The following is a 144,179-nucleotide window of genomic DNA, read 5'->3' on the forward strand; positions in this document are numbered from 1 at the left end:
TTTTTGGCAGCTGCAGTACACTGCTGGCTCCTATTGAAGTGATTGTCCACTAGGACTCCGAGATCCCTCTCACAGTTACTACTATTGAGCAAGGTACCACCTATACTGTACCTGTGCATTTGGTTTTTCTTGCCTAAATGTAGAACCTTACTTTTTTCACCATTGAATTTCATTTTGTTAGATAGCGTCCAATGTTCAATTCTGTCAAGATTCTTCTGTATGTTAAGTCTATCTTCTGGAGTGTTCGCTATTCCTGCCAGCTTGGTGTTGTCTGTAAATTTGATGAGTTCCCCTTCTATCCCATCTAAATCATTGATGAAGATGTTGAAGAACACTGGGCCCAGAACAGAGCCCTAAATCACCTTGAACTTCTAAAATCACCTTGAACTTCTGCCATTTCTTTTTCCATGTAGGGCCCTAATCTGTTGGATAATCCTAAACATTATGTTGCTATGTGAAATTAAGGAACATGTGTGATAGTTTGAACAATCTGCTAAGTCCCTTTCTCTCTTTCTGAATTTGTATGTAGGCTAAGCTCTTCCAGCCAGTTAGCCACTATTGTTCTCCAGATTTACTGACAGTTTGGTTAGCTTTACTGATTCTTCTTCCATTGCTTTCCGTATTTGTATGGCTATTTCATCAGTTCCTGTAGTTATTTAATTCATAATGATCAGAATGGTAATCTAACATCTTAACACCACATTTCTTGTAAATAGGGAATATCTTCTAAAGTATCTTAGATTTTCTAGAGAGTTAAGATAAGACATCTCTACTGGACAGACTTTTATACTCTTGCCATTTTTCTTTCATCTGCTTTGAATCAGTCACTATCTGTCCATTGATGTTCCTTTAGCATACCAATTTAAGTCTGGAACCTGGTCCTTAGATTGGAAATCTTTTGGAAGTAATAATTGGATTGACCAGGAACTAGTAAGTTGTTCTATTTCATTTCTATTTTCTGGAACTAAACCATACAGTCCAACTACATTTTTCTGATTCCTATTTCCAACTTTAGCATTTCAATCTTTAAATACAAGAAGCACAACTTGACTTGATCTGTCAATTTTACTGTACGTGCAGTTGTCTTTGAAGACAACTTAGAAACTGCAGCTGGCACAAAAGGCAGCTGCCCATTTGCCTGCCAACGTTAGATTTAAACTAGTATCTGTTCTATTGCAGCTTCACTGCTTATCAATAGATTCTGGACGCATTCAAGATCCTGGAGGCTAATGTTACCTTCAGGTTATCTTCTGTAGATAAAATTTGCACACATTACATAGAAACTGCTCTGGGTGCCTGAAAGATTAGACTGTATGACTGGGATCCAGAGAATAACATTCTTAGTAGCAGCCCCCTCTGAAACATAATTTTCTTGAAGTCTGTGTGGTCCCCTCTTTCTGTCCTTCAAAAACATGGCAAAGACAATCCTTTTCCAGAGGGCATTTAATTTAATTTAATTTAATTTATTAGACTTTTATACCGCCCTTCTCCCGAAGGACTCAGGGCGGTGTACAGGGCAATAAATATCAAAATACGAAATACAAAAGTTAAAAACAATTAAATAATTATGCCCGATGTAGTACAATGGTTAAAATCCATGTTAAAACCCTAGACCCCAAACCCATCAGACCAGGCTGGCTTGTTCAAATAAATAAGTTTTTAGATCACGTCGGAAGGAGCGAAGGTCGGGGGCCATCCGGAGCTCAACCGGTAAGTGGTTCCACAGGTCTGGCGCACCCACAGACCCTCCCCCTGGGGGTCACCAGTCGACATTCTCTGATCGGTGGCACCCTGAGGAGGCCCTCTCTGTGGGAGCGCACTGGACGGAGGGAGGTTGACGCCGGCAACAGGTGTTGCTGTAGGTAATCCGGACACATGCCATGTAGGCCTTTATAGGTCATCACCAGCACCTTGAATCTCACCCGGAGGGCAACTGGAAGCCAATGCAGCTCACAGAGCAGAGGTGTAACATGGGAGTATCGGGAGACCCCCAACACAACTCGCGCGGCTGCATTCTGCACCAGCTGAAGCCTCCGAGTGGTCCTCAAGGGCAGCCCCATGTAGAGAGCATTGCAGTAGTCTAAACGAGAGGTCACGAGCGCATGAGTGACAGTACGCAAGGCATCCTGGTCCAGATAGAGCCGCAACTGGCGCACTAGGCGAATCTGGGCGAAGGCCCCCCTAGTCATAGCTCCTATATGATCTTCTAAGGAGAGCTGTGAATCTAGGAGGACCCCCAAGTTGCGAGCCCTATCTACGGGGGGTAAAAACTCACCCCTCATAGTAAGAGGTGGAATAATCTGAATTTCCCGAGACGCCGGCACGCACAGCCACTCAGTCTTGTCAGGGTTGAGCCGAAGCCTGTTCCTCCCCATCCAGACCCGGACCGCCTCCAGGCAACGGGACATCACGTCAAGGGCATCACTGGGGTGGTTTGGGGTTGAAATAAAAAGCTCCAAAACCACAAATGATCTCACCCAGAGGCTTCATATAGATGTTGAACAGGAGAGGCAAGAGGACTGACCCCTGAGGAACTCCACAAACGAGAGGCCTCAAGGTCGACCTCTGCCCCCCTGCCAACACCGACTGCGAACGTCCCAGAAGGTAGGAGGAGAACCACTGAAAAACAGTGCCTCCCACTCCCAACCCCCTGAGACGCCGCAGCAAGATACCATGGTCGATGGTATCAAAAGCCGCTGAGAGGTCTAACAAGACTAGGACAGAGGAACAACCCCTGTCCCGAGCCCGCCAGAGATCATTCACCAGCGTGACCAATGCCGTCTCTGTGCTGTACCCGGGCCTGAAATCTGATTGGTATGGGTCCAGATAATCGGCTTCCTCCAGCAACAAAGGGAGCTGATGCGCCACCACGCTCTCAACAACCTTCGCAAGAAAGCGAAGGTTGGAGACCGGACGAAAGTTGTTTAATACAGCTGGGTCCAGGCCAGGCTTCTTGAGGAGGGGGTCTCACCACCGCCTCCTTCAAGGCGGCAGGAAAACTACCCTCACTCAAGGAAGCAGATATCACTGCCTGGAGCCAGCCTTGTGTCCATCCCGAGCCGCATAAACCAGCCAGGAGGGGCACCGGTCCAACAAACACGTGGTGGAACTCAGCTTCCCCATGATCCTGTCCACGTCTTCAGGAGTCACAGGATCGAACTCCTCCCAGATAACATCAACAAGACTGCCCATGTCCCCATCGTAAGACTTTGCCCAGTCGGAGTCCAAACCGGTCCGGATCCGAGCGATTTTGTCCAACATATGTTGGCTAAACTCCTCGGCACAACCCTGCAAGGGCTCCTCCCTCACCTCCTGATTAAGGAGGGAGCGGGTCACCCTAAACAGGGTGGCCGGGCGATTATCTGCGGATGCAATGAGGGTAGCAAAGTAGTTAGACCTTGCCGTCCTCATGGCAGCAAGATAAGATCTCGTAAAAGACCTTAGTCGCAATCGGTCTGATTCAGACCAGCTGGATCTCCAACAGCTCTCTAGGCCCCGTCTCCGACGCTTCATCTCCCGGAGCTCCATAGAAAACCATGGAGCCCACTGGGATCTGCACTGGGTCAGGGGCCGCATGGGTACCACTCGATCGAGTGCCTCCGTGGCTGCCTTTTCCCAGGCTTCCACTAGGGCATCGGCCGAGCTGTGAGCAAAGGAGGCAGGTGGGGACCCAAGCGCCGCCTGGAACCGCTCAGGGTCCATTAAGCGCCTAGGGCGGAACCATCTCATTGGTTCAACAACCCCACAATGGGGAGTGGCAAAACGGAAGACCAACAGCAGGAGATGATGATCAGTCCATGACAGGGGCATAACAATTGGGGAAACCCCACCCAGATCATCTAACCACCGTCCAGATAGAAAAATCAAATCGAGCGTGTGACACCCCCCCCCATGAGTTGGACCCTGAATAACTTGCATCAGGTCCATGGCCGTCATGGAAGCCATGAACTCCCGAGCTAACTCAGATGATCCCCCCAGGGATGGTAGATTGAATTTACCCAAAATCATAAATTTGGGGAACTCAATCACCAACCCCGAGGATGTCGAGAAGCTCAGGCAGGGCTGCTGCTATGCGACTAGGCAAAAAGTTCACCAGCAGCAAGCCCAACTGAGCCCTAGGGCCACATCTCAGGAGGAGAGACTCACACCCGGCTATTTGGACAACGGTGGCCTCCCGCGGACATAAGGTCTCCCTCACAACTACCGCCACTCTTCCGCCCTTACCTTGAGCCCGAGGCCGGTGCAGCACCCGGAAACCCGATGGGCAAAGATCAACCAGAGGGACACCACCCTCTGGGCCCAACCAGGTCTCCGTAATGCAAGCCGCATGCTCCTCCTCAACCAGGTCACGTATGAGAGGAGCCTTATTAACTACGGACCTGGCATTAAGATACACAAGCCTGAGCTCAGGTGGCTGCTCATCCTTGCTCCCGGAACCACGGGCCGAAACCAGAGGGTCGGAGCACATCACCGCTTGAAGACAGCGGGGACGCACTCCCAGGTGTTGATGCGGCCCTCTGTTCAAACGCCAGCTGCCATTCCCTACCGTCGTGGGAATAGGTAATCCCACACCTTATTATTATTTAGACAATAAGATCTTACTGGAGGTAGTAGTAGTTTAATTAATGGAGTTTAATAGTTTACTATAAATTGCAGAATTATGAATGCACTTTATATATGGCAAAACAACAATACAAACAAAAGGTGGAGAACCACTTAGCGAATAACAATCCGAGGCAAGTATGGCAGGGACTGCAGCACTTAACCAACTATAAGGGCAGCACGAGAAGCATGGCAAATACCAATGCCTCATTGGCTCAGGAGCTGAATATCTTCTTCGCCCGCTACGAGATTAAAAGACCAGACCCCATAGCCTTTGCTGGCCGGCCTTCTGACTCTCAGCCACTCACCCTATGTGAACACCAAGTGAGAGCTGTATTGAAGGCTGTGAATCCCAGCAAAGCCGCAGGCCCAGATGGGGTGCTGGGGATAGTGGTCAGGAATTGTGCCGATCAATTAGCAGGGGTCCTGACAAGGATTTTTAACATCTCCTTGCAAACGGCATGTGTACCATCGTGCTTGAAAGCAGCTACCATTGTCCCAGTCCCCAAGAAAACTGCAGTTGAGTGCCTGAATGATTACAGACCTATTGCATTAACGTCATGAAATGCTTCGAAAGATTGGTTCTCCAACATCTTAGGACATGCCTCCCACTGGACTTTGATAAACATCAATTTGCCTACAGGGGAAATAGGTCGACAGACGATGCCATAGCTACTGCTATACACTCTGTAGCAAGTCATCTCGAGAGACCTGGAAGTTATGTCAGGATGCTTTTGGTTGACTACAGCTCGGCTTTCAACACCATTTTGCCGAGCATTCTCATCGAGAAGCTGACTGACTTGAAATTCTCCCCCGCCATCTGCGATTGGATTCAAGACTTTCTTAGGGATCGGTTACAAACAGTGAGGGCCGGGTCTGCTTTGTCCACCCCCCTGAAGCTTTGCACTGGCACGCCCATCCATTGCGATAATCAAGTTCGAAGATGATACAACTGTGGTGGGTCTTATTACAGGTGGGGATGAGACAGCATATAGGGGGGAGGTACAAAAACTATCCATATGGTGTAGTAACTGCACCTAAACATTGGCAAGACGAAAGAGATGGTGTTAGACTTCCGGAGAAAAAAGGAGGAACCTGCCCCACTTTACATCGGGGAGGACTGTGTAGAGAGAGTTTCCTCCTTTAAATTTCTGGGAGTCTACCTCTGTGAAGATCTGACCTGGAAAGTTAACACAAACCAGGTGGCTAGAAAGGCCCAACAGAGGCTTCACTTTCTTAGGGTCTTGCGGAAGAACAGGGTAGAACAACGGCTAATGACCCTCTTTTACCGGTCTACTATAGAGAGCGTCCTCTCGTATGGTATTGTGGTTTGGTATGCTGGTCTGACAGCCGCGGATAGGAAAGTATTACAGAGGGTAGTGAGCACAGCACAAGACATTGTGGGCTGTTCCCTGACACTACTGGATGTCATCGCCAGGGCTCGTTGCCTTGGAAGAGTGAGGAAGATTCTCAGGGATGACTCACACCCTGGACGGTATCTCTTTACTCTCCTACAATTCGGTAGGAGATATAGGAATATAGCCAGCCGTACCAACAGGCTGAAAAATAGCTTTTATCCGTGGGCTGTTAGGCTTTTAAATGGGACATAATCTCTGTGAACTTATGCAGAATTGACTTGGGAGGCCCGTGTGTGGTGTAGTTGGTTCACATGGTGTGGTAGGATGGAGGGTTTTTTTGTCACTGTGTGTTGGGGGGAGAGCGAGTACGGGGTGGAGGGTCAGCTAATCTCAATGTACACATGTTGTACTTTGACAATAAAGGTTTATTATTATTATATAGTAAGGCATTTACTCATAAGAGTGACTTATAAATTATGAGTAACTAAATCAGAGGTCTCCAACCTTTTGGGCAACAGGGACCAGTTCCACGGAGAGAGATTTTTCCATGGACCGGAAGGTAAGTGGTTTTATGTCCTGCCTGCATCCCTCGGATGGGCCTTTGCTTGTTTGTGCGGCACGGTTGCTGACATGCTGTGGTCCGGTACTGGACCATGAACCAGGGGTTGGGGACCCCTGAACTAAATAATTAAATTTTAAATCTTCCATTTGCAACACAGTTCAACTAGCAGAAGAAAAACTGATTATTAGAAAAAAATATTCTAAGCATGTATCGTAATTTTATTACTGTTGGATGGTAGCGCATTTCTGAATTTTGGTTGCTAGCAAGACATCAGTGGCCTATTTGGATAAATCTGGCAGATAGGAACAAGTTAAGCTTCAGGGGTCTTATTCCAATTTTAAACATTCTGAAGTGGAAAGTTATGAGGTATCGCTTTTTTAAAAGGTCTGTCATGAATAAAAACTCTGAAATTCTAGATTCTAGATGATACCTGTCCATTTACCGTAATATGCAAATCATCACAGAGCACAAATGACAGACTCAAACATCTGTCAAAAGTCAATCTTGTCTTCAAAGAAAATTGTTTCATTTTCCTGTATGGAAGAGGACTATACCGATAGATAGATAGATAGATAGATAGATAGATAGATAGATAGATAGATAGATAGATAGATAGATAGATAGATGATAGATAGATAGATAGATAGATAGATAGATAGATAGATAGATGATAGATAGATAGATGATAGATAGATAGATAGATAGATGTGTTAAATATTTGTCAAGCCTCCCTAAAATTCTTTATTAGCAATTTGAATATGTATATATATAGATAGATATAGATATATAGACATGTGCTCCAGCAATGAACGTCTAAATCCGGTTCGGCTTCCAAATGTAAACCTCACCAGCGTTACGCGCGAGCCTTTCTCTACTTTCTCTTTCAGAACTCCCGGAGTTCATGCTGGTTGAAAGTAATGCGATCAGAACAACTCTGGTTTTTAATGCCTTAGTTGGTTCTCTAGAAGAAACCCTGGAGGAAAGGTGAGGCGAAGCAGGGCGAGAGGATCAGCCTCTGCAGGAAACGGCCGCTGTCGTCGCATCACCAGTTTAAACGCAGAGCCGAGCTGCAGTTTCCTCGCGGAACACGCGAAGGAAACTGCGCGCTTGCTAGTTCCCGCCGCTGCCGCCGCCGCCATGGCCCAGATCTTTTCGCTGGCCGATTGCGAAGTGATCGCCTTCGATCTGGACCACACGCTGTGTCGGTACAACCTGGTGGAGAGCGCTCGGGTGAGTGGAGAAGTTGGAAGGGGGGGGGGGCGTCCGGATTAGCTCCGCCAGTTCGAATGGCCACCAGGGTCCAGCAGCCCAGCGCGATGCCATTGATCCCCCGGGATACGACGATCGCATGGCTGGCGAGCTTCGCAGAGCGAGCCTCGGCCTGGCTGAGTGGCTACTCCGGGTTAGGAGGAGGAGGAGGATCTATTCTAGATTCTAGTCAGCGTGGCCCAACCCAGAGTTTGCACTGCGAATACAGCTGCCCGCTGCAAGTGGCGCTCTGACGTCTTTTTATGCGGCTGCAGTAAAGCCCGCGGTTGAAGACGGGGATCGACTTGTGTTATTTCAGGAAGCGGAAAGGGGCGCAAGAGTTTTTCCTGGCCTGAAGACCAATAATTGGTGGATGGAAGACATCCACCCTGGCTGTATTCTGGCCAAAACGCATATGCCCGGAATTAAGCTGTACCGTATGAAAAAGCAACGCGCTTAACTTCGGAATGCATAAGATTGTGCTATTTATATTACAAGCTTCTATTTCACCAAATAGTAACTCTGCCATACCCGGTGGGATTTTATTGATATTGCGAATACACTTGTAGGCTTTTGATATTAGTCTTTCAAAATGTATGTTCCCTCGGAAGTTGCATTAGTTTATGGCGTTCGCTCCCCAGACAGAATTGTGTGCTTTCTACCAATCTACCAATGTTTCCAAACTCTTTTGAGTATTACTACTGTACCTTGATTTCAAATTGTATATTTTATTTTTTTAACTTTTTCTTAATTTTTTATTAGTTTAGGGCAGACATGTCAAACACAAGGCCCGGGGGCCGGATCCGGCCCGCGAAGTGGTTTCATGTGGCCCGCGAAGCCATCCTGGAAACAGTGAGGGAACGGTCCCCGCTGCCTTGGCCCTGGCCCAGAGACCCTCTTTCTGCCAGAGACCCTCAGATCTGTCCCACTCCTGCCCAGGTCCCCATAGGCACCCTTGATGCGAACAGTGTAGAGCTGGCCATGCCCACCCAGTAGACCATACGCACTCTAGCCACACCCACCCAGTAGGCCACGCCCACCCTGGCCATACCCACCCGGCCCCTTGAGGGCAACCACAATGCTGATGCGGCCCTCAATGAAATTGAGTTTGACACCCCTGGTTTAGGGTAATTGATTTTGATTTTTTTTTAAAAAAATTGCAGGATATTAAATGCAATTAGATAAAAACCCACTGCAAGTGTGGCAATATTTTGTATATAAAATTTTGGGGGAAAATATTTAGTAAAACAGAAAGTGTGTCTCTTTGCCAGTTTCTTCCTCCCTCTTTTTCTTGAATCAGTGCATAAATGTCCAGGCAAGCTGAATTACATATTTCTTAATGCAATGCACAACTGTCTGCTTCAACCCATTTCTAAGATAAGGCTAAAGATGGGTAGCTTTTTCTGCAGATTGCAGGAGTGGCAAGGTTTCAGGAGATCTTCTAATGAAAGTTAGAGGCCCATCACCCATATTCAGCTCAAGCATGCCTATATCAAGAAACTCACCACACCAAAATCTAATAAATAGCTAGAATAAAATCTGCTCTTTAACTAATATACTAATAATATTTTTTCTAGCCGTTCAGTTTTCATGATTTCCTAAGAAAGAAACTCTGGAAGATATCATGATAAGAGTTACCTTTTCAGAGACCTCTTACAGTTTTGTTTTATTATTATTATTATTATTATTATTATTATTATTATTATTATTATTATTATTATTATTATGTGATGGCATAATTCTTAAGTCAGCCTTTGAATTTTATGTATTCTTCTTACACAAAAGTCCTGGGCTGAGTTGGGTTTTACATATAGTACACATTCCTGAGTTTGCCTATTAAAACTAATGTAACAAATGCGTGGAGATTACATTCATGGTTATTTAATAAGCTCTGGTTCATGTATTTTAACTAGTTTGCTATGTATATATAATGTTCCATTTTAAACTGTGAACTGATTTCAGCTGCTATTAGGATCAGAACACCCTGAGGGTAAAATCTTGACATATTTGAACATACTGTCATTCTTAAAGTCTGACTTTTGCTAAAGAATCAGATAATTAAACGCTCATCAACATTGCTAATTTTTACATACAGAACATTAGTTGTTGTTCATAAGATCTTGAATGTGAAACAATATACTTTTACATAGCATTAAACGTTTTTCTTAATTTGTAGCTTATATATGACAGTTTCGCTCAGTACATGGTGAAAGAAAAAGGATATGATAAAGAACTTCTGAATGTGATGCCTGAAAACTGGGATTTCTGGTCAGTGATTTTTTTTAAAAAAATTACCTTCAGTATTCTCTGTTTCTCTCATTAGTTGCTTCTGGAAGAAGAATCTGCCTGTATTTAAAAGTTATTAACTGAGCAGTCTCTCAGAAGCAAATATACCCCATTAAGTTTGATATAATTTATTCCAAGTAAGAACATACAGGATTGCAACTGTAGGGTGGCGATATTGGTGGACTATATCCCGCTTCCCTATTTTCTCCAGACAATATTTATCCTGACTTCCTGGGTATAAGAGTGTTTCTTTGATTGTGCTATCCTAAAAAATCATCGCGTGTAATGGATTTCTAATGAGCATGGATTCTCGTCCCATCCTTTTGAGTAGCTGGCATTTTCTTCCTCTTCATTCTCTGCCTGCCTTATAATAAATAAGTAAGCCTTTCTCTGCAGCCATTAAATCAGGCTGAATGAGAAGACACTTCCTTTCCATTGCCTATTATATGAGTAGAGTAAATGGGAGGGTGCTCCAGGCAACCATCCTTTTCTTGAGGTTGAAGGTTCGTTCTCTGAGCTTGTGGGTTGGTTTCTGAATGTTTTGTTATGAGGCGTTTGTAAACCAACCCACAAGCTCAGAGAACGAACCTTCACCCTCATCCTACACCCGAGCTACACATATTTGCCTCTGTTGCATCCTTTTCTTTTTTCTTTCTCTTTCTGACACTGAAGGATACATCAGTTTTGAGAGGTCTAATTTGATGGCTTGCAAAGGGTTTTTGTCAACATGTCAAAGGCCATAGATTTCCTTTGGCCTGTCCATGTATTTTCCAAAATATTTAGTTTCTTGATTGTATTGATTAGGAACCTAGACTACGGATTAATATCCTTTTCCCATATTGCGCCGGTTATCCTAAGCTCCTAGGTATTCATCTAATACTAAGTGCTGGTTATCTGATGATCTCTGATTATCTCTGATTGTCTCCTGATTATCTCTACTGCCCCTGTAGCATTGAAGACCACAGTCTGTGACATAGTTTACAGGATCTCTGTGTATTTTGAAGCTTGCTCATAATGTACCTCTTTTTCTTCTTCCATTGGTGAACCTGAACTCATATAGCTGCAAGGGCTTGGTGCTGGACTTGGAAGAAGGGAACTTTCTTAAACTTGCAGATGATGGAACTATTTTGAGGTAGCATTTAAATTCTTGTTAAAAGTTTGTGTTATATAATTTATTAACTTTCTCACAATGTTCTGTTTTCAAAGTACAATCATATCATCCCTCTCCTATGTATTGAGGCCACAGGGCTTGAATTTCTATCTCACATCAATCCTGTCATGATTCTAATACTGTTTTTGTAATTCTGAGCAATCTAGAGACCACCAGTTTGGGGAGTCTGCCTTAAGCCCTGTCTCCCACTTAACTGATCATAATAATGATTTACTTCTAATAGAGACAGTCCTTGGGTTACAACAGCAATTGGGACCAGGAGTGCTGTCACTAAGTGACAAAACAATTATCAAAATAATAACAGGTATCATTGAAAGCAACGAGTGATCACTACTGAAGATCATTGATGTTTTGGAAGAGCAGCCATTCCTTGGCAAGGTTGTTTTGCCTAATATAGCTTTCAATATTCTTGAACAAATCCTCTTGCTTTTCTTTCCTTGACTATTCAATTCCATCTTCCCGTCATCTTATCTCCAGCCCATGCTTCTTTTCCTTTCCTTACCCAGTTCAACTATCTCTTATTCATCCACATCCTATTTTCCTCTTCTCTGCTAATACTACTGGAAAGATGGAGGGTGCATGTATTTCTATAACTTTTGTGTGAGGGAGAGACTATAAATTGGTATATGTAAATAAGGGACAAATATTTTTACAAATTAATTCTACTTATTTTATAGGTGGTTAATTTTAATCTGTAAATGATCCTTTTTTTAGCAGTTATAGAATTCTATTATAATGTTGGAAGGGAGAAATCAAAGAACATAAAGTATAATAACATACCTGATTCTTCCCTCAAACAGGGCAAGTCATGGTACAAAACGTATGACCGCTGGAGAGATCTTGGAGAAATATGGAAGGAGGGAGTGGAAACACTTTAAGACAATGAGCGGAATGGTTTCTCGTTCAGGTATTACATGGACATAGCCTATAATGATAGGTTGATGCTATAGTATTGTATTTGTGGGATCCCTGGTGCTCTACTAGCTTGGTTGTTTTCTTGCAGACATTGCATTACCAAACTAGGTAACATCATAGTACTAGTGGAGAGTAAGGTTTGCTCTCATTTTATATTCTAGTCTAGTGGCTTGCCCTGTCAGTGTTAGGAGGAATGGATTTGGTGGTTCTTAATTGGACTGTTGTTTGCTGTTAGCCTGTTTGGCAATTCCTTGATTAGAGTATTATTTTGCTTCTTGATTGTTGGTCTAATGTTAATCTTGATATTACTCTTGGCTCATCTGAATGTTGACTGCAGGTGAGGAGGTGTTTTGGTCTTCTTGTGTCCTTTTTTGGTTTTTTTTATTGTCTCATTTTAGAATGGTGTGTAGAGGTTGTTTATGTCTATGTGCCTATGGATGGCTGATTTGACAGGGCAAACCACTAGTATAAAAAATAAGAGCAAACCCCACTCTTTACTAGTACTGATGAGGTTGCCTAGTTTGGTAATGAAAGGTCTTCAAGAAAACTACCAAACTCAGAGAGCACCAGAGGCCCTATAAATACAATACAGGTTTTCCTATAATTAATGTGTTACAATATTAAAACTGGGAAGTTTTCTTTTTCTTAAGATTTATTGAAAGTTCACCATAAAAGGCTTATGTCCAAAGGTTACATATAAGGCTAAAATTGGATATTTACATATTATATGTGTATACTGCTCAAAAAAATAAAGGGAACACAAGATAAGACATCCTACTATTAGAATTCATCCATTAGTTTTGATTTCTTACAGTGATATTTGGAAGGCAACTCTAATTGTATGATTCTGTAACATCTTGATATCTCTTGAGCAATAACAAATAGGATACTCTATTTCTGATACAGATATCATTATGGTAAATACTGTAATAATTTTCTTAATAAAATGTTGATTTGTCCACTTGGTATCTAATATGGCATTCAATTTCTTGTCTTTGCAGCTAAATACTATTCCTATGACAATTACTTTGATCTGCCTGGGGCACTTCTTTGTGGACGGCTTGTGGATGGTTTAGACAAAGTAAGTACTAATTAAGTTCGGAGCATCAGATTTGGAGCTCAAGGGAGATACATTTCAATTAGTGTTCCTCCTGCTTCTGCTCCTCTTAATCCTCTTCCTTCTCACATGTTACATGAAGCTTGAACGTTCTTTCAAAATTCAAATTCTTTACTCTTGCTTTGCGGCAGTGAGTCACAGGAATGAGCTAGAACTAAATCACATATCTATATAATTCTGAAGAATTTTTTTCCGTTTCTTAGGGAGTTAAAGAATGCCCATGCCTATCTCTGTTTCCATTTGACAGCCATACCTCTAAATAGGACTTATTGGCTTGTCCCTGAATAGGACTTATTGGCTTGTCCCTGAAACTCAGACATCATTTCTGTGAAAATCCTAATAAATCTCTTGTTCTGAAGATTTATGGACTAAGCAGGCAAATTCTTTTTTTAGTGTGTTTACTACTGTATATGTTCTACTAACTTGCCATTATTGCTTCAGATGTATTCCTTTTTGGGGGGAGGGGGTATAAACCTGAAAATATAGATAAAAATGTAGCTTTGATAAGGCAAACCATGTCCTGTGGCAAGCAAGCAAGCGTGAAATGAAGCTTTTATTTTTATTTTTTTATGAAGACTCTAAAGTTTGTTAAATCCATTCCTTTGTTTAGTTTGGCTTCCATATTCTTTTGGGTCAGTGGGCTAATGTTGCTTCATCCAGAGACCCACATGAAAAACAAGGCTTTTATGCTCATGTTAGGCATCATTAAGAAGAGAGTTTCCCAAAATAGTCATCTGTAAACAGATAAGATTTGTTGTAAGGATCAGCGTCCATCATTTATGTATTGTAGTGATACCTGTGAGGAATCAGTTTTACTCCTTTCCTTTGATGAATAGTGTTTTTGCTTTTGGGGTGTTTTTTTAATATTAAAATGACTCTTTTATGTAGGGCAGGGGTGTCAAACTCGCCACGTGACATGTCGCCACGTGTTGTGTCTTATTTCCCCTTGCTGGAGCTGGGGTGGGCGCGGCTTCCACATGACGCATCCAGCCCACGAGCTGGCAGTTTGACTCCCCCTGATGTAGGGAATTGGTAGTTCAAGAGGAAGAGAAGAGTAAAAAAAAAGGAAGTCAATAATGCAATAATGAAAGGGCATAATCACATCTTTGTATCACATGAGTAAATCCAGTCCTACATATTAATTAGCAAAGTCAGGGAGGGATGAAGAACAGAAACAGGGTGATGGAGTAAGGAAAAAGGATTGGCTGGAATCCTGAACGAGGGAACCCTGTGTGGCTGCCTTGTATTTCGGACTACGCTTGCGATTGTTAGCTTATTTTCTCATTGTTCACTAGAAAAACTATTTACAATGGAAAAGGCAATGGGGTCTCTTTATATGCTTGCAGCACAGCCCTAGAAGAAAATATGACTTCTGGAAGGATATGGTTGCTGCCATACAGTATAATTATAAAACGTCAGCTTTTAAAGGTGAGTGATTTTCCTGTCTTTCTATTTCTTTGTTGAAGGTGCTTTTCATGTATCTGTCAAAACATAGCCGGCCTTTCATAATGGTCTTGGCTGCGCATTTTCACAGTTAAAATACATTGATGTGGACTGAATTGGAATTGTAGCAATCAAGCAGCAAACAATACCCCAATCAAGGAACGGCCAAACAAGCTAAGAATAAACGGCCCAAGCAAAGAATCTCTTAAGACCACCCCAGAGCAAGCCACTAGTATATCAACAGAGAGCAAACCCCACTCCCTATTAGCACTGATGAAGTTGCCTAATTTGGATAATGAAATGCCTGCAAGAAAGCAACCAAGCTCAGAGAGCACCAAGGACCCCTCATTTCAACCCTGAGCTACAAATATTCTCTACTGATAGAATGTTTTCTTGCAGTTAATAACATTTGTATTGAAACATTTTTGTAGCTAATAATGGAGCACACTTTTTGGCTTATCCTGTGGCAGGGGTGTCAAACTCAATTTCATTGAGGGCCGCATCAGCATTGCGGTTGCCCTCAGGGGGCCGGGTGGGCGTGGCTAATGTGCATATGGCCTACTAGGTGGGCATGGCCAGCTCTACATCGTTCCCATCAAGGGTGCCTGTGGGGGCCTGGGCAGGAGTGGGACAGATCTGAGGGTCTCTGGCAGGAGGGTCTCTGGGCCAGGGCCAAGGCAGTGGGGGCCGTTCCCTCACTGTTTCCAAGATGGCTTCGCGGGCCGCATGAAACCACTTAGCGGGCCGGATCTGGCCCCCGGGCCTTGTGTTTGACATGTCTGTCCTGTGGGAGTGGACCCTTAGAGGGAAAATCAGACACAAACAGAGAAGTTCTTGATTCTGTGGGGTACCTAGAAAACGTGACTACTCAACCCTCACTATATCTACGAAGATGTAAGGGTGTGTGAGAAATACCTTGGGAGACAGGGGGAGAGAGACTCAGCCTAGACCAGGGGTAGGCAACCTCGGCTCTTTTATGACTCATGGACTTCAACTCCCAGAATTCCCGAGTCAGCTGACTCAGGAATTCTGGGAGTTGAAGTCCATGAGTCATAAAAGAGCCGAGGTTGCCTACCCCTGGCCTAGACAATGGTCTGATGAGTCCAAAGAAGAAAAGCATCTTGGGACCTTCCTTACTCTTGGGGAAAGTTAGCGTGAATGATCCATTGCAAGTTTCTGTTAATGTAACCTAATGCAGCCTTCTGTTAATGTAACCTTACAACAAAAATGAAGCTAGTACTCATAGTTCTTATGTGGACTACCTTGCAAGGCTAACACTGGAAAACCTGGTTTAAATGGTAGGCTGAGAGATGTTTCTGAAGGCATTAGGGGATGGGCCATATGAAAAACATGCAGCATGAAACTGTTACACATTTTCTCACTTTTTCCCCTGCTTTTGTAAATATCCATCCCCTTGTCTTGTAACAATCCAGCACAAGATTGAACACTTAGATATGTAAATGTATATATTCAACCTGTTACAACCTGTATTCAGAAATTCCCAGGGTAAAGTAAACACTACAATACAGTAAAAATAATTGACAGAATTAGGCCTAGAAGACTTTACTTTCTCAAAATAAGCATTTAGGATAATAACGCTGCCTTTTCACTAAACTCATTAAATGATCAGAGAAACTGAAAGAAATGTTTCACTTTTTATTTATATTTTTTTAATCAAAATGGACAGATAGAACTAGACATTTTTAGAACAAACTGTAAAATGCTGGTTTTAAAAGAACACAGTACAGGCCATTTATACTGTCTTCGTACAAACGGTTTGGAATCAAGATGTTGCTGTGGGATGTAATATTAACAAAATGTAGACTGACTGCACAGTGGTACAATTAGTTATTAATTGTACACACTCCATAAGGTTAAAGCAGCTTAAAATGCTTTCTTAGCTTTCATAGTTCTATCATTCTCTGAAAGTTGTATGTAAACAGACATTCTGTGAAGGGTAATCATTTGAAATATTTTCTGAGGATTATAATACTGTCAATTTAGTATTAAATATATCTAGAGTCCACACGGCCACCTATTACTAGTACTTGCACATTTGGACATTATTGCCACTTCAGAAGCTCACCTGGTGTATCATGGAACCAAATGGATTCATTTTGTGATGCAAATATTTCATTGAAAATGTTCAGAGTTATAGAATTAACAGAATATATTGCATTTGTTGCCTTTTCTGATGAGTTTTTTTAAAGCTATGTATTGCACATTTGTTTGTATTGGTAGGATTACAGCCCAACACATCTATGAAAGGAGATTTTGTTAGTGGTGCCTTCTTTTTTAGGAATAATCTTGGTAGAAATCACCTTAATTAGCTTTTCAATATGTGGGCAAGTAAAATGCATGTCTCAGTGTTGCCATATAGTATGGTTGTACCATGTGAATAATTTTTTTTATTTTTTAAATCATATGCATTATGAACTTTAGAAATGTAATGTTGTATTCGGGTTTAATTTCGTTAATTCCATTGTATATGTAGAACTACATACGCGTATACCTGGATGCGTTTTTCTGTTAGGCTGAATATTACAGTTTTGCAAATAAGAAACCTGAGAAAGAGGAATGGACATATTCTGAAGAATAAAGGCCATTTGTGTCATTGTTGGGCAGCTGTAACCAGACTTGATCATTTTCCATGAGATCAACCACAGCACTACCAGAAGCCTGATCAAGGTACCCTTTCTTGTACTCATCAAATGTGTACATGATGGGTGAGCCATTCTTGTACAGGCCAACCCAAACATGTGTGCCTTTGACATGAACATGATAAGCGAAGTAGTAAAGCCCTGGTATCCTGCAGGTGAAGATGCCTGATCTAGGGTCATAGTGTTGTTGCTTGTTGTACAAAATTATATCAAATCGGATAGGAGTAGCGGATGCAGGGTAAGCTTTGGAGAGAATGGCAGTGAAAGCGGACACCGGCTGGCCAGTGAGACCTTGAGTGGCACCAGATTTTATAACTGGCATTCCTGCCAGGGCTTGCCCTGGAAGACCAGGGGGGCCAGGAGGGCCTGGCAATCCAGGCTCTCCAGGGTGGCCTTTGGAACCTGCTGGTCCAGGTGGTCCCATAGGTCCATCTGCACCTTTTGATGAAATTCCAGCTGGACCCGGTAATCCCGGTGCACCTGGATCCCCTTTGCCACCACGGAGTCCTGGAATACCTGGAGGGCCAACTGGTCCCCTTATACCAGGTATTCCAGGTGATCCTCTAGGACCTGGCCCACCACTGATTCCTGCCGCACCTTTAGGTCCTGGTGAGCCCATTGGTCCAGGTAAACCAGTTGGCCCAGCGGGGCCTGGATCTCCTTTGGATCCTTCCACACCTGGAAAGCCTTTGGATCCAGGAAATCCTGGCTTCCCTGATCTCCCTTCCAATCCTGCCGGGCCTCTTTCTCCCTTAATCCCCGGCAGTCCTGATGGACCAGTAGGACCTCTTTCCCCTTTGAGCCCAGGTCTGCCACTTGCACCAGTGCCACCTCTCAGCCCTCGAGGACCTGTTTCCCCAGGTGGCCCGACTGGTCCAGGTCTTCCAGGGATACCAGCTGGGCCTTGTTCTCCCTTGATTCCTGGACTACCAGGGAATCCTTCGGGCCCCCTATTTCCCTTCATCCCTGGCAGTCCAGGTTTTCCGAATCCTGGGAGACCAGAGGGCCCAGTTGAGCCTGGAGGACCTGGAGGTCCTTTTGCCCCAGGGGTTCCTGGGAAGCCAGGTGATCCACTGGAGCCAGGGAGTCCTTTTCCAGGCATCCCGGGTTTCCCGGGAGAGCCCTGGGGACCTGGAAGTCCAACTGGTCCTGGTAAGCCTGGTAAACCCTTGTCCCCTTTAACACCTGGTTGCCCTGGAAACCCCCTTTCCCCAGGCCTTCCTATCCCTGCTTGTCCTGGAGGCCCCTGTGGCCCTGGCAGGCCTTTCTCCCCTGGACGACCTGGAACCCCATACCCGTTTTCTCCCTTTTGCCCTTTGATACCAGGAGCGCCTGGGACACCGTTTTCCCCAGGGACGCCTCTTAGTCCTTGGGGTCCTGGAAGTCCTTGCTTCCCCGCCACAGAAATTCCTGTAGGACCGGGGGCTCCCGGGGGACCTCTTGGCCCTGGGAGACCAGCAGACCCCATGCTTCCTTTTTCACCAGGGAATCCTTTGTCTCCTGGTCTTCCTGGCAAGCCTGGGGTGCCTGGCTTTCCCATCGCTGAAAGTCCTGGGGGTCCTGGAGGTCCTGGAGGCCCTTGGCTTCCATAGCTTGGTTTTCCTGGTTCTCCTGGAGGTCCTGGGAAGCCTCTGGGGCCAGGAGGGCCTGCTGGGCCTTGAGGGCCTTGTTCTCCCCTTGCCTGTGAAACTAAAACAACATTAAGTCAGTTAATATCCTACAGGAATTAAATGGTTCAGAAGGGCAAGTAGACGTAACTCCAGACATTTTACATGTTTCTAACAACGTCTGTTAAAAAAAAAACCTTATGCCACTTAACACATAGTTCAATTACAGCCCCATTTCTTATAAAGTGATAGTTTGTTTACATTTTATTGTGAGTCATTTGGGAAGGAAGGAAGGAAGGAAGGAAGGAAGGAAGGAAGGAAGGAAACTTTTTTTTCTTTTCAAGCCACTTGTTTACATCTGTTGAATAATTTTTGACCTTAGAAAACAAAAGCACAGTTGCATTTTAATAGCTAGCAAAAAAAAAGCTAAATAGTGAAAGTTTGATGAAGATTCCATGAAAACAAACTGAAAGCAACTCATTGGTTTTAATGTGCGTGAAATTTCAAAATCTACATATGGCAAAGCTGAGGGTTGCTTCCTAGTCATGATTTTAATGGACTGTATTTTGGAACCTGCAGTATTTTCTCATAAGAAAGAAAATCACTACAGTAAGGTTCATTTTTGTGATAAAACATAAAACAACACGGATCTGTTAGTAAGGGACAATTTCCAGAATTGTCAGCCACAGAGACTGTGTTCCTTGTAGATGTCTGATGAGCACCTTTCTCTTTGCATTTGAGACCTTTGGAGTCAGATTCACTTAAGCAGAGAAAGTGTAAGAGTCTGAATCTCTGTTTCTTCTAAACCTGTCTGCATTTTTCTGATATAGAGAAAGAAGGCATGTTTCACAAGTGCCTTGATTGTGTGAATTGATTGTGATCCCTTTAGCTGAAGGAGTTAAAACATATAAAGCCTAACAGATAAGTGTAGCAGTGTCTCAGGAGAATGAATTGCCTGACATGATTTATTTATTTAGCATATGGCACTTGATATGAAAAGATTATTTTCATTCCCACATAGATAGTCCTCAAATTATGACTGGTCGCTTAGCAATCGTTTGAAGTTCACAAATCTATCTGTGGGGAGTACTTACAATCCGTATTAAAAAATCTGACTGTACTTCTGTCGCCTGCCAACCAGGCTGCATTTACTGCCATTTGCAGTATCAGGCTACCATATGACCACATTTCAAAATGGTGGTTTTGCCAAAAATCAGCATGTATGTATTAAATTTATTTCCTTCTGGCTTTCAACAAAATTGCACCTATAGCGAACCCTTGTTTTGCTTAATGAACATGGTGATTCACACAATGAGTGCCACAAAAGGTCATAAAATTGATTTATCACAACTTGTGACTGTGATAAGCAGGCTCCTTTTATGGTCGTAACTTGAGGACTACCTGTACCTGGCTCGCCATGATATTTCCATTAGGTAGAAAGGAAGGAGATGTGGTTTAGCCGGGAAAAGGGCAGGGATAGACTGGTTAATGTGTTAGTTGTCCAGGAATCTCTGAGACCATCCTTTCTTCTCCAGCATTTGAAACATCCTGCTGAAGGGCAGAGCCAGTTCCAGGAGAACAATCCTGTTCACATTCCGCTTGCAATGCTCAAGCGAAAGTAAAAGTGTACATATTATTTTTTATTTACTAGATGCATATTCCAGCAGGTTATGGATGTAGTGCTCCCCATTTCCCCTTGTCCTATTTTCCCGACAAGAACCCTCTGAAATGGGTTGGGCTGATAGAGAATGAATGATCCAAAGTCATATGTCACCTTTCCTAAAAGTGGTATTTAGTGAGTTGAACATGATCATGGTGTTTTAATACAGCCTCTGAAAATTAACTTATTCTATTATTTAAAAGAGGAAAAAAAATCAGAATTGACTGCTCTTACCTGGTTTTGGAACAGGAACTTCCATATGTTTATGTTTAAGCTTCTAATATTAATGCAGGTTTTTTGGTATTTTTAAACCAGTAGAGGGAGCCATGCAACCATGTAGAAGCAATAGAAAATAAAGGAATGTATCTCCTTGCAGAGAAATACAGAATCTATAGGGGACCTTCGACATACATGCATGTACATGTATGTATGTATCAAGTTTGTGTATATGTGTGTGTACATCTACATCTACACACACACACACACACACATATCTCTCTGTGTATGTTAGATTTGATCTCAAGATTAGATTTCATTTTTAATAATTTAAACCAGCTTTCCCAACCAGATGCCTTCTATGTTATTGGATTACTGCATCCAAAATCCATAGTCACTAAAATTCTGGGAGTTGTCATCGTAACAGACATGGAAAGTTTCAGGTTGGTTATGAAGCTATGTTTCTCCAATGCCCTATTTCAAATTGTGCATTGACATTAACAGAAAGAACTTTTCTAAAAGAAAAGAACTACTTAATAGTTAATGAAGGCATCTGTTTGGATACCATGGAAAGTTTTGAGCAAACGTTTTGCCAGAGATCACTCCAGAGTACTGGAATCATGTTTGGCAAACCTAACAGAAGGGAGCAGCAATAACAAACCAAGTAAGTAAAATGATTTATGTTATAAAAGTTTGTAGATGTCTTAAGGGGTTTGTGTAATTGCTTCAGTATTTATGCTGGGAATGACTAAGATGTATTCTCTTGATAAATCTTCTTTGAGTTTACTGCAAAATAGCAAAGCTGCATACACATTTTTCACATCTTTGTCAGTTGGGCATTGGGAAGAGCTAATCCACTCTTGCAAGTTTTAAATAAGTGTTTTAAGGAAATAGATTTACTTTTGTGTGCTTTTAGCAAATCTACTTGGTCTTATTTTAGCTTGTATCCAAAATGCCTTGTGAAAATCATTTCCAGGAACTGCACAAAAAATCCCATGAACCTATGAAAGTTATAATATGGCTGTCAGTAGTTCATTAAATAGGTTAATTTTTTTCCTATGCCCAAATTTAACATATCTACAAATACGTAAAAGCGATTAAGCTTAGTAGGAAGCCTAGCATCTAGGGGTGTCCAACCTTGGCAACTTTAAAATCTGTGGACTTCAACTCCCAGAATTCCCTAGCCAGCCATATTGGAGAATTCTGGGAATTGAAATCCACAATCTTAAAGCTGCCAAGATTGGATACCCCTGATTTAGAACTTGAAAAATGATTTTAACATTACTTGGTTTACTTGTTCAGAGTATCTGTGATCTTTAATAAGCTTATTAAAATAAAATAGAGCTGAAAGGGACATTGAAGGTCTTCTAGTCCAGCTCCACGCTCAAGCAGGAAAATCTATACCATCTCAGACAAGTGACTGTCCAGTCTCTTCTTTAAAACCTCCAGTGATGGAGCACCCTTGGTTTCTGAGGGCAAGCTGTTTCACTGGTTAATTGTCCTCACTCTTAGGAACTTTCTCCTTAATTCCAGGTTGTTTCCCTATTTGATCAGTTTCCAAAGCCCTCCGGTGCTTTGGAGAATAATTTGACCCCCTCTTCTTTGTTGCAGCCTTTCAAATACTGGAATACTGCTATCATGTCTCCCCTTTTTCTTCTTTTCTTTAGACTAGCCAAACCCAAGCCCTGCAGCCGTTCTTCATATGTTTTAGTCTCCAGGCCTTGGATCATCTTAGTTGCTCTTCTCTGAACTTTTTCCAAGGTCTCAACATCTTTTTTGTAGTATGGTGACCAAAATTGGTTGTAGTATTCCAGGTGTGGTCTCACTAGGGTTTTATAGAGCGGTACTAATACTTCACATGATCTTGATTCTATGTCTCTATGCAATCCAGGTTGGCATTAGCTTTTTTGGCTGTTGCTGCACATTGCTGACAATCAAGTGATTGTCCACTAGGACTCCAAGGTCCCTCTCAAAGTTACTGTTTTTGAGCCAGGTCTCACCTAATCTGTACTGACATCTTTATTTTTTCCTGCCTAAATGTAAAACTTTGCTTTTCTCCACATTAAAACTCATTTTGTTGGATAGGGACCATTGTTCCAGTTTGTCAACATTTGAATACTGAGCTTGTCTTCTGGGGTGTTGGCTATTCCTGCCAGTTTGATGTCATCTGCAAATTTGATGAGTTCCCCTTCTGTTCCCTCATCTAAGTCATTGATTAAGGTATTGAAGAGTACTGGGCCTAAGACAGAGCCTTGTGGTACCCTACTGCTTACATCCCCATGTGGATGTAATACGATTGAGGACTACCCGTTGAGTACTGTTTGTCAGCCAGTACAAATCCTTCTGATGGTGACGTTATTTATTCCACCTTTTTCTAGCTTACCAAGCAGTAGATTGGGGTCTACTTTGTTGAATGCCTTACTGAAATCTAACTATACTATGTCCACAGCGTTTTGCTGGTCTGTTAATCCCTGAGTTACATTTTATTCTGGAAAAATCATTTTAGAAGTAATTGCCAGGCTTTATGTTAAAATCAATGAGCCTGAATGACCCAAGTATGCAAGTGAAGCTGCATGGAAATCCTTATTTGTATAAAAAGGGTGGAGGGGATGTCATTCTGGGAATATTGTTTCAGGATGCAACCAATTGCTGAATATCAGCCCTATTCGCATAGCTTGTATTAGTATAGTATCAGATGCTCAGGTATTAAAAGCCGTTACCTCCTTTAGAAAGGAACTACCGTAAGTATCTGTGTGAATTAGAAGCATCCCAAATAATATTAAACTGAAATTTGTGCTCCCTTAACTTAAGCTCCCTAGATCAAGTCCTGCTGTCTCTAGCAGACAGGAGCAAATCTTTGCCAGCAGTGGAGAAACACAGCTCTGGGAGGAGTCACTGTTAGCCCCTCCCCATTGGAGAAATCGAGGCTTCCTTGAGATTAGTGCTATGCTCAGAGGACCTGCACTGGGAGATCCTCACCCTCCTTGTTATGGTGTAGTTCATGTTTTTCAAACTTGGCAACGTTAAGATGGGTGGACTTCAACTCCCAGAATTCCCTAGCCAGCATTCTGGTGCAATGCCAGTGTGCAAGGCAATTATTAAATCAAGCAAGGCATGGTTTCCAGCCAAAGGATTGTGCATCACTTTCTCAACCTTCATGCTTTCAAAGTAGACTCCTGCCTAACCATATTAGAAATGCATATGTTTAAACCTTAACATTTTGTTTTAAGCTTTAATTCCCTTAAAATGGCAAGTTATAAGTCAGTATGGAATTGCAGTTTTAAGAATCTGAACAAAAATCCATTTAACTTAGAAAAATATAGCCAATTCTGTTAGATTCCTGTCTTCATTTTAGCTTCCTGTTAATTAACACTTTTGCTATGAATTGTGCAGTATATCTTACCTAAGATAATTTTGAACTTAAAGCAAGGAATGTAAGGAAGAGTGATTGTAAAAGTCTTACTGCAATGTCAATCTTTATAGCATCCTACAAAGAAATCTGGGAATTACCTGCAATTAAAAATCTTTTTAGATACCTCATGTTCTGTAATTCCACTACTGGGTATTTCAGAATAGTTCCTTTCTTGTAAGTTTGCCATATTATCTAGCATCCTCTAGACACTACAGTTCTTAGTACCCTCAGTTAACATGATATAATGGCAAGAAAGGATAAAAATTGTAATGGATGTATCCAGAGAGCTACAAGTTCCCACCTATGGTGGTGGTGTTGATTGTGATGATGGAACTATTTATTTGATTAATGCCACTCCTTCCTGCCCTGATTGCTAAGCAAACCTTAAAAACAAAAATGGAATATATATATATAAAAGAAAAATATAACTTTCATTGGCTAATATTACACTCTTATATTTGAAGCGTATGTTAGCATTTCAGAATCCATCTAACAAAGGAACTTCTGCATGAAAGTTAGAACATATAATAAAATCTGAAGTTGGAACTTTTTCAGAAAAAAATAAAGATTTCATGTCTACAAGTTCCCACCTATGGTGGTGGTGTTGATTGTGATGATGGAACTATTTATTTGATTAATGCTACTCCTTCCTGCCCTGATGGCTAAGCAAACCTTAAAAACAAAAATGGAATATATATATAAAAAAGAAAAATATAACTTTCATCGGCTAATATTACACTCTTATATTTGAAGCGTACGTTAGCATTTCAGAATCCATCTAACAAATGAACTTCTGCATGAAAGTTAGAACATACAATAAAATCTGAAGTTGGAACTTTTTCAGAAAAAAAATAAAGATTTCATGTCTGATATTCCTGTTGCTAGTGTGAAATGTGAAGTTTCAGTATCACCATAACCTCTCATTAAAGGCTTTATATTTCCATTGACGTGAATGAAGTTTTTGGATTTTGCATTCAAAATAAATCCTCTTGTATTCCTTTGTACTATTCCTAAATATTATTACCTAAATGAATGGAAAGCTAAATCCGTACATGAATGGCAGGACAGGACAATAGAGAGGTCTGTATGGTAAACTTGCCAGATATTGTTGATCTTCAGTTTCCATTAAATCCAGAGATGATAGGAGTTGCAATTCACCATCCTTTGGAGCAGGGGTCCCCGGTCCTTGGACCAGTACCGGTCCACATCATGCCAGCAACCAGGCTGCACAAACAAGCAAAGCCCCATCCGCAGGATGCAGGCAGCACACAAAACCATGTACCTTCTGGTCCACGAAAAAACCTCTCCACAGAACCGGTCTGTGGTGCCCAAAAGGTTGGGGACCTCTGCTTTGGAGGGCCACAGGCTGTCTACTAGTTTCCTAGAAGGTTGCCCACCTAGTGGTCACATTAGGTATTCTGTGGCCGTCAATGAGCCTGTCTTACAGAAGGGAATATATATACATATTGAATTTTTACTTCAAATCTTAGTATGCTAAGAAACATATCTTATTTTCCATTTTACTGTTAGCTGGTCTTTTGAAGTGGGATGGATAACAAAATCATTGCGATGAATCTCAGAGCTTAGGTTTTAGTGATGGGTGCTACCAATAGTATTTCCATGCACTTGTTGCTGTTGGTACATCGTTTATAGTGTAATTGCTATGTTTTGAGAAAAGACAGGAAGTGAAAAAAAATGATTTTCAGTTTGCATTTTCCCTGTTTTGCCTTGAGCCTTTTGAATATTAGACCACAAAAGTATAGTCTGGAAAAAGTGTTTTAAAATCACAATTGGAACACCTTATAATGTGTTCTGTGTTGCTTTCTAGTCTTTCATCAGTGCATCAGTTAAACATCTGATCACAAATCCAAAGAGCCAGTTTTGGGTAGTGGTAAAGCTGCTGGCCTAGAAACCAGCATACTGGGAGTTCTAGTTCTTCTTTAGGCATGAAAGTTGGCTAGGTGACTTTGGCCAGTTTCTCTCTTTCGGCTCAATCGACCTCATAGGGTTGTTGTGGGAAAAATGGGGAGGAGGAAGGAATATTAGGCATGTTCACCGCCTTGAGTTACTCATAAAGTAATCAAGATGGGATGAAACTCTAATAAATACAATAGTGAGTTTTGAAAAAGCACACCATCTATCTCCCTGGGATGAACTACTTTAAAATATTTGGTGGCATGTATATTTAAACAGTTCCTTACAATTGAAATCTTTCTCATGGAAAGACAGTGCATCGAAGTGGTTTCTTTAACAATCTAGTTTTCTATGCATGGTCCAGAAAAGTTTATAGACAGAGCATTCGAACATTATAATGTCCCATGTGTTATTTCCTTGCAGTTATTCTTCTGCATTTGGTTTCATAGTAATAATTGAGGTAAGTATCTTAAAAAGAACAAGAGTGGTTTACCTTTTACCAAACCAATACTTTTTGTCTCTCAAAACAACACTTATGGAATAGTGAGTATCTTGGTTGACACAGCCAACATTCTTAGCAAATTCATACTTTAAGAAGCAAAAAATTACTTACCAGGATTTTTTACGCTGAAAGGCAGAAAAGGTGGTCCTTTGATTGGTGCACTTGATTGTCTCTGATGTCGTTCAGGATAAAAGTGTTCATCACCCCAGACTATGTTCATGGAAAGCAGCATCAACAGAAAGGATAGATGTAACTTCATATTCCTAAATCCACTCTTCATCGAAGGAAGTAAAAAGAAAATAGTGTTTGTGTACATATTTGGAGAATTGAGCTTTCCATTCTTTCTATCCCTACAAAGGTGAAGTAAATACATAAGCATTCTGCCTCAATGCAGCTCATTGGAGTATAGGCTTTAAATATTTTTTTTTAAAAAATGTAGGCATGGTAAGCATCAGAGATCTAGTTATATTTTCTTGCATGTTCAACATGAACTGTATAATACCCCAATGGTATGCAAATATATTCAGAAAGAAAAAGAGGAGAAAATTACATAGCTGCCAGTCCTGTCCGTATATAAACCCACAGAAGTTTCCAAAAGCAGAATCTGGCTCCCCCTGTTTCAGAAAGCAAGCCCAGTTAGCAACTCATGCAGATGTAAGCCTTCTGCACTAACTGTAATTAGAATATTCTCAAGTGCCACTAGTGAGCACATGAATAAAAATTCTGTCACACTTAAAGATCTTGGCAGCCAAGGCAGACAGAATTGTAACATACCAGCATATTGTAGAATTAGAAATGTGCAATGGAGCAGTCTTGGCTCATGAGTCCTTCCACTACAGGTGTGCAGAGCAGAAGTTGTTATTTCAAGGAACATCCTGAGTCATTTATACTGTTTGTGCCTTCTGTGTTAAAGTTGCACCGTGTGGTAGCTCCACCCTCAAACCAAGAAAATGCTAATTATGGTGGAAAGTTTTCTTGACCAAACATGTGTCAGGCTGGGTTTCTATTATTATTATTATTATTTGGGATGCCAATCTCCATTCATGAATTTACTTTAATTGTACTAAAACTGAGAAGAGGTTGGTAACTTATCTTCAGCAAGTACCACTGGGGTTTGTTTTGATTTAAATTTCTCCTTCCTCTGCAGCAAACGAAGAAAAGAATGAGTAAACTATGCCAAGACTAGGTTATTATCTTGTGGGGTGGTGGTGGTGGTGTTGGCAGATAATCCAGCAAGTAAAGTATGACAAAGGTTCCGCCAATCTACAGGCAGTCCTTGACTTACGACCACAACTGAGCCCAAAATTTATGTTGTTAAGTGAGACATTTGTTAAGTGAGTTTAACCCCATTTTACGACCTTCCCTTGCCACAGTTGTTAAGCGAATCACTGCAGTTGATAAGTTAGTAATCTGGTTATCAAGTGAATCTTGCGAGAGGTAATCACATGACCTTGGGACATAGCAAAAGTCAGCAGTATGAACCAGTTGCCAAGCATCTGAATTTTAATCACAAGATCATGGCGATGCTTCAAAGGTCGTAACTGTGAAAAAAAAGGTCATAAGCCACTTTTCTCAGTGCCGTTTAACTTTGAACATTCACTAAATGAACTGCTGTACGTCAAGGACTACCTATAGTTTGTATTTTTTTTAATGTAGGTTGTCTGCACCTAATTCATCCATTTTCATGTTTGCTTTCCCCAATTTTTGGGAAAAAGAAATGGTTTCCTCTGTTTCTCCATTCTCCTATTAGTAATTCATTCAAAAAAGAGGATTATTATTATTTTTTGCATTAAAAATGGAACATTGCAGAATCGTGGGAATGTAAGGACTTGTTTATCCTACTGAAATAGGCAGTTTCTTGCTTTTCTGTTAGAGGAGTTTTTACTCCATTCGTGTTTTTAAATAGGAAGTGATACATTCCATCAGAATGAATTCTCCAAGCCCCAAATTCCCAGTGATTGAAACAGAAGAAAAACTTAATCAGAGGGGTGCAGCTATTAGATTGTATAAAGCATTTTATTATTTATTTATCAGATAAAGTATTTGGAAGAGGTAGAGTATTTCAGAAACTCTTGGCACAAGTAAATCACTCCTTTTTGATGCATTTAACTAGCAGTACGCTTTAAAAGGCTTACACAGCCTCTTTCAAACTGTCCCTGGCTATCAATGCAGGTGTGTGCATGTATAGATAATACTGACTCTGAGACTGTTAGCAAAGCAGTGTGCATGCTTATACAAAGGGAGCCAACAAAGGAGAGCCTTCAAAACAGCCATACAGCAGGGAGGCCAGTGAGGAGAGAAGCATCACACTGATGTGTCACAAACTCTGCCCTGACTTGACAAAGCATCCGTGCATTTTGTACATGTGTTGGGATGTCACATTCCCAAATGAAAGAAGCAGCAGACTCTTTAATGCATTGAGAAGGAAGTTGCATGGCTTTGCTAATAAGTTTTTGCAAAGCCCCTTTTTCATATGCTGCCCTAGTAACTATATTCTACAATCGAGTAACTGTGCCCTACTCTAATGCATATCATGATGTTATCCATGCTTGATAAAGCAGCCTTCTTCATTGGAGAAAGCGGGCTCATGCTCCTTTGAATATTTGGATTTCCATAACTCTATAGATATTCTGTAAGTATCTGTAAGGCTGTGTTCCAGATCTGAATGTACAGTAATGGTGGTATAATTTGAAAGCCCGTGTTTTCAGAACATAGAAAGGTTAGGGTTAGAAAGGTATATTCATCTCTGTCCAAGAGGCCTCATGTATATTGATTGTTCAACTATTGAGTCATTTTATAGTAGGCATTTATTTTTCCTCAGTGTGATTGCATTATACATTAACTGTATTTATTTCTTTAGTACGTTTATAAGCTGCCTACCCTATCTATATGACTCTGGACACCGCACAATAAAAAAACAGCAAAAAAACCCCCACTTCCCACAAATATTAAAAACAATAAAAATAGCAGCCAAGGAGACTCATAAGCGCTCAAATAACTCATAACACAGATTCATCCGTGCTATCAGGGCCCCAGGTCCAGTGGCAAAGCCAGTTTTTTAGAGCCCTACAAAAGACCAGCAGGATTAGGGCAAATCTAATTTCTGAGGGGATGATGTGCCAGAAGGTGGCACTATGGCAGAAAAGGTTCTCTCACTCTAACCCAGGGATAGGCAACCTTGGCTCTTTTATGACTCATGGACTTCAACTCCCAGAATTCGTGAGCCAGCCATGCTGAGGGGAAAGAGAGAGGTTTCCAAGCTGAGCCATGCTGGCTCAGGAATTCTGGGAGTTGAAGTCCATGAGTCATAAAAGAGCCAAGGTTGCCTACCCCTGCTCTAACCCAAGAGATGGCACTCTTGCAGACAGACAGAAAATGTTTCTCCTGCCAGATCTAACAGGATGGGTAAACAGCAATGGGGAGAGACAGTCCCATAAGAAACCCAGCTCCAAACTATGAAGGGCTTTAAAGAAAACCACGTGTCTTGAATTGTACCCAGAAGCATACCAGCAGCCATTGCTGTTCATGGAACAGAGGTATCATATATACCAAATGACCAGCACCCTAACCTCCCATACCACCACATTTTGCACCTGCTGTAGCCTCAAAATACTCTTCAATGACAACTCCATGTAAACCACATTGCGGTAAATCCATTTAGGAGGTGACTTAAGGCATGAATTCTGAGCAGGGCCCCTTCAGTCCAGGAACAAGTCACACTATATCGCCTCACAAAGCCAGGCAAAGTATACAGTTAGTTCAGCCTATGTGTAGCACAAGAAGTCTGCTTATTCTACTTGAAACAGCTTCCTGCTCCACCTTATCCAGAAGTCATATTTGTAGTTTTGCTCTGTGCTTTAATCCAACTATAATCTCCGTATTCCATTCGCTGTATATCAGGTGCATGGATCTAACTAGGTAGAAGATCCATTTATAAGCATGAGTTGAGGCCCGTTGAAGGATCAAGGGTCTGTTCAATCAACTTGAGCTTTGATTTATTGTTTATAATACATTGGAATGATCCTACTATAAGTGCAGAAAGCACACTCCACACTTGTCCTGTGTATCCACAGCAGCTGAAAGGACTGGCTGTCAATGCTTCATGTGTTTCTGCTTTTTATTTTAAAAAAATTCTGACAGATTTCTCACAGCAAACAAAACACAAACAAGTCAATAGTTTTTATGTACATGCTGCATTTGGTCAAGACAAAAGTACACAGAACCATGTTGACCCATGTTGACTTCATTTCTTCCCTCCTATCCTGAAAAGAATCTTGTATATGACCCAAATTCTTTTGTAAGGTTTGTACATCAATTAGGGGACTATTTGTATTGCTGCTTGCTATTGGTAATAACTATTTGCTTTAGAAAATACACACTCTCTCCCCCTTTTTTCTTATTTGAATATTTGACCCAAAATGCAGATTTTCTTTTTAAAAAAATCCTAGCCTAACAGCTATGTTTAGCAAGCAGATTAGAAAATTCTATTTTTATATCATCTTTTATTTCTTAATTATGTCAGGCTTAGCCGTTTCCCTACGCATATTAGTTAGGAAACACTTAGTACAACCTAAAGCTTTCTGGAAGTCTTGGATTAAAACTTTTCCAATTCCCAGTAATAGCTGCAGGAAAATTGAGGTAAAGTGGATGTGATTTGGGTGTCCTCATCGTTCATCCCATCATTCTTGGGATCCATCATGATATGCCACATGCTTGAGAGCCAAGGAGCGCACAACCTCAGGAATGGAATTTCACAGGCCAGATTGATGTCCTCAGGGCCTCTGATTAAACACAGGAATTGCCAGTTTGAATGAACTCAGAATCAGACTCATCCAGCACTCTGTTTCATAGTGGCTCGCTAGTTAGGACATGTAAATCAGTGGACCTTTTTTGTTGTATTTCTTGGCAGCTGTATTCAGAGAGGAAAGTGGCCATCTAATGCTTCTTCCTTTATTCACAAGTGACAACTGAGTTTCCATCAGTGCATACGCTAAATCTATTTAAGTAACTTGGAAGTCACGTTTTATGGTTTTATTTAAATAATCAACATTTATAAAGTAAATCATTTATATTAATAACATTATCCATACATATTTCTGTATATGCTCATTTATGATAATTTAAATAATTTGTGGGCTGCTTTTCAGGACAGTTTATTTAATGTAGACATGATGTGGTAGCAAAATACTGTGCGACAGAAGAGCATTTTAAAGATCCATTAGTTGAACATCATAATGAGCCAGGTTCAGTAAATATATATATGTATGTATGTATGTATGTATGTATGTATGTATGTATGTATATGGGATGCGGTGCCTCAGTGGGTTAGGACGCTGAGCTTGTTGATCAGAAGGTCGGCAGTTTGGCGGGTCGAATCCCGAGTGCCGCATAGCAGAGTGAGCGCCTGTTACTCGTCCCAGCTTCTGCCAACCTAGCAGTTCGAAAGCACGTAAAAATGCAAGTAGAAAATAGGGACCACTACGGTGGGAAGGTAACAGCGCTCCGTGCGCCTCTGGCATCTAATCATGCCAGCCACATGACCACGGAGTCGCCCTCGGACAAGCGCTGGCTCTTTGGCTTTGAAACGGAGATGAGCACCGGCCCCTAGAGTTGGAAACAACTAGCATGCATGTGCGGGGGAACCTTTACCTTTTTAGGTGTGTGTGGGCGGGGTAGTATGTGTGTGTGTACACATACAAACTGTTCTGTACCAGCCTGCTACCGGCCTTGCAGAAAAGGCAACCCCTTTACAGACGGCAAGAGGCTGGAATACGTCTGCCAAATTTATTACAAAAACAAACAAGACACGAACCAAGATACCGGAGCTTTGAAACACTATCTGAGCGGTTGCTTTCAGCAAACCAGCCCTCCCCAAACATTCCCTTTATAAAGAGTTCAGGGCGTGGCCTCTCTCTGCCTCCTTCCGAGAAGCCCCACAGCCTTCCTCTGTTTACTCCTACTTGACTGCCTCCTGCGTCGGGCGTCCTTGAACAGGGCCAGCTGTGGGTCATCTTCATCCACACTGTCAGGCTCACACAGCTGGGTCTCCATGGTGACCAAGTGGGAGGGGCCTGCCTGAGGGCTATCATCAGCAAGATCTTCAACCCCCTCAGCAAGGTCTTCAACACCCCCCTCCTCCTCTGATTCGTCTGACCCAACGGCCGAACCCACAGGCTGACCCTGAATCACAACACAAACATACATACATACATACATACATACATACATACATGCATACATACTGTATATAATATATTTTGTTCATTAACCCATCCAGCACTAAAAAGATATTGGATAGTTTAAAAGCTTCCTAACAATGTTAAACTGTTTGTGTGTGTGTGTGTGTTTGTGATTGTGTACTGATTGTTCACAGTTACAACGGTGATGAAAAAAGTAACTTTATAACCAGTTCTCCCACTTTCAACCTGCATAGGTATGTAAAGCAAAGGAGAGCTAAAGTAAGATCATAAGCACAGTTGTGGCTTCACTTAGTGACTGTTTTGTTTAATGATCAAATTGCCAGTCCCAATTGTGGTCACTAAAAAAGGACCACCTATGCAATTTGCTAGCCATAGCATAGCTGTAAGCCCTGGCAGGGGATCCCAGCTGGCAGAGATCTCATCTACAGAGACAATTTCCTACACCCAACAAATATAACAGCTTTGTCCTATGTTGATTAATAACATGCATTTATGGATAAAGTGAAGTTTGTTAAGTATCTCATTTTCATTTTAAGTAGCAGTTATTGTGTTTTTGCTGGATGATTGTGTCAATCCCATCTAGTTTTACTAGTATCCTCTTTAACATATTGATGTCTTTTTTGATTAATCTATTGAATGCCCTGCAAGGCTGCAATCCTGAAAATAAATTCAGGATATAGTAACTTCAGTGGGATTTCTGAGGAAAAAAAACTACATTGCAATACTTATTAAGAGGTATAATTATTTACATCCTATGTACAAAGCTCTTACCAAACATCAACAATGAAAGAGAGGCTTGTTTATTTTTGGCATTAAATACATAACTTGAGTGGTCATTTAGGGCGATTCCTTATCATACACTTTATTTAGTGTAAGGATATTTTTATTACATCCCGCCAACTTCTAATTGCATAGTTGTTTTTCTGGAATCTGTTTACCTGCAACCAGTTATGACGCTGAGGCTTTAGTTTAAATAGCATATGCATTACAGTTCTCTATTTAAAAAGTAACATAGTGTTCTTAGTTTCCTAAATACACACAGAACTGCTTAAATAAAATACATATTTTTATCAGTTTATGTGACTAGAAGAGTTGGTGGGTTTAACCATGGTAGACAGTTTCTTTTGGATGCTGGTTCTTCCTGTGATGCCATCATGAGCCAAAATAGGATGCGCCAAATAGTAATTCTGCTTCTAGAATAGGAAAGATGATTTGCTACTTTCACCTCTATTCATTTGTTGCTCCATTCGCATAGGAATCCACACAGTTTCTCAGGCTGAGAATGATCAGGTAAACAGGAGAGAATATAGTACAAAGATATCACAATAGAAAACTTTAATCCTAGCCTTGACCCCTAAGCCTCCAAGGCCAATAATGTGTCTTCCATCATTTGCCTTATGGCCAGACTAGAATTAATCATAGAAATTGTATTCAATCACTATTAGATTACTTCCTAATATCCTGTCTTGTGATAGATATGATTGATGGTTATCCTGCTACAGGTAATTTTTTTTTCTATGAAGGTATTTTTTAATCAGTACCATACTTGATTTTTCAGATTAAGGTCTGGTTGTCACTTGGTCCTACTGATGCCAGTTTAATTTTAGCTTAACTCTTCACAATACGTATAGATCCTGGAAGGGGGGGGGATTAATGACATACAGTAATTTAAGATCTGTTTGCATATCTCTTCATCTACAATATTTTGATCTCTGTATCTTGACCTTTAAACCCCTGGAAAATGACCAACATTTGTATCATTATGTTTTGCATATAGAGAAGTTAAATTGGGATGAAAAGTCCACATATTAAGTTTATACACACAACCTGTGTTGATACAAAGTGAAAGAGTTTTAATACTCTCCATAATCTCACTCAGTCTTTGAGCAGAATATTAAACATGCAGTTATAGCCAGCACATACAGGAGGGGGACAAGGCCACTTGCTTCTTCTTGCATTTGCTGTCTGGTCAAATCTACAGAGCCATTTTGCTGTACAGTAAGGACACTGCATTAATGGTTCCCTGAACACATCTCATATACTGTGTCTCAGTGTCCTCATTTCCCATTATTCAGAATACTGCTTATACTTAGTGCTTAGAGCTCTGAGCATTGTTAGAGACCCCCACACACCCAATGCACAGTCTGTTTCTGTTGCTCCCCTCAGGGAGGAGGTTTTGAAGTATTTATAGCAGAACTACTAGATTCTTTAACAGCTTTGTTCCTTATGCCATCTGTCTTGTAAATTCGTAGGATCCTTCTTTTTTTCACAATGTATGTGTATACATTCGAACTAGATTGTGATTTTTCTCTGTCATATGTATGTGAGTGTGGGTATATGCATAATGGTATTTTTTGAGAGCTGAATGCAACACAATTTCATTTTAATATATGCTGATTAGTATACATTTTAAGTGATAATAATTCTATTCTATTCTATAGGGCACATTGATGTGCATCAGAGAGAGGTCCTAAAAGCATGCTCTGAGCAGGAGTTTTAAGGCTCCACTAGGCTTTGAAGGTTTTCTGTGGGACTTCACCTTTTTTACCCACCCTTCAGTCTTCTTTGGTCTACAGGAAAGACAACCACTTTTGTGTTTCATGTTTAAATAGGTTGATCAACATGGAGACTGTGAAGCCTTGAAACTGGCCAGCCTTGGTTCAAGTCATGTGATGGAAACAAACTCAGTTCTTGTATTTCTGTAGCCTGCATGGTGGGGAATTCCTTTCTCCTTGACTGCTGTTTCCAGGGAAGTCCTGTGTTCTCACTTTCACTCCTTATATTATGTTCTTGGATAGTATAAAGTTCTGACTTAGATTTCCACAATTAAATTCCATTTTCAAACTCCAGCTCTTCAGGAATACTTGTCTACTGACTATATCTTTGCTGCCTAAATCCAGAGTTCTAGATGGCAGCCAAGAGAGGGTAGACAATTCATTAGTTGATCATCATCATCAGAGATAAATCCGCTGATGGGACCAAAGAAAACAAAGACAAACATTGTGGATTAACTATCTTTCTTCCTTTACTTCCGTTTCTGTCTCTGTCTGCACCACAGTTGAGATCGAGGAGGAGCACAATCTGTCAAAACCCTTTGTTTCTTTCTCTTATGAGAAGCAAAGTATGTTTGGTGGAAGATGGAGATTTGTTAAAACTGCAATGCCTGAAACTTTTCCAGCATAAAAAGAAAGACTCCTTTGAGTCACATAATAATAAATATTGTGAACACTATGTTTTCGAAACGCAAATGGTCAAGTAGATTTTGTTTTTTATGTGAATAAGCTGATAATGAATATTAATTTTCTTCCTACCTTTAAACACCCTACTTTCCCTAGTTTTATTTTTGTCACTGAAATCCATGTACATATATCCAATTGGTAAAATAAGTATTTGGTTATTTTGGTTTATAACTACTCTGATCCACAAACTAAAATAGCCTTCTCCCCCTTACTTCTAAATGAGGGTCTTGCTTTCCTTCGATGTGTATTCTCCAGTGACATCCTGAGTAAAAGCTATAGAAGAGGTCATGGCTATCTCCAGTCACCTTGGAGGTAAAAAGGTTCAAGGTATTTCCTCAAAAACCACATAATTAAGAAAAATCTTCCATCACTGTTGTGGAGCTATTTCTCAAAGTGCCCTTTTTCAGCAGGTAGCAAAGTTCATGAATAGAAACATTCATGTCCTTCAATCTTGTCCCCAGCAAACATCTGATTCATGAAGAACACCCCATGTGTAAACAGGTGCTCAGGTATTTAACAAAATGTTTTTAGCTCTTTTCTTTTCTAGCCTAATAAATCAGTGTTTGTGTTTTTTTAAAAAAACAGGATAGATTTTGAATATCTGTATATTTTTAAAAGCAGGATCGGTGTTTACTGTATGCTCTGTATCTGCCTCCCAACTTTAGATTTAGAAAATCCAATTTCCCCTGTAAAATTGGTATTCCTGTCATATTTTTGTAAGATGGATGTATATTCTGTTTGCATCTGCATGTATGGGAATGAATGTAACTAAAGGGCTTGACTCTGAAGCAATTAATTCATGTCTGCTCTCTGAGGAGCTTCTGCTTTATTTCTTTGCATTAGCACTCTGTTTGAAGCCTGTTAGGATGAATATCTGATCAGGATGCAATATTATTCTCGATGGAACTGTGGTCTTTTTTTTTTGTTTGCTTTTTAGTAACTAGAGATACAGCAGTGATAATCCACAAAATAAATATGGAAGGCCATGTTTACGCTTATACCATTTCAATGTTAACATTTTTTTCCAGATATATCTGTTAAGAACTTTAGTTGAACTATTTTTTAAACATATACTTAAAGTTCTTTGTAAGATGGAGGAGGGAAAAAGCTTTGGTCCTAACAGAGTAAACTTTTAATTTTCACTCTGTAATTTTCATTCTGTAGTTTTGCTGACATGTACAAAATGGTAAAAGCATCTTGGATACTAGCATTTCCACTTTTAACATTTTGGTAACAGGCTTATCTATCCCTAGCTGGTGTCTTTCAGAAGTATTTTGCAAAACTACATACCTGTTTATTTAAATGAATTCCTTTTTATTTTTGGCCAATACAACAAAACTTCTTGATATTGCTCTTCTTGATATTTATTTAACCACTCTGAAACTTGTTTGTTTCTTTATTTGTCATATTTACATTGCATCCACCTATTTGAATAAAAAGAATGCTTTCTTTGGATTTATTCAATTACCTTTTCCCATTTAAATATTATTTTTTAAAATTTTAAGTGAACTGCAAAACATTTTGAATTGGTTCAGTTTTGCACAAGCAAATCCTTGCTTCGAATTCCTTATTTTTATACCTTCCACTAAAATCTCAGTATTTCCCTCTCTCCCTTCCATTTATATGTAGTCTATCAAAAGTGGAAAGAACATGGAAAATGCAAAGTACAAGATTAGCTTTTCTTCTAGTTTGTCTAACCAGGAATTGATTTTCTCACCATAGTCCTCCATTTATGTAGCTGTCAAGAAGTTATGGAAGTGCCAAACTTTATTTATATATCAACACTTGGCACTGACGTACCATGTTTAAAAGCTCATGAAAAGCCCTGCTCACACTATTATTATATCACTGGTATTTCAAAATCAGGTTAGATTTATTCCTGTTGCTGTATTTATTTACTTTGCTAAAAGTTTTTTTAAGTTAAGCTAAGCTAAGCTAAAAATGACATTATTTTTTGAACACTGGTATTTTGCCAAGAAACTGATTTAGGCTTTTTTTCAATGCATCCTAGCAGAACATACTTACCTACAAGAGAAGAAATTTTACATTACATGTCATCATTAGAATGCCATTGCTTATTTTCCATCTGTATCTGCAAGATGGAATGAATATATGTGTGTGTGTGTGTGTGTGTGTATGTGTCTGTGTGTATGTATGTATGGATAGATAGATAGATAGATAGATAGATAGATAGATAGATGCACATATACATATATATGTATTATTGTGATAGGTTTTATCTTGCAAGAATGATTTTGCAAGTTAGTGCAGGTAGCCCTTGACTTACGACATCAATTAAGCCCCAAATTTCCATTGCTAAACAAGGTAGTTGTTAAGTGAGCTTTGTCCCAGTTTATGATCTTTTTTGCTTCAGTTGTTAAGCAAATTACTCCAGTTGTTAAGTGAACCAATCGATTATTCGGCAAATGTGCCTTTCCCCATTAATGTTGCTTGTCAGAAGCCAACTGGGCAGGTTACAAGTCATGATCACATGACCCCAGGACAGTAGAACTGTCATAAAGACATGCCAGTTGCCAAGTGCCCAAATTTTGATCATGTGATCATGAGGATGTTGCAGCAGTCGCAAGTGTGAAAAACGGTCATAACTCACTTTGTTCAGTGCTGTTGCAGGTTCGAACAGTCACTAAATGAATGGTTGTAAGTCAAGTTGATCCCTAAAACAGCTATGTTCAATATTCCTGGGGAGTCAGAAGTATTATAATTAATGAACACAAGAAGATGGAGAAAACCTGTCATTCAAAGGTTGAGCAGCAGTAAACAGATTGATTCAGCTAAATGAAAAGTAAATAATAGTTGCATCCAATAAATTTCTCAAAATAACTTTGCAAGTGAGGTCCAATTCTAGGAGACGTTGATGATAAAATAATGACAAATTCTTTACCCAGGATTCAGATTTGGAAGATTAAACATATTTCACATGCTAGTCATGGGGAAATGATGTTTTCTATCATGAAATAGAAGTGAAGGGCTTTGCTTCTTATAATTGATTGAGTGTTGCAATGAGTTAAGGAATACTAGGCTAAACATCTGTTTTGTTATTTGGAATTCATTGGTAGAACTTCTGCTGCATAATTTAGAACAGAGGTGTCAAACTCAATTTCACTGAGGGCCCACAACAGCATTATGGCTGCCCTTAAAGGGCCAGATGGGCGTGGGTGGGTGGGTGTGGCCGAGTCACCGCAATTAGGTTGGAGTTCCTGGGTGGGTGTGGCCAGATCGCCATGACTAGGTAGGCGTAGTTCGGTGGGCATGGCTGGGTAGGTTCAGCCAGCCCAGACCTGCTTCCCCGAGGGGGCGCCCGGCCACACTTACATCCTCCTCAAGGCTGCTGTTACTGTGTTCACTCTCCTTGGTCAGTTTGTTGATGATGGGTGTGGGAGGGTGGCAGGGATGAGGCTCACGGGCGCCACATCAAGGTGGCTGCTTTTCCCGGCGGGCTGCGATGTTGATTTCCCCTTTGGACTCACAAGCTTCCCAGGCTGGAGGATTATTCTTCATTAAAAACTAATGAAAGTCAAGATAGTAGGGAAATGTGAAAAGGACAGGAGAAAAGAGAAGTGTGGGGTAATGTGAACAGGGAGGTGGAAGTGTTAACTTGCAACTTTTTTCAACGCAGTTGAATGAAAACAGTAGTTACAGCTTCAATATTTTACTTTTACATACTTAGTAATTACTAGCTATTTCTGTAGCAACAAATGAATCTACTCAGCAAATCCTAAAGTCAAATTTTCACTTTTTTCTATCTCGAGCACAAAGTATAGAAGCAGTTTCCAAAACTGGATATGTTCTTTTCTTTGATTAAAACAGCTAATTTGGCCATCTCTGTTAGGTCCCTCACTTTTTCCACCCATTCTTCAATTGTGAGGATTGATACTTCTTTCCATTTTTGTGGATAAACACTTCTCACTGCAGTCAGCATATACCTAACAACGTTCCAGATTTTTTTTTCAAGTTCCTTGTCCATTAGTCCTAAAAGAAGAACCTCTGCTTTCAATTTTATATTCATTTTAAGAATCTTCTGCATTAAAATATGAATCTGGCCGCAATATTTCTTTGCTTTATCACAAGTTCACCAAAGGTGATATAAAGTTCCTTCTTTATAATTAAATTTCCTACATACATTTGAAATAACTTTATACATCTTTGACAATTTATCAGATGCTAGATACAACATTTTGTAGAAATTTTCTTTTAAATTATAGTTCAGTGTAAATTTTCCTGATGCTATACCAGAAAGCATTTTTTTAGAAAAGAAATGATGGTCGAGCCAGATTGGTGAACTGATCTAGTGCTCATATAATATCTTTTAACCAAGATGAACATAATCTCAAGTCAAAAGAGTTGAGCTGTTTTTTATTGGCCTACATACTTCCAACTGAAGGAAAGATTTAATATACCGTATTTTCTGGCGTATAAGACGTCTTTTTAACCCATGAAAATCTTCTCAAAAGTCAGGGGTCATCTTATATGCCGGGTGCTGAAACTTTAGGGACAGTGCTGGCTGGAAAACCTGGAGCGGATCTCCCATTTGGTCTGTGCAGGGAAAGCGGGACCAATTGAAGAAGAAGCTGCAGATTTTTTACAGGCTGGGGTCTGGGCGTCTTTCCTTCTAAAGTTGAAGAGCAGCTGCAGTCTATCCCAACTTGAAAGGCAGGTGGGGAATGCAGCAGGCAGAGCAGCTGCTTAGCTCTAAGGACACATTTGACTCAGGAACTGGGCGGGCTGGCTGAAAAACCTGGAGCGGATCTCCCATTTGGTCTGCGCAGGGAAAGCTTTGGTGAATTAGGAAAAGTTTAATCCACTTGCACTGTTTTATGTTTACATGTTTGATGACAAACAGCCTTATGTTTATAAGTGACAGTTTTCCTACTAAGTACCTGCATGTCATAAGCATTTGAATTAAAATTACCATATTAAAATCAAATCTGAAGTTTTTTAATTTTTATTTGGTGTGCATTGGAAGAGGGGTAGTCTTATATGGCGAGTATAGCCCAAACCCTATAATTTAACAGGAAATGTAGGGGGTTATCTTATACGCCCAGTCGTCTTATACGCTGGAAAATACGGTAGATTAAAAAATGCTTAAGTTTTAAATATGCAAACAGAAAATTTGAAATTGTAGTATGTCTTAATGATGAACATATTATTGCCAGGGTCTATAAAATGTTGTTGAAACTGAATCTGGAAAATGAATACATGAAACATTGTATGATTCAATGGCAAGGAGGTTTGGGTATAATATAATGCCTGAGTAATAGGAAAACATGTGGATGAAAAGTTTTAAAAAACAAAAACATGACATTCTCTTTAGACATTATCAGGATTATCAGTTAGTCAGCTGTCCATAGGTGTGTACATCTCTAGAGATGAAACAAGCTTGAAATCCCCTTTGTTCCTCTTCAGTTAGCTTAGAATCTTCTTTGAAAAGGATAATTGCTACATGCACATCAAGCATATAAAATGCTTTCCAAAATATTTAGGAGAAAGTCGTTCTCTGAGGTTGATGAATACATATTGCAAGAATTTTTAGAAAAATCTGCATTCTACGTTTTTGCAGCAATTTATGGTCTTATACTGCTTTTATTTATTTACTAAATTTATTTTCACACTGTCAGTCTTCTATACTGCATATTTTATGTAAAACTATTAGATAATATTAATTGTATAGATGAAAAAAAATTAAATCGTGTTTGTGCACACCTCTATGTATACCATTAAATTTGACATTAAGTATTATGTAGCTCCCCTTCATGGATTACTGTCTTGTCATGGCGAAGGGGCTTGTGTATACTACTGCGGGCAAGAATCCCTCAGAAGAAATGGAGTAGCCTTCATAGTCAATAAAAGAGTAGGAAAAGCAATACTGGGATACAATCCCCAAAATGACTGAATGATCTCAGTTCTAATCCAAGGCAAACCATTCAATATCACAATAGTCCAAGTCTATGCCCCAACCACCGGTGCTGAAGAGGTTGAAATTGACCAGTTCTATGAAGGCCTACAGCACCTTATAGAACTAACATCAATAAATGTTGTCCTTATCATCATGGGGATTGGAATGCTAAAGTAGGAAGCCAAAATATAACCGGAATAACAGGCAAGTTTGGCCTTGGAGTACAAAATGTAGCTGGGCACAGGCTGAGAGAATTTCGTCAAGAGAATACGTTGGTCATAGCAAACACTCTTTTCCAACAACCCAAGAGACGGCTCTACACATGGACATCACCAGACGGTCAACACAGAAATCAGATTGACTATGTGCTCTGCAGCCAAAGATGGAGAAGCTCTATACAGTCAGTAAAAACAAGACCAGGAGCTGACTGCGGCTCAGACAATGAGCTTCCTGTTGCAAAATTTAGGCTTAAACTGAAGAAAGTAGGGAAAAGCACTAGGCCACTCAGGTATGAACTAAATCATATTCCTGACGAATATACAGTAGAGGTGACAAATAGATTTAAGGAATTAGATCTGATAGACAGAATGCCTGAAGAACTATGGACAGAGGTTTGCAACATTGTACAAGAGATAGCAAATAAAACCATCCCAAAGAAAAAGAAATGCAAGAAAGCAAAATGGCTGTCTGAGGAAGCTTTGCAAATAGCTGAGGAAAGGAGGGAAGCGAAAGGCAAGGGAGTAAAAGAAAGATACACCAAATTAAATGCAGAATTCCAGAGAATAACTAGAAGAGATAAGAATGCCTTCTTAAATGAACAGTGCAAAGAAATAGAAGAAAACAATAGAATAGGGAGGACCAGAGATCTCTTCAAGAAAATTGGAGAGATGAAGGGAACATTTCATGCAAAAATGGGCATGATAAAAGACCAAAATGGCAGGGACCTAACAGAGGCAGAAGAAGAGGTGGCAAAATTACACAGAAGAACTATACAAGAATGAGTTTAATGTCCCTGATAACCACGATGAGGTGGTCACTGACCTCGAGCCAGACATCCTAGAATGTGAAGTGAAATGGGCCTTAGAAAAGCTGAGCAGCAACAAAGCTAGTGGAGGTGACAGTATTCCAGCTAAGCTATTCAAACTCTTAAAAGACGATGCAGTAAAAGTGCTACACTCAATTTGCCAGCAAATTTGGAAAACCCAACAGTGGCCACAGGATTGGAAAAGATCAGATTACATTCCAATTCCAAAGAAAGGCAGTGCCAAAGAATGTTCAAACTATAGCACCATAGCACTCATTTCACATGCTAGTAAAGTTATGCTTAAAATCCTACAAGCTAGACTCCAGCAGTATGTGGATCGAGAACTACCAGAAGTACAGGCAGGATTTCAAAGAGGCAGAGGAACTCGAGATCAAATTGCCAACATATGCAGGATCATGGAGAAAGCTATGGAGTTCCAGAAAAACATCTACTTCTGCTTCATTGAATATGCTAAAGCCTTTGAATGTGTGGATCACAGCAAACTGTGGCAAGTTCTTAAAGAGGTGGGAGTACTAGACCATCTTATTTGTCTCTTGAGAAACTATATGTGGGTCAAGAAGCAACAGTGAGAACTGGACATGGAACCACTGATTGGTTCAAATTTGGGAAAGGAGTCTGGCAAGGCTGTATACTGTTGCCCTGAATATTTAACTTATATGCAGAGCACATCATGAGAAAGGCAGGGCTAGATGAATCAAAAGTTGGAATTAAGATTCCCAGGAGAAATATCAACAACCTAAGATATGCAGATAATACCACTCTAATGGCAGAAAGTGAAGAAGAACTAAAGAGCCTCTTGTTGCGGGTGAAGAAGGAGAGTGCAAAAGTTGGGTTGAAACTTAACATTAAGAAAACCAAGATAATGGCATCCGGCCCCCTCAATTCCTGGCAAATAGATGGGGAAGAAATGGAGGTAGTGACAGATTTTATTTTCCTGGGCTCCAAGATCACCGCAGATGGGGACTGCAGCCAAGAAATTAAAAGACTGCTCCTGGGAAGGAAAGCCATGGCAAATCTAGACAGCACACTAAAAAGCAGAGACATCACCTTGCCACCAAAAGTGCATATAGTCAAGGCTATGGTCTTCCCAGTTGCAATGTATGGCTGTGAAAGTTGGACCATAAGAAAGGCTGAGCACCAAAGAATTGAGGCCTTTGAACTATGGTGCTAAAGAAGACTCCTGCAAGTCCCTTGGACTGCAAAGTGTTCAAACCGGTCAGTTCTAGAGCAGATCAACCCTGACTGCTCTTTAGAAAGCAAGATCCTGAAGTTGAAACTCAAATACTTTGGCCACCTAATGAGAAGGAAGGACTCACTGAAGAGGAGCCTAATGCTGGTAAATATTGAGGGCAAGAGAAGAATGGGACGACAGAATAAGGTGGCTGGATGGAGTTACTGTAGCAGTAGGCGTGAGCTTAAATGAACTCCAGAAGATGGTAGAGGACAGGAAGGCCTGGAGGAATGTTGTCCATGGGGTCACGATGGGTCAAACACGACTTTGCAACTAAAAACAAATTAAGTAGCTACTTATCTCTTGGCGCTAGGGGTTAAAATAAATGATTTTTAATTTGTAAATATTTATCAAAAAGTAAAATAACAGAGTATTTATTTTGTACAGAAGTACAAAAAATAAAAGACCAATAGAGAGGAGAAAAGTTCAAAAGATGTATGTACAAGGAGAAAGCTGTTCAGTGAAATGTTTGAAACCAGTACCTATAAATAGTATTATTGTTTGGTCACAGTGTATGTTCTATGGCATGAATGAGCTTATTTATCCATATTCACATGCTATAAAGTTACTGCCAAGGATTGAAAAAGTAATTTGAACACTACATAAAATAGGAAATATATTTGTGAACTGCTTAAGCTTTAATTCTTTACCCATAAACTTTAAACTCCCTTGAACTCAGTTGGATTGACTTTTAAATACGTATACATAGAGGAAATGAAAAAGTATAGGTACTTTTATAAATTCCTTTTGGTCTGTAAAGCAGTCCCCTAGGGCAGAGGTGTCAAACTGCTGGCCCACAGGCCAGACGCATCATCCGGAAGCCACGCCCACCCCATTGCCGGCAATGGCAAAATAGTCCCGATAAGTCTCGCGACATCACATGACGTCACGAGTTTGACATGTCTGCCCTAGGGGAACAGTGCCATTCACTTTTCCTGAAATGGTGCTTTCATATTTTTTTAAAGACTTAAGAATTTTACATGTGGTAGAATTTTGTATTACCTTAATTACATACTTAATATGATATTTTGAAACAGAGAAACACTTCTAGAAAATTGTACATTATTTTAAAGAAAGAAATAGCACAAATGCGTTATGAAGAATTGTGTATTGTGTTATTCCTATTTTATTTATGTATGTGTGTGTGTATGTGTGTGTATATGGGAGGGAGAGAGATTTTATTCCTTTTCACTTAAAGGAGTCTTGAAGAAAAAAATAAATAAAGGGTCTTAGGCCTGTCTTTCTGCTTATCAATGTGATAAGTCACCAGAGTAGAAGAGAATGGGACCAAGTTTGATGTGGGTGGGGGAGCAGAACCATCAAAAGAAAGTTCAGGTATAAAAATGGATCAGATCTATCCAACGGCTATAGAGGGGAAAAAATCATAAAAATTCTACCAGTAGAAGAGAAAGTTGGACAGTGTGTTAAAACGCCACATTCTGGTAAAGAGAAGTTCCCTGAGGATGGGCTCCAACACAAGTCCAAAAACTCAGAAGACTAAATCTTTGATCTTGGTGACCGACCCAGATTGAATCCTGCAACATTATCCTGAGACACGTATATTTGCTTTCATTTGTTAGAATGCAACTGTCTGCTCCATGCTTAAGCCCTCTGGTCTCTTGGTCATATGATCCTAGGTAGAGTTGTAAGGAATTCAATGGACTGCATGTTTTCCGTAACATGTGCCCAAGGAACTTTGATTATTAAGCAGACAGAGAGTAGACAGACAGATAAACTTGCTTAATTGGAAGAAGGTCCTCAATAAGTGTTGAGATGTTCAACACACCGTAGAACTGTCCTGTTTCGACAAGTGGAAGGAAGTATTGTGCTTTCCAATCCTGATGTCTAGACTGAATTCATTTTTTGGAATCATCAAAGCAACTATTCCTTGGCTGTGCCTCTGTTGACTTAAAGCCACCCATAATCAAACACTTCTCATAGGCATAAATAAGCAAACCCTTCAACTATTGCTTTCAGAATAGACAACACCTCCAAAAGGTCATTGGTGTAGAGGTGCTTGGAGAAACAGTAAGCCTGAAAACTAACCTATATTCAAGGTCAGACACTGCTTCTATTCATGGTGCTGGCAACCTCCGGACTATTTCCCCCCCCCCCTAAAACCAGCAACAACAAAATAGCATTTCAAAATTAGAAAACAAAATACCTGTTATGAGACTGCTAGCCAGGTACAGAAAGAAACTCAGGGTGGAAGATTTATTTGTAAGTGCAAATATATCCTCCCACTCTGACCTCCTTCATAACCTAAATCAGTTTTTCATGCCAGAACAGCAAATGCAAAAAAAATTTATCAAGGAAACTGAAAGGCAGAAGAGGTTCAATGTCAGGACCCACCCCAAACCACGTCTTAGGAAGACAAAATTCTTGGGGTCAAATCTATTCCAAAAAGAATCTTTACTATGACATGCTTGGTTGTAGGAAACGAGACAGGACTTAATATTATTCCACGAATAATATTAAGAGATCCCGGTTTAACCCACCTTAACCCCATTTGGTCAGTCCCCCATCCTTTATCTCGTATCATCCCTCTCTTGGGAAAAAGGAACTTAGGACCCTTCATGTTTATTGCTCTCTTCCGTGACAAAAGCCAGATGTTACCCCCCCTTTTGTTTCCCCAGTTCAAAAGGCTTCTCCTTTCCTTTGAAATGCCTAATACCGGTTCAATACACATCTATTCTCTTCTCTTCGGGAGATGGCAGAATCCATGGAATAATGTTTGAAACATTCCATTTATGAATATGATATAAATGGATTCTGACATTCAGCTAGTCCCATAATCAGATCTTGAAATAACTTTAAAGCTAGTAAAAGCTTATGTTTCACATTTTTTCCTTCAACTCAAAATCAGTATACAGGTAATTCTTGACATACAACCATAATCGAGCTCTGAATTATAATCATAGGTTGCTGGCAGTCATAAGTTGAGACAGCATATGACCAGACCTGATTTTTTTTTTGCCCTTTTTTTGCGGCAGTGGTTAATCAGACACCACAGTCATTAAGTGAACACCATGGTTGCCATAACTTTGAAAATCAGTACCAGTTTGAGGGGGGTGGATGTCTGTCGTAACTTCAGAGTTAAAGTTCCAAAGGTGCTTTTTCAAGAGGCAACTGGACTTTGTTTTTGCTTGAAGACATTTCACTTCTCATCCAAGAAGTTTCTTCAGTTCTAAATGAAGGAAGTCCAGTTGCCGCTTGAAAAACCAGCTGGATGATTGAGAATCTCCATAGACTTTCATAGTTAAAGCTAAATTCAGGTAATTTTATAAAAGTATTTTGCTAGCGGTTTTTAGGTGGATTTTAAACAAATCCAAATACACGACAAGTTCAGAATATGTAGTCGTATCTGGTTTTCTGACAGAAGATTCTTTGATCCAGCCAAAGTTTCTATGCTAGAAAACAAGGAGCTGGTATGATGGTGATTTCTGCATGTTTGCCTTTCTTTTGGCAGCTCCAAGTACTCCTTTTTCCAAACCTCCTCCAGAGGATTGGGAACCTATGTGGAGACTTGAAAAAAAGAAAAAAAAACTTTTGAAAATTTTCACCTTTCTGAACATTTATGTTCATGGAAACCTCTATTAAACAGAGACAAACTATTAGACTCAACTCTCACCAATTTTTATATAGGTTTAATAAGGATAACATTAATTTTATATCATAGGCCACCATCCCTCAATATCGGTGTCCTGCTGGTATATTAGACTTCCCAGACTTCCCAACTAACATATTCATAATGACTGGGAATTCTAGGAGTTTGTTTCAACAAGCCTAGAGTACATCAGACTGGGAAAACTAATTTAGGTATGTTAATTAGATATGTATTTATTAACCATCTAACCACACATACATGCCATCAGAGAGGAGAGCCACTAGCTCTGGAGGGCATAGAGGTTAATAACACAATTATCAAGAACATACAGTTACAGTTATAAAATAATATAAAACCCAACACAAACCTAAAGTCAGCATCAGCCCTATCTCTGTAAGGCAGCTAGGTCTATAAAAATTCCACCTTGATAACCTTACAAAATAACGCCAGGATAGCTGCAGCTTGGACCTCCAAGTGGAGGAAGCACCATAGAAAAGGTTTGCTTCCAAGTCCTCCCTTCACTTTTCATATAGTTTCATACACAAAACATCCAGGTCAAAGGCACCGGATGGGCCAATTTGATATAGACGAGATAGTCTTGGAGATACCTAGGAGCCAAGGCACGTTGGCCTTTATAATTAAAACCAGAACCTTAAACTGTACCCAGAAACCTGAATTGTACCTAGACCTCTAATATTGATGGCTGAAGTAGCTGTCAGTGACCAACATGTGAGCTGCTGCTGCATTTTGTGGCAATTGCAGCCCCTTGTAAAGCTTATTGGAATAGCAGTGAGAGCGTGAGACTGGGCCACAGCTGGTGCATCAGCCAAAGCTGGATCTAGGCCAGGGGTCTCCAAACTTGGCCCTTTTATGACTTGTGGACTTCAGCTCCCAGAATTCCTCAGCCAGGCACGCTTTCTGAGAAATGCTGGGAGTTGAAGTCCACTAGTCACAAAAGGGCCAAGTTTGAAGACCCCTGATCTAGGCCCTTCTGTCTGTGGTGTCCATCCAGAAGGCCTAGCTGGGGACTTAAGCAGACAGAGAACAAGGTAGTTTCAGGACAAACAAGAACTCCTTCTTTGGATTCAGTTTCAGTCTGCTTTGTTCCATCCAGATCTCCTCAGCCTAGCAAGGACTTACGCAGTGTTTGCTGGCTGCCTAGTATTACCTTTAAATTGTTCAGAACGGGATAATTAAACAGGGTGTAAGTATAAATCATGTCCTGAATGTGTATAAGAGGAGGCAATATTTAGGAGAAAAAAATGTTTAACTAAAGTGGTTATAAAGACAAGGCTATTATTTACATTGTTTATGCTTCCTTCATTTTAATAATTTAAACTCTTACGCTCAGTTTCTAAAAGTGGTTCTAAGCTTAAAAATAGCACTATTATGCAACTTTTGAATAATGCAGTATTATGCATATGTTCCCGTTATTTATAGCAGAGTTCCCCAATATTTCCAACTTTGCAGCTGGGGGGGGAGGGGGAAGAGAGGGGATAGTTCCACGCAAGTAGCTGGCAAGCAAATAGCCTCTCAGCTCTATTTGTGTGAGCAGCATGCATATGCACTTGCCGCTCACACAAGTGGCACATGTGTACACATGTTCGCCTACTGCTCACGCAAATGAGGACGTGCATGCGTCCGTGCACATGCTCGCCAGCTGTTTCCATGACCCGATTGCAATCCCCCTCATGGCCACTAATGGGCAACGGCCCACAGGTTGCGGACCCCGATTTATAGAGCTGCTTTTTTATTTTTATTTATTTACTTTTATCCTGCCTTTATTTGTATAAATAATCTGAAGGTGGTAAACATACCTAATATTCCTTCCTTCTATTTTCCCCCAACAATAATCCTGTGAGGTGGGTTGGGCTGAGAGAGTGACTGGCCCAAAGTCACCCAGCTGGCTTTTGTATCTAAGGCAGAACTAGAACTCATGGTCTCTCAGCTTCTAGCTTGACACCTTAATCAGTAGACAAAATATTTATATGTTGTAAACTTGTAAATTCCTCTGTCCAAATCAAAGTGTAGCAGATTTATTTAGCTTCACCTGCTTTATAAAGACGTAGTATTTTGTAGAGTAAAGTACTTAATACATTAAGTGCTGCCTTTCTTTTCCTTGGTCAATATTAAAAAAAATAAACAAATTTAAAATATTCAAGTAAAAACTTGGGTTTGTTGGATAATTTTTCTTAGATCTTTATATAGACAATAGATTTAGATCCAATTCAGAAATGTAGTACTGCTAGCCTTTGATTTTAATTTTTTATTTTTATTTTTATTTTAATTCCATTTATATCCCGCCCTTCTCCGAAGACTCAGGGCGGCTTACAAGCTTAGCAGTAGCCTTCATTCTATGTATATGCCTGCTTGTTAGGGCTTTCACACACACACACACAAGCGGCATTATTACAAAGTCAGCTTATTGCCCCCAACAATCTGGGTCCTCATTTTACCTACCTCGGAAAGATGGAAGGCTGAGTCAACCTTGAGCCTGGTGGGATGCGAACCTGCACTAATTGCAGGCAGCTGGTGTTACTCAAGGAGGCATTAGCCCACTGCTCCACCAAGGCTCTTAATGACTGTTCAAAGTTACAACAGTACGAAAATAGTGACTTACAACTCTTCCTCATACTTGTTACCATTGACATGGTTGCAATTTGGGCTCTTGGCTACTGGCAGGTATTTATGACAGTTGCAGTGTCCTAGAATCACGTACTTACAATTTACAACCTTCCCAGGCAGCTTTGGACAATCCCAAGTCAATGGGGAAGCTGGATTCGTTTAACAACCATGTGATTAACTTAACAGCTGTGGAAAAAAGGATTGTAACATTGGACACCATCATGTGATGACTCATTTAATGAAACACTTCACTTAGCGATGGAAGTTCCAGTCCCATTTGTGGTCATTAAGTCGAGGAGTACCTGTAAGCCCATTTTTGTCATATCGTCTCAGATACAGTCTGAAAAGTAAATATCCAGCCAGAATTTCATTGACATGCATTCTTTCACTTCATTTTTGCCTCTGAGAATGTAGCCGATATAACCCTTGTCCTTGTAACCAGCATCTATGCAGATTAGCATTGGTTAATTTGGTGTTTGTTACTAATTAAATACATAATGAAGTGGGTATTTTTTGACACTGGCGTTGCCTTGTCCCAATTCATATGCATGTGAAGTTCAAAATGTCCTGAATATCAGTAATTCCCTTTAAGCAGGGGGGACCGAGTGCACATAGAGAAGTGTGTAGGATAGTAATATTTTATTGCTGATTTACAAATGGATCAAGACCACTAGAAATGTCTAGGATTTCTGCTTATTTGAAAGATCATTCACAGGAAAGATATATTTCAGTTTGGAGGAGATGGATAGATTATATTCAGAACAAATATGGGACTAAAAAGTTCCATTTAGCTTATGAGTAGATTTTAGTGGGATATTGTTATTGGTACTTTGTTTGTAGTTATGTTAAAGGGGAGTTAAAGCACATTATGAATTTGGTTAATTGTATATTTGCATAATTTTTATTTAGAATATGATTATTATAACTATAATCCTGTATTTAGCTCTGGGAAGTGGGGGGGGGAAGTGGGTGGGTTTGGGGTGGGGGGATTTGGGGATATATTGTAAAACTTTGTTTTTGTAAAACTTTTTAATAAAAAAAAAGACCGCATACGCATTATAGGAAGACCACCTTGCAGAACTGATTTCTGTGGCACTTACAACAGAAAGAGGAAATTGTGGGGGGGGGGGGGAGTTACTGAACAGATGCCAGGAAAATAGAGCCAGGAAACAATATAAAGGAGGTTTCAGAGTTGCATCTGCTGATCAGCATGTCTTTGTGCCACTTGCTGCTCATTTGTTATTGTTCGAAACACCACTAGTTATGCCCAAGGCCATGGATGGAACCAAAGTAGATCTTTAGATCTCACCACTGCATTTATTAAGACTGAGATACATCTGTTCTTTATTTGTGCATAGCCTGTCTAATCTTTTTTTTTTTTGGAAAATTTTATGTTTTCACCTCTTCTAATGTGAAACAGGCTGCTCATTTTAATACTCTCTCCTCCAAATTTATGTTATTGGATATGTCTTGCTCTCTCACATTCTAATCCAAGATTGCTGAATGATACTTGCCACTCATGTTACGTTCATTTTATGGGTGGCTCTAGATTCTAGATTAACAAAAAGTGCAATCCGATTGACGAGCATCCCGATTTCAGTTTAAGCCACTTTGCTGATTATGTTTTTAATGTGTTCTTAAAAGCTTACTAAAAATGGTGATGAGAGAAGATTGAGTGTTCATCACTGACATAAATTCCCATAAGTGAACCTGTGGCAGATTGAAAAAAATATTTAAATAGTAAGTGATATATAATGGTGAGAGGGAATCAAAAGATTAGAAAACCAACAAGCTTTCGCCCAGGTTCGCCTGGTGCGCCAGTTGCGGCCCTATCTAAGCCGGGATGATCTATGCACGGTCACTCACGCGCTCGTGACCTCACGACTAGACTACTGCAACGCTCTCTACATGGGGCTGCCCTTGAGGACCACCCGGAAGCTCCAGCTGGCACAGAATGCAGCCGCGAGAGTTGTGTTGGGAGTTTCCCGATACTCCCATGTCACACCTCTGCTCCGTGAGCTGCATTGGCTGCCAGTTGTCTTCCGGGTGAGATTCAAGGTACTAGTTATGGTATTTAAAGCCCTACATGGCAGGGGGCCGGAGTACCTTAGGGAACACCTGCTGCCGGCGTCAACTTCCCTTCGCCCTGTGCGTTCCCACAGAGAGGGACTCCTCAGGGTGCCACCGGTCAGAGAATGTAGACTGGTGGCCCCCAGGGGGAGATCTTTCTCTGTGGGCGCTCCGGAGCTATGGAACCAGTTACCGGTTGAGCTCCGGACGGCGCCGGATCTTCGCTCCTTTCGCCGCGATCTGAAAACATTCCTGTTCGAACAAGCCGGCCTGGCCTGAGGGTGGGATTGCTGGGGGTTTTATTATCATTTTATTGGGGGTTTTATTAATGTATTTATTGTTTTTTATGGGCATGTATTTAATAACTTTTTAATTTTTGTAACTTTATGTTTTACTCTTGCCCTGTACACCGCCCTGAGTCCTTCGGGAGAAGGGCGGTATAGAAATATTAATAAACTAAACTAAACTAAACTATTTGTCCCATGCTAACATTGTCTTTAGCTGAAGAGTTGAAAAGAGTATTCTGAGTAAACAAGGGAAGTGCTTGTCTCAAAAGTGCTTTTCTCTTCTCATCCAAGAAGCTTCATGGTGGATAGATACCTATCCTTCCATTTCCCACCACTACCACCAGCACCATCATAACTCATGAAGCTTCTTGGATGAGAAGCAAAATGTTTTCTTTTTCTTCAAGGAAGAAGAAACAAACAAACACCTTTGAGGCAACTATGACCCAGATGACTGAGAATCTCCACAGATGTTAAGGGAACTTATGTATATCCTGAGAACTCTTTTTGCTTATGAAATGATGCTTGTTATAGCTATGAGACGTGATCAGATGTTGGGGGGGGGAATGAAATATTGGTGTGAATTTAGCAACTTTGTGCTGTTAGCCAGGACATTCTTTTCTGACATGTGAATTATCAAGCCTTGGCTAGCCCACAACAGAAGCGCTGGATGCACTGGCATGAGAGATGGTCCCAGCTAGTGCAGTAGTGGTGCATGGTGGGGGGCATGGCAGGTGTCAAGGCAGCTGGTGGCCGCGGGTAGTTAGGGAGCCAAAAGACTCTCATAAAGGCAGATGGGCCTGAATTTTGTTAACATGAAAACAGAGTCTCTTCCACCGCCAGAATTTTAAAAACAGGTACCTTAAATTGTTTCATTCAGGACTCTTGTAAATTTGAACAGTTGCTGAATGAGTGGGCATTAAGCTAGGACTACCTATAATATATAGCTTGGAATGCTGTTGCTGCCCTCTCACGGTGCCTGGAGGCAGTGTGGCCCTGGATGCAATGACATCTTTAGTTCTGTATGGGGTGGCACTACCCCAGATGATTCCAAGTCTGCAACTTGGGAGTTCTTATGGACTCTGGATCAGGAGTCCCTGCGCTTACTCATTCAAATCCTAGTCATCTCACAGTTGAATTATTGCAACGCGCACTACGTGGGGCTACCCTTGAAGAGCATTTGGAAGCTACAACTGGTGCAGAGTGCAGCAGCGTGGGCAGTTCTTGGGGCCCCATGTAATACCACTGCTCTATGAGCTGCACTGGCTGCCGGTTTGCTTCTGAGTGCAATTACAGCTTAAAACCCTTCAGGGCATGGGTCCAGATTACTTGAAGAACCATTTCATCTCACTGGGATTGGCCCATCCCACCTGTGCCAGCAGAGGAGGCCTACTGCAAGCCCCACCAGCCAGGGTATTCCAGCTGGTGGGTACAGGAGAAGAGCTGGTGGGTACAGGAGAAGAGTCTTCTCTGCCATTGTGTCTGCTCTATGGAACATCTCCCCCCCCCCAAGTGAGGTCAGCTCCAACCCTCTTGTCCTTCCCCAAGAACTTAAAAATCTGGCTCTGCCTGTCGGCTTGGGGCACCAATGGAGGAGTTTCGTGTTTGGGGGTAGTTGATAGATTAATAATAGGTCCCACCCCATCCTCTTCTCATCCTACTCCCTCCCTCCCCACCTTGATCTAATGTTAACATCTAATGTTAAAGAAAAGAAAACTATATCTGGTCATTACAAAGCAAAATCCTGTCCTTGCTAGAAAATCTGGAGCAGAAGAATAGAAAAAGAAATCCCAAACATTTAAAAGTCTGTCTCAGAAGTGTGCTGCCCTTTGAAAAACTAGTTCTCTTTTTGTTTTGTTTTGAGAAAAATAGTGATAGAGCTTTTAAAACAAACAAAAAGTATGCAAATTTGTAGTAGAAATGTCACTAGGATAACTAAATTTAAAACCAAACCACTAGTCCTTTTTAACATGAAATAATTTTATATCCATGTATCTATATCTATATTGTACCCACCTTGGTTTGAACACTAGTTATAAAGATATACAAAGAAAAATGTGTCTACAAGGAAATTCTGATCTTTCTTTCTAATAAGCCTTAGATTAGCAAAGAATTTATCATTGCTTAAAAATTCAGTTTTACCACGGCATATGGTAACTTAATCTGTTTTGACAATGTAAAACAAGCCATCTTGGTGGGATGTTTTCTAATTTCTGCCTTCTTAAAGGCTGAGTCAGTCCTGCATAAGGAGACAATCCTAACCCTATACTGACTTAATTAAATGTTATATTCAGTATAAGCAATATTGAACAAAAATTAACAAGCTTGACTTTCTAGTTAGGTATAGGAGACGTCAATTCTGTGAAAATTATCTAACAGTTACTAAAGGGCAGGGTGCGTTTGGTTTTTGTATTTAAAAAATATTCGCTTGAGGTGAGGATGTGGCAATGCTTGGACAATGAAATACCATAATTTTAAATCCTATTTTTATCTTATTCCCTTTTCTAGAACAACTGGGAAAATATATTTGCCTTATACTTCAGTCTAAGATGATTTGCAATTAGCATTAGATCTGTACCTAAACTTTGGTTAATTTGGGGGATATTCTTTGTTGAGACAGCTTTATAACCCATCATTTGATGGTCGCTAGTTTATTAAGATTAACCATTGGACATAATGATATAATGTGTTCTTGCTAATTAAAGCAGAAACAAATACTTTCAAATTCATCACAGAGAGAGAGAGAGAGCATAGTCTCCAACTTATTGAGCTTCACCTACTTCCTAGTGAATTTGAACAATGTATTCTAAGTTACAGATAAATTTCCACTTAATTTTGCTTAATGTTTCTGGAATCATGAGCATAATTGGGATTAATTGAGCTATTGAGAAAGTGGCCTTGAGATCATTCTTTTCTTTTGATTTTTAAAAGTCAGTATATTTTTAAACATCAAATGAAAAATAAAAATCTAGTATAAAAGAATATGAGATTTAAATGTTATTGAGACTCCAGTCCAAGTGAGGATTAATAATAATAAACCTTTATTGTCAAAGTACAACATGTGTACAGATTAAGCCCCCACCAGTCAATTAATTTTAGAGGAATAAGATATTTTTTTTGTAGTTCATGACAAAGAAGAGTGGTAACTAAAAGTTGTTTTGGACTATATTTTAAAATAAAACAGATTAATTAAAAATATTTTTTTAAACCAAACAAGATTAAACAGCTCCTTTCACTTTAGGTTAATTATTGGTAGTTCCCAGTTTAGATCCATTTATTCAGCAACCCTTCAAAATTACAGAGGTGTTGAAAAAAATGGACTTACAAGGTAGACTGCCCCCCCCACCCTGGACACTGGAAACCAGGAAGTATGGTCCCATTGTAGGCCTCTGGAGATTGGGTTGCTGGTCATCCTAATGGCTACCAGATGGCAGTCAGCCATGGTCAAGCCAGCAGGAAGTCAGAAGTCACTCCTAATTCTATTGATTTCTTGCCCTTGATCATTCTGTTTCTCTCTTTTGGGAAGGAAATATCTCTGAAACAATGACCCAGTGGATCAATCAATCAATCAGAATAGAGCTGGATAGGAGCTTGGAGATCTTCTAGTCAAACCCCTGCTCAAGCAGGAGACCCTGAAGGCAAGCTGTTCCACTGGTTAATTGTCCTCACTGTTAAGAAATTTCTACTTAATTCTAGGTTGCTTCTCACCTTGATTAGTTTCCATCCATTATTTCTTGTCTTGCCTTCTGGGCTTTGGGAGATAAATTGACCCCTCCTCTTCTTTGTGGCAGCCCCTCAGATACTGGACTACTGCTATCATGTCATTCCTAGTCAGGTTGTCTAGTTTAGATTTAGATACTTGCTTTGTTGTTGTTACAGAAAGATGAAAAAATGTTTTAAACTATTTTTCCTGTTGATTCAGCAGGGCTAAAGTGCCTTGCATCAGGTTCATTATCCTATTAATGCAAAATTGAGAGGGAGGCTTTATTTGCAGTAGACATCTGGATTTTTAATGAAAGCTGGCTTGAAATTTCCAGTCTTTCCACCTTCTATAAAATTCTCAATTAAAACTTAAGTGTTTCTTTCATTCTAGTTGCTTCAAAATAAAGATTAGGTCATCTTGGAGCCAAATTAGAGAGAGGGTGAATTAAACTTTTATTATCAAAGTACATGTATACAGTGAGATTAGCTGAGCCTCCCTTCGTTCCCCACCACCACCACAACTCACAGTAATTCTCTCTTTGGGAGAATGAGTGGAAGGCTGTACATAATGGCTATTGGTGTGATAATTTGTTTTTTCCACAAAACAGGTAGAGACATCAGAAGGAGAAATTATAATGGTTTTATGAAGCATTACTTCCCCTCCCAAACATCTACACCTAAAAGAAAATATTTTAGCCAACTAAATTCAGAATATGCAACTTGTCTTATCCTCTTTTTATCTTCCTCCTTCTTTTCTAGATTTTGCCTATGTCAAATATAAATGTGTATATATATGTGTGTGTGTTAAGTATTTGTCAAGTCTTTTTGACTTTATATATGTATATGTATATATATATATACACACACACACAGTGTGTGTGTGTGTGTGTGTGTGTGTGTGTGATTTTTTTTTTTTGGCTTGCTAACAGAGTAAAGGGAGACCGATATGATCATTTCAAACTTATTTGTTCTCATCAGTCATATATATATATATATGAATGATGTGTATGAAAAAGATATGTATGAAAAAAAATTATGCTTCAGATATGTATGAAAAATGTATATAAATGATACATTTTAGGCTTGTCAGGCAGAGATTTATCTCCTTGGGGTTTTTTAAGTACCATTCCCACTAAGAATGACATACACAGCACTGCAATTCACAATAACTAATAATTGCTTTCTTTATTTCTATTGAGTTTACCATATCTGAGCCTTGGTGGAGCAGTGGGCTAATGCCTCCTTAAGTAACACCAGCTGCCTGCAATTAGTGCAGGTTCGAGTCCCACCAGGCTCAAGGTTGACTCAGCCTTCCATCCTTCCGAGGTAGGTAAAATGAGGACCCAGATTGTTGGGGGCAATAAACTGACTTTGTAATAATGCCGCTTGGGGGGGGAAAGCCCTAATAAGCAGGTATATACATAGAATGAAGGCTATTGCTAAGCACATTGGTTTGTGCTTAAATTGTAAGCCGCCCTGAGTCTTCGGAGAAGGGCGGGATATAAATGGGATTAAAATAAAATAAAAAATAAAAATAAAAAAATATCTTCTGGGCATGCAGTTATATTTTTGATCCTGTGTTTATTGATGGGCAGCCCTGTTTGTGATTGTATAAATATACCTACTGCAAAAAATCCATCAAAATGGAGTGGCCTATGTCATAATCCACAGCTTATTTTATCACATTTACATAATGTTTCTCCCCCCACTCAACTTTCTGTGTCATTTCTGCCTATTGTAGCCAATCAGCAAACCTCATCTCACTTTTTGCATTGTCCAGAAAAGCTAAGGTAACATTCCTATTCAAATGGCTGTACCTTATCTATTGAGATCACATATTTTAAAATCTTGATTTTTATTTACAGCATGTACCTCTTTACTGATTATAGTACGCATACACAAGCTTATTTTAAGTTCTCAAGTTGAATCCTTAAGACAGATGATGTGTCAGAAGACACTTTAAACAATTAGAAAAAGTTCTGTGCACATAGATCCCTTTGGTTATTAAGAGCTCAGCTACTCACAGCTCAACTTGGTGAATATTCAGAAATGATAAGTGTTGCAGTGCAATGTCTGAAAAGTTCAAATTTCTCCATTGTTCATATACCATTCTTAAAACCAACAATGTTACATGTAAAATGCTATTTTAATTCAAAATGTTGCATATGTTGCAGTGTTGAGTCAGAAAGAATGTCCAGAAATTATGTGTGTGTCTGGGGGGTGGAGAGAAAGAGAGAGATAATAGACTTATATGTTTAATTGCAAGTCTTTAGCAAATGTTAAGATGTTCAACACACCATAGAAGTGTATTTGATTGATGCATACACACTTTCCTATATATGGCTTGCTCCCTCTGGTGGTATACAAAATTCATAACTGAAAAAAGTTAGGCTGATTTCCAAGTAACTTGGAAGGGACATAAATCTGAGTGTTATTTATTCAATCTAAAAACGAAGCTTGACACATACTAAACAGTGCTTTTATTTCTTAAAATGGTAAGATTACATAGATTACACAGTTTCTTCCTACAAGCCATTAGAATTCTCAATACGAAGAAACTGGAACTATAAATACTTGTATTTGTCTTTTTTTAAGTTTTTAGTTTAGAGTTATGTGCAGTTTGTGTTCTGTTTTGTTTTTTCTTTGATTCGTGTTGTCTGATGTAGCACCTTGGTCCTGGGAAACGTTGTTTCATTTCACTGTGTACTGTACTGTATATTGTTGAAATGACAATAAAGTCGTCTACTACTACTACTACTACTACTACTACTACTACTACTACAAATAGCTTCAGAAGCCTTTCTTAAAAGTTCAACAGTTGTACTTTGTATATCCCCAATACATATTGCAATAAGGTCTGCTGCCTTGAGTAGGGGGTTGGACTAGAAGACCTCCAAGGTCCCATCCAGCCCTATATTTCTATGATTCTATACAAACCTTTTTAAAAAAAAATATAGAAGTTACTAAAGGCTTCCATCATTTGTCTACAACTTCAGATTGCACTTTTTTATATTTTACAAGGCTCATAAATAAACTCCAATTTAGAGCATGCAATAACAGCATCTCTAAATGGAGTCAATGGAATATTTTACTTAAATAGTATATATAGTCATTATTATCACTAACATAATTTAACAGTTTATAGTGGTATTGTTGACACACTGCATCAATGTTTACTATTTTTATTTATTGTTGAAGGCTAGGTGGGGTGGTTCTAATAATTAGAGTCTAATTAAAGCAGAACACAGGATTTATTCATTTAAATCCATGAAGTTTATAGTATTGAATTCCAACTTCTGTCGTCAACTTCCAACTTTCAGCACAAATAAGATAATGGTAATGAATAAGTGGAAGGGTCTTCAAAAGAGCCAATTTCGTCTAGTTATTAAGGGAATGGCTTAGAAACCAGAAGACTGAGTTCTGGTCCTACCATAGGTATGGGGTGACTGGGGTCATCACTCTCTGAAGGCTACCAAGCTTTACAGTGGCTCTGCAGATCTCCATCTTGAAAGCCAAGATAACTTGAAAAGGGCATCCCTTTTCATAAGAAATTAATGTAGTCTAGGGTAGGGTAACTCTTTTATTCTGTTTGATCTTACAGAGAATTTCAGAGGGAGTGTTTTAACTTTTCAGTAGTTTAAGAAAACTGCAACAGTAGTCTCTTCTGCTAAAGTGTGAAAAGGGATTTTAAAATTATTGTAGTTTTTATACTGTTGCTTTTATTTAACTGACTAAATGTAGCTTCTCACATAGATAATAATAATAGGAATTGTAAGCTAAGAAATATTTCTTTGTCTTTCCAGGAGAACTTTTTGACAATGGAATAACAGTCCTGCTCACTTTTACAATGATTTCTGTTTGTCAGTGGTTACTTGATAACATTGCTTTTAAACGTTTACATCCCAGTATCAGTTGAATTCGAATGTATGTTTTGTTTTGCTGCCAAAGAGACAGTCAGTGCAATGTAACAAACAATGCTTTTCTTAACTATATGGCATAATCCTGCTTAAATGACTGAGCACTTAATACTAAAACAAATTACTTTTCTGTTTGAGAATTTTCCAGTTTCTTTTCTTCCAAATGGCTGCTTAGGTTAGATGCTGTTCCAAATGGCTGCTTAGGTTAGATGCTTTCCTTTCTCATCCACAAGGGTCATGTTACCCTCTCAGGTTTGATATAGTTAAACAACCTTCAATGTATGGAAAGTCAGTTGCAATTTCTGATCTGTTAAAATCAGTCCAGACTCATTATGTAGTACTCAAAACATTTAGTAATTTCAGAACACTGTCACAAGATGGCAGCAAAATACATATTTTAGTGAAAGAATAAACTTGTAAAGGAATGCATTTATTTTTCTTAATGATTTTCAAGCGTCCTTTTCTCATTTAATGCAGAAAGCCTTCTGTCATAAACAGGCTCAACAGCCTGAGAGATTTAGCTCCCTTATCCATCTGTGTTATTGTTATTAAAAGGCTGTTCAAACAGAAATAGAGGGGGGGTGGGATTCCACTTGAAAAACGGGACCAAATGGATTATACAGGAAGTACAGTGAACAGCAACAGTTTGAAATGCAAATGAGTGTTGCAAAAAAGCAGCCTTTTTGTTCCGCTTTTGATAATAAGCATTTCATCTTGTTTTCATTTGAAACAGTTTCTAATTTACAGTATCTTAAGCTTGCAGTATTTTACAACTCCCTGGGAACTGACTGAGTTGCAGTTTTTGAGTATTTTATATCCATTTGCTATCCTTACATTTCACCAAGGCTCAATTGCTCAACTTCTTATGTGCTTTACCAGGTTGCATAAGGCAAAGACTATGTTGCCACAAATCCTTTCCTGAAAGAAGAGGAAAAAAATAAATCTCAATCTCTGTTTTCCTTGTGTTTTTATAAGATGTGCATAATCAGTAACGATTTGTAAGCTTCTTCAGCACTTAAAATCCTGTTTTTCAGCAGAGCCCTACAGTATACAGGTAATCCTCAATTTAAGTGGTAATTAGGATATGATTTTTCATCACTAAACAATTCCAGTTGCCTTTGTTAACTGAATCTCATGATAGTTAAGCAAGTGTCATGGTTCTGATATGAAACCATTTAAAAGAACTTCAAGGCAAGGATTTCTTCCTTAAAGAACATTTTATTTAGGAAACAAGATATCGGCATGTACAAAGGTGAAACCAAGACTAAAAACTCCCCTCCCCCTGGTTAGGTAAAGGTAAAGGTTCCCCTGCACATGCATGCTAGTCGTTTCCGACTCTAGGGGCCGGTGCTCATCTCCGTTTCAAAGCCGAAGAGCCAGCGCTTGTCCGAGGACATCTCCATGGTCATGTGGCTGGCATGACTAGACGCCAAAGGCGCACCGAACGCTGTTACCTTCCCACCGTAGTGGTCCCTATTTTTCTACTTGCATTTTTACGTGCTTTCGAACTGCTAGGTTGACAGAAGCTGGGACAAGTAACAGGCACTCACTCTGTTACGTGGCACTCGGGATTCGACTCGCCAAACTGCCAACCTTCTGATCGACAAGCTCAGCATCCTAACCCACTGAGCCACCGGGTCCCTGGTTACAAAGTTACAATTGCATTTCCCACCCCAATGTGCTGTCATTAATCACATTCACTAATTGTTACAAAACTCAGGCTCTCCTCCCAGCTCTTCAGCCTGCCAAAAAACGTTATCAGCACTGACCTTGGTTCTCACACAGATGAATTGTTTTGGATAACTGAGAACTGCACATTCCCCCCTCCCCCTCCTTCATCTAAAATCTCTAAACTAAAATGTGGCAACAGAGACCAAATGAAAATGACTTTGGTTCGGTTTGTCACAGCGTTGACAGCAAGGCAACCTCCTGCTGGCTTCCCACAGTGGGGAAGCTGCTGGGAAGTTGCAAGTACAAGGCGAGTCACAAGCAGGCCAGCAGATAGATCAGTAGCTGCTGCCGAATGTGTGGTGCTCAAGGATGGGAGGGAGGTGTGGCAATCCTTGGGGAGGGGGGTACACAAAGGTGCAAGGGAGGTAGAGCAAGCCTTGGAGAGGGTGTGAGAGGGAGGCACAGCAAGGTTTGGGCAGGCTGTGGCAAGGCTTGAGGAGGGTGCATATTGGCCAGATTTACCCCAGTGATTTGTGACCTTTTCTGCCAGCAGGGAAAATGATGAATATATGATTATGGGGACTCCCACCAGTCATAAGTGCTCCCAGACTGCAATCACATGACTGCATGGCTGCTGGGATAGCAGTTGTAACCACCATTCATTCAGTACTGTCGTATCTTCAAACAATGATTGACCAAACAATCATAAATCAAGGACTACCTGTACAGATTTTAATGCTCGCTTTATGGTTGTTAAGAAACTATTGGAAACGGGTTTTACTGGTATAGAATTGATCTTGGAGGCACGAGGATGTTTGAGATGCTATTAGAAAATAATTAATCCTTTACAGAACTGCATTTTAACTCCAACCTTAAGATTCAGTAGCATTACCAGAGTCATTCCATAGCAGCATGACATGGTCCCAAAAGAGGACAGCCCATGAATGCACTACCAGTTTGCCAGATGCAACTGGTTGGCATAGGCATCTGTAGTAAGCTACAAGAGTGTTCAAACATTTGACATATGCATCCTGGTACCATTGTGCAAATGATGTGCTCATATAATTTTAGACATTAACTTGCATTCTAACATCTGATCCAACTATTTAAGTTAACATTATTTGTATTATGATCCATACATGTTAGCATTTGCCCTGCATTAGCAGCACCACCACACTCAATGGTCACACATGCTGGCTAGGAGTTTACATTGCTGTGCTTCACTTGTCTCCAGGAATCACCCAAATAATTATTTATGGAGTCTACAGGGAAGTGGTTAAAAACACGGAGGAAGAAAAGTAAATTTGTCGAGGATAGTTGGGACAGCTAGAATTCAGGATGAAGTGGGATAGCCTCCCACTTGAGATTGAAGAGATCCCTATTCTTTTGTTCTTCCCAAAGTCCACCAAGAACTGGCTCTTACCCCATGCATTGTCTAGGATGGGGGCTGAACTGGGAGTGTTTAGTCAGGCATCTTTGGTGGTTTAGTTCTTATGTTTTATCAATTGTGAGCTGCCTAGGCTCATTATATGAGATAGGCAGCCATATACTGTTAAGATTGGGCATGTTGCAGAGCCCATCAGGGAAAGATATCGACTGACAAAATTGGATGATGGGTCTTCTCTGCTGTAGCCCCTGCTTTGTGGAATGTTCCCTTTTATATAAACACCAACTTAAATACCGGCTTTTTGTTGCTGTTGCTTGTTTTGTTGCATCTCCTAGAAGTTATAAATAGTAGAGATAGAATGAAAAAGTGAGGTAGAGGGATGCATTCATTGGCATTTGGTTTGCAGGCCTAGAATGAAAACGGTAGAAACGTCCACCCACTAGACAAATATCTGAGCAGAGGAAAGTTTGCAACATCTCAGAGGCGGTCAGTCTTTAGTGCTTACTCATTTTTGCTGCAATTGTGCGAGTGCCCAATTTGAAGCTTCTGCCAGATGGTCCCTATTTCCTATGGCAGAGCTATTGGCAGCTGCCATGGCTCTTGCAGCCAGCACTGCTGAGAACTTTGGCTTTGCCTTTTGCATTTGTGCTTCTTCTTCCTCCTGTTGTGACAGTCAGACTCTTGGCCTGGCTGGTGCCTTCAGACATGAGGTAACTTTTTCCAAAGGGAACTGAATGATATGGAAAAGTTGTGCTGAATGGTAAATAGGAATCATCTGTGGGCTTCATTGGAATCAGATTTATAATGTTTCTTTCCAAGGCACTTAAACTATTTTATAAATAGATAGCTTTATCTAAACATAATGTGATGTGTACATTCCTTTGCACACAAATCTTTTCTACACAAAATAATTTTTTTCGATCAAAATTCATGTGCAAGATGGCTGAGGAATTCTAGGACTTAAGTCCACACATTTTAAAGTTGCCAAGTTTGAGAATAAATAAATAACTATTGCCTTTGAGTTTGTTTTTTTGGCTCCTGGCAACTGTCTAGATAAAGTCCCTACTCTTTTCTTATCAAGATTTCAGGAGTTGTTTGTCATCGCTTTCTTCTTAGGGCTAAGAGAGAATGACTAGCCCAAGGTTTTCAAATAGAATAGAGCTGGCAGGGACCTTGGAGGTCTTCTAGTCCAACCCCCTCCTCAAGCAGGAGGCCTCATACCATTTTAGACAGGTGACTGTCCAGTCTCTTCTTAAAAGCCTCCAGTGTTGAAGTACCCACAACTTCTGAGGAGACCTATTCCGCTGGTTACTTGTTCTCACTGTTAGGAAATTTCTTCTTAATCCCAGGTTGCTTCTCACCTTGATTAGTTTCCATACATTGTTTCTTGTCTTGCCTTCTGGTGCTTTGGAAAATAAGTTGACCCCCTCTTCTTTGTGGCAGCCCTTAAAATACTGGAATACTGTAGGTCACCCAGCTGGCTTTGTACCTAAGTCAGGACTAGAACTTACAGTCTCCCAATTTGTAGTCTGGTACCTTGACTATAAGGGACGTGGTGGCTCAGTGGGTTAGGACGCTGAGCTTGTTGATCAGATGGTGGGCAGTTTGGCGGGTCGAATCCCGAGTGCCGCGTCTGTTACTCGTCCCAGCTTCTGCCAACCTAGCAGTTCGAAAACACGTAAAAATGCAAGTAGAAAACTAGGGACCACTACGGTGGGAAGGTAACAGTGTTCCGTGCGCCTTTGGCATCTAGTCATGCCGGCCACATGACCACGGAGACGTCCTCGGACAAGCGCTGGCTCTTCGGCTTTGAAACGGAGATGAGTCGGAAACGACTAGCACGCATGTGCGGTGGAAACTTTACTTTTTACCTTAACTATTAGACCAAACTGGCTATCAAGTTTGAAAAACACTGGGCTAATGGATCAATCTGGAAAAAAATGTTATAAAAATGCAGGGAGTAGTTTAAGATTGAGACAGTTAATCTGGGAATAATGCTGTTCACAGTACAGATAGTTTTATTTATTTATTTTAAAAAAAGGTCATATGGACAATTGCAGTTCAGGGGGAAAACTTCCCAGTTTTATGACTCAGACAGATTTATGTGGAATAAAGTGATTCCAAGCTCTTAGGAATGTAAAGGCTAACCAGTGCTGTGATTTCCACCCGAAAGGAAATTGACTAACAACTGATGCAAGAACAGTGTCATATGCTCTATTTTCTTTCAATGTTAGTCAAAATATTAGCATAATTTGGGCTAGTTGCAATCACTAAAAAACCGCTATGTAGAATATATGATTATAAACTAAACCAGAAGTTGGCATGTCTCTTATTTGTTTGTTTATAGCAGGGGTAGGCAACCTTGGCTCTTTTATGACCCGTGGACTTCAACTCCCAGAATTCCTGAGCTCAGGAATTCTGGGAGTTGAAGTCCACGAGTCATAAAAGAGCCAAGGTTGCCTACCCCTGGTTTATAGTAATGTTTAGCTTTTTATTAAATGTCACGTTTTATGTCCATCTTTTTCTACGATGTAAAGAACTTCTAATAGGGCCTCCCAATATTTAATTCATTCAAGTATTTTTCTGGGCCAGGCTAACCAGGTTTTTGAAGTAGTTTTTAGTAGTGTTAGGCCTCCAAAATGAGATACCTTTGATACCTTTGATTATTTTCACCAAGTTATAGGTTTCCAAAATAAATAGCAGGCAGATTATACTGGACAGTAATTTCATTTCCAGATAAAACGATAACGTCCTTTCTGGTGGAGAAACGGTGGGGTTTCATTGTTATTAGAACTCATAGGACTGTATTTGGATTCTACCATTTTGCACTGTATTTGGATTAGAATTTACTCAGTTAAAAAGATTCCATCATAAAGGAAACTGGCAGATTAACAAGAAAGATGGACGAAAAGAAGGAGGGGAGTAGGGTGCATAGTCATAAACATTTCATTGTGAAGCCTAGCTTGCAATTTTAAGGTTGCCAGCCCACCACCAATCTATCATTTCATCTATGAGTTATGAACAAGACAGAACAATCTTAAGTTTCGTAAAGTAAAACAACCAGCCTAATTTGCCACTTCTTCCAAATCTTTCCCACTTGTGAAGTAATGACCCCTTTCTGGATTTTTTGACTGAGGATTTTCCCATGGTGACCAATTCTTTATATGTAGGAATGCTGAACTTTTACCAGGGAGATGACTGGATTTAGAGTTTGAATAGTGTTGCAAATTCTATTCCCCAACTAATAGCTGGGGCTAATACAAGCATTTCAACATTTCATTTAAACGTAACAGTATAAACAAAATCAAGTATAATTAATATGAAAACTCTTGGGGGGAAAAATCAGTTTCTCCACAATTTGGGTCAAAGAGCCAAGGGCTTAAGGGCACAATGCAACCTACTGATAGGGCTGATAGTTTAGTTCATTTTAGGAACTAAAAACTTCTTTACATCTGGAGAATCAAACTTAATTCTCCTGGCCTCTGTTCTGCTTACAGAATGTCCCTTTGATTTGCCTTAGCAAAGAGGGAGTTAACACTTCAGTGGTACTCCCAAGAATCAGTGGTAACTTCTTTGCCAGATTAAATTTAACAGACTGGGTTTTATTATGAGTTCCTTACAAAATTCAGTAATTTCTTAATGAATTAATATACAAATCCAAGGGAAGGGACTAGTCAAGGAAATTCTGGATCTATTAAAGTTCACAACGTATCATTTAATACTTTTCGATGCAAGCAGTTTTGTCCTGTTGAAGTTAGTGGTTTAAATCCAGGTGCTTCTTTTGAAACATCTTCCAAGACCATATTGTTCCTGAAAAATATTACACTTTCAAGTATCCTTTGATCCTTTTTATATACAGTAATAATTGAAGATTACAAAGCTTAAATCTTTATTTTGCTTTTGATCAGAAAAGAATTGGGCACATTCCACATGGAAAAGTAATGTCTAAGGTTTCTTAATTGGTTCAGGGAAGCTGACCACAGATATTTAGTGGGAAAGATGAATATGTGTAGAAATATTAACTGATCTGGTTTGCAAGTTGCAGTCAAAAGTGTAGCCATTGGAAATTCTGCCCAAGTTTAATTCAAGTAACTATCAGTCAATAGGAATTGCTGTATTTATCATTCCATTTCATGCGAACTTTTACTTGCTGGATACTGAAATGTTGCATGAAATGTTTCCTTCTTTTATGATGTTGTTTAATAAGTTTGTTTATTAAATTCCGGTCAATACATTTATTTTTAGTACTCAGTTTTGAGGAAGAGTTGTAAAATTATCTCATGTTCATACTTTCTGTTCTGTACTGGGCAGAGTCTGCCTTATAGAGTACTTAGATATGATGAAGGATGTGAATTACCCTGCGAGAGTCAGAGTAAAAGAATTTGGAAAGATGGAAGTAACACCTCCATTTCAATTAAGAGATTCCTAGAACCCAAATTCAGAGGTCAACTCACATGGATTTCCACACAGAAACAGGAAACAATATATCCTAGGGGACCGGCAACAGGCCAGTGAATAGACATTGTTCTAGCAATTAATTTTCTGAAATGTCTCAATCTCCTGTGTCCCTCCTAAAGCATGTAAAATTCTGCTAATGATCTGTTGACTTCCAGCTATAAGACATATAAACATTCCATTACCTAGCCAGCAATGGAACTGATAGCACGTACTGTTTATACTTCTCTGAGATGCACATTTCTTTTAGAATTAAAAATTGAGAATCTGCAGGCACAAAAACATACTTCTGACAGATTAGATGTCCACTGCTCACCGCAGGGCTTCCAGAAATACAATAGCTGGTTTCTCTTAGTTAAGAAATAGCTAAGGAAATGCCAGTTCTTGTTCTAATTAGAAGGCTTCTGGAGGAACAGAACAATATCCAGGTAATGTTGAGGCTGTGTCTTATTAAATTCAGTTTGTTAAGGAAAATATATTAATAATTTATACTTGTGACCAGCAATATATTTTTCCTAGTATAAACTGGATTGAAATTCCATTCCCTTGCTTCTTTTCTTTTCTTTTTTTAGAATTCTTTAATAGGTCACAAACCAGGAATGCTCAGTTATGCAAATTCCATCTGCCCACCAGAATATTTATGGCAGTTCCTTTTCAATACCTTTCCCAAAGGAATTCTCTCAGCTGCTTTTTAAAAACTTAAGCATTTTTTTTTAAAAAAATTGAGCGGTGTTTGAATGGAATGAATGCTGAAACAAATGCTAAAAACAGATTCTTGGACATTGATAGGTCATACATGTGGCATATTCAATCATAACCTTATTTTTCTACCTTTCAGAAAACTCTGGAATGTACTTTCCTGAGGTGAAAAGCAACCCAGGAAAATATATACAGTCTTGTCCTGATTCTGTCAAAAAATGGTTAAGAAGATTGAAGGAGAGTGGAAAGATTCTGCTGTTAATTACCAGCTCTCATTCTGACTATTGCAGACTATTATGCGAGTACACTTTAGGGTAAGTGAATGCTGTGTTAGTATAGCAGTTAATATAGTATATGCTGTGTTAGTAGTATAGCAGTTAAAAACAGTTCATGATAATGAAATCTTTCTTCCCGCATGATCTGTTAGCTATTTGGAGCATTCCTCCAGATCTCTCAACCCGGGTAAGGATGGCTGGAAGCCACAAACAATATTACTTGAGGTTGCTACTTCTTCTTCTTGAGGGAGAGGGTTAGAAACCTATCCAATAAGTCCTTTTATTCTACATGTATGAAAGAGTTTTAGAATGAGATGATTATTATAAGTAGCTATCAAATTCTATTATATCTGAATACTAAGTATGAAGTTTGAAACCAAACTGTTTGTTTCTTTCTGTGTAAGTAGAACAAACTCCTCAGAAGGCTGCACAGGTCACTAGTTTGACTCCTGTCATATTAGTAATCTAAGTGATATTCAATACTAGGGCCTAGTTTGGTTGCTTTCATAGCAATTTCATTGGAGATCATGAGCAGATTCAGCAGAAATATATCAGAATAGAAAGGCCTCATAGAAGTCATTTTGCTTCCTTTTTCCACACTTCCGAATTTCTGTACAAAGAATTCTGGATATCCCCAAAATCTCTTCCAGATGTTTCCTTCCCCCCCCCCTTTTTTTGTATGTGTGCAATGATTCTGTAAACACCATATTCTGTAAACACAACATTGTCAGCCATACTCAGGACCAATCTAGAAAGTATGAATAACGTAGGGGCTCAGATCCGGTGTGCAATTATTTGGCTGGAATACCTATTGGCTTACTTCAGTGGGGTTTATATCTGTTTTGGCAGTTTGCTGTGGCACCTTGATGGATGCATTAAGGCAAGGGTCTGCAACCCCTAGGCCATATCAGTCCCTGGCCTGTTAGGAACCAGACCACACAGCTGAAGTTGAGCAGCAGACGAGTGAACAAAAATGAAACCATTCCCTCCCCCCAATCTGTGGAAAAATTGTCTTCCACGAAACCGGTCCCTGCTGCCAAAAAGCTTGGAGACCGCTGTATTAAGGTTGTTCTTAATTGTACTTTTGCTTTTGCATTTATGTTTTATTTATTAAATTATTCATTCATCATTCATTCAATTTGTATGGCTGGCCATCTCACCTAAGCCACTCTTTTAAGATTCTTTATAATGTATTTTTTGTGGCTTGTCATTAGCCTCCCAGGATTATGTATTTTAAGATGGGCAACCATGTACAATTTCTAAATAAATAAAATGTATAAGATCACATTATGAAGTACATCAAAATAAGAAAATATCTCCACCTTTGGCAAATCTTTTTTCACGCATACCAACATATTGATAACTACGACATTTGTTTTAACTTGGGCCCTACTCATCTGCAATGGACTGTGGGCAGTTTACAACATAATACCATAAAAACCAATAGAAAGCAAAAAAGAAGGCCAACATAAAGACAAAATGGAAATAATGCATATACCCAACAAGGATCCATTTTAGCCCTAAGCCTGGGAGAAAAAACAATTCTTCAAGCTTTATGGAATACAAACAAGTGACAGGGATGGGGGCTTCATTTCAGGGGATCTCATTCCAAAAATAGGCATTGTGACAGAAAAGGCACACTTCCTAGATCCTGGTAGATGATATTATTTAATCAAGGGGACCTCAAACGCCAACTTTGCCAGCACAAAAAGCTGGACAGAAACCATGGGCATGTAGTCCCTCAGTCTGGCCATATGCCCTGTAAAGCTTTATATGTAATAACCAGCATCTTGAAACACACCCAGAAGCAGTCTGGTAACCAGTACACTCATGGAGCAGATAAGTCATATTAGCAAACTATCACTGCCTGCGTCATTGCATTGTGGACCAGCTGAAGCTTCCAAATGGTTTTGAGGGGCAACCCCCCCCCCATGTAGAGCACATTACACTAGTGATGAGTGTATGTTTGTCCAGTTATTGAATGCATATATAATTTGTATAATCTTGTACAGCATTCATTTCCAGATATAACAGACAGATATTGTTGGCCTTGTTATTTGGTTGCTAGTAGCTAATTAATCTAGATTTCTTAGTATGTCATTAACAGCAATAATTCATTAGAAATGGATATTTGTTTCATGTTTTTTTAAATTTTTACTACTTCCCTGAGGTGTTCCTTCAAAAAGGAGGTGCAGTGGCCCAGTGGCTTTATATTGCTAGAGACGATCTCTGCTCCAACTGTTCAAGTCCTAGTACTGTTGTGGCAGGGTGATCTCCTGTCACTCGCCTCAGCTTCTGCCCACCTAGCAATTCAAAAGCACGTTCCGTGCAAGTAGATAAATAGGTACCACTTTGGTGGAGAGACAAGCTAGTGCTTTGTGTGGCGGTTAGAATCTTGCCAGCACTGAACCTTCCTGGTTGCGACACCCATTTGCGAGGTGGCTTCAGTGGAAGGGAGAAGGGCCTTGGATGACGCTGCAGGAAAAGCCATTCTTTCTTTCTGATGTGAAGCTAGCTCATCCCTCCTGTGGCACACCATAGGAAGCGCACAAGCATGTACCTAACAGAACTGGTAATCAAGCAGCCAAACTACTACTCTGCACTAGCATTGTAATCTCCTGGCTAATGCAATAATAACGCCATACGCTAAATTAAAAAAAAATCCTTCAAAAGACTGGGCTATTTATTAACTGCATGCACATAACCCATATACCTGCATATATCTAGTCCCTACCTGAATATACTGTTTATATTGTAACAATTTTCTCCAAGAGAGAACAATAATTGAAATGTCATTTGTGCTTACTCAGACAGATGAAAATATCAATTTAATTTTTTGTTGTTGCTGTTGTTGTTGTAGGAATGATTTTGAAGACCTTTTTGACATTATAATCACAAATGCCCTGAAACCTGGTTTCTTTTCTCAGACACCAAATCAAAGACCTTTCCGGACTTTGGGTAAGCTAGAATTAAACATGTGAGCCATTTTAAGCTATCAGCAGCTCAGGTTTATAGCCATAGGCATGAACATAGCTTTTTGGGGTTTTTTAAAATGGTTCTCCATGGTTAAAAAAAAATTCAGAGAGAAAAATGGTGAAGATAAGAAATATAAAAAAACAAGATGTTAAGGCATGAATAATTGGTGTTCAAAATAAAAAGGAAGCAGAAACCATCCTTGAAACATCCTTCCAGTTTCATGATGATAGTCTATGAAGTTAATTTTTAAAATGCCGTAAGATTTGTTTTTCTAATTAACTGCTATTTAAGTAAACTACCTGTCCTTAATTGGGAGACTCTTCCATACTTGAATGCCATAACTATCTCTCTTCATAAGTATTAAATGAAGTGAAGGGCTCTGTCCATTATTAGGGGAAATGGGTTCAAGTATGCTAGTTCTCTCTGTGCGTTGCCCACCAGATGTAAAAGCTCTATAATAAAAGTCTATCTGGAGAATTTTCATGGGGATTAGAAGTGCTGATTTTCCAAAATTCTGATACATAGAAGTCTCCATGAGTAGACTTCAGTTTCAGGCACTTGGCCTATAACACATGGTGACTTGTTCAAGTGCTGGCCCTACCTGAAGAAGACCATGAAAAATACCCCATCTCAGGATAGATTATGGTGGTTCGTTATATGTAATAAAAATGTTGCACAAACTACAGATTAGGTTCTTCCAGCTGAAAGGCTAATAAACTAGGTAATATTTGTCAACATGGTTCAGACTCAATAAATAAATTTTTAAAAAATGACTGCAGCATAATATTGAGTTAAATGTAACAGCAGAACACATTAAATGAGTTGTACATATTATATAGCTTTTCCTAAGATCATGCATGATCAAGCGTACCTTTGATGCCAAAAATTATTGATGTGCAATGGTTTGATCATTTATGACAGTATTTTATTAATTAGAGTTAGTCCCATAGCTTCTGATAAACTAATATTTCTCTGAAAATCAATATAATTGGAGTTATATAAACAGAAGTTTAAAAGTCCCAACCATATTATATGGATGATTTGAATATCTTTTTGTTCTCGCCTTGGATCAGATAATTATGGCTAGGAAGTTTAGTCAAGTTTTAAATGCTTTATTGAATTGGATAATATCCCACCTAAATCTGACTCCTTGTGTATAGAAAGCCTAACAAGTTTATATGTTGGAGGTTAACTTTGAGAACATGTGGTAACTTTGAAATCCTCAGGAACAACAATTCATTTTCTTTTCAGTTGCACATGGATGTTGCTCCTGATTAGATTATTTTTTTTGATACCTTTAAAATTTTGTTTCTCTTATTTAGGTTTAGGTTTAGGTTTTATTCAATTTCTATACCGCCCTTCTCCCGAGGGACTCAGGGCGGTTAACAGGGCATATATAAATAAATAACAGTACAAAAATTAAAAAGAGATTAAACCAATGCCCAATTAAAATACAATGACAATAAAATAATAAAAAACCCGTTAAAAAGACCCTACCCATCAGGCCAGACCAGCTAGTTCAAAGAAGTGGGTCTTCAGCCCGCGGCGGAAGGAGCGGAGGTCCGGTGCCATCCGGAGCTCAACCGGCAGTTGGTTCCATAGTGCCGGAGCACCCACAGAGAAGACCCTCCCCCTGGGGGCCACCAGTCGGCATTCCCTGACCGGAGGCACCCTGAGGAGGCCCTCTCTGTGGGCACGCACAGGGCGGAGGGGAGTTGACGCTGGCAGCAGGTGGTCCTCGAGGTATCCCGGACCCATGCCATGTAAGGACTTGAAGATCATAACCAAAACCTTGAACCTCACCCGGAAGACAACTGGTAACCAATGCAGCTCGCGGAGCAAAGGTGTAACATGGGAGTACCGGGAAACTCCCAAGACAACTCTCGCGGCTGCATTCTGTACCAGTTGGAGCCTCCAAGTGGTCTTCAAGGGAAGCCCCATGTAGAGAGCATTGCAGTAGTCCAGGCGAGAGGTCACGAGCGCATGAGTGACCGTACACAGGGCATCCTGGTCCAGATAGGGCCGCAACTGGCGCACCAGGCGAGCCTGGGCGAAAGCCCCCCTAGTCACGGCCACTATATGATCTTCCAGAGTGAGTCGTGAATCTAGGAGGACTCCCAAGTTGCGAGCCCTATCCACGGGGGGTAAAGACTCACCCCCCATAAGAAGAGATGGAATATTTTGAATGTCCCGGGATGCCGGAATGCACAGCCACTCAGTCTTGTCGGGGTTGAGTTGAAGTCTGTTCCTCCCCATCCAGGCCCGCACCGCCTCCAGGCAACGGGACATCACATCGAGGGCATCACTGGGGTGGTTTGGGGTCGAAATAAAAAGTTGGGTATCATCGGCATATTGATGATACCCAACTCCAAAACCACGAATGATCTCACCCAGCGGTTTCATGTAGATGTTGAACAGGAGAGGCGAGAGGACCGACCCCTGAGGAACTCCACAAGTGAGGGTCCTAGGGGTCGACCTCTGCCCCCCTGCCAACACCGACTGCGAGCGTCCCAGGAGATAGGAGGAGAACCACTGAAGAACTGTGCCTCCCACTCCCAATCCCCTGAGACGCCGCAGCAGGATACCATGGTCGATGGTATCGAAAGCCGCCGAGAGGTCTAATAGGACAAGGACAGAGGAATATCCTCTGTCCCGAGCCCTCCAGAGATCATTCACCAGAGCGACCAATGCCGTCTCCGTGCTGTACCCGGGCCTGAAACCCGATTGGAACGGGTCTAGATAATCCGCTTCATCCAGGACCAGGGGAAGCTGATGCGCCACCACACTCTCAACAACCTTCGCAAGAAAGCGAAGGTTGGAGACCGGACGAAAGTTGTTCAAAACAGCTGGGTCCAGGGCAGGCTTCTTGAGGAGGGGTCTCACCACCGCCTCCTTCAAGACGGCGGGGAAATTACCCTCACTCAAGGAAGCAGATATAACTGCCTGGAACCAGCCTCGTGTCCTCTCCCGGGCTGCATAAACCAGCCAAGAAGGGCACGGGTCCAATAAACATGTGGTGGAGCTCAGCCTCCCCATAATCCTGTCCACTTCCTCAGGGGTTACAGAATCAAACTCCTCCCAAATAACATCGACAAGACCGCCCGTGTCCTGCTCGTCAGACTCTGCCCAGTTGGAGTCCAGACCGGTCCGAATCCGAGCGATTTTATCCAGCAGATGTTGTCCAAACTCCTCGGCACGACCCTGCAAGGGATCCTCCCTCACCTCCTGATTAAGGAGGGAGCGGGTCACCCTGAACAGGGCGGCCGGGCAATTTTCTGCGGACGCGATGAGGGCAGAGAAGTAATTACACCTCGCCGTCCTCATCGCTGCGAGATAAGACCTAATAAAGGTTCTTTATTTATGTATCCAATGTATCCAATTTCCCTTAAAATAGGCTCTGAATAGGAGTTTCAATCTCTCCTACTGGAAATTCAAATAAAACATAAGATAGAACATGGGTCCCCAGGCCACAGTCCAATAGTGGGCTCTGGCCCATTTGCAACGGACCATGTGAGCAGCAGGCCCACACACACGCGCAGCTCAATTTGCATGAGCAGCAGGCCGGCACACGTGCACACACGCACACAGCTCAACTTGCACAAGTCAAGCTGCGTGCTCATGCAGTTGCGCACTAGCCCACTGCTTTTGCAAGTTGAACTGTGCGTGTGTGTCTGCCAGCCCACCACTCACGCGGCCTGGTTGCGAATAAGTCACGGCCCAGTAGTTTAAATAGCAACATAGTAGGTTGAAAGCTCTTGTTTTAATTCTAAGCAATTGTCAGGAAAACAAAAACTCTTGAAGTCAGTTCTAGTCCAAAAGGAATTTTTACTAGGACATGCTTGGTTGTGGAAATACAAGACAGGACTTGGTATTGTTTTACAGATTGAAACTTTATAAAGAGTTCCTGGTTCAACCCCCCCTTCCCTGAACCCCATTTGGTCAGTCCCCCATCATTTTACTTTGTGTCATCCCTTTCGTGGGAAAAAGGGAACTTCAAATCTTTATGGTTATTGCCTTCTTCCTTTACAGATTGAAATGGAGACACAGGCCAGATGCCTTCTTCCCTAACCCTCCCCTTTGTTCCCCCAGTTCAAAAGGTTTCCCTTGGTCTTTGAAATAACCTAAGGCAGGCTGAATCCACATGCGCTCCTCCTTCCTCGGGAGATGGCAGAATCCATGGGGGGGATAATGTTTTAAACATACATTTATGAATGTGATATAAATGGATTCTGACAGCAATTGAAGGACAGGTTTTATATTGACCACAGATAAAGGGAACCTGGGAAGTCCCAAATGTAGTGCCTCTAGCAGGAATAGAATGCCACATGTTGACCAAACAGTATTGTACATTTTTAAGGCTGAGTAATGTATTTTAAGATCTTTACATTAAGGAAGTCAGGTGGAAAATGCTATTTGCTAGGACGTGCTTGATTACTACATTAGAAAATTGTCAAAAATAAATTACTTTTTTTTCAAGTTTATTTGTGTGTGTGTGTGTGTGTGTGTGTGTGTGTGTGTGTATGAAATGTTTGTTAAGTATTTAGAATGCACTTGCTTAGGTCCCAAACACGGGACAAATCTTATTTCCTGTTTCAGCCTAGCCCAAGGCCATCTACAGGCAGTAGCCACAGCAGTGGCAGCTCATATTTGTGTAAATTTTCATGTTAGCAAGCCCAAAAAAAATACATATGTGTGTGTGTGTGTGTGTGTGTGTGTGTGTGTGTGTGTACACACACACATACATACACACACACATAGAGAGATATAGATATGGATATGGATTAGAGAACAAAAGAAAGCATATGTTATATTAAGAGAGAAAAGATTTGAAATGGAAATGGGCTGGTCACATAGCAAGAAAAACATGGCAGGTGGACCTAGGCAGTCATAGAATGGATCCCAGTTGATATTCCCTGAAAGAGACCTAAAACAAGATGGATCATTGACATCAGCAAGTATTGCAGGCCCAGTTGGCAAAAGAAAGCTCAGGGCCATATTGTTTGGAAAGATGTGGCAGAGGTCTTCATCCTGCAGTGGACAGACAATTGCTAAAATGATGATGATGATTACATTTATATGTGCAGCACAAGGGAGAGTATTTCATATACATGCACTTACGCTGGCAAGCTCAACGGGATAGAAGGAAGTAATTCTAGCTGCATCACTGATCTTTCTAGAACTGAAATTCAAGTAAACAAGGCTTAATACATGTTTTTTCTTTGTATTCATAAAAAGCCAGTGTGATATAGTGGTTAAAGTGTTGGGCTAGAACCAGAGAGGTTCAGGTGCAAATCCCACCCTCAACCATGGGAACTCACTGGATGACTTTGGCCTAGTTTCTTTATCTCAACTCAGTATACCCAGTCAGTTGTTGTTAGAGAGAGAAAAAATTGAAGGAAGGAGTTGCCTTGAGGTCCTGGAAAAACAGCTCCATATAAATAACAAAAAAATAAGAGCTTCCTCTTATTTGTAAGAAGGACTGAAATCCAACAGAGACTCCCACTGGAGAAAGGGTGAATAAGTAGAAGTTACAGTATTTCCTCTGCAGCTTTGCATGCATTTTACACAGTTGTCAGATGAATAGTTTCTAAGGTAGTGTAAGGACAGGAATCAGTAAACCCCTCCTCCCTCTCTTAACAGGCCCATCCAAGGACAGTATTCTTATTAATTGAGCCATAGATTCCAACATACCATAATTAATATTGTACATTTTTCTATCATATTCTGCCAGTGATTCCTCCATGAAATCTAATTACCAAACCCCCCACGCACGCAAGTGCACACACACACATACGATATAAACAGCTGTGTTTCATATTAAATGTTACATTTGGCATTAGAGCAATAAGAAAGTTACACAAAATTCATTAAATTGTTACTTCTTACAAAGGCGCAATATTCTTTCTTGAGGACTGAGTACATTTCTAGCTTATTCAATCAAGTGTTCATAAAATAAATGTTCCATTAAGGACACAAAGGACCTCAGTTCAGAAAATTACAGTATCAAAAATTCCTTATAATCAAGTTATAATCCACACTAGCGAAGTTCTTGGTGCTCTCTAAGTTTAGTTGCTTGCTTGTAGATGGTTCATCATCCAACCAGATAGCATAATGCAGACATGTCAAACTCGCGAGGTCACATGACGTCATGCGACATATCGGAGTTTTTTCCCCATTGCCAGCCATGGGATGGGCGCGGTTTCCTTGTGACGCGTCCAGCCCGCGGGCTGGCAGTTTGACACTCCTGGCATAATGGCTCTGTAACATTAATTTCTAAGTTTGCTTTCATTTACATCGATACAGATATAAATCCCCACTTTATCCTTTTACTAAACTAGCCCAGTTCTTTATGGATTAGGACGCTGAGCTTGTCGATCAGATGGTCAGCAGTTTGGCGGGTCGAATCCCAAGTGCCGCGTAACAGAGTGAGCGCCTATTACTCGTCCCAGCTTCTGCCAACCTAGCAGTTTGAAAGCACGTAAAAATGCAAGTAGAAAAATAGGGACCACTCCGGTGGGAAGGTAACAGCGTTCCGTGCGCCTTTGGCATCTAGTCATGCTGGCCACATGACCACGGAAACGTCCTCGGACAAGCGCTGGCTCTTCGGCTTTGAAACGACTAGCACGTGTGCGGGGGAACCTTTACCTTTAACTTATAGTTTTAAAACTTCTTCCTTTAAATCTTTCTCAAGGCAGTTGTAAATGTTATTAGTGACTCCACCAGAAGAATGAGAAACAGTGAAGCGAACTATAATTTGTGGGAAATGTTTTGTAGGTATCATTTGGTATATTCTTAAGAATTACATTTGTTTAATGGGTCTTTCAGAGGAGGGCTTTTTTATTTCTTGCATTTTCACTAAAACAGATAAATTTTGTTCATTACTTCAGAGAATGATGAGGAACAAGATGCTCTCCCAACCCTGGACAAACCTGGCTGGTACTCTCAAGGTAACTCGACCCATTTGTGTGAGTTGCTGAAGAAGATGACTGGCAAAGTAGAACCAAAGGTATTTTAAAAAGCAGAAGCAAAGACATCGTAGCAGAGCCTCCTCATAAGAAGGCTTTCTCCACATCAACACAAATTCATCTCACTAAGGACCAGTTTTTAGAGATCCAGTAGTAAGCCACAGCAATGACAATTACATAAGTATCATCAGCTAACAGGAAATACGAGCCAGCATCATACTCATTTTTAATATTGAATATAAGATGCGTGTAGCCTAATTTAATGCACGATTACCTTTCCAAGAAATACCAATTGTGCTAAAGTACTTTATTCTCAAGGCATTGTCCATTACATCACAAGCTTAATTAGTAATTATTAACATATTTTAAATCAGAGATAACAGAAATTAGTTTGGGGTTCACTGGTTGCTCCTAAGTGATTTGCAGATGTTCAGCAAGGACTCATATGCATTGAATGTTCAAATACAGCTATTTATTTAATAGATGCAATTGTTGCATTTCCTTATTTCCAGGTCGTTTACTTTGGTGATAGCATGCACTCAGATATTTTCCCAGCTCATCACTATTGTAACTGGGAGACTGTCCTTATTTTGGAAGAGCTTGGAGGGGATGATGCTGTGGGACTTACAGAGTTGCGGTCTGAACCCGTAGAGAAGAAAGGAAAGTATGAGGTAAGGATAATCTGGTACAACCCATTTCCTCCTCCATTATGGGATGGGTTGACATAGCATTTTGAAAACCATTACAGTTAGCCCTCAACGTACAACAGAATCCGTTTAGTGACTGTTCAGAGTTACGGTGTCGCTGAAAAAAAGTGACTTACGGCTTTTTTTTTTCACACTTAGGACTGGTGCAGCGTTCCCGTGATCAAAATTCAGACTCTGGACAACTGACTCATATCTATGATGGTTACAGTGCCTAACCTTTTTATTGTAGTAAAGGTAGTGCTTATCAGTTATTAGAAGGCTGGGAAACTTCTTCTCTTAGTTCTTGGCAGCTTTCAACAGTATCAGGATGCTGGCAGTTTTATTTCAGGAAACCTTTAAAAGGCCACAGATTTATGGTATCCTTCCCTGAATGGTTTCCTACACAGATCTAACCATTATTTTTGTGTATTAAAAACACAGTTTCAGTGATTAAAATGTTTCCATTGGGCTATGTTTCAGAGATATTTCCTTACCTAAAAAGAGAAACAAAATGATTGGGGTGGGCAAAACAACAGTGAGAGCAGGAGTGACTTCTGACTTCCTGCCACTTTCCCCATTGAGTTTCCTTGTGGGACACTGTCAAGGAGGTTTAGAAACCTTCCTTCCTTCCTTCTTTCCTTCCTTCTTTCCTTCCTTCCTTCCTGTAACTGGTTATAGGTCATGTGATCACCTTTTAAGACCTAACAAGCAAAGTCAATGGAGAAGCCAGATTCACCTAACAACCATGTTACAGTTAATCACTAACTGTAGTGATTCATTTAACAACTGTGGCAAGGAAAGATGTAAAATGGGGCAAAACTCATTTAACTGCCTTGCTTAACAACAGAAATTTGGGGCTCAGTTGTGGTCGTAAGTTGAGGACTACCTATACACCAAATGAGTTCTCATAAAACACATATACCAAAATATTTTTTTGCGGACCCTCTCTCAAATCTTAACCATTGTTTTCTTCACAAGAATGTAGAGGTGATTTGCCATTGCTGCCAAAATCTAAATGAAGCCATCTGCTGTGATACATACTTAAAGAAAGAGAGGCATATGGGTGTATCCAGGACATAAATGTCTTTAGAATACTAAAATTGGAAGGAAATGCTTGTTGTTTTTTTAATGTAAAATTACTAGCATGGTACAAGATTTCAGATGTGGGTAGTCTCACTTAACAATTGCAGTTGGGATCTGTAACTTTGTTGCTAAATGATATAGAAACATCAAGTATCCATGCCTGACTTATAGTGGTTGTTAAATGAATCACCCAGGATCATTAAGTGTGATGTCATGTGACTGCAGCTTCCCATTGACTTTGCTTATTGGAAACCAGCTGTGAAGGTCACAAATGGTAATCAAGGGTCTGCGGGACTCTGTGACCATCATAACTGCATGCCAGTTATGATGGCAGCCGAATTCTGATCACCTAACTGCAGGGAGGCTGTAAGATTGAGGACCAGTCATAAAATCTTCTTTTTCAGGGCTATTGTAAGTTCGAATGGTCACTGAATGAGGCAGTTATTCATTTACTGAGGACTATCTGTACTGAAAATGATATAACATGAACATGGGCCTCTTGGACTTTAGGATTCTAGTGGTGGTTTATAGGTAATCCTTGAGTTATAACCACATTTGCAACCAGGATCTTGGTGGCAAAGCAAGTCGATTAAGTGAGTCACGCCTGGTTTTATTGTATTTTTTTACCAGTGTTGTTAAGCAAATCGCTGCAGTTGTTAAGTGAAACGTGGTTGTTAAGTGAATTAAGCTCCCTCCATTGACTTGTTTGTTAGAAGCCAGCTGGGAAGGTTTACATGACTCCAGGATGCTGCAGTGATTGTAAATGTATGCCGGTTGCCAAGCACCCGAATTTTGTTCACGTGACTGTGGGGACGCAGCGAGTTTCGTTAAGTGTGAGGACCGGTAGTAAGTCACTTTTTCCAGTGCCATTGTAACTTTGAACGGCCACTAAAGAAATGGTTGTAAATCAAGGACTAGCTGTATCAACCCTAGACACCAATTAATTTACGGAATGGCTGAGAATGAATGCCGAAACCTTGCTCTCTCCTCACCAAATAAAGGATAATTGTCTGCTTCACAAAGTCGTAGAATAAACAAAAAACAAAGAGCTGGTATACATATGTGCCCTAAAAAATAATTAGAATTTTGCTTAACAGTTCTGTTGTATTATTTGTATTTCATGTCATTGTCAATGTATTTTTTTTTCCTTTTGTTTTATTTCCGAAGAAGTACATCAAAGTACATCAAAGTAGGAAGATGAATGAACTGTGTTCAGCTATGGCTTCCTTCCTGTGTTTTGCAAAACTAGGAAAGAAAAGAAACATACTCTTATTCTTATTCAAAATAAACACTTGCAGCACAGGATAATAAGTATGCTTTATGCCTTTCATGAAGAATGCCTTGGATAGTTCAAAGGCATTTTCTATTGACTGCTATACAAAGTTTACTTGAAGAGTATCTCAATATCCCCTGGTTTAACTCTACAGGAACAAGAGAAGGACACTTTTCTATTTTTACTATAAAAAGCAATTTGTTTCACAGAACCAGTTCTTGTCACGTTATTTACATTTCACTCTGTAATACTGGTAGTAGTATATGATGCAGATTAATTGTAGGTCTCTCCTCAATCAAAGAGAGATGATTTTCACCCAGTCACTCTCTGACCCCAATTTATCCCGCAAAATTGTTGTTGCGGGGATAAAATGAAGGGTGACTCTGAAACTATGATCACCAATAAGCTCAATCACCTTGAGTTATGGACCTTAATCTGTTGTGTGTGGTTCTATAGTTTATAACTGCATCATTACATTCATTTTAACATTTACTTAAAATAGATTCTGTTCCAGTGTTTTGGTTCTAAACTAGCTAAATTGAAAAATAATGTGCAATAAATCATTATGTTAACTATTATATGGAAGCTCCAGTGCACACAAGTGGAGAGCTCTCATCATTTTGTTGAGTGTCCTCATGTCCAAAAATGTTTCATTTCTCTTCAATGAATAAGCCCAGAGGGCAGGCGCTGCAACAGAAAAGACAGGTTAAACAGAAGAAACGAGTACTTTGGCAGGTCAAGAGGTTTGGGCTCCATTTCTCTCCTCTTATTAACATTGACACAGTCTTGTCAGCTGGAACTGGAGGAAAGAGAAGAACCACCAGAACACCATTCCCATGTTGTAATCCAGGGGTCCACAACTCCCGGTCCGTGGACCAGTACCGGGCTGCGGCATACCAGCAACTGGTCTGCATAAACAAGCAAAGCCCCATCCGCGGGATGCAGGCAGCACAAAAAATCATGTACCCTCTGGTGTGCGGAAAAACCTCTCTCCACAGAACTGGTCCCTGGTGCCGAAAAGGTTGGGGACCTCTGTTGTAATCAGTCCGAAAGGATAGCCTGATTGATGGTATCAAAAACCACTGAGAGATCAAGGAGATTTGTTTGTTTGTTTGTTTATTAAATTTAGACAGAGGGACTCTAGGTAGTGTACAAATAAAATATTAAAAACATTAAAACTCAATATAAACATTTAAAATAGAGGCAAGATTCAGAATGATTGCACAATCCCCATCCTAGCTCTACTAGAGGTCTTGAACAAGTACAGTCAGTGCTCTCTGAAATCTAGCTGAAAAGGATTCAGATAACTTATTTTCTACAAATCCCTCTGAATTTGCAACTCAGACACCTTCTCAACAGCTTTCTCCAGAAAATGGGAAAGATAGACTAAAAGAAAGTGGCCAAAATTGTTGGGTCCAACAATGGTGTTTTAGGGAGGGGGGTACACACCAGACTTGCTTCCAGATAGGTAGAACCATTCCATTTCTCAGAGAAGTAATCACTGTGTGGATCCAACCATGTAACTTTCCAGGAGCCCCTGGGTGGCTAATCTTGTCCAATACTTTAGGAGTTACCAGATCAGATTCCTCCCAGGCAACTAAACAAGACCATACCTCAGTTCTACAACCCAGATCTGCGTCGAATCCAACTCTGAACAGATCTGATTTGATTTGACAGATGCCTAGAATATTTTTTTGCAACAACCCTCTAGATCAGGGGTCCTCAACCTTGGCAACTTTAAGACTTGTGGACTTCAAATCCTAGAATTCCTCAGCCAGCTTTGCAAGTCTTAAAGTTGCCAAGGTTGAGGACCCCTGCTCTAGATGAAATCCCTAATATATACAGGTCATATAAGAAAAAAATGTCACCAGCAGAATTTCTTTAATGCACGGGAAGTGATTGAATTTGGAAATGTGATATTTTCTTGTGCCTGGGAGTGGATCAAAGTTTCTTGACTGACTCTGTTATTGGGACTTTCCTGAGCGTTCACCAAGTTTCTTTTTGTGTGCCTAGTGCCTTGAATATTAGAGAGATCCCATTTACAAAGAGGCCATATAAAACTATAAGAGCACATATGGATTTTATGTTTATCTTAGTGTTTGTTTATATTCCAGGGACATCAACCCAAAGCTCTCCATTCTGTTTCTAAACAGTGGGGTTCTTTCTTTATGGATACTATTTCAGGAAAAGAAAATGAAGAGGAAATCTTAGTAAATACATGGTCTTGCAAATCTGTTCATGCTTATAGCACAATTACAATCCCAAGCATTGAAGCCATAGCAGGTAAGAATAATAATGATCCTAAGCCAATCCCTGAAATTTTCAAACCATTCATTTTAAAGTCAAATTCATATTAGTGTCAAATTAATATTGATGATCAGAATTCTAATGCTCTGCCCAGAATAAATCTTTTATTGATTGGCCGCTCCGAGCTTACATTTGAGTAAATATTCATACGTTTTCATTGTAAATCCCAGAGTAAATTCTACTAATGCATGGTTTGAGCTTGAGAAAGGGAAAAGAAAACAGTGAAAAGTAATCATTTGTATCTTTATTAAAGCATATTGACTTGTTCTCCACAAAAAATGATTCCAACAGCAGACCCATAAACAAAATAATTTTATTTGTTTTCCAGCAGTAATGCTTTGTTATGTAAAACATCAGGTGATCTAGTATGGACAATCTCCATCTCCAATAATTAAGTTTTATTCTATAATCATAAATCATGCATTGACAAGAAGAAGGAATGGGTATGGGCTAAAATCCTTTGCACATATTTTCTCTACATGCATTGTTTCTTTTCATTTTAGCAGTTAATAATAGTAATGATGATGAAGATGATAATGATGATGATAATAATAATAACTGAATGTTAGCATAACAAGAGCACACAAAAAAGAGGGCCAACCCACCCCCAGTACTGAATGAGAATAGTAACAGCAGCCACCATTGTAAGTCCAATGGCTGTAAAAGTTGTGAAAATACCGTTGTTGCTTGAGGACTGTTGGAAGTTAAGACAGATTTCAAAAAAGCTACTTATATTCCATTCTCAAAGTTATGACTGCTGCACACATGTGATCACATTCTGAGTTTTGGCAACAAGCTCCTATTTTAAGACTTGTAACAGCCTGCTATCATGTGACTGCAATTTGCAATGGTTTTTGCCCTTTTCCGGCAGAAAAACAGTAAAAAAAATATCAATTGGATATGCTGGATTCGTTTAACAGCCTCATGGTCCACTTAACAACCATGTGATTCGCTTAACAAATCACGGTGACTCGCTTTACAACATTATAAAAGTGGTTGCAACATTGAATCCGGTTACATAGCTCCTCGTAGACTTATGAGTTCCACTGGGGTCATAAGTCAAGGACTACCTGGTAAAATTCTGGCAGTGGCCGTGCTGAACTAATCCTAGTGGGGAGGAGGGATTGGAGGTCCTGTCCAATAAGATCAGGTAGACTTTGTAAGTCCTCGTCTCATAGAATGTTATCTGCACAAATCTTAAAGGCAGGGTTTTTTTTCCACTCACTGTTTCCTTTTCTCCTGAACCGGTAAGTACGATTAGTATAATCCCAAAGTTGCTGGGTTTTAGAAAGCTATTAAAACCTGGCTTTTCCAACAGGCCTTTGGACAGAGTGATATGTTTTGAAGCTAATATGTTATGAATGTTGTTTTCTTTTGCAGCCTTTAAGATTTTGCTTTAGTGTGCTTGTATGGTTCTTGAAGAATAGGTTGTCTTTCTTTGTATGTATGTTTATGCACAGTACTATATATAAAACCTCATTTATGGAATGGGTTGTATAAGCTGTTCAGTGTATCAAATTCTCAGGTTTTTCCTGATGATCTAGTAGGCAGTTTGGCCAAGATTTTAGTGCCTGCCTAGAATGGGAGCTCACACCAGGGATTACATCATGGCAATAAGAGTAAGCAAAATATAAGTATTTCTTTTGTTTTCTTCAGCCACTTAAGACCCCTCTTTAAGGTGACTTGCCCCTGCTGGGAAGATTTGATACAAACCATCTGCAGGGCCATTGTCAAGAATATTCTAGATAACTGACAGATGTTAGAAGTCACTCAGATTCTCTTGGAGTTGCATTTTGACTGGGTTGGTCCTGTCAAGTTGACGGAAGCATGGTCTGGCATAGCAAACTGGGAAGGAAAAGGAAAGAGGAAAGGGAAGGGAAGGAAGGAAGGAGTATGCTGCCCTCTTCAGGAAGTTAATAGACCCAACATTTGGCATAATATTTATCCAACATTCAATCTTCTGTTTGGGGAAAATTGTTGAAGAAAAGTAGTCAATATGCAGCTTCAAAGAGTCTTGGGTATTGCCTTACCTGGCATCCTTGCATAAAACTCTCTGTGTGTATGTTGTGTATGTGTGTGAATGGGTGTATGGGTATATGTGTACGAGAGAGGCTCCCAATATATTATATGCTTACCAGCAAATAGAAAGAAAAATGACCAAAGAAATTAAATAATTTCTATTAGTCCATTTTCTGTGTCTTGTATCATTGAGGTGAATGATTAGAGAGAAATCATTTAATAGTGAGGTTTCTTGGTTGACAAACGGTGTCCCATTTTCTCAGTCTGGGTTCCCAACTTGTCCCTTTATTTTATAAAGACAAACCATTTTTCTTTCTAGCAGAAAAGGAACAGATTTGAGTAATCTCACTTTGTACATGACCCAAGGCAAATAATTTTTCCTTCTGCAGATGGATGTAGGTTGGAGAAATCTGCCTGCAAGAATGTATACTATAAATGTCTGTGCTTGTCTCAAAAGGAAGGCTGGCAAAACAATCTTGTAAAAACAGGTTCACAATACGTATGTTGTACTTAATGTTTAATTCATAAACTGCTCTGAGAGCATGACTCACAAAGGTTTTCAATAAAATACGTTTAGCAAATACAGGAAGGAACAATCTGAAAACAGTGGGGAATGCCCTCAATGCACTACAGTTCTCATAATCCCCCAAAATTAGCTTTTTTGATAGCCTTGGCTGTCTGGGGAGGTATGTAATCTAGAACATCTGTTGCATGCCAGCTGCACAATACAAAAGTACACATGCAATATTATCAGTTTAGCTTTATTGATAAGAAATTAGATTGATAAGGACAGGAACTAGCAGTTCCCACACAGTGAAGTATTAAGTCAGGTGATCCCCAAGGCCATCCAAAGCAGCAATCTCCATCCTTTCTGGCTCGGCGGACTGGTGGGGGGGGAGAGGGGATAGTTTTGCGTACACATGCATGTGCCATTTTCAGAAATACAGCTTCGTGCATGCATGCATTCTCACTCGCCCACTGCTTCCACGGCCCAGTTCTGAACAGGCTGCGGTCCGACAGTAGGCCGCAGACTGGGGGTGGGGATCCCTGATCTAAAGAATGGCCAGTTATCCATTGATTTGGTAGAGAGAAAAAAAAGCCTTACATTTAAGCCCACAAGCACAGGGCTATATGAGAGATTTTCTTTCTGTACAGTGCTATGGACAAGTTCTCTGCAATAAAAACGCTAAACTTGCTGAGTAGTACTGGTGAGAATTCCATAGCATAAGCCAGTTCTTAAAGTAGTTAAATCTCTCTAAAAAAAAAAAAAACCTCAGTTAACAGCCAAGACTATGTGAAGCCTGCCTGTATTTCAGTATTCTGCATGATCTTGAATGGTGGTGTTCAAATTGTTAAATCACCCGGTCAGTTCAGGCATGCATTATGATTAGGGGAAAAAAGATCAAAAAGGATTTGGAATTGGAAAACAGTGGGGAGCCTCCAGTTTGGGTCTTCTGAATGTGGGATCAGATGTCTTTCACATCATAACAAAATTCTGAAAATAAAGAAGTACTTAAAAATAGAGCATTCCTTGTTCAGTCTTATGAGGAAGTGATGAAGTTGGGCAGAATTTCCTGATCATAAAAAAGGGGGGATAAAACAAGCTGCAAGAAAGAAAAAGCTCCAAAAAGAATTGCATGTGGCGTACGATACATATTTCAAATTATCTAGAATCACTTTTGCTGTATTTTAAACAATTCACAGAAGGAAAACCAAAACATTCCTTTTATATGCTCAGGCATATAAACTCTAGACACAAAACATGTAAGCTTGTGGTGTGCTTAAATTGTTGCAATATTAAGCAAACAGATTAAAAAGCTTAAGAAACAAATGTATTTTTCTTTGGAGTTTCTTGGATCATTTAGATGTGATACAGGTATAATTCCTAATCATATGTGTTTCTTTCTTTCAGATTTACCACTGGATTATCAATTTGGTACATTTTCTTCAAATAGCTCAATAACTACTGGTTACTACCCCAAACCTCCAAAGTCGTTATCATGTGGGAAGCGAATGGCAACCAAATAAAGCATCTTTAAAGAAAAGTAAATCTGAATCTTCATCATGCTTAAGCAAAAATGTTGGAAGCTATCGAGAATCATGCAAATCAAATACTATATAAATTCAAAAGACATTTTGGAAAGGACTTAACCAGGCTGAAGAAAAAGAAACTTTCTATTTTCCTATTGATTGTGATACATCCATCTACTGTCTAAATAACATTTTCTGTTTTCTGAAGATTTGCTGCAGACTTATTATCATATCCTGGGTACCTATGTCAGTTCATGTGTTACATGGACACCTTATATCCATAATAACACAAGGGAAGCATGTGCTGTTAACTGTGAGCAATATTCTATGATAAGATAGCTTTGTACATACTTAATCCTGATGTGAGGTCCAATTCCATCAATAATAATAATAATAAGAAGAAGAAGAAGTTGGAAGGGACCTTGAAGGTCATCTAGTCCAACCCCCTGCTCAGGCAGGAAACCCTATACCATTTCAGGCAAATGGCTGTCCAGTCTCTTCTTCATACTGAAAAAAGTGATATGTGTGAATAAGTTTGATAGACTTAGGATTTTGAGGATTATGCAAGAAGGGCTGAATGTAGCAATTCCTGCAGAATGAGGAAGGATAATAATTAGCCTTTCATTTCAAAGTCTGATTAAATTTTGTAGCGTGAAATACACTTTTAATAATTTGAATTAGCATTCAAACCTGTCAAATTAAGTGAATCGACTTTTAGAAAATCTGTTCTAAGAAATATGTTATTAGCCTGTTTCCTGCTCAGGGCAAACATAAAATTTTATATTTAAGCCGATTAAGATGCTGAACACTGTTTTGCTGCTAGGCATTTACCTAATCTGCAAAGTGCCCTTGCCACTGGCATTTTTAAAAAAAGCAGCACCTCAACTTTGTGAGCTTTCTTCCCAGATGGTATCTCCCTTTCTTACATCATCATTCTTTTTTGTAAAAGGAAATCTGTAATTGTTTAGAAAAATAGCCTGGAATTCAAATTTGTAAAAAAAAAAGTATATTGGGATTATGAAATTACAGTATTCTGAATCTTCTAAGATTCAAAAATTAGTTTTTACATTATTCTGATACTAGAATGTGCTTGTCTATTCAGAAGAGAACGCTATTCACATCAGTTGAGTTTACTGTTTCCTAAGTAGCCATAGGATTGCAATTAAGTCTGCAGTTTTATGAGCATATAGAAATAAATGTTATGGTTCAGGTCTAATTAAATAAGTCTAGGACTATACCATAAGCAAGCCAATGTTTATGTCCATTAGTGTTTTCTCAGCAAGATAAACCTTGGTATGTTGGATTACATTCAACTTTTCTTGCATGTGGGCTACTCCCTCAGAAAGGGTGATCTGGTAGTATAAATCACAGTTCAAGGATCTGGTAGTATAAACTTGAAATGTCATGATTTCTGAAGCCTTCCATCTGCTTTGGCAGTTCTCATCTGTATGAAGTTGAAAATAAAGGTTATTTATTCTTGAGCAGCTCTGGATTCTGTTACTTGAAGCCATAGAAGAAAAAGATTATGCTGTGTGGAATGCAATAAATATTATAATTAATGACAATGATGCATTGTTAAGCATTGATGGGTGCTTAGGAGGTAATTACAAATTCAAAATCATGACTCATTTTCTTCCACTTCCTGTTACGGCCAAAAAGGGAGGGAACTGCTCAAAAGTTACTGCCCTCACACAATGGAACCAATCCATATCTCCCTCTTCTTAATTCATTTGGGGAAAAGACCCAAAAAAGGAAACTGAAAAATAAGGTCACTTTTCTGTTGAATCTGTCATTTTATCCTCCACTCAAATGTCTATGGAGATTCTCAGTCATCCAGATAAGGTTGTCCCAAAGGTGTTTGCCTCCTGAAAAAAAGCACCTTTGGGGTCTCCCCTCAAATCGTCTCACATTAAGCATTCTGGCAAGCTATATAATTTACTGAAGACTGCCAAATTAAATAACTATTTAGGATGATGTAATCAAATTAGGTTCCCCTTAGTACATATATTTTTCCTCCAAGACAGTAAACACAGGCTACATGGTAGCCTTCATGGTATATTTTCCTGGAACAATGAAACATTAGGCCCAAATAAAACTGGAACTTGTAAGGGAAAATGAACAAGCAGTTCCTAGAATATTTTTCTGGTAAGGAAGCAGCGCCTTAATACACATCCAAATACAAGGCAGGTTGAAACCGCATGGGAAGTAGGCAAGATGGCACATATATCTATTCTGTTCTCTTTCAAAGTAATGTTATGAAAAGGAGAGAAAAGTGAATTGAACAAAAGAAAGATTAAAAGGATATCAAACTTTGCCTTGCTTTCACCTTAACTTTATTCATTACAATATCTCTCTCCATACTTTCTATCCTTGCAAACCATCCTTTCATTCTACTACATGTATACACTGAATTGTGTATTGCCTTTTCTTTTTTGTAGGCTGTACTGGGAATTAAAAAAAAAACCTGGAAGAAGGCAAAGGCAGATCACTACCATAATGTTGCCAAATAAATTTCATGGATGTGTTGAGCATCACTTGAAAAAGAAGATGTTGATGATTAAAAGTATTCCCTTATTTGAAATTAGGCTACACCAAAAATTCTTTTCTCTGGCAGAACTTGATATTGCCAGGGGAAGGGGGGGGGGGTGGGGGTTGTCCTGCATCAAACAACACTTTTTTTCCAAGACAGAAAATCAGAACTATCAAATCATTTACACAATGCACTTCTCTATTGTAAAATTATTCCCATTTTCTAGTTTAGCTGGTACAAAAATAGTGTTTGTTGGGGGTGGTTTCTTCTGTCACAACTATTGTATCACTACTATTGGTCTGGCATGTTGTGCCTTATGTGTATTCTTCAAGCCAGAGTGAAAAACTAAAATCAAACTAGCTTTCAACATGGTTTGCACTGAAAAAGAAACCATTCTATTATTGGAATGCAATGGAAAATTATTTTATCAGAAGCCAGGAATGGCAAATCAGGTGAACTGAGTTTGCTGAGATCAGGAACTGGATATAGTAAGATCAAACCTGCCCACAACAGTCGTAAACCTGGGCAGAGTATGATTTGTGAAGGCCTGTAAAGTTGGTCATTATGGAATTCAAATTTAATAGCAACACTTTACAATGCATTAATAGTTTTGACTGACAAAGTATGTGCATACATTGTACATCTAAATCTATACAGTACTTCTAGTCTATACTGAACTGGAACAAAATTAGGAGTGCTTTAAAGCAGAGGTCCCCAACCTTTTTGGCACCAGGGACTGGTTCCATGGAGAGAGGTTTTTCCCACGGACTGGAGGGTGCTGCCTTCATTCTGCAAATGGGGCTTTGCTTGTTTGTGTGGACCGGTTGTTGCCATGCCGCGGCCCAGTACTGGTCCATGGACCGAGGGTTGGGGACCCCTGCTTTAAAGTGTCCTATTGGTATTTTTCAACCTTTACTCTTATCCTTTGAGACTGTCAGTTGATGTCTCATTGAATCATTTTTTCATTAAAAATTAAGCTAAGACCCCCTCTGAGTGAGAAACAGGGGAGTGAAGGATTCTTTATAAAGGGTTCTTTACAAAGCATCAAGTTGTTGAGGCTTATTTGCCTCAAAATCTAAATCTAGGTTTAGATTTTGAGGCAAATAAGCCTCAAAAACTTGATGCTTTATAAAGAATCCTTTATTAAGAACCCTTCACTCCCCTGTTCCTCTCTCAGAGGGGGTCTTAGCTAACAAATGTTAGATTTAGCAATGGAAAGTAAAAACCATATGAAATTCTAAATGTTCTGTATGCTTATACACGATATTAAAAGGTGTTTTGCAAATAACATACCTTTGAGTGTTTAAGCAGTCCTAACGATTCTGGTTCCAGCATGCCTAGAATACATGGTGAAGCTATGTGGACATCTACTTAGAATGATATGGATATTTCATAGGGTTAGTTTGGTTTTTGACATGTACTTTAGTACAAAACCACAAACAGAATTTTTTGAAAAACTGGTCAACAGATGTTATTCATAGAGACAAACTTCTAAAGTTTTTTCAGTGCTGTAACAAAAGCATTTTCAATGAAATCAGGATAAATCCCTTCCTTTCCCTAGTTTGAGTTCAAACATGGGTCTCCAACCCAACAAGTGAATTTCACATATTTGTCAGCGGAAAGATGAAAACCAGACTAACCACTTCTAAACATTTTTTTTGTTTAAGTTGCTTGGCCAAATTAAAGGCTAGAACACCCAAAATGACCATTACGGAAAAGGGATATAAAAACTAGTGCCATTCATGATTCCAATCTGTGTTAAAACCAGACAGCCCTTGAGTTTGGATAGTCAATCCAAAGCACTTCATTCATTCAAACATTATGATTTGGGGAAAATAAGTCAAGATTGAATTCATCTATTTAAACAAGGAAGTCATCTGTTTCAAAGTCTTGCATTTGTATGCCCATGTGTTTAAATAATTAATCCAGCTGTGCAAAGATAGACAAATAGAGGAACTTTATTTATAAAACAGATTTTACAACTAATTTTAAGCAGGAAATTAAGTGATGTTACACTTGGGTTGAAACACAATAATTTGATAGTTTTGTTCCCTCACTTAAGGTGAATGAATGTACACTAGGACATCTCTATTAGAATGAAAACCAGAGTTTGACATTACTAAAAGATTTTGTGAAGCCAAAATTGATTTGGAGAATTATTTTACAAAGTTCACTCTAATAAGAGAATAACAGTTAACTTTGAGTAACAAGCATATTAGAACCATGTGATTATGATTAGTAATGCATAGCTTGAATGCCATTGATATGCATAAATTCTGGTATATAAACATGGTGACAATGTAATGGCAGTGTAATGATTAAGATGCTGAACCAGGTTAAAGTCCACTCTTAGATATGACTATGGGCCAAACACTCTCTCTCTGCCCTACCTTACTCACCAGGTTACAGTTTTGGAGATAAAATAAAAGGCAGTCCCCATGCCTTGAGTTCTTGGAGAGAGACAGGATAGAAGTCAAATAAATACATGGCATATAAGCGAATTATATTTGTCAGAAATTTACAAAGCCAAAAATCATCTTTGCATGGTGGAGGCAGGTGTGTTCACTTTCTCCTGTTATATATCTAAGATGGTATGAGAGATGTATGTCTAACATATTATTTACCCTTCACAAAAGACAAAAAAAGTTACACAAATGCAGCAATATATGCAGCAAGGAATGTTGCGGGTCCCGTCTCCTAAGAAGATACACCTGGCAGGACCCAGAGATTAGACTGGCTCCTATTTTAAAGACCTGGTTGTGCCAGGGGCCTGGGGAATCCACAGTGGGATGGAGCCCATTAAATGGCTAGTATGAATGTGTGTTGTCGCTGTGATAGGAGGGTGGGGGGGTATTATTTTATTATTTATATTATTGTTGTTTTTATTATTTTATATGGTGTTTTATATCCATGTAAGCCTCCTTGAGTCGCTATGTGTGAATAGGTAGCAATATATTTTTTCTAAATGAATAAATAAAAATAAACAGGCCTAACATTGGCAGTGGTTCTTCTTTTGTGGAAATATTGACAAGCATACAGTAAGTTAAAAAGAGGTGGCTCCCTTTCCAGACGTATAGATCTGGACTGAAGCCATGGTTGAGATGAATAATTTTAATTAGTCTCCAAACAACAGGAAGCCCTGCAGTGCCAAATCTGAAAATATACTATTCCCTGCCTCAACTCAAGTCTTATTTTAAGTTGAACGGATCCTTCCTCAGACTATCACAAACGCACAAGAGCAATAGACATTTAGCAACTAGCTTTAGAGTCTAGACACTATGATATGGGCAGAGACAGCTTTATGCAGAAGAAGAAAAGGGGGAAGTGTGATACACTTACTCTACAACATGCCCCTGTGTATTCAGCAGACAGATCTGTAAAGAGTTTCTCAGAGCATTCTCATGGATATGCTGGCAGTGGAAAAGCTAAGATTTTAGCATAAAAGGTACTATTTCACTATAAATTCAGACTAACAAAACACATGCTATAACATGTGTTTTGTTAATACAACAAATGTATTATATTAAATTGCATTATATTATAATATAATATAGAGGCTGGGCTTGTCAGCTGGAAAGCCAATATAGGCCAGGTTTGAGACCCAAGCACCGCACAATGGCGCGAGCTCCTGTTACTTGTCCCAGCTCCTGCCCACCTAGCACTTTGAAAGCATGCAACTGAGAGTAGATAAATAGATACTACTTCAACAAGAAGGTTACCGTGTTTCATATTTTCATGCTGGCCACATGATGATGGAAGCATCTCTCAGACAATGCAGTGTCCCTCAGCTGAGATTTAGAGAAGAGTACCACTCTCTTGAGTCAGTCATGACCAGCTAGGGCAGGGATGTCAAACTCACAATATCACATGATGTGTCACGACATATCATGACTTTTTCCCCATTGCCGGCAATGGGGTGGGTGCGGTTTCGGCGTGATGCATCCAGCCCACAGGCCGGCAGTTTGACACCCCTGAGATAGGGGAAACCTTTAAACCTTTAATAACATTTTATGTCCAGACCAATAAACCATACTGTGATTTAACATGATGGTAAGGGAATAGAGCAGGGATGCAGTGGCTCAGTGGGTTAGGACGCTGAGCTTGTCGATCGGAAGGTCGACAGTTTGGTGGGTCGAATCCCGAGTGCCGCGTAACAGAGTGAGCGCCTGTTACTTGTCCCAGCTTCTGCCCAACCTAGCAGTTTGAAAGCACGTAAAAATGAAAGTAGAAAAATAGGGACCATTACAGTGGGAAGGTAACAGCGTTCCGTGCGCCTTTGGCGTCTAGTCATGCCAGCCACATGACCACGGAGACGTCCTCGGACAAGCACTGGCTCTTCGGCTTTGAAACAGAGATGAGCACCGGCCCCTAGAGTCGGAAACGACTAGCACGCATGTGCGGGGGAACCTTTACCTTTACCTTTTTAAGGGAATAAATGGGTTCCTACAACATATCAAATAACAGCCATCCATATGAGATAGCCATCTGTGCACAACAAGAAAATATTGCATGCATAAAAATTAATCTGCCTACTTCAAAAACTTCTACCAATCATAGCAAAAGCACAATCTTCTCTGCATGTCTCCATAAAAAATGGAAGAGATTGTTTCAAGTGTCAGTAATATGTAAAAAAAGTGTGAAATCCCAGCACATTCCAGAATATTCTTTTATCAAAGGCAATACAAAACAACATATAAATAATTTATCAGTTTCAAAAATGTTCATGAGTAAGCTAAAGACCCGTGTTTAATTTACTATATTCTGTGGTATTGGTAACAGAAAAAGACTGATTTTAAAAGTTATTTTAACTATATTATCTCTTTAATTCTAATATCAAATGCTTTAAAACACTAAGTAAAAAATGTATTAGAGCTATGAAAAAATAAAGGCCTACACTTTCAGTAAAGGCAACATCACTGGTTGAATGGTGGACAACAGCTCTACCACCAACCCTGAAAGTTGAATAGATAAATCAGAATTACATTCAGAAAATATTGTTGACAAAGGATGATATTGTTTAAAAAATTCAAACCAAATATTTGCTTAGAGTCATGACTCATTCTTATGTCATAAAGAGTTTACTTTTAGCAAGAACAGAATTCACTTCTATACACTCAATAAATGTACACTGCAATTTCCATAAGCATTCATACATTGAAATTAAATAATTATACAGGGAATCTTTCAGCATTTTTCAGGTTTTTGGATCACCTAAAATTAAGACCCTAAAGTGGGTTATTTCAGAAGATTAAGATTCTTTATAAATGACTACCTCATGTTGATTACTGAACTTTATCCAAAAGTGATACTATGCAGTTTTGATGGTAATTTCCTGCAAACTGTATTCTAGGCAGTTGTAGCAATAAATGTAGTTTTCTTATCAGTAGCTAAGTACTGTTAGGGATAGTTGGCGATTCTCCCCAAAGCCTTACTCTTGCTTATTTATCAGCAAACCAAAAAGTAATTTTAAAAGCTGCTTTAAAACTTCTGAACTTTGCCAAAGCTATAATTCTCAGAGCCAAAAATGACAAAAATGCAGGAATCCAATGTGATGTTATTTCCCAAGCTTTTTAACCTATTAATATCATTCCCTCTTTCTTTGTTTAATGTATTCTTCCTCTAGAACAGGGGTAGGCAACCTTGGCTCTTTTATGACTCGTGGACTTCAACTCCCAGTATTCCTGAGCCAGCTGGCTCAGGAATTCTGGGAGTTGAAGTCCACGAGTCATAAAAGAGCCAAGGTTGCCTACCCCTGCTCTAGAACAACTAGTTTCAGCACTTTTTCCTTTTCCAAAGATCTGGGGGGATAACATTCTGTTGGATCCCATTTATTTGCATAATTTGCCCCTGATAATTCCAAAGTAGAAGCAGTAATACCAGCCTTCCAGAGGCTAGTTCTAATTAAAATAAATGATTTTAAGTAACACAATAACTGCATCACCTGACACATTTACAAACTGTGGCCTGAATCACTTCAGATTGCAGGTGGAGATTACTAGATAAATGAGATTTATTGCACTTCCATTTTAAAAGGGTTTGACATCATTGTATTTACATTAAAGAAAAACAAAGATTTTTCTCAGTAATAACTTTAGGATTGGAGATTACAGGAAAACATTATTATTCACTGGTAACACATCAAGGGTTGGATTGAATGGTATTCCAATATGTGTTTTATGATAACTAACCTCATAACAACTATTGAAATGTGAAATCTTTAAGACCAGGTTGGAAACTGTTTTCCAGAGATAATTTTATCTTCCTCCAATTGTATTGAGCTTGCTGATGTGGCACTGTGTTCTTGCCTACAAAAATGAGCTGAAATATTTCCCTTCATCTGACTGATTATTGGCTTCAACCTTAAAGTTTGCTAAGGAGGGGGGGAAGGGGGGGAAAGAGGAGAAGAGAGGGAATAGGGAAATGAACTCAGTTAAATTTCACAAGATGAGGCATTTTCTTTTGCACTTTCAATTATTTCAGTTTTATATCATGGAAAAAGTGAAGCCAGAGGCAATGATAAAAGTATGAAGGATATCTGTGAAGATGTATGCAGGATTTTGGAATGCATTCATGGCACAGCTACATGAACTTATAAGCACACAAACTGAGAAGCGTGAAAAACTGATTTAATTCCATTTATAGTTCCATAAACTGAAATGGTGATTTTATGGACAAATAAATCAAAATAGTGGGATATCCACGCTATGATAGTTTCCAGGTGAAATTACAATGAGAAGCTATAAAGATGGCTGCCTTTGTAAGATATAAGAGTTCAGAACATGGCATTGATATACATAATTTGTGACAACCATCACGTATATCACGAACAACTTATATAAGTAATGAAAAATACTACATTGGTCAACTCTTTGGCAATGGGTTGAATTCCAGATCCCAATCTGAGGTCACATTCACACAGATGCTTTACCTTGTTCCTTTAAAAAATCAGCTGGAAATCATACCTTTAGCCCTTGTTACTTTCACAGCACACTTTTTGCAAACCAAAAAGGTTTCATGCTGTGTTGCTATCTGTACTGTTTTAATGTATGACATTTCAAGGGCTGTGATCGGTAGTCAATATTCAAATCTCAGCTAGTGTTGTTGCCCACTGTTAAAAACTATTGCCCACTGGACAATACTCTGGTTACTTGTGAAATGCATTTTTCAATTCCCCACTTTACTATCAAGGCATCCTCTTTTATTCTTTGTAATTATAGATCAGGGGTGTCAAACTGTCATATTGGAGTCGTGGCTAGGGGGGCATTTGCCCAGGTTCACCTGGTATGCCAGTTGCGCCCCTTTCTGGACTGAGATGCCCTACGTACAGTCACCCACGCACTCATTACCTCACGTATAGATTACTGAAATGCTCTCTACATGGGGCTACCCTTAAAAACCACCCGGAGACTTCAGCTGGTGCAGAGTGATGGGAGCAACCCGATACTCCCATATTACACCCCTCCTGCGTGAGCTGCATTGGTTACCGGTTGTCCTCCGGGTGAGATTTAAGGTGCTGGTACTTACCTTTAAAGTCTTACATGGCTTAGGCCTGGGATACTTGCAGGACCATCTGCTGCAGGGAACGACTTCCCATCGCCCAGTACGTTCACACAGAGAAGGCCTCCTCAGGGTACCGTCGGCTAGACAATGTCGGCTAGCAACCCCCAGGGGGAGAGTCTTCTCTGTGGGAGCGCCAGCCCTATGGAACCAGCTCCCCCCTGAGCTTCGGATGGCCCCGGTCCTTTCGCCGCAGCCTCAAAACACTCCTTTTCCACCTGGCTGACCTAGACTGGCAGGGATTTTAATTATGTTTTTAATTTTTAACTCTAATTTTTAATTTATTTTAATTTTAATTTTTATTTATTCTACAGGGGCCTTTAATTTTAATTTTAATTTTAACTTCTGTACTTATTGTACATTATTGTTGTTAGCCGCCCTGAGTCCTTCGGGAGATAGGGCGGCATATAAGTCCCAATATTAAATAAATAAATAAAAGCAGTGAGCAACTACAGGAGGGGGAAGGATTTTAAAGAAGACAAAAGAACTCTTAAAAATTGAACTCAGATTGACTCAAATAAAGACTGTTTAACATACAGGATGTGAAAAAAAATTAGATATAATTCCTAGGGTAAATAACCTATAAAGAACTTTAAAAGAAAAACTTTGTAATAATCTTTTAAAACCAGATATTGACAAAACAGTGTATGAGGACATCTAGTGGTTAAGTAGATACTACAGTAATACCAAATAATTAAAGAATCTGAAAGTGTTTGACCTTGAAACAACACCTTGTGTAAACAAAGTGCCTTTGTGTGAATTTATAAGTGAAAAGACTTTCTACAATTATATCTGTTGACTCTGGATATAACCAAAACAGGAATTACTTGGAGACAGCAGGTGTTTTACATCTGTGACTTGACTGGAGGACTTGGATTTGGCCTAAAGTAGTTGGCTCATTTTTTTTGGTTGGATTTTAGCCTAAGATAGGGTTTTTTTCTTTTTTCTTTTTTTTTATCTTGTGTTCTGTCCTTGAGATATTGGATTTAGCCTAAAGTAGCTGGCTCCTTTTACGGTTTGAATTTTAGCCTAAGATAGTTGGCTTGAAAAATGAGTACATCAAATCTCACCAGTCTTATGAAAATGACTTCCTTCCTCTGTTGGAACATCCAGCCCAACAAGCCAGGGATCTATTGAAACAATGTTGCAGTGTGAGAAAATAAGCACTGCTCAAAATGAGATGCAAACTACATTAAAATTAATTCAAGAATCAATACAAAAAAATCATGAAGAGACATACAGTAATTTTGATAAATTAAATGAACAAATGTCGGACATAAAGACACAATTTGAAACCCACCAACAAATGATTGTTAAAATTGAACAAATAATTCAGAAAATGGAAAATAAATCAGATGATATTGACAAAAAATGGAACTACTAATACAAGAAAATGAAAAATTAGAACAAGTAAATCAAAATCTAGAAGGAGTAGTAGCGATCTAAGAAATGGAGAAAGCAGAACACTATTTCAAAATATTCCTGAAGACAGAGAAGAAAATATAGCAGTTGTGATTATTGATCTCCTGGCAGAGGCTTCGAAAGCAGACCGAGCAGAGATGCAAATAGAGATAGATGAAATATTTCAAATGAATTCAAGCTATGCAAGGAAATATAAACTACCCAGAGAAGTTCATGTAAGATTTATAAAGAAAACAACAAGAGATGAAATACTGAGAAAAGTTAGAGATGAGACATTACAATACAAGAATAAAGAAATTGTGGTGTTAAAGCAGATATCCAAGAGAATAAGAGATACTTAAAGACAATATCATTTACTAACTACAAAGCTGATTGCAAAAGGCATAAATTTCAGATGGTTAATGCCAGAAGGGATTTTAACCAATTGGAATAATACAAGATATTGATTATATTCAGTTTGGATAGCAGAAGATTTTGATGAAAGTAATCAAGCATTGTTAGATGAAGGAGTGCAACACTGACAAGAGGAGAGAAAAGATCAAAAACAAACAGAAGAAGCAACTGAAGGAATAATTATACAAACAGGAGAACAGAAAGAGAAATTTGATCAAGAGAGTGAAGGAACTGCCAAAGAACAGAGGACCACGAGATCAACTAGACCTAAATATAAATAATTGAAATGGAGAAAGAAACCGGATTTTTTTAGTGAATATAAATGGACTAAACTCCCCATCAAAAAGAAACAAAATTTCTAGAAAACTACAGAAATTAAATACAGATATAATTTGTTTGCAAGAGACACATATAAAAAGACAATATTGCAAGCTGTTGAATACCCAAAAATTGGAAAACTCTACCATGCATCAGCACAAAAGAAAAAAAGAGGTGTTGCCACATACATTAAAGAGACAATAGATTCTAAAATGATTTATTCAGATGAAGAAGGAAGAATTGTGATGGTAGAAATATACTTATATCAAAAACAAACATTGTTGGTAGTAATCTATGCACCAAATAATAATCAGGAAGAATTCTATCAAAATCTCTATAGAAAAATAATAGAAAATCAAAATATTTGTTTAGTAGGAGACTTTAATCCAATAGTGGATGGGACATTAGACTATAAAAGCAGTAAAACAGGAAAATCTGGAAGAAAAGTTTACCTAAGACTTGTTTTAACATGATAGAAGAAATTGGAGTACAAGATGTTCAGAGGGAAATCAATCCAGGAAAATTGCAATACACATTTTACTCAAACTGTCATAAATCCTAGTCCAGAATCAACATTATCTGGATGACATCTGAACTCAGGAGAAGTATGCAGAAAACTAAAATAAACTAAAATAAAATAGAGCCAGGTACAGGCAGACCATAAGTGACATGGAGAGGAATCTAAAAAAAATCAAGATGGACTTTGAACCAATCATATTAAAAGAAAGAGAATTTATAGAACTAGAAAAAAAAGAAATGGAGTTTTTCTTCAAAGAAAACAAAAAAGAAGATACAACATTACAAAATGTATGGGATACAGCCAAAGCATACTTTAGAGGTATAGCTATAACATACATAGCAAAAAAAAACAACAGAAAAAATAGCAATATATACTATTAAAAGAAAAATTTGAAAAACTAGAATCAGAACTGCAAATGAACCCACAAAAGAAGATTCTGAAAAGAGAAATGGAAACAATAAAGCACAAATTAAATCTGTTCAATTCAGAAATTGGCACAGGAAATAAAAAGAGCAAAACAAAACTTTTTTGAAAATGCAAATAAACCAGGAAGAAGGTTAGCGTATAAACTTAAAAACCAGAAGGAGAAGAAAATGATAAATAATTTAGTAGATGAAAAAGGTTGCCTACAATTTAAAAATGAAAAAATAAAAATAATAATTGAAGAATAATACAAGAAACTGTTTGATATAGAAGAAATTCCAAGAGAGAGAATAATTCAATATCTGGAAGAAAATAATGTTCCAAAAATTTCAGAAACCTGTAAGATTATGTTAGAGGAAAAAATAACAATGATGGAAATAACAGAGGCCATAAGAAGACAAAAAAATGAGAAAAACCTGGGCCAGATGGACTATCGGTGGAGTTATATAAAGCTTTACAAGATATACTAAGTGAACCACTGAAAGATGTTTGCAATGAACTTTTGTTGGAGGCTAAACTCCCAAATACATGGATAGAAGCAAATATTACCTTAATAGCAAAAGAAGATTCAGATATGACACAGATAAAAAATTATAGACGAATATCGTTACTAAATGTGGATTATAACATTTTTACTTCAGTAATGACAGAGAGACTGAAAAGATTCCTAACTGAATTCATACAATGATTTTTTACCAGAGACAAATTAAAAATAATTTAAGAGTGATAATGGAAGTATTGGAATATTATGAATTACCTCCAGGGAAACAACTGCACTAATATTTCTAGATGGCCAAAAGGCATTTGATAACATTTCCTGGCAATTTATGATTCAGCAATTAAAAATAATGGACTTTGGACAGAACTTTATAAACATGATAAAAACAATATACAATAAACAGCGAAAGTGATTGTGAATGGAGATTACACTGAGAACCTTGAGATAAGAAAAGGCACAAGGCAAGGATGTCCATCATCTCCATTGTTATTTATTTTCACCTTGGAAGTTCTAAATAGAAATATTAGACAAGATATAGAAATTAAAGTACTAAAAATAAAAGGTGAAACATATAAATTACAAGCATTTGCTAATGATTTGGTATTTGTTTTAGAAGAGCCTTTGGAGATAATTCCTAAACTATTGGGAAAGATAGAACAATACGGAGAAACGGCAGGACTGAAAATAAACAGAGAAAAAACCAAAGTAATAGTTTAAAACCTTACATATAAGCAAAAAAAGAAAGCTTGAAAAAATAGAACTGCAAATAGTTAAAAAGGTCAAATATCTGAGAATATATTTAACAGCAAGATGTTCAACGATAAAAGAAGATAATTATACAAAACTATTGAATCAAATAAGACTGGATTTGGAAAAATGGAAAAACTTGCAATTGTCAATATTAGGAAGAATTACAGTGTAAATGAACATAGTAACAAAAATCTTATTCTTATTCCAAACAATACCTATAAAACTTGAGAAAAAATTCTTTGAAGACTTACATTCATTTATCTTGAAATTTATTTGGCAAGGAAAGAAAGATAGAATTAAGATGAAAATGTTACAAGATGCCAAGAAAAATTGAGGTCTTTGTTTACCAGAGTGGGTTTTATATTATCAAGCATCTGCATTAACATGGGTAAAAGAATGGATAACTCTTAGAAATAAAAGGCTGTTATATCTGGAGGGGCATGATTTACAATTGGGTTGGCACACTTTTTAATGATATGGGAAGAATAAAATTCATAAATATTTCCAAAATCACTATATAAGAAATGCATTATTAACATCATGGGGAAAAATAAAATATATTTGAAAATATCAGGGTGATTGTCAACAATGGAAGCATTTGTACACCAAATTTAGTGGACATATAGAGATATTCTAAACTCTGAATGGAATTTAAAATCTAAACAAGAAATAGAAAATCAGGGTATCAATTTATCATGGTGGGCACATTTACAAATGCAAGCTAGATATGATAAAGATGTTAAACTGTATGGATTTTATAAGCAGCAAACTGTTTGATAAGACATTGTTAAAATCTAATGAGAAACTAATTAAGAAAATGTATAATTTTCTATTAACTTTGAAAATGGAAAGCAAACAAGTTAAAGAAATAATGATAAGATGGGTGAAAAATTTTGGATACAATATACAATTAGAAAAATGGCAAATTTTATGGGAAAGAAATTACAAACTGACAACATCAACTTCCTACAAAGAAAATGTATATAAAATGTTTTATAGATGGCACTTGCCACCAGCAAGACTGGCAAAAGTGTTTTAAAATATGTCAGATAGATGTTGGAAATGTAAACATAAGTCAGGCACCATGTTTGGTGGACATGTGACAAAGTAAAGAGTTATTGGGAAAAGATACATGCTTGGCTAGAAAAGATGTTGGGAGAACATGTAGATTTTAAACCTGAACTTTTTTTATTAGGTATAATGCCAGAAAAGACTGATAAGCAAAGCATATATTTGATTTTGCATGTTACAACAGCGACAAGAATTATATTTGCGCAATATTGGAAAAATGAAGGAATACCATCAGATGAAGAAATAATTAAAAAAACACTAGAATGCGCAGAGATGGATGGACTGACTATGAGACTGAAAGAAAATGAAGAAATGGAATATTACCAAACTTGGGACTTATTTTATTGATGGCTAGAGGAAAGAATAAAGGATTAGGAATTAAATATGCATTAACAAATGTAAATTCAGAAAGCACGTTTGTGAATGTATAGGGAAAAAAACCAATAAAAACTTTTTTAAAAAGGAAGAGTAATCTTTCCTGACAGCTATAGCCATCACCATGCAAGGTATAGATTGAGTTCTTCCAAGTACACTTTCTATTACATGTCTTAAACTCCAGATGGGCTAGTCAGTTTCAAGGCTTTGCATTCTCTAGGTTGACAGGTGAATTTTCATGCACCTAATTACTACAAATTTATATTTCTATGTCTCTTCACTACATGCTCAACCACCTATTAGGCTGACAGGCTGGCTACATGAAGAAAAACTGGTGGAAAAAATCCAAAGAATCATGCTTTTTTTACACTTTTATAGTGTTTGAAACTGGGCTCTCCATAATTAAGAACATGTGCTCTCCATGTTGACCAGTTAACTTTTCAATCAAGCACTTTACCAGGAAAAAATGGGTGTCGGGAATCTAGTGTCCATCACAACCAAAAAAGAAGGAGGATAAGGGCATGACACCTTGCTAGCTCCAGTTTGGGGAAGTCGTGCAACAAAACTATGTTGATTTGTCTTTAGTCTTTCCAATCCCTAAAATAAGAGAGAACTAGAATACTTAAATGATCTCTACATATAAATAAGTGTGCCGGTTAATAATTTGAATATCTTTACATGCTTTCTAAGGGACGCGGTGGCTCAGTGGGTTAGGACGCTGAGCTTGTCGATCAGAAGGTCGGCAGTTTGGCGGGTCGAATCCCGAGTGCCGCGTAGCAGAGTGAGCGCCTGTTACTCGTCCCAGCTTCTGCCAACCTAGCAGTTCGAAAGCACGTAAAAATGCAAGTAGAAAATGAGGGACCACTCCGGTGGGAAGGTAACAGCGTTCCGTGCGCCTTTGGCGTCTAGTCATGCCGGCCACATGACCACGGAGACGTCCTCGGACAAGCGCTGGCTCTTCGGCTTTGAAACGGAGATGAGCACCGGCCCCTAGAGTCGGAAACGACTAGCACGCATGTGCGGGGGAACCTTTACCTTTACCTTTACATGCTTTCTAAAAGGAATCAGGTTGCTATTTCATGATCATTTCCCAATTTGTATCTTCCTAAGAAATTTATCCAGTAACTGCCTATATTGGTGGTTTTCTTGCAGACTTTTCATCACCAAACTAAGTAACATCATCATCAGTGCTATAAGGGAATGGGGTTCACTCTTATTTTTATATGCTAGTGGCGGGAGAGTTTTTGGTGGTTCCTTGATTAGACTATTGTTTACTGTTAGCTTATTTGTCTGCACTGGTAGTTTCTTCTTGATTGTTGTTACTTCTTGACTGTTGGTCTAGTATTTATTTTGGTGTTAATCTCTGCTCATATGGGTGTTGATGCTGGTGAGGAGATGTTTAGGCCAAGGAACCACCAAGAACACTCCCTCCAACAATGACAGGGCAAGCCACTAATATATAAAAATAAGAGCAAACTCCACTCCTTTCTAGCACTGATGTTTGATAATGAAACATCTGCAAGAAAACCACCAAACTCAGGGAGCACCAGGGACTTCACAATTCAGTCCTGAGCTACAAATATTTCTTCCATCAGGTTTGTATATACTTATGCATTTTAAAGAATAGTTCTTGGGTTTTTAATGTCTGTGTTGAAGTGTTAAATGTTTCCTTCCTTCCTGATGCTTTACTGCCTACAATCATTTTTATTCACATTTTATTATATTTTTCTTCTGTTTCATGAATTACTGTACTTTGAAACTTCTCAGAGTGAGGCAGGATATAGACCATTAATATAAAAAATGCATGCATATATGTTAGTTATAAGGCACCCCGTCAGAAGTACACTCTAAATGAAATTCCAAAGTGTATTATTCATTTATTTAACTGTACTCAACCCCCCCCTTTCCTCCATTAAAAACAGCACGATTATTCCAAAATCGTGCAGAGAGTTGTCTGTCTGACCACATTACAATACTGATCCCTGCACTCCAGTTCAGTCTTTAGACTATTAGATTACACTGGCGTTAGAATACCTTGTGCAGGCAAAGATCATTGTGGATAAAAGCTGGTCTTAGAATGGAGAAAATACAGATAGGCATGCTGTGGAAAATATGGCTTCAATAGCTCTCCTTAAAAGCATTCCAAGGTTTTTATAAATAATTAACATTTGGTTTATACAGTAATGCAAAACAAAAAGATGAGGCAGGAAATAGCAGCAGTTTGCCAGGTTGCAGTGGAGGTTGGTTCTTGCAACTTGGCAAAAGGCTGTTTCCTGCCCCATCTTTTGTTTTGCATTATAAACCCAATGTTATTTATTAAAGAATGTTGGTTGTATATGCTTAATTACTAGAAGATTTGGCAAACAGAGCAAAGCAAGTACTGAGAAGTGAAAATACGGAAGAGCAATCATATGAGTTCCCAACTTAAAACAGCAAATAGAAAAAAGAAATAATACATATATCTTCAAATGCAAATCATTCTACATTCTCAAAAAGTAGAAGCATGTTATTCATTCCAGTACAAATACATTTGCTTGTCTTCATTTTAAACATACTTTTCATATACTTGTAGCATCTATTTGATGATCTATTCGAAATCATCAAAAAAGCATTGTTTATAAAATCAAGTTACAGTTAATATTCTTTAATTATAAGAACTCATATAGTAAATGAGAGTTACAGAATTCCCATGCTTTTTAACATTTCCCAAAATTTCAGCAATATAATGATGGTGATGATGATGATGATTCCCCCAACATACAAACTTATGAAATATTCATGACATTCAGCAATATTTGAATTGAACCTTTATTGAACTGAACCTTTATTGTCAAAGTACAACCATGTATACATTGAGATTGGCTGAGCCTCCCTTCGTGCCCCCCCATCACAACTCACAGTGACAACAAACCCACCATCTTGTTACACCATGTGAGCTAATTGCACAACACACTGGCCTCGCAAGTCAATCATACATAAAGTTATTTCCCATTCAAGAGCCTGACAGCCCATGGATAGAAGCTGTTCTTCAGCCTGTTGGTACGGCTGGCTATACTCCTGTATCTCCTACCCGATGGTAGGAGATATTTCTCCTTGAAAGCAGATTTTCTCAGATGTGTTCTAGCTATGTCAGTCAAGGCTGTTATGCAGTTATTCTTTTTCTCCTCAATTAATTTTCTCTGTAATAAAAAATAACAAGTAATGCTGGGGAAAAATGACAATCATGATGATGATATGCAATCAAATTAGTGCGGAACTCTTAGTAACCATATAGATATATTTTCTCCAGACCATCTGTTCCCAAACCTGGCCTTGCAGATCTTTCAACAAGTTATCCATACTCTTGGCATAAATTCCTAGTGTTTACCCTTCACTCCCACAGCAACCCCTCATCCACCCTGATGAGGCAGCCTAACAGGGCTTGAGGGGAATGGGGAAAGATAGAAGGTTTATTTATTTATTTGATTTATATCTCATGAAGGTGATTCTGGAAGACATACAAGGTTAAAACAACACTTAACCCTTTAACCATTATAAATTAAAGTGAAGTCTTAATTGGATGATAAAATGGATAATAAAAATGATTTAACATGGATTAGAAGTGATTAAAAAAGAGTTATAAATGGCAAATAAAGTTCAACAGATCGATCACGTTGCAGTTCTTTGTGCTAATTGAATCTGCTGATGTTCTTGGAGAGTTAAGCAGGAGTTGAAACATGCTACCACTTGTATTGGATGTGCTACAGTATTTTGATCACTTCTAAAAGAAGATGATGGGATTATTGTGGAGACCTACTTAGGATAAATATTCATTTATTTATTTGTATCCCACCTTTATTATTTTTTATAACAAACACTCCTTCCTCCCCCTAGTTTCCCCACAACAGCAACTTTGGGAGGTGGCTTGGGATGAGAGAGAAAGTAAATGGCCCAAAGTCACTTGGCTGGCTTTCATGGCTAAGGCGGAACTTGAACTCATAGTGTCATGCTTTCTTGCCTGGTGCCTTAACCCCTAGACCACACTGGCTCTCATATACTAAAAATCTGGTTAGTTTAGATCAGGCATGTTGAACCCGCAATGTCATGTGACGTCGGAACTTTTTCCCCATTGCCGGCAAAAGGGTGGGTGTGGTTTTCTCATGACGCATCCAGCCCATGGGCTGGCAATTTGACACCCCTGATTTAGATAAAGTGTAGGAAAAATATTACAAATATATTATTAAAAAAGAAGCAGAGAATTTGCAAACAGCTGAGGTAAACCTCTTCCTCCTTTTGACAGATGTCATCGGGGACCAAAACATGGAGGAACCTGCTGACGGCACCTCACCGCAGACTACAGTATGTGAATCAGATATTTTTATTTGCTATTGCTACTATTTGAGCTCAATGGCCCTGAAGCAGTCATTTCTTCAGAAATATGGGATCATTTGCTGGAGGATGGGTGTCTGGACAGGACATATTATCTCAGCTTCCTTGAATAGCCCATGGTGTATCCTAGCTGGCCAATATTAAAAGGAATTACCAAATACTAAGACTTTTCTAGTTTTGCTGTGTTGGTCTTTTACTGTGTTTGCTCTTGGCTCATATATTGAATGACTTGTTTCCCTGTTCTCTTTCTAATCCCTTCTAAATGTATGTCATATTATATTTAGACAGTAAACTAGAGACTTTTTTCTGCATTATCATTATATGGGAGCCTTTCAGGCTGAGAGAAAACTCTACACTTTAAATAAAAAAGAACATCATTTTGATTGGCTACAGAGCTTATAATATGTCAATATAACCAGATTTATTTTCTAAGGGATTTGGCTCAGAATCTCTACAGTCTGTACAGTCTGGAGAACTCAGCGGTGCAAATGAGAAAATGAAGTGGCCATCCCCTCTGTCTCATACAGCCAGAGATTGAGCATCAACAACCAAAGTCCATCTCAGTGTAGTATAGGTAGTCCTTGACTTACAACTACAATTGAGCCCAAAATTTCTGTTGCTAAGTGAGTTTTGCCCTACTTTACAACTTTTGTCAGTGTTTAAGTGAATCACTGCAGTTAAGTTAGTAACATGGTTATTAAGTGAATCTGGCTTTCCCATCGACTTTGCTTGTCAAAAGGTGACCACATGATCCTGGGACACTACAACTGTTATAAATATGAACCAGTTGCCAAGTGTCTGAATTTTGATCAGGTGACCATAGGGGTTGCTGCAATGGTCATCAGTGTAAAAAATGATCGTTAAGTCACTTTTTTCAGTACTGTTATAACTTTGAATGGCCACTAAGTGAACTGTTGTTAAGTCAAAGACTACCTGTATTACTGACTTAACCCACTCTTGTAATACTGAGAGGACAGTGAAGCACACAGCGTACTGGGCAAGGGAGGGGGGAAGCATGATCCCATTTTGCACAACAGCTCGTTGTCCTGAAAACTCTGCTTTTCTCCTTCATTTCAAAGCCAGGAGCTGTGATTGCTCACCTGATTCCCTCCTGGAGTGAAGGAAAATAAAAAAGGTAAAGTGCAATGTCGCGTGGTTGAACGGAGAGACGGACACTTGAGCTGGGTAGTATTTCTTTATTGAGTCAGAAATAAAGCTGGAGCAAAGGGGTTACCTGGCGTCTCTTTATACCTGCCCAAGTGAATGGTGACCAATAGATTTAAACCTGGGCTTCCCGCCAGTGCAGGTGGCCAATGGATTTAAACCCTGGCTTCCCGCCAGAGCTGACCATGCCCTGGGGCTGTCAACAACTCGCTCTATTCAGGCTTTCCCACCAAAGCGGTTATAGCCTGAAGCTGTCCAGCTGTCCAGCCCCCTGCTGTGCTGACATTTCCGTGTATGCTTTACAGGCATACACTACATAAAGGTTCCCCCGCACATGTGTGCTAGTCATTTCCGACTCTAGGGGCTCATCTCCGTTTCAAAGCCGAAGAGCCAGCGCTTGTCCGAGGACGTCTCCGTGGTCATGTGGCCGGCATGACTAGACACCAAGGCACACAGAACGCTGTTACCTTCCCACCGTAGTGATCCCTATTTTTCTACTTGCATTTTTACGTGCGTTTGAACTGCTAGGTTGGCAGAAGCTGGGACGAGTAACAGGCGCTCACTCTGTTAGGCGGCACTCGACATTCGACCCGCCAAACTGCCATGCTCGTTCCTTGAACCAGCCAACACATACTTTCACTTTTGGGTGGGCCACTGAGGGGATAGTTGGCTGTCACTAATTTCGTTGCTATCGGAAGGGCTCCGGGGAGTGAAAAGATGAGCAGCTGCGCCCTGAAGACACAGGAAAGAAACTACTGGAGTGTCTTTTAACGCTTTAGGCGACTTCGCCTCTTTCGTCTCTCCCACCCCACCCCCCACCCCGCTCCAACTCCTTTGGTACCCAAAAGGGCGAGCATAGAAAGAAAAGTTAGGCGCAGCCACGGCTGTTTCATGCGAGAACTTCACTGCCTGCCGACAAAGATCCAAAGAGACCGAGCGAAAGAAAAGAGATCCGGGAAGGAGGAGACTCGGGTGAGGCCGGGAGAGAGTAGGGCCAGGAGAAAGGGGTTGCTTTCCACAGATGCGTCGCTTCTTCTTAGCCACGCGACTGCTCCAAGGGGCCTGGGAGGGGTGACCAGCCTCGTTAGAAGAAAGCGAAATTATTGTGAAAGTCAGCCTTTTTTTTCCCCCCTCGGGAAGAAGCGTCGCGGGCAGGGGCTCGCCTCGCGCTTGGCCCCTTTGGCGGGAAAATAACTTGCCAAGCGTCTGAGACTTCCACCAGCCTTTAAAACCGAAATCCGCGAGGGGGGATCGGGAGAGAGAGAGAGGTGGGACTAAGGGGGCTCCTCGCCCTCTTCTCTCCCCCGGCTGCCTTCTCCGGTGACGTTGCGGTCTCCTCCCTCTGGCGGAGTTCAGGCGCCTGCGAACGCCGTCCTGGGATCGGCGCGGCCCGATCTTCTCCCATCCCGTCCCGCCACCTAGCCGGTCGAGCATCCGTCGCGGAGCGGCCGCGACTTCGTCCGCCGAGCAGAAGTTGGCCGCAACAAGGGTAGCGGCGGCTTCCTTCACTCCGGTGGCTCAGCCGCCTGCCGCCGTGGAGCGAGAAAGGCTGCGCAACAACAGGCTGAGAGAGGGGTAAGAGGACGCGGCCGTTCCTTCCTTCCACCGTCCACCGACGGGCGGCCCGTTTGTTAACCGGGAGTCTTTTTTTTTCGGCCCACACTTGGAGGTCAGCGATGGAGCGGGTGGGGTGGGGTGGGGGGCTGTTCTGAGTTGGTTAAAAAAAGATGATTTAGGGAAAGGGTGTCTTGGAATTGCCCAGGGAATATTTCACCCACTAGTGAGTAGATTGCGAATCTCTTCGAAGTTAAAAATGGGTTTTGTCAAGAGCTCCAGAAACTGGAGTTGCAATCCTGTCCGGCCGGTCATTCCCCAGGCTGATTCCTTACCAGGTGAATTGGACTGCATTTCCCATAATATCCAAATCAGTCTGTCCAAAAGCCAATCTTAGTAAACATTCTTGAGACTTTCCGAGTAGCTTTCCTATGTTACTGGCATGCATCTTTCTTTCCAAGGTAATCGAATTTAATCAACTTTTGACCCTTCTGAATTTAGAAAGAATGTGTGGCATTGGGCCAGCTGTGTGTGTATATGTGTGTACACACACACACACACACAATGCCTCTGATGGCTTTCTTGATTATTCACTCAGATGCCCAGCAAAGTACAAAGCCAAAAGCAAGGCTAGTAATTTATGGTAAAGTTTGGAAAAGTTAAAGTGGAAAGGTTAATGTTTTTGGAAGTGAAATTGTCCCAAAGGACATCACTGCTGTGTAAGTTTTGCAGACTTTCTGCCTGCTCCGGACATTTAGGAACATTATTCTTTGAACACTGACTCAAGAAATAAATGTCACTGAGCAACTATGAGTCAGGCCTAGTAAATATGATTTAGATGGAAGCTAAATATATGTATAACTTTGCCTTATTTTTATTATGTGTAAAGGTTATTAAAATGGGATTGACCACAAAAATAGGCTTAAATTGTATAGAACCAGGACAGTGAAAAAAAATCCACTGAACTCAGTTTTGATTAAATACAGGTAAATGTGTCTTCTGAATTGTTTTCTAAATTGTTCTGAATGTTTTCTGAATGTACTACAGTTGTGTTTTACACTGAATTCACACAGCCAATTCCTACACACGTGTCCGTGCAAATGACTATTGATAGGACAGTGTTATTGAGTTGCACTGTAGCTGAATAGAGAACAGATTTTTTTAACCTGATATCAATGTGATTATTGTACTAAGCTGGTATGGAAACAGCCAACATATACAATCTATTTAGGGCTTGTCCCCTTATCCTGAATAGTATGCTACCCTGATTTTGGAATCATCACATGCAAAATTACAAATACTATAGCCTAAATAAAAATGTAGCAATCCATTCCTATCATCTTTTATGAAATCTGATCTATCCACCAAAAGCAGATGAATCTGCCTAAATTAAACTGAAGAGAAAGTTAAGCCTACAAGCTATATAAATTTATTGGGGAATAAAGAGTTGTGCTGTTTCATTTTTTAAAAAATGGGGGTAGGCGGGCAATATTTTGATGCCTAAACCCTGCTATCAATATTTTGTTCGTTACAGTACCTAATTACCACAGTGATGTGTAAAGCATCATAGAATATAAAGTTTGGAAATGACGTTAGAAATCATTTAATCCAACCCCTGCCCAGTATACAATATACTACAGCAAGATTGTCAAACTCGATCACGTCATGATGTATTGCAATGTTTTTTGCCTTTGTAGAGCCAGGGTGGGTGTGTCTTGCTTGTGACACCCTTGCTTGCAGGCCGCCAGTTTGACACCCCTGTACTACAGCATCACAAGAGGTGGCCTTCCAGCCGTATTTAAACACTGAATAGAGTCTACCATCTATGAGGAAGTCTCTTCCACTTTTGAATAGCTTTTAATGTTAGGGATGTTTTCATAATGCCCAAACAAAATCAGTTTCCTTGTAATTTAATCCCATTGTTTCTTATCCTGTCTTCTGGATCAATTCTGCCCTGCCTTTTATACAACACATTAGATTATTGAAGACAGCTATCATTTCCTTCCACAGGCTTTTCTTCTGTAGGCCTTAATCTATACTGCCATTCCTAGTGCTTCTAACTACTGTTTCATCTTGGTAGCAGGAGGACAGAATTTTGGGGGTGAATGTTTTAGAACAGACATGTCAAACTGACGACATCACATGACATCACACAACATATCAGGGCAGGTTTGCCATTGCTGGCAGTGGGGTGGGCGTGGCTTCCGTGTGACACATCTGGCCATGGGCTGGCAGTTTGACACCCCTGTTGTAGAAGGGTTTTTTTAAAATAAAAATAAATCTTTTATATTGTACTTTATTAAATGTATTAATATTTCCTATCTTAAAACAGAGCAAGAAAAAACTAAGGTGCACAAAGAAGCTTCCAACTGCAGAATAATCGAGCTAGAGAGACAAAGATAGTCAGACTTTACATCCAAAGTCCCCCCTCCCACTTTTTTCAAGTTAACAAACTGCAGTTTGTAATTTTACACAAGGAAAGCATTACATTTCTTTATTAATACACAGTTTGTTTTTGTTCTGCTCCAGCCTACGACTGGCCCTGTTTGTGTGACAGGGACAACCCCTTTTTCCTTTTGACAAATTAATAGGATGGAAAAAACCCAACCCAAATTTATTTACAGTACAAAAATGATAAAGTCTTTCAAACAAAAAAACAGCAGAATATTTTCAATAAATGATTAAAAACATCAAACAAGAGTCAACAAACAAGAGTCAAACAGAGTAACAAGAACAGACCAGGATTCTCTTTGAATGTCTCCGAACGGTTGCCTTCAGCAACCAGCACCTCCCACACCTTCCCCTTTTATTATCTGTCCCAAGGCGTGGCTTCTCAGTGCCTTCTCCTCCTTTCACTGAGTTGCCTCATAGATTTTCTCTGCTCTGCTGGATTGCCTTCTGCTTCTAGCGTCTCTGAACAGATTCAGCTGTGACTCCTCTGAGTCCAGCATCTTTTCCTCACACAGCTGAGCCTCATGAGGAGCACGATTGGAGGGGCCAGGCTGAGAGTCCTGCAGTGCATCAGAGCCTCCCTCTGACACTGAAGGCTCTCCAAACCTCTCCTCCTCCCCAGATTCCTCAGATTCAGCTGCTGGGAGCACAGGCTGACACTGAATCACAACAGTTTTAATCTATCTTTGTCAATGCCTCTTTCATTGTTGCTAATGAACCTTTTTATGTTTTAAAACTTAGAAACATGAGGTAGTACACATTTGATCCTCACAGTGAATTTTGTCATAATAATTCAAGTTTGAAAAGCTTGTGATAAGATGAAGAGAGAAAGAAGTAGGAGAGGGGCAAAGGAAAAAAAGCTGTAGTAGCAGGAGTTATAATATTTGTCTGATTTTGTTTTCCTATACTGACATCTAATTTTAACTTTCTTCAAATTACATGGGATTTGTAGTATTATATTACATATGTACATGGAACAGCATGTGTCATTGTACTCATACCCTGTAGCATTGTCCTATTTGGTTCTCTAGATGGTGCGGTTTTGCAGTTTCCAGAATTTTCTGTTATGCTGGCTAAGAATTTGGGGAGTATTGGTCTCAGCTGTGAAGGGCACCAAGTTGGGGAAGACTAGAATATAAGATAGCATCCTGAAATTTTTCTTAAACTGTATGGACTGCTGTACTTGGGACAAAGAATCCAGGTTATAAAATAAAGCAGTAAGGCAGAAACTTTAAAGAGTGGATGTTTTGCATCAGTTCTGTTCTTTAGAAAAGAGAAGTTTACAATATAATGTTCTCCTTTTAGTGGCAACTATACAAAAGCAGATGAGGAAAGATTCCTAGTTTAAGTAAACAGTTGCCTGACAGCAAACTGTTTTCCACAGTGATTTATATCCAAAAATATGGGTATTGGGTAGTACTGGGTGAAACTGTGTTTTGGAAAGTGGGCATTCTTATGTGGTGTTAGAAAATAAAAGGGCAAAAACCTCTTCAGCCATCATTAGCATGTATCCAACCAACCAATTTAGATCCCAGTGTCTGGAACTGCTTGATCCATGATGATACTGTATACTATACAATTGTAGGGCACAAAGAAGGAATCCAGTGACAAAGACTTGCACAAACAAAGCTGCTATTCCTTATTTGAAATCTATTCCCAACAATCTTGAGCCCATGAGCTTGTCTTTGATGGGCCTCTGCAGTTTGATTGCCAAACCGCTTCACTTCACAGGAAGGTAAGTAGATTTCATTTGAGATCCAAGTACCACATGACAGGATGAGTTCCCATTCTTGCCCCAGCTCCTTTCCATCCAGTGGTTTGAAAGCATGCAAATGCAAGTAGATAAATAGCCACCGCTTCAGCAGGAAGGTAACAGCATTCTGTGCACCTTGGCATATAGTCACACCAGCCACATAATCATGGAAATGTCTTCAGACAATGCTGACTCACTCTGCTAAGAAACAGAGATGAGCACCACCCCCTAGAATCTGATGTGACGAGATAAGAGAAGTCTTTACTTCTTTATACAGACTTATAATTCCAAGCATATTATCTAAAACAAAGATCTAATGGATTTATTGGGTGTTATCCCTTCGTACATTGCATAGACATCTAATTACATTTAGATGAAACATAAATTTTCTCTGAAAGAGGAAGGGTATTATGTGTGTTTTGGTGGCCAACATGTAAATAATGCTCCATCCACTGACCTCAAAATTAATATATGTGTGGGGGATTCATATGTATAGATAGAAGACCAGTGCATTACAGGTAGTCCTCTACTTACGACCTTAATTGAGCCAACAGTTCTGCTGCTAAGCAAAACATTGTTAAGTGAATTTGCCCCATTTTATGACTTTCCTTGCCATAGTTGTTAAGTGAATCACCACAATTAATAACACAGTTGTTAAGTGAATCTGGTTTCTCCATTGACTTTGCTTGTCAGAAGGTCACAAAAGGTGATCATGTGACCTGGCACACTGCAACTGTCACAAATATGAGTCAGTTGCCAAGCGTCTGAATTTTGATCATGTGACCATGGGGATGGTGCAGTAGTCGTAAGTATGGAAAACTCATAAATCACTTTTTTCAGTGTTGTAATTTTGAATGGTCACTAAATGCGCTGTTCTAAGTTGAGGACCACCTGTAGTGCCTTTTCAATTGGAGAGTCAGCAAAAATAATGAAAATACATGAAAAAAGAACAATGTTCTTTTTTTTTTAACTGAGCCACTGCATAGAATGGAAAAATATGAAAATTAAATAAACAGGTTCATTGTAGTTGATGTATTTATTTATCATATCACATCTTAACTGAACTAGATCTGCCTTGCCTCAGTGGGAATTTCTCATGGATACATGCCTAAAATTGAACTATAAAGGCAATAGAATTAAAGTCAGCTTTAACCAAGGATTACTTTTGCTATATTATATTTAATTCAGGAGAAACATGTCTTAAAGATCTGCTTTGCCAGAAAAGGAGTATTTACATCCCAAACCTTATCACCAAATAGTATTATTAACTAAAACAAATTCCTCAGATTCTAAATACTTTTTTTAACTTTTCCGAAGCTTATCTACTACGAAAAAAAGAACCCAATAATATTGTTGCTTGTTGTTGTTAGCTGCGAAGTCGTGTCCGACCCATTGCGACCCCATGGACAACGTTCCTCCAGGCCTTCTTGTCCTCTACCATCTTCTGGAGTCCATTTAAGCTCACGCCTACTGCTTCAGTGACTCCATCCAGCCACCTCATTCTCTGTCGTCCCCTTCTTCTATTGCCCTCAATCTTTCCCAGCATTAGGCTCTTCTCCAGTGAGCATTAGGCTCTTCTCCATATTGTTGCTACTTTCCCATTTTTTTCCTGCCCTTTCTCCCTTCCATGGCAATGATGCAATTAATCCTGCTTAGAGTTCAAGACATACTTGCCAGTTTACTTCATCTTAAACTTTTGTTCTCACTTGTAATTTACAATATGATACCAAAGAATTCCATGATATTTAAATCCTGCATATAAACTTGGCACCCTTTTATCTATTCCACTTTTTCCTCTGCCCACCAATCGGTGGGTATTTAAATCCATTTTGGTCTCATGTGCATTTTTCTCCTTTTTACTATCACTGAAATCTGGAGTGGGCAGTGAAAGTAATCCAGTGCTTGAATGCTGAAATCTTGCACAGGAAATGCAATGGGCAGTGAAACTAACCAAATGCTTCATTAGTGAAGTCTTGCACAGGAAATGCAATGGGCTGTGAAACTAACCAAATATTTGGTTGCTGAAATCTTGCATAGGAAATCATTGACTGGTATAAATGTCAGATCCACCCTGTTCTCCTCTCTGCATTGGTGAAGGAAGCCTATGGTTGTTGCAGCGTTATAGTAATCATTTTTGTAGCAAGAGCTATTCTGCTATAAGGCAAATTTGACAGTCATTATCTGGATGTAAAAGCAATGACACTCAACTTTCCAGTAGGTGTCCTCACTTTTAGTCACTAATGTTGCTAAAATGTGTGGAATGAAGACATGGTAATCCGCCAAATATTGGGTAAAAATTATCAGGTGAGATGCAACCACTTTAAAAGATTATCAGAAAAAAAATAGTTTGCTTGTCTGTTTGAATGCCACCTCAATAGCCAAATGGACTCAGTTCTTTTAAATTGAAGGAATCATTTTAATAAATAAAATTTATCAGCATAACCTTTTAAGACAGTACTAATTTATGAACATCATAAATTAAAAGCCATAGCCATATGTCATGAAACTGGCAAATCTTTTCCTGATTTTCATGTAGAAACACCAAAGGTTGTGTAAATGTTTGCTTTATTTAAGAAGCAGCCCAAAATTTTTATTTAAATTTATCGGTAACTGGACTGTGGCGATGACACATTAGAATTCTTTCCACAACTATGCATGTATGTTTCGTTTTGTATTCCTAAATGAATGTAAAATAATGGTTCTCTATTATTAGATTCTTATCCCACCTTTTTATATTTATTTATTTAAAAAATACATTAATATGGCTGCACAAATTACAGGTAGCTCTAGGAGACTTGCAATATTAAAAATCTGCAACATAAAAACCCATAAAGCCCCCTCCACGCTATCCATACCTAATACCCGTCTCTTATTTTCTAGTGTTAACTCTATTGCTGATGCTGCAAATTGTATCATGCAGCATTTCTCATAATTTTAAAAAAATAAATTTTGCACTCAAATATTTATAAAAGAATATAAAATATCAGCAGTAATAAAATATGCAGCAAATTGTAAATGTCAGTACAGCTTTCGGTGCTGCTATGTGGATGGTCAGGATGTGAAGATTAAAGTCTCTGTAACAATTGTAATCATACTCTTGACCAGCCCTGTAAATGTTGTAGAAAAGAAAAAGTACGGTAATACAGGTAGTCCTCAACTTGCAGCCATTCATTTAGCAACCATTCAAAGTTAGCAACTGTGTGATTTACTTAATGATTGCAATTATTCACTTAGCAACTATGGCAAAAAATATCATTAAATGAGGTGCAACTCACTTAACCTTGCTTAGCATGGAAATTCTGATCCCAATTATAGTCATAAGTTGACTTCCTGCATAGCAATTGTAATGTATTGGGCCTTTTACTTGAACTGTTTTCACGTGTCTTTGAATGCTGCTTGAGATTAGTTAATCAGGGTGTCTGTGTAACGGTCGCTGACTACCCAGACATGCAGTCTCCAGGACGATCATTGGTTGGCTCTGTGGCGGGAATAGGTTCCTTTAAAATAAACCTATTGGCCTCCACCTAGTGGCCAATTGTATAAGTACCTGCATAGAAGCCTCTGTTCTCAGTTCTGTTCCTGATACTACAATAAAGCAATGTTCTGTTTGAACTCTCTCATCTCGCCTTCTGCTTCCCAAGAATCCACTACACAACAGCAGAGTTGGAGGATATTCCTAGCACAAGGATCATACCATTTTCCCCAGTCGTTGCTAGTAGTATGTTATACCAATAATGCTTTATCAGTAAAGTGCAGTGGCAAATATCACTCAGACTGTCACATTAATTCTCTTTGCACAAGTTGCCTTCCCAGTGCCTTGAGTGTAAGGCTTTATTTGAAAGCCAGAGTGGTCTGGAAAATGGATTACAATCCTGTTCTGCAGATTAATTCCTCCATGAAAAAAAGGTCCATAAATCTGCAGACCGAAAGACTAAAGCTAAACAGCAATATTAAACTATCTAGTAGGTCAGTGAACAGGGAAACTCGAGAGGAAACAGGAAATGTCTGTTTGAAGCCATCTGGGGGGAGAAAAGATGTATGGCTTCCAGAAGGCAAAGCACAATTTGGGGTATGTTGTTAGCAGTCAAGTTAAAACAAAACAAAATATCAGATTGCTAATATAATTAACCACACTGACACAAGTAGGAGATGGTATTCCACAAATGTTCCAGGTATCGGGCCCATTACATGTCCTCTTTATCTCGTACCTTGCTTGTTGCCATCCTATCTGGATTATCGGCAAGAAGGACGAGGGAGACGCGTCTTCGTCCAACAGGTTTATTTAGTCAGCCCGGACAAACACAAACAGGGAAAACATGCCTTATATAGGTAGCTGTCAAACGGGACAGCAAATCAGCTGTGGGAATTCTTCCCGCCAAGGAACAGGGCCAATGGGTCAGCTGGTAGGTCAGAATCTCCCCAGTGATAGCGCAAGCGTGTTAGCTGGGGAGGGAATCCCATCAGCTGGTTTTGGCGGGCGGTCGGTGCTTTGACAGCTAGCCGCCGGGACTGCGCATGCGTCGGTTTTGACAGCTCGCGGCTGCCGCTGTGGGCTAGCCGCGGTTTTGACAGCTCGCGTCTTAATGCGCATGCGCGGCGTTTGACAGCTGTCAAACGGCCGCGTGTACTTGCAGGCCGCTGGAGCGACTGCGCATGTGCATTGCTTTTGACAGCTGTCAGTGCGGCCGCGTAAAGCGGCCTATGACAGCTGTCATTATAGTTTTAAATATGTTGCACCCCTTTCCCCCCCCCCTTGAACTGAACAAAGTAACTTGAATTAACTTCTAACTGGTGTTGGAACTTGTTGGCGAACTTCCGGCCCATTCAAAATCCGTCAGGTATGCTGGCGGCCTCTTCTGTCGAGTGGATCTGCGAGGTGAAGGTTTTTCTATTGTTGCGGGGGGTTCCTCGGGGGTGATAGGTGGGAGATCGGCAGGAGCAGGGATATCTTCTGGGTGAATGGTGCTGGGGGGTTCGGGATTTTCCGCCGCTGTTTCTGGCGTGGTGGTGTTGGGGGGTGACCTGGGTCGGAGTTGATCTGCATGTCTCCGTAGTGTGAGTCCCCCGCCAACGTTAATGGTGTAAGATAAAGGGCCGGTTTGATCGATAACTACCCCCTGGGTCCATTTATCCCTTCCCCCATAAGTTCGGGCCCATACGTTTTGTCCCTGCGTGAATGTTTTGCGTGGCAGGCTGTTTGTGTTTTCTGCCGCTGGTCTGTCTGGGTGCAGTCTGTCAAGGCGAGTTACCAGCCGGCGACCCCATCTTAGTTCTGCTGGAGATTTCCCGGTGGTGGAGATGGGGGTGGTGTGGTGTGCGAGGAGGAAGCGGGCGAGACGACGGTGCCAGTTTCCGACGACCAATCTGCGCAGAGAGTCTTTGGTGGTCTTCACCATGACCTCTGCGAGGCCATTACTGGACGGGTGGAACGGGGCCGATGTTGCGTGCCTAATACAGTTCCTCCTCGTGAAGATCTGGAAGTCACGGGAGGTAAATTGAGGTCCATTGTCAGTAATTATTACGTCTGGAAGACCATGGGTTGCAAAGACTCCCCTTAAAGCTTGAATGGTGGCGCTTGAGGTGGTGCTTGAAACCGGGAGAACCTCCAGCCATTTAGAGTAGCTATCTACAATAATCAAAAAGGTTTGACCCTGGAATGGTCCGGCAAAATCGAGGTGTATGCGGGACCAGGGGTTAGATGTGATCTCCCACTTGTGAACTGGGGCGTGGGGTGGGGCGGGTCTGGTTTGCTGGCAGAGGTAGCAGCCGGCTACGTGCTGCTCAATGTCCTTGTCTAAGGATGGCCACCAAACATAACTGCGTGCCAGAGCCTTCATTTTGGAGATGCCTGGGTGGCCCTCATGGAGTGTTTGGAGAACCTTGGTTCTGTGGCATGGTGGGACTATCACTCTGCATCCCCAGAGGATGCAGCCTAAGTGGGTGGAAAGCTCGTGGCGTTTAGCAAAATATGGTTGGATGGGGGGGCAGGGGCAGGATGATTGCCATCCTGATGTGACCCATGAGAGTACCCTGCTGAGGGTGGGGTCCCTGCTTGTGGCGTGTGCGATGTCTTTTGCTGTTACTGGGCATTCTGAGAGTTCTTCTATGGCCAGGACTTGGCCAGCTGGGGCTGGGTCTGGGTCTATATGAGGTAGTGGGAGCCTGCTGAGGCCGTCAGCGTGGGACATTTCCTTTCCCGGCTTGTAGACTAATTGAAAGGAGTAAGCGGATAGAAATGTAGTCCAGCGAAGCATTCGCGGGGACAAAATTTGCGGGGTTTGGCGGTCCCATGTGAATATGCCTAGGAGAGGTTTGTGGTCTGTATAGATTGTAAAAGGTCTGCCATAGAGGTAATCGTGGAATTTTTTAATTCCAGCTACTATGGGCAGGGCTTCTTTATCTATTTGCGCATAGTTGCGCTCGGGTTTTGAGAGGGTCCTAGAGTAATATGCAATTGGGGCTTGCGAGCCATCGTTGAGGGAGTGGCTGAGGACTGCCCCAATGCCATAAGGTGAGGCATCGCAGGCGATGCATAAGGGTTTAGATTCGTTGTAATGCGATATGGTTGTATCGCTAGAGAGTAATTGTTTCAGCTGTTTAAAACTGTCATTTTGAACTGAGGTCCACTGCCAGGGGGCTCCTTTATCTAAAAGCCTATGGAGTGGCTCCGCTATGGTGGCTTTTCCGGGCAAAAAGGAGTGGTAAAAGTTTAGAAGCCCTAGGAACGCCTGGAGCTCCGTTTTATTTTTCGGGGGGGGGGGGTGCGGCTTGGATTGCTTGAATTTTGGCATTGGTGGGGTGAATGCCTTTGCTGTCTATTCTGTACCCCAGAAAATCTGTTGAGGGAACTCCTATTGAGCATTTTTCCCGTTTTAGTTTTAAACCAGCTGCCCTGAACCTAGTAAGGACTTCGTGGAGTCTGGTTGCTAGTGAGTGGGTGGAGTCGCCCGCGATGAGAACGTCATCAAAGTACGGGCAGACTCCGGGGATGCCTTTGAGGGTTCGTTCCATGACTTCCTGGAATATTCCAGGTGCCACGGAGATGCCAAATTGGAGGCGGTTCACTTTGAACGCCCCCCTGTGTGTCACTATGGTTTGTGCATCTGCTGTTTCCCTGGTTACAGGGAGTTGCAGGAAGGCATGTGCCAAGTCCAATTTGGCAAAAATAGAGCCGGAGCCTATTTCTGAGAGGACATCCCTTACTGATGGGACTGGGTATGCATGGGGGTTGAGTGCGCGGTTCAGGGTCGCCTTATAGTCCGCACATATTCTCACCTCCCCATTTGGTTTGACAGGTGTCACGATGGGGGTTTCCCAAGTTCCGCTGTCAGTGGGTTCTAGGACCCCTAATTTGAGTAAGCGGTCTAGCTCTCTGTCTATTTTTTGTTTTAGGGCGAAAGGGACTTTTCTAGCTTTTATCCTAATTGGTCCTACCTCCGGTTTGAACTTGAGGTCGATGGGGGCTCCGTTGTATTTACCCAACGAGCCATCAAAAACATCTGCAAATTTTTCGCAGATATTTTCTAGGGAATTGGTGTGAATACGGTTGGTCCCTTCGAGGCGAATGCCTAGTGCCTCGAACCAGTCTAATCCGATGAGGTTTGTTCTGGGTTGTTTTGTTATTTGGGCTGTTAATTGCCCTGAAAATTTTTTAAAATCGACCTTTAGGGTGGCCTGTCCCTTTAAGTCTATTTGCGCCCCTTGAAAATCTGCCAGCATAACCTTGGAGGGTTGGATAGGGATGCGGTGATTGGTTTTGTTAGCTATTCTCTGGAGGGTGTCCCCTGACAGGATGGAAACGGAGGATCCTGAGTCGACCTCCATTTCACAGGGGATTCCCTGGATTTTGACCCATGCCCTCACTTTGGCTCGGGGGATGTTGTTCGCGGGTGATTTGGTTAGGGAAAATACAGACCCTACAGCCCCCGTGGGAGGGCGGGGAGGGGCAGTCCTACCTGCGGGGATCTCATCAAGGTCGTGGAGGGTCTCCCGGTTTAGGCTGCGACAAGCTGATCGGATGTGGCCGGTCTTGCCACAGCCGTGGCACTTCGCGTTCCTAAACCTGCAGGTAGCTCTAGCATGGCTTCCGCCACAGCTTGCACACTTCGCCCTGGTGTTGGTCTGCATCTTCTTCGTGTTGGGGGCTGTCTGTCGGTCTTGGTTGCGGTTCCTTTCCCGGCCGGCGACCATCCGATTGAAGCGGGAGAGGATTGCATCGACCCCGGATTCGGGCTCTGGCAGCCCTTGGTCGAGCTCCCTGGCTTGATGGACGGAGGTGCCTGAGTTTTCGCCGAACGTCTCGGTTTCGTCGCGATGGCTGTCCTCGTACGCCATTATCTCCAGAGTGAGCTCTGCGAGGTCCATTGTGGGCCTGGCCACAAGCTTCCTCTGCAGGCGCACGTTTTGGAGACCGGTGATAACTTGATCGCGAATTCGGTCCTCCAGGTCGGGGAAATGGCACTTGCGGGCGGCGTGCCTGACGGCTGCGATGAAGGCGGTGGAGGTTTCACCTGGCTGCTGCTTCCGTCGAGCGAAATAGAGTCGCCAATACAGCTCTGACCGCCTTGGCATGAAGTGTTTGCTGAGGCGGTCTGTGAGCTCGGCATACGGTATGGTGGCGACCGGGTCTGGGCTGCAGAGGCCAACAGCGATGTCATATACCGCTGGCCCGCTAAGGCATAGGAGCGCGGCGGCCTTGTGGCGGTCCTCCGTGATTTTATTCACGAGGAGGTACCCCTCGACCTGGCCTCAATGCGACTCCCATCCTTCGGGGTGCCGGACGTCGAACTCCCTCACGTGTCCTAGGTTTGCCATACTGGGTCCGCGGTACTTAGGGCACCAGGATGGTTGGCTTGTCCGGTCGGTGACTTAGCTAGTGACTTCAGCGATTGACCGGACAGCAACGCTCCAGGGCCGTGACTTCAGCTAGTACCGGGATCCCACCCTCGTCGCCAGGTAGATTATCGGCAAGAAGGACGAGGGAGACGCGTCTTCGTCCAACAGGTTTATTTAGTCAGCCCGGACAAACACAAACAGGGAAAACATGCCTTATATAGGTAGCTGTCAAACGGGACAGCAAATCAGCTGTGGGAATTCTTCCCGCCAAGGAACAGGGCCAATGGGTCAGCTGGTAGGTCAGAATCTCCCCAGTGATAGCGCAAGCGTGTTAGCTGGGGAGGGAATCCCGTCAGCTGGTTTTGGCGGGCGGTCGGTGCTTTGACAGCTAGCCGCCGGGACTGCGCATGCGTCGGTTTTGACAGCTCGCGGCTGCCGCTGTGGGCTAGCCGCGGTTTTGACAGCTCGCGTCTTAATGCGCATGCGCGGCGTTTGACAGCTGTCAAACGGCCGCGTGTACTTGCAGGCCGCTGGAGCGACTGCGCATGTGCGTTGCTTTTGACAGCTGTCAGTGCGGCCGCGTAAAGCGGCCTATGACAGCTGTCATTATAGTTTTAAATATGTTGCACTATCAGCTCTAATCAGTGCAGCAACATATGTACTGAATAGAGGACTAGTTGATTGGTGAGATCTATAATCTGCCCTTTTTCCAAGAATTCAAGGTGGTATTGATAATTAGATATCATAAAGTCATTTTTGACTCCTAGTGAACACACAGATAGAATTTCTCATCACAATCTATCCTTAATCTGTCTCCCAATGGGATGCACTCACTGCCACTGTAACTTGAGTTCCTCCACCTTATTGCTAGTTATTCTCTTTCCTTCTACCCTTTCCAATCATTAAAGCTTTTTCCAAAGAGAGAGAAAGAGGGAGGGAGGGAGGGAGAGAGAGAGAGAGAGAGAGAGAGAGAGGGAGAGAGAGAGAGAGAGAGACTCTAAAGGCTGGAAAGCTCAGCAAAGGGGCATAATTCCTGGGTTTTATTTCTGGTTACAAAACTAAAAAGAAACAGCTGACAAGATACATTGCCAAATTGGAAAACTACAATTTCCTGATCTTTTTCATTGAAAAAAGCACATGATTTTTTTGTCCAGTTTATAGATCTAAATAAGTTGAATAAATCTGTCCCCTCCCAACACACATCAGAGTGCACCTATTTGTGTGATGTCATAACACCATTATCCTACCCTATATCTATTCATTGCTTAAAAATGTGCTGTTTCCAGTAAGGATAGCTGCATAAAAAGACGGTATGGAGACAATTCAGTTATTCTACTTTTCTCTTCCTTAAGTATATTTTGTGATATAAAAGGGAAGAAAAAACTGGTAGAAGAACATAAGGAGGCAACAGATAGAAGATAAAGACATCTAGACTTCATAATAGAATTGCAGAGTGTTTAAAGCCTTAATTCCCTCCATTAAACATTGCTACCTTGTGAGACCTAGGAAATGTGCTTTTTCTGTCACAGCCCCCACCTTCTGGAACAGCAGCCCTCGCCATGAATAAGGGTAGCATCCTCTTTCCTAAGCTTCCAGAAAGCTTTGAAAACCTGGCTTTGGTCCCAGGCCTAGGGCTGATGTTCATGATTTGTTCAATGGCCTCTGTAATGTTGATTTTGTTGTTTATTAGATCATATTTATTTAGATTGCCTATTTGATTTAATGTTTCAGCTGTGTATACGGTTTTCTTTCTGTAGTTTTTATGCCACCCAGAATCCACTGGAGTTGGGCAGACAATAAATTTAAATAAAATAAGTCATAGCTGAACTAAACTACAGCGACAAGAAGAGCAGTGTTCAAAATGACCTGGATCATTTTTAGGGAAGTTGAGTGGGATAAAATGGGAGGCAGGAGACAGAATTCACTATGGAGAGGCAAATGAACTTGTGCTCCACCTTATTTGCCTATGCTCCCCATTATTCCCAATAGTTTCCCTACATGTGGGTATTATCTGTTGCCAGTATGATTCTATAGCATCTAAAGAGAAGAAGTACATTGCAGTTTTAATTAGTGGTGCCTACAGGTTCAATTCCAAATAGATGGAGCTTCTTGTACAAAGAAAAAAAAGATAATTCTCTTTTTCTTTACAGGTATGTGATGGCGAATTACCTGAATATGGGAGAGGATATTGTGCAGCACTATTACCCAGAGTCCCTCTCTGAGGGAAAGGGGTGGTTCCAAAAATATGAAATATAAATAAATTGCCACCACCTCTTGCAAAATGTTTTCTAATTTTATTTCTGGAATAGAGATAATGCAATGTGGGGTGGTCAGATAATTATAGAATACAGAATAACGGACTTGGAAGGGACCTTTCAGGTCTTCTAATCCAACCCCTTGCTCAAGCAGGAGACCCTATACCAGGGGTAGGCAACCTCGGCTCTTTTATGACTCATGGACTTCAACTCCCAGAATTCCTGAGTCAGCTGACTCAGGAATTCTGGGAGTTGAAGTCCATGAGTCATAAAAGAGCCGAGGTTGCCTACCCCTGCCCTATACCTTTCCGGACAAACGGCTGTCCAATCTCTGTTAAAAAATCTCCAATGATGGAGTTCCCACAATTTTTGGAGGGAAGCCATTCACTGATTAATTGTTCTCACTGTCAGAAAACTTATTCTTAGTTCTAGGTTGGATTTCTGCTTGATAGGTTTCCATCTGTTATTTCTAGTCCTGCCTTCAGGTGCTTTGGAAAAACAGGTTGACCACTTCTTCTCTGTGACAGCCCCTCTCATATTGTAAGACTGCTATCGTGTCACCTCTAGTCCTTCTCTTCATTAGACTAGAAACACCCAGTTCCTGCAACTATTCAGCATATGTTTTAGCCTCCCTAAACATCTTTGGTGCTCTCCTCTGTGCCCTTTCTAGAGTCTCAACATCTTTTTTGTATTATTGTGAGCAAAAATGGACACAGTATTCCATGAGTGGTCTTACCAAAGCAATAGTAACACTTCACATGATCTTGATAGTACCCATCTATTGTTGCAGCCAAGGCTTGCATTGTTGTTGTTATTTTGGCAGCTGCAGCACATTGCTGGCTCATATTTAAGTAGTTGTCCACTTAATGATAGCAATAGCACTAAGATTTATATACCGCCCCACTCTCTGAGCAGTTAGGATATTAATCCCCAATAATCTGGGTTCTCATTTTACCGACTTTGGAAGGATGGAACATTGAGTTCCTGTCAACTCCAGGCTGTGGGCAGAGTTTGCCTGCAATACTGCACTCTAACCACTGTGCCATTATTGTATATCTCTGACATGCTTTTTTTGCATTTGCATCCTTATTTCTATGGGAACTGGAGATGAGGAAGAACAAGTAACACATTGTAAGGGCATTTACCTCTAAATGAGCATTATATTCTTTCAATTTCAGCTCCAGCAGTAAAATTGAAGCTTCCAGAAAATATTAATGCCTGAAGGACTGATGCAGAGTAACTCTGAGTTGTTAGGGGAAATATAATAAGCTATTCATTTATTGAGTTTGATGTGTGTTAGTGCAAAGTGGCAGTCTCTCCACTCCATCTGTTGCCATTGATGTAGCTGGAGGTATATGGTGGTGGTGCAGAATCATACAGCATGTTTTGAGATGCAGTAGTGAGCTGTGATAGCCAGTGGAATTGATAATGATAACCTTTACTGGGAATTGGTGAAGACAAAGAGAGGGAGACAATCATTATCTGGCTTCTTTCATTGATTGAAGTATTTTACAGATTGGAGTACAATTAGCCCATAAACCAGTATAGTGTCCTAGCTAATTTAGGTTTCTTTCTGCTACACCCCCAGTTCTGTGCTATTCCAACAACGTATTGATTAAGACAATGATAGATTTTGGCAATATAAAAAAATCCTGGACTTCCGGTGGCGGCGCGGCGCCGGAGACAGCCTTTTCGGGCTGCCCGCGGCTCAGCTGTGTAGTTTTCACCCGAAACAGCGCCGATCAGCTGTTCGGGTGAATTTGAAGCCCCCTCCTCGGGAGAAGAGGAGGGGGTGAGGCCCCAGGTAGGGGTCGAGTTCTCCGGGGCCGCCTGAGTTTAAAGCCTGGGCGGCTGAAGGATCGAACTCCCCCGTAGCCTGGGTTGCTCCCAGCTGGTCAGCGTCTCTGCTCCGGATTTCTTGGAGCAGAGCCAGGCGTTTGCGACCACCCCTTCCAGAAGGAAAGACTCTGGAATAAAAGGAGCAGGCAGAGCGGTACAAGAGGAAAAGGTGAAGAGGATCTTTATTTTTACTCTCGAGCTTAATGGACTTTTTAAACTTAAAGTGAAAGTGCGTCACAAGTGAAAGTAAAAGATGGCGGCTAAACCTCCCTCAAAAACTCTTCGGAGTGCTGGAACTTCTCCGGTGCAACAGACATCGTTGCAAGCCTTGCTTCCTCCTGCTGCATTGACATCGAAGGATTTACAAGATGCCCTTGAAAAGCATGCCCAGGTAATTTTAGAAACATTGGGTGACAAATTGGCAAAAATGGAGGAGAGAATAGAAGAGAGGATGGAAGAGAAATTTAGTGCTATGAGGGTAGACATTTTGTCTACAGTGGAAAGTGTGGCTGAATGTGTGCAAGGTTTGGAAGAAAAAGTGGAAGATTTGACTCAAAAAAATGCTGTACTAGAAGTAAAGGTATTGGAGAATGAAGATTTAAGAGACAAAATGGACAGAGAGTTAAGCCTTGTTCAGTTTCACCAGATGCAGTATGCTGTTAGAATCAGAGGTTTAAAAGAAAATATTAAAGAAGACTTAAAGCAGCTGATTTCTGAAGCTCTGGAAGCAGTATTGGGTCAGCCAGCATCTGAAATAAAGGGATGCATGGATAAAGTTTTTCGTGTAAATTCATGGATTGCTAGACAGAGGAAGTTACCTAGAGATGTGGTGGTTTATTTTACAAAGAGAGAAATCAGAGATGAAGTTATTCAAGCTGCCTATGATACTAAAGTAGTGGTTGCTGACCAAGAAGTTTTGGTTCTAAAGGAAATTCCTCCAAAGATTTTAAGGAGAAGAAAGGACTTTGCATTTCTTGTGCAGGAACTTAAGCAACGTGATATAAGGTTCAGATGGGAGATTCCAGTTGGGCTGGTGGCGATGTATGAAGGTAAAAGATACCGTCTGGTTACTGTGGCACAGGCGCGTGATTTCTACAATGATGTTTTAAAAGCAACCCCACTATCACTTCTGGAAGCGGCAAAGGGATTTGGTGAAGAAAAACCTCATGAGGCTGAAGATGGCCAGACAGAGGAGGATGGTGCTGGAGGGGATCAAACTACAACTTTGTTGGCTGATGTTGGAGAGCTGAGGGTGACACGTGCTGCTTTAAAAAGAGCAAAACAAATAAAAGAACAAGACCAGCAGAAGTTTATGGAACTTTCAAAGCGCACTTACAGCGAGGCAGTGGGAGGAGCGCGGCCCAAAGGAGACAGGGCCATTGAAGAGGTGCTCCAAAAGCTTCGGGGCGACAAGTATGGCGACTAAATTTTTAACCTGGAATGTTAATGGATTAAATTCGCCTCAGAAGAGAAAGAAAGTTTTTCAATATTTAAAACAATTTAAAACTGATGTTATTTGCTTGCAAGAAACGCATATTAGGACTATGGACCAAAAGTTTTTACTGAACTCAAGATTGGGTACGCAATTTGTTGCCTCTGCAATGAATAAGAAAAACGGAGTGGTTGTTTATGTTAAAAGTGCTATAACAGCGGACTTAATTGAAGCAGATAAGCATGGAAGATACGTAATGATAGATTTGTTGCTAGAAGGCAAAAAAACGCTTTTAGTTGGACTGTATGCTCCTAATCAACAACAACAACAGGCTGATTTTTTTAGCTTACTTCATACAAAGCTTACCCAGTTGGATTACAAATCGTTTATTTTTATGGGGGATTGGAATGGCGTTTTGGACGTACAGATGGATAAGGCTGGTTTTTTTAAGCGTATTCCGTGTCATGCCAGACTGCCTAAGTCTTTTTTTGAAATGAAGGATGATTTGGAATTGCGAGACATTTGGCGTGACACACTCCCGCATGAAAAGGATTATACTTTTTTTTCTGATAGACATCAATCTTTTTCTAGGATTGACTTTATTTTGCTGACTAACGATTTTTTTTCTAGGATTAAGAAGGTAAAGATTTGTGCAAGAGCTATTTCTGACCATAGCCCAGTATGGTTAGAGATTAATAAGGACAACAGAGATAGGCGCTCGTGGCGCGTAAATGAGAATTTGTTTAGAAACCAGAAAAATGTGGAAGAGTGTAAACAGCGAATGAAGGATTTTTTTGAAATTAATATGAATAAGGATACTTCTATGGATATGGTTTGGGATGCTAGCAAGGCCTATATGAGAGGAGTGTTGATATATATGAATAACAAACATAGACGTACTTTGGAAGCTAGAAGGAAAGAATTGGAGAATGAAATTAAGGAAAAAGAGAATGCTTTGATTTTGAATCCATTGGATGTGAAGACTAAGGAGGCTATCAAGCTATTAAGAGGACAATTTGATAAATTAATGGCTGATCAAGTAGCAACCAACTTGAGGTTTGCCAGGCATAATACTTTCTGCAATGCTAATAAGCCAGGTAGATGGCTAGCTTATAGACTAAGGAAAAAGCAGAGGGCTTCTAACATAGACAAAATTGAACATAAGGGGAAGATAGTGTTTCAACAGGATCTTATTAAGGAAGCCTTTGTGGATTTTTATTCTAAATTATATGCTAAGGAGAAGATTAATGAAAAAGACATTGATGAATATTTGGAGAATGCTAGCATCCCGGTTCTTACGCAAGTACAAAAAGAGGAGATTAATCACTTGATTACAGAAGAAGAAATATTTACAGCAATTAAGGAGTTGAAGGTCGACAAAGCACCAGGTACAGATGGTTTGACTGCGGCCTACTACAAAAATTTACAATTAGAGATGGTTAAACCGTTAAAGGAATTGTTCCAGACAATCCAGAGAGGGGGAAAGGTGCCTCCATCTTGGAGAACTGCCTTTATCTCTCTGATTCCGAAGGAAGACCAAGATGCTACTCAAGTAAAGAACTATAGACCGATATCACTATTAAATACAGACTACAAGATATTTGCTAAGGTGTTGGCTAATAGATTGATGAGGGTTCTGCAACGGGTGATTCATGGGGATCGAACTGGGTTTATTAGTGGTAGGCAAATGAAAAATAACGTGAGGCATATAGTTGATGTGTTGGAATTTTTGGAAAGGAACAACCAGATCCCTGCGGCGCTAATTTTTTTAGATGCTGAAAAAGCTTTTGATCAATTGAATTGGCAATTTTTGATGAAAGTTTTAGATAAAATGAATTTTGGGGATAAATTTTTGCAACCAATTAGGGCATTATATCAAAAACAAACAGCTCGAATAATAGTTAACAATAGCTTGTCAGAAGTATGTAATATTGAGAAGGGTACAAGGCAAGGGTGCCCGCTATCGCCTTTGTTATTTGTGTTAACATTAGAGATATTATTGGTAAAAATACGAAATTCGGAAAGAATTAAGGGTATACAGATTAGAGATCAGGATTATAGATTGAGAGCGTTCGCAGACGATCTGGTTGTTACAGTGACCCAGCCGGAGAGCTCTGTTGTGGACCTGATGGAGATAATAATGCAATATGGGAAGGTTTCTGGATTTAAAGTTAATGTACAAAAAACTAAAATTTTGGCCAAAAACATGACAGCATCGCAAAAGGCCCTTTTAGAAGGGTTAACTGGATTTGAGATTGTCAAAAGGGTCAAATATTTGGGGGTGCTTTTGTCGCCCTCTAATACAAAATTATATAAAAATAATTATGAAAAATTATGGGGAAAAATCCAAAAAGAAATGGAGAGTTGGGAAAAATTGCAACTGTCTTTGTTGGGGCGAATCGCAGCAGTAAAAATGAATGTCCTGCCTAAATTCTTATTTTTATTTCAAATGATACCGGTTCTTAAGAAAGATTCTAATTTGGAGGAATGGCAGAGAGGTATCAATAAATTTGTTTGGGCAGGGAAAAGGCCACGAGTTAAACTTAAGATTATGCAGGATACTCGTGAAAGAGGTGGTCTTAAAATGCCTAATCTTAAATTATATTATGAAGCTGCTGCGTTAGTAGGTATAAGTGATTGGATTAATTTGACACAAGAGAGATTATTAAATCTTGAGGGCCACGACTTGTTGTTTGGCTGGCATGCATATTTGTTGTATGATAAGAAGGTAGATAATGTGTTTAGAGTGCATATTTTAAGACAGGCATTGTTGAGAGTTTGGAAGAAGTACAGACATAAGTTAGACTGTAAGATACCATTGTGGGCAATTCCAAAACACGCAATAGAAAATATACATGCTGGCTTTAAACATGATGTGACTACGTATAAGGAGATTCTAAGCTTGGAAAGAAATGTCTGGTGTTTGAAACCATATAGTCTCTTGCGAGATGAGAAGATTGTTCAGAATTGGTTTCAATATACTCAGCTACGGGCCAGGTGGAAAGAAGATCAAAACAATGGTTTTACAATGACTGATGAAAATCTGATAAAGCAAATCAGAAATCAGGGTCCAGCACATATTAAACGGATATATCTTGCATTGATAGAGATTGACTCAGAAACAGAACTTGTTAAGGATTGTATGATAAAATGGGCCCAAAATATTCAAGAAGTTATTACAATGGACACGTGGGAAAAGATTTGGGTGAGGAACGTAAAATTCACACAAGCTCAAAATCTAAGAGAGAACTTTAATAAAATGTTTTATAGATGGCATCTAGATCCTAAAAAGCTTGCAAGTATGTATCCGAATTATCAACCAAAATGTTGGAGGTGTGGTGATGAAGATGCAACATATTTTCATGTATGGTGGACTTGTAAAAAGGTTAAGGCCTTCTGGATAAAAATTTGGTGGAATATGCAGAAGATTTTCAAGCAAAGGATAAAGTTTTGTTCGCAACTCTTCTTGTTGGGAATAATCACAGATGTTACGGTTGTGGACACTAAGTTGATGTTGAATTTAATTACGGCAGAAAGACTCTTAATAGGCCAATATTGGAAGAAGGAGGAACTGCCGACTGTAGAAGAATGGACTTTAAAGGTTTCTGACCTGGCAGAGATGGCAAAGATCTCGGCTTATTTGAAAGATCACTCGCAAGAACGTTATGTTATGGAATGGAGAAAATGGATAGAGTATATCCAGAACAAATATGGGGTTAAGAAGTTTCATGTAGCATTTGAATAAGTCTTCCTTCTCTTTTTCTTTCTTTATTTCTTTCTTTTTCTTTTTTTTTCTCTATATATATTTAATATAGTATAGAAATATTAATAAATTAAAAAATTAAAATTAAATATCATTAAGGTTTGTATTATCCTATATAAGCTAGAGAGTGATGGTTTTTAGAGTTTATGGTTGTTAGTATATGGTTGTTTATGATTGTTTTTTTTTCTATACCTTGTATTTAGCTCTGGGAAGTCGGGGGGGGGAGGGGGGGAGGGGTAGGGAGGGAGGGAGAGGGGTGGGGGAGGGGGGACTGTTAAAGATAAACTGTATGTTAAAACTTTTCAATAAAAAAAAATCCTGCTTGGTCCCTTTATGGCTGTCAAAATTCCATTTGAGCAAGATAATTGGCGCTGGTGATTTTTGTTCAAAACTGGACTCGTTGACCTATTCTTTGAAAAAGCAGTATGGTTTGTCTTTCTCAGCTTGTGAACTAATAATATTTAGAGAATTTACACCTGCTAATATCATTATTATACATAGACCATATGCAATTATGTGCCTAAAAGGGTCTGTTCAGTTGTTGAAAATAGTAAGTAAATATCAAAGATGAATACTGAGAGAATATTCTTTATTGTTTTCATATACCGATGTGGTCAAAAGCATTGGTACTCTTTCCCAAAGAATCCCAATTTGTTGGGCAATAAGTTGAAACTGAGACAATTAAATGGCATCCCCAGTTTTTTATTCCACAATCCATAGAGCACATGATTTTGATGCATGATTTAACATATTCTCGTGTCAACTGCAACTTATTTCATGGCAAATTGAGATTCTTTTTGGAAAAAAGTGGTGCAGTACCACACCAATACGTTGGGCCTCCCTCTCTGTAAAGTCTGCTGAATGACCTTTTATGGGAGGAAATTACTTTTTCCCAAGCTGACATCAGCATTACAAAAAGCTACTGATGTTTTTTTTTAAAAAAAACATATTTCACATGTGAACACTATGCAGGTTGACATATAGTCTAACTGGGCAGGCTACCTGGCTACAATTTGTCTCTCAGAACTAAATAACTTAGTACTGTAACTGGGGATTCAGATACTTTTCCTACCAAAGTGCTGAGTACAGAAAATGATTCTGTTTTTCTTTACAGAGATTCCTTAGTTCATTTATTCAGTCTAATACATGTAAGTTGTTCTTGGAAAAGTAGAAATGCCTAGAAACTATGTGTTTGTTTGAGAATATATGTATGCAAAGGGGGAGGGCTATGATTGCCTCTTACCTGGTTTTGATTGCCTGAATTTCCTTGTAAAATACCATTATGAAGAAAATATTTTCACCTGATTCTAAAAACAGTATTTATTTTTAATGCTCTTTTCAAGTCTACGGGAAACAGTTTTGGCAGAATCTTTTGTTCTGTCCTGTGAATGTATTATTCAGCAGGCTAATTATTAAACTTCTTTTTTTAGACTGTTTCTCATTTCATTGTAGTTCACTGGTCAGTAATGTAATTGGTTCATGCTGTATAAGAGGAGAGTCAGTAACTGCAGGAGTGCTTTAAGGTTAGAAAGACTCATAAACAGTTTTTCTATTTGTTAAGTACTGTATATCTAAATTGATGGACAATGATTAGTGTTATGTATTGATTGAGCTTTTGGGAAGATCTTATCACGTGTATGCTGGAAAGCTAACGGTTCTCCAGCAACACAGATGGGACTTTCCAGTCCAGGCTGCAGTCAACTTGGTGGGAATGATGGGTTCAATCTGATTAGTTGTTCAGACTATGGGAGACTGGTACAGAATGCAGCCGTGAGAGTTGTGTTGGGAGTTTCCCGAAACTCCCATGTTACACCTCTGCTCCGTGAGCTGCATTGGCTTCCAGTTGTCTTCCGGGTGAGATTCAAGGTGTTGGTAATGACCTACAAAGCCCTACATGGCATGGGTCCGGAATACCTTGGGGAGCACCTGTGGCCGGCGTCAACTTCCCTCCGCCCAGTACGCTCCCACAGAGAGGGCCTCCTCAGGGTGCCACCGGTCAAAGAATGTCGACTGGTGGCCCCCAGGGGGAGGGCGTTCTCTGTGGGCGCGCCGGATTTATGGAACCATCTTCTGGTCGAGCTCCGGATGGCGCCTGATCTCCGCTCCTTCCGGCGCGATCTCAAAACCTACCTTTTCGAACAAGCTGGCCTGGCCTGATGGGATGGGGTTGGGTTTTATTAATCTGTTTTAACCTATTTTTTTAATGTGTTTTAACTTATTCATGGGCATTTTGTTTAATCGTTTTTAATTTTTGTATCTTGTTTTTTAATATGTATTGCCCTGTTCACCGCCCTGAGTCCTTTGGGAGAAGGGTGGTATACAAATAAAATTAATAAATAATAATAAATAATAAATAAATAAATATAAAGACTGCATGGATACCCCTAACCCTCAGTACAGTTATAGTTATGAATAAAGCAACTATCCTTCTGTACTCATCTGCCTGGCGTCTTTCCTGCTCGTCTGAACCCAAAACATAACAATTAGCATCACACAGCAGAAAGAATGTGTGGCAGAGAAACTCTAAAACTAAAAGTTTAAAAGATAAGCTTTATTCAGGAAATAACATAGTGATTCGGAAGCCCAGGTTACTACTATCTACAGTAGTAATGATCCTAAGATAGGGGAAGGAGAGGGAAGAAGGAAGTTCCTAAACTACACAGGTCAGACTCAAAAAGAAAACTGAATTGAGGAAGAAAAGAAATGATGAAAGACTCAAGAGAATAAGAGACATGCTACTTAAGAGACATGCAAAAGTTAACTAAGGAAAGGAGATAAACATCCCTCTGTCTTCATTCAATAATAATGATGATGATGATGATGATGATGATGATGATGATGATGATGATGATGTTGGAAGGGACCTTGAAGGTCATATAGCCCAACCCCCTGCTCAGGTAGGAAACCCTATACCATTTCGGACAAATGGCTGTCTAGTCTTTTCTTAAAAACTTCCAGTGTTGGAGCATTCACCACTTCTGGAGGCAGGTTGTTCCACTGGTTAATTCTTCTAACTGTCAGGAAGTTTCTCCTTAGTTCTAGGTTGCTTCTCTCCTTGACTAGTTTCCATCCGTTGCTTCTTGTCCTGCCTTCGGGCGCTTTGGAGAATAGCTTGACTCCCTCTTCTTTGCGGCAGCCCCTGAGATATTGGAACACTGCTATCATGTCACCCCTCATCCTACTTTTCATTCAACTAGACATACCCAATTCCAGCAGCCGTTCCTTATATGTTTTAGCCTCCAGTCCCCTAATCATCTTTGTTGCTCTTCTCTGTGCTCTTTCTAGAGTCTCAACATCTTCTTTACATCGTGGTGACCAAAACTGGATGCAGTTTTCCAAGTGTGGCCTTACCAAGGCATTGTAAAGTGGTATTAATAGTTGACGTGATCTTGATTCTATCCCTCTGTTAATGCAGCCTAGCACTGTGTTGGCTTTTTTGGCAGCTGCAGCACACTGCTGGCTTATATTTAAGTGATTGTCCACTAGGACTCTGAGATCCCTCTCACAGTTACTACTATTGAGCAAGGTACCCCCTATACTATACCTGTACATTTGGTTTTTCTTGCCTAAATGTAGAACCTTACTTTTTTACCATTGAATTTCATTTTGTTAGATAGCACCCAGTGTTCAAGTCTGTCCAGATCTCCCTGTATCTTAAGCCTATCTTCCTGAGTGTTGGCTATTCCTGCCAGTTTGGTGTTGTCTGCAAATTTGATGAGTTCCTCATCTATCCCCTTGTCCAAATCGTTGATGAAGATGTTGAAGAGCACTGGGCCCAGAACAGAGCCCTGGGGCACCCCACTACACACTTCCCTCCATGTAGATGCATTTCCATTGAGGTCCACACGCTGGGTACAGCCGGTCAGCCAGCTACGAATCCATCTGGTGGTGATGCTGTCTAACACACCTTTTTCTATCTTATCAAGTAGTAGTTTGTGATCTATTTTATCAGATGCCTTACTGAAGTCCAAGTAAATTATATCCACAGCATTCCTCTGATTCACTAATTTTGTCACTTGGTCAAAGAATGCAAAAAGACTTGTCTGGCATGATCTCTTTTTGACAAACCCATGTTGGCTTTTAGTAATGACTTATTTTCCTCTAGGTGCTCGCTGATTCGTTGTTTGATTATCTTTTCCAGAATCTTCCCAGGTATTGAGGTCAGGCTGATGGGTCTGTAATTTCCTGGATCCATTTTTGCCGGTTACTTCTGTGTTCCTGACAACAAAGCTACATAGGCATTCCCTTATAGCCACCAGGAATCAAGTTAAAAGTCCAGATAGTCACCAGGAATCAAGTTTTTTCATTTGATCATGTGATATTAGCTTGTTGACTATTCCCCCAAATGGTGTGGGATGGGGGAAAACATGCATTAAACATATAATTAAAATTACATTGTTGTTAATGTGATTGTTTCCTATGTATTAAATACTCTTCTCCCATTGTCACATAAGCTTTAGTACAGGGGTCTTCAAACTTGGCCCTTTTATGACTTGTGGACTTCCTGGCTGAGGAATTCTGGGAGTTGAAGTCCACAAATCCACTGGCCTTCTGGGAAGAGTTGTGGTAGCCACACGAAGGGCTTTGGTGGAATTTACACACTATAAGAACCTCAAAGTATACCACCCACCACTGCCTGAAAAGCTTTAGGAGTCAGACGTTAAGGTGCCAGCCAGGCTGTGGGAGGGGTTGGCATATGTCACCTCAAGTGACAAAATAACAAATTAAGGGAATTCCCTTTGAAAAGTCATTTTAAAAAATGAAGAAAATAATCAGAAATGATCCATATCTCTGTACACTGATCATTAATTTTCATGGGTTCTATGAGCTGTATTGTACAGCAATAATACCACCGTGGTTCCCCCAGGATCAGAATTAGTAAATTCTCTAAAGCACTTTTTCAGGCATGACAATCATATAAGCAGCCAACAGTGTGTGATTCTGTATAAAAGGTTTCTATTTGCATCCTTATTTCTTCCCTCAAAACAATAATTTATTAGCCTAATGTTGGCCCCTAGCTTGGAAAACTTGATCTCTGTATGTGGCTTCTGTTTGCTTTAGCTTCTTACGTACTTTTCCTGTAGCTGAATTTTATGAAACAGCTTTTCCTCAGGAAAAATAAAATTGTGCAGTAGGTTTTCAGTGTCATGTTTTCTCCCTTGGCCTATTTCTCGTTTTAATAATTTAAAACTACTGTTCATTATTTATGTAAATCTATCTTTCTTGGTCCTGCTTTCTCTAACCTTTCCCCTTTAGAGAATTTCAGGAATTCTTCGACTTTCCTCTGGGAAATCCTAGACTGTTTCATCTAAGACCTAAGTTGAAATGATTGGTAATTTTGAAAAGAAGGGAGGGTGCATGGCTATGTTTAAAACACCCTTTTGTTTTACTTCCATGCAGTTTGCCATTTTCAAGCCTTTTAAATCGGGCATGTATTTGGGGAATTCGTGTTTCTATTTAACGTTCAAAATTTCAGCAAGCCAAATGAAGGATTCTTTTGACTGAATGGGAAAAAACGTGCATGCCCTAAAGGCCAGATATTTCAAATACACTTCCAGGATTCTGCTGTGTGTGTATGTTTTTTTTTTAATGTTTCTCTTAATGAAGACGTGTCACAACCAGAGTCTTTAAAAATGACCCTTGCAGACACCTCCCACATTCCAGATCCTTTACTCTAACAGCTGTGAACCTAAGCCAACTGAACATTCACAATCTTGGCAGAAGTTCATATAATCCCTGTCTCTCTTTCTTTCTTCCTGCTTTCATGCAAGCACAGTGAGAAATGTTTTACATTAGACAGTCTTAATTATTTTGATGGCTGAAAATTTGTGGGGGGTTTTGCAGCCTAGGATTTAGTTATGCCTAATTAGACTGTCACATATATTAGAACATCCTTTGTTATAAGTCCAAAAGTGCATCAGAGATTCTAAAGTTCACAATACTATTCCTGTAGAAAAAAAACCAACCCCAAAGATTGTTAGCCAAATTATATTAATGCAAACAGTTATTATAACTGTAATTATTCAGTAGGATTATACTGATACAGTTTGAAGGAATTAAACATAGTCACTACAGCAGATACAATTGATAATATTATAACATCATGTTTGCAAATTTCATGTGTAACTATTAAACAACCATTAAGATTATTTTCTCACTTCCTGACCTATAGTCTTATTTCAACTTATTTATCAACCAGTCATTGGATGCCATTTAGGCCACTGAATTTGGTCAGGAATAGTATTTAAAGACAAAAAACTGTACATATGATTTCATTTAATTATACTGTGCATTATATGTGTGGGAATACATCTGCTGCTAATTTTTATGGAAGGAACTTGTAGAGGTATTGTTTGTATTTAAAACCTAAATTTTCCCATCTACCATCAAGTGTCTTAGACAAAAATGACAGCCATTATTTCATTGACCTTCCTTTTCATTCTTGTGCCTTTTAGGCTCCTTCAAAAATGATTTGGCTGCCTTCAAGACCTGGAGCTCTAATGCCACAATGAGGACTCACACACGGGGAGCTCCCAGTGTGTTTTTCATACATGTGGTTTGCTTTGCACTAATCTGCAGCACTGACAACAACCCAAGCACTGCTGTTCCATTTGTCAATGCCAATTACGACAACTACCCTATGCTCTACTTCTCTAGACGAGAGATACAAGATCTCCGTTATAAGGCAGCCAGTACACATCAACACATTGCAGCTCGGTTGGTTGAAGCTGTGCAGATCATGCTGTCAAACTCTTTGGAGTATCTTCCTCCCTGGGACCCCAAAGACTTCAGTGCTCGGTGGAATGAAATCTATGGCAACAATTTGGGTGCTCTGGCAATGTTCTGCATACTTTATCCAGACAACATTGAAGCCATCAATATGGCCAAAGACTACATGGAAAGAATGGCGGCTCAGCCTAGTTGGTAGATTTTTGTCTTGTTTTTATTGCAAAACAGCTATACAGTGCATATTTGGTATATAAAAAGTAAAGGAGAAAGCTTTGGTTTTGTTTCGTAACTGTTTTTAGGGAATACCTGTTTTTAAAGTTTATATCTAAAACAAGCATCATCATTTTTAGTGTATTCCAGTATACAGGTCATATAAACTAGCATTTGAATGTCCATTCTGAATCTAGAAGCTTCAGTTTGGAGGTCCAAAACAGAATATCGTTTTTTCTCTAGTTTGGGAAGATGCTTGTAAGCCTAGGTCAGCCCACCCCACCATCCCAAATACAGGTTTTCTATTAAAAGTCAACACATTGACCACTATCTGATTGTTGGTTGATTCTTTTCAGCCATAAATAGCAGTCAGGTAGGCCATTAAACTAATGTATATATAATTTAATACAGTTCTCAGCTTTATCCTAGAGAAGGGATACAATTGAGCTAAATGAATTTAGAAATTTGGAAATCTGCATTTAATTTAAATAAATATGACCAGTTCATATTTTGTAAAGGAAACTTTGTTTAATTATAATATAGGTTATAAAATAGTTTTTTTTTAAGTTTAAAGTTCTGGCTTTAGTATGTGGTTTAAATTTCAAACATCATCTTTAACACTTGTAAATACCTATATGAATATAATGAACATTCTTGCTGCATAATAAAAAGGCCAGAAAATATGATATTTATTTTAATTCTCCAAAATAGTGTGTGGGAGGAACCACAATAATTATAGAATAACAGAGTTGGAAGGGACCTTGGAGGTCTTCTAGTCCAATCCCCTGCCCAGAAAACCCTATGCTATTTTGGACAGATGGCTGTCCAGTCTCCTTTTAAAAACCTCCAGTGATTGGAGCACCTGCAACTTCTGGAGGCAAGGTGTTCCACTGGTTAATTCACTGACAGGAACTTTATCCTGAATTCTAAGTTGTATCTCTCTTTGTTAAGCTTCCATCCATTACTTCTTTTCTTACCCTCAGATGCTTTGGAGAATAGGTTGACCCCTCTTCTGTGACAACTCTTCAAATATTAGAGTGCTATCATGTCACAGATAGTCCTTCTCTTTGCTAGACTTTGTTAGACATTCCCAGGTCCTGGCCACCCTTCATCATACAGTTTAGCTGTCAGGACCCACCCCAAACCACGTCTTAGGAAGACAAAACTCTTGGAGCCAAATCTAGTCCAAAAAGAAATCTTTACTATGACATGCATTCTGACATTAGCCTCCAGTCCCCTAAACATCTTCATTGTTCTTCTCTGCACTCTTTCTAGAGTCCTCAAGATCTTTTTGTATGACATTGTTATTGTTATTCTGTAATCTGTAATTACTGTGGTTGCTGCCGCACACGCTATTTTTGACAATTGAAATAAATGGTGGTCATTTTCTCTGGCCCTTTCATTATGTAGGAATAATGTTCGTTATATTTATGCAAGTATTTATAAATGTTAAAGATTATGTTTGAAGTTTAAATCAAACATTTAGGTCATTTTTTCATGTCAGAGAGTAATAAAAGCTACTCTAGTTTAAAAGTACTTCTTGTTAAAATGGCAGTAAAAGAGCTGTGGAGTTCAAAAGAAAAAGGGTAATAAATTAGAATGCTGACTATTTGATCCAGAGTTTACTCATTTTTAAAAATGCTTGGCAGAAATAATATGCAATTTCAATTTGACAATGCAGTTTGAAATTCCTTAAGGCAGGGATCTTCAAACTTGGCCCTTTTATGACTTGTGGACTTCAACGCCCAGAATTGCTCAGCCAGGCCAGTCATAAAAGGGCCACGTTTGAAGACTCCTGCCTTAAAGTGTCCGTATATAAAAGCAATCCTTGTTTGCAAGTTGCAAGGTCTGCCTAATAGCAGTTTTGCAAAAAATGAAAGTCCTAAGAAATAGTAGGATTGGCATTGGAGTAGAAAGAAAGAAATTAGCTCACTGTCATTTTCAAGGGTAAAATTTACTGTGAGATGAGATTTGTTGATATAAACTAAATACTTGCCATTATGTGGTATTCTTACTTTTCCTCAAAAACATTCCTGTAATAAAATAATGACCTTTTTTCAGATTCAACCTTTAGGCAACTTGAACACTGCTACAGTATGGTTTGAAAGGCATCTTTGTTTTCCTTTACTTTATCAAGACTGAATAATCTGGATAAAGCATCTAAGTACTTTAAATGATGCAGCTTCTGGCTCATGGAATACAGCTTGATATCTTAGTTTGTGCTTAGATAACTTGTATCTGAAATTTATCTTTTTTCCGCCAGTTAACCGCATGACATATCTTTCTTCTAAACACTTATCTGTAATCTCTTTTGAAACAGAGATAATGCTATTAATTTTAATTTAATTTTCACTATAACTTTTACTGTTCTACATTGTCAGTTAAAATTTATTTCTTTAGAGATTTTTTTTAAAATTCCACCTTTATTAGTTTTATAAATAACTCGAGGTGGCAAACATACCTGATAATTGCCATGGAGATTCTCAGTCATCCAGGTAATGGTTGTCCCAGAGATGCTTTTTCAGGAGGCAACTGAACTTGAAAAAGAAAGAAAAAAAAGGGTGGGGGGGGGGGGAGAAAGAAAAACAAGCAAGTCCAGTTGCCTTCTGAAAAAGCACCTTTGGGATATCTGATACTCCTTCCCCGTCCTATTTTCTCCACAACCACAAACCTGTGAGGGGGCTTGGGTTCAGAGACAGTGACTGGTTCAAACTCTCCCATCTGGCTTTCATGCCTAAGGGCAGGGCTAGAACTCAGTCTCCTGATTTCTAGCTGAGGGCCTTAACAACTAGACCAAAATGATTCTCTCAGTAGATTATACTATATTTCAGACTCTACAGTTCTCAGAAGACCTTCTACATATCGGATGATAATAATTGTCATCATTATAGTCAATTCCATGAACAATTTATACATTATAGTAAAAGACAGTATGAATTTTGTTCTGTGGCTAAAACTCCACAAATGCTTGACATATGCTAAAATTTATCTTCAGGCTTCTGGCAGCTAGTGTTATATCAATATGTTTCAGGCAAAGATAGTCTTGGATCCAGGCCATGAGGAACTACAGTGAGTGTTTAATAAATTGAACACCTGGCCAACAGATTCCTAAAATTCTGCTTTGCCAGAATAATTCACCAGGCATTAAGAATTTGTAATTAAAATCAAAATAAAGGTAAAGGTTTCCCCTGTCCAGTCATGTCTGACTCTAGGCGGCAATGCTCATCTCCATTTCTTAGCCGAGGGAGCCAACATTGTCTGAAGACATTTCTGTGGTCATGTAGCCAGCATGACTATATGCTGAGGTGCACCTTCCCACCAAAATGGTACCTATTTATCTACTCACATTTTCACACTTTCGAACTGCTAGGCAAGCAGGAGCTGGGACAAGAATGGGAACTCACCCCATTGCGCAGTGCTCGGGTCTCAAATCTGGGCTGTCGACTTTCCAGCGGATAAGCCCAGTGTCTTAACAAACTGAGCCATCACATCCCTCTCAAAATCAAAATATGCTGCTATAAACGTGATTGTTACACTGCGTGTTGAAGATTGGGGCTATGCAGACCATTCAACAGCTATCAGACTTTGCAGAAGTGTTTGCTCTGCATCTCCATATAAGCTCAGTCAACGGGAG

At 39.9% G+C, this 144,179-nt stretch overlaps 3 protein-coding genes across 5 annotated transcripts in view; 2 read left to right on the plus strand and 1 right to left on the minus strand.

Annotated features, from left to right (window-relative positions):
• The first annotated feature begins 7,509 nt into the window (after positions 1 to 7,509).
• NT5DC1 (5'-nucleotidase domain containing 1) lies at positions 7,510 to 89,818 on the plus strand. Of its 3 annotated transcripts, none has more exons than XM_081323799.1 (12): positions 7,510 to 7,752; positions 9,947 to 10,038; positions 11,117 to 11,188; positions 12,028 to 12,134; positions 13,144 to 13,223; positions 14,606 to 14,687; positions 68,859 to 69,033; positions 71,855 to 71,952; positions 78,858 to 78,976; positions 79,448 to 79,606; positions 84,092 to 84,260; positions 88,216 to 89,818. In XM_081323799.1, the coding sequence occupies exons 1-12, from the start codon at positions 7,660 to 7,662 to the stop codon at positions 88,329 to 88,331; spliced, it is 1,362 nt and encodes a 453-aa protein (XP_081179925.1). In that variant the 5' UTR covers positions 7,510 to 7,659; the 3' UTR covers positions 88,332 to 89,818. The 3 variants fall into 3 exon arrangements, with proteins under 3 accessions (XP_081179925.1, XP_081179927.1, XP_081179926.1); XM_081323800.1 differs by lacking the exon at positions 7,510 to 7,752 and adding an exon at positions 8,065 to 8,304; XM_081323801.1 differs by lacking the exons at positions 68,859 to 69,033; positions 71,855 to 71,952.
• COL10A1 (collagen type X alpha 1 chain) lies at positions 16,946 to 26,989 on the minus strand (the record flags this gene model as incomplete). Its single annotated transcript, XM_081334636.1, has 2 exons — positions 16,946 to 19,051; positions 26,785 to 26,989. The coding sequence occupies 2 exons, from the start codon at positions 26,987 to 26,989 to the stop codon at positions 17,244 to 17,246; spliced, it is 2,013 nt and encodes a 670-aa protein (XP_081190762.1). The 3' UTR covers positions 16,946 to 17,243.
• Positions 89,819 to 140,106: 50,288 nt separating the features above from the next.
• LOC308665686 (dermatan-sulfate epimerase-like) overlaps positions 140,107 to 144,179 on the plus strand; it is a 7,406-nt gene continuing 3,333 nt past the window's right edge. The window contains exon 1 of the mRNA XM_081323823.1: positions 140,107 to 140,530. Coding sequence (XP_081179949.1) covers positions 140,115 to 140,530 — 416 coding nt within the window. The 5' untranslated portion in view covers positions 140,107 to 140,114. The remainder of the gene's footprint in view (positions 140,531 to 144,179) is intronic.

Source organism: Vipera berus (genome assembly GCF_964194415.1).
Source record: "Vipera berus genome assembly, chromosome: 1".
Taxonomy (NCBI): domain Eukaryota; kingdom Metazoa; phylum Chordata; class Lepidosauria; order Squamata; family Viperidae; genus Vipera; species Vipera berus.

Coding starts and splice junctions, on each gene's coding strand:
- NT5DC1 (XM_081323799.1), top strand. CDS start 7,660: ATGGCCCAGATCTTTTCGCTGGCCGATTGCGAAGTGATCGCCTTCGAT. Junction 7,753..9,946: donor ACCTGGTGGAGAGCGCTCGG/GTGAGTGGAGAA, acceptor CTTAATTTGTAG/CTTATATATGACAGTTTCGC. Junction 79,607..84,091: donor AGAAGAAAGGAAAGTATGAG/GTAAGGATAATC, acceptor TTTATATTCCAG/GGACATCAACCCAAAGCTCT.